This window comes from Schistocerca americana, chromosome 1 (genome assembly GCF_021461395.2).
Source record: "Schistocerca americana isolate TAMUIC-IGC-003095 chromosome 1, iqSchAmer2.1, whole genome shotgun sequence".
NCBI lineage: Eukaryota > Metazoa > Arthropoda > Insecta > Orthoptera > Acrididae > Schistocerca > Schistocerca americana.
In genome coordinates this window covers 212,590,861-212,712,756 of record NC_060119.1, presented here as the reverse complement: position 1 = coordinate 212,712,756, position 121,896 = coordinate 212,590,861, and the positions used below count along the sequence as shown (strand labels likewise).

Here is a 121,896-nt window from a genome sequence, read left to right as displayed (position 1 = left end):
GATTAAGCATACCTCATCAGCTGTAAGGTTCAAATGGCACTGAGCACTATGGGACTTTACTTCTGAGGTCATCAGTCCCCTAGAACTTAGAACTACTTAAACCTAACTAACCTAAGGACATCACACATATCCACGCACAATGCAGGATTCGAACCTGCGACCGTAGCGGTCGCGCGGTTCCAGACTGTAGTGCCTAGAACCGCTCGGCCACTCCGGCCGGTTCAGCTGTAAGAAAATATATATTATTAGATAGGATTACTAAAAGCATGAGAAACATAATTTGTCTATTGAGTGGAAAATGTTGTAGTTGCAATACATTAAGAATTATATTCACTTAACATATCACTAATACTTTATTTACATGTAAATGGTTGTGTATCAGAATATATACAGTAACAATGTGTTACACACAATAAAACTTGCAATAAATAAATAGGAAACGAACATTCAACACAAAACACTTACAATGAGGCTATAACCAGGAATGTAATGCAAGATTAATTTATTTATCAAGGGAGTAATCTTAAAACATTCTCATTGAAAGAGTATCTTTTGTCTTCCTTCCAACAACGCAAGTTGACGTTAATTCAGCAGTCTTGTTCACAGATCGGCTGACATCTCCTACGGCCAAAAAATCGTGACTTCGACCTTGTAGCAAATTATCTTGTGTTGCACTTCATTGTACATCTCCCAAACCAGGCTACCTTCCACCTGAAAATAAATTAAAACTTAGCATCGTACTTACTGCGTTGATGCACGTATTTGTAATACTTCCTAACTGCCATACAAATATGCATTGAGTGGACAACATGCAGAATCAAATGTTCTGTAAGTTAAGTTCTTAAAGTGCTGACAACAGTCACAAAAGAAGGTTTACTTTATACTATAGAGATTGTACCTGTTTTGTATCTTCCTTTACATACTAAATTAAAGCTACCAGCTGTTTGTATATTTGGGCTAATGTCAGGAACTACTGTACGGACTCTGATGCAGTTTTCACAAATAAGTTCATAAAGAAGATTTGTGTATACAGTTTATAACTACACTACTGGCCATTAAAAATTGCTGCACCAAGAAGAAATGCAGATGAATTATTATACTAGAACTGACATGTGATTGCATTTTCACGCAATTTGGGTGCACAGATCCTGAGAAATCAGTACGCAGAACAACCACCTCTGGCCGTAATAACGGCCTTCATACGCCTGGGCATTGAGTCAGAGCTTGGATGGCGTGTACAGGTACAGCTGCCCATGCAGCATCAACACGATACCACAGTTCATCAAGAGTAGTGACTGGCGAATTGTACGAGCCAGTTGCTCGGCCACCATTCACCAGACGTTTTCAATTGGTGAGAGATCTGGAGAATGTGCTGGCCAGGGCAGCAGTCGAACATTTTCTGTATCCAGAAAGGCCCGCACTGGGCCTGCAACACGCGGTCCTACATTGTTGTTATTGTTGTTGTCGTGGTCTTCAGTCCTGAGACTGATTTGTTGCAGCTCTCCATGCTACTCTATCCTGTGCAAGCCTCTTCATCTCCCAGTACTTACTGCAGCCTACATCCTTCTGAATCTGCTTAGTGTATTCATCTCTTGGTCTCCCTCTACGATTTTTACCCTCCACACTGCCCTCCAATGCTAAATTTGTGATCCCTTGATGCCTCAGAACATGTCCTACCAACCGGTCCCTTCTTCTTGTCAAGCTGTGCCACTAACTCCTCTTCTCCCCAATGCTATTCAATACCTCCTCATTAGTTATGTGATCTACCCATCTAATCTTCAGCATTCTTCTGTAGCACCACGTTTGGAAAGCTTCTATTCTCTTTTTGTCCAAACTATTTATCGTCCATGTTTCACTTCCATACATGGCTACACTCCATACAAATACTTTCAGAAACGACTTCCTGACGCTTAAATCTATACTCGATGTTAACAAATTTCTCTTCTTCAGAAACGCTTTCGTTGCCATTGCCATTCTACATTTTATATCCTCTCTACTTCGATCATCATCAGTTATTTTGCTCCCCAAATAGCAAAACTCCTTTACTACTTTAAGTGTCTCATTTCCTAATCTAATTCCTTCAGCATCATCCGACTTAATTCGACTACATTCCATTATCCTCGTTTTGCTTTTGTTGACGTTCATCTTATATCCTCCTTTCAAGACACTGTCCATTCCGTTCAACTGCTCTTCCAAGTCCTTTGCTGTCTCTGACAGAATTACAATGTCATCGGCGAACCTCAAAGTTTTTATTTCTTCTCCATGGATTTTAATACCTACTCCGAATTTTTCTTTTGTTTCCTTTACTGCTTGCTCAATATACAGATTGAATAACATTGGGGATAGGCTACAACCCTGTCTCACTCCCTTCCCAACCACTGCTTCCCTTTCATGTCCCTCAACTCTTATAACTGCCATCTGGTTTCTGTGCAAATTGTAAATAGCCTTTCGCTCCCTGTATTTTATTCCTGCCATCTTTAGAATTTGAAAGAGAGTATTCCAGTCAACATTGTCGAAAGCTTTCTCTAAGTCTACAAATGCTAGAAACGTAGGTTTGCCTTTCCTTAATCTATTTTCTAAGTTAAGTTGTAGGGTCAGTATTGCCTCACGTGTTCCAACATTGCTGTGGAATCCAAACTGATCTTCCCTGAGGTCGGCTTCTACCAGTTTTTCCATTCGTCTGTTAAAAATTTGGGTTAGTATTTTGCAGCAGTGACTTATTAAACTGATAGCTCGGTAATTTTCACATCTGTCAACACCTGCTTTCTTTGGGATTGGAATTATTATATTCTTCTTGAAATCTGAGGGTGTTTCGCCTGTCTCATACATCTTGCTCACCAGACGGTAGAGTTTTGTCACGACTGGCTCTCCCAAGGCCGTCAGTAGTTCCAATGGAATGTTATCTACTCCCGGGGACTTGCTTCGGCTTAGGTCTTTCAGTGCTCTGTCAAACTCTTCGCGCAGTATCGTGTCTCCCATTTCATCTTCATCTACATCCTCTTCAATTTCCATAATATTGTCCTCAAGTACATCGCCCTTGTATAGACCCTCTATATACTCCTTCCACCTTTCTGTTTTCCCTTCTTTTCTTAGAACTGGGTTTCCATCTGAGCTCTTGATATTCATACAAGTGGCTCTCTTTTCTCCAAAGGTCTCTTTAATTTTTCTATAGGCAGTATCTATCTTACCCCTAGTGAGATAAGCCTCTACATCCTAACATTTGTCCTCTAGCCATCCCTGCTTAGCCATTTTGCACTTCCTGTTAATCTCATTTCTGAGACGTTAGTATTCCTTCTTGCCTGCTTCATTTACTGCGTTTTTATATTTTCTCCTTTCATCAATTAAATTCAGTATTTGTTCTGTTACCCAAGGATTTCTACTAGCCCTTGTCTTTTTACCTACTTGATCCTCTGCCGCCTTCACTACCTCATCCCTCAGAGCTACCCATTCTTCTTCTACTGTATTTCTTTCCCCCATTCCTGTCAATTGTTCCCTTATGCTCTCCCTGAAACTCTGTACAACCTCTGGTTTAGTTAGTTTATCCAGGTCCCATCTCCTTAAATTCCCACCTTTTTGCAGTTTCTTCAGTTTTAATCTACAGTCCATAACCAATAGATTGTGCTCAGAGTCCACATCTGCCCCTGGAAATGTCTTACAATTTAAAAGCTGGTTCCTAAATCTCTCTCTTACCATTATATAATCTATCTGATACCTTCTAGTATCTCCAGGATTCTTCCATGCATACAACCTTCTTTTATGATTCTTGAACCAAGTGTTAGCTATGATTAAGCTATGCTGTGTGCAAAATTCTACCAGACGGCTTCCTCTTTCATTTCTCTCCCCCAATCCATATTCACCCACTATGTTTTCTTCTCTCCCTTTTCCTACTCTCGAATCCCAGTCACCCATGATTATCAAATTTTCGTCTCCTTCACTACCTGAATAATTTCTTTTATCTCATCATACATTTCATCAATTTCTTCTTCATCCGCAGAGCCAGTTGGCATATAGACTTGTACTACTTTTAGTAGGCATGGGTTTCGTGTCTATCTTGGCCACAATAATGCGTTCACTATGCTGTTTGTAGTAGCTTACCCGAACTCCTATTTTTTTTATTCATTATTAAACCTACTCCTGCATTACCCCTATTTGATTTTGTATTTATAACCCTATACTCACCTGACCAAAAGTCTTGTTCGTCCTGTCACCGAACTTCACTAATTCCCACTATATCTAACTTCAACCTATCTATTTTCCTTTTTAAATTTTCTAACCTACCTGCCCGATTAAGGGATCTGACATTCCACACTCCGATCCGTAGAACGCCAGTTTTCTTTCTCTTGATAACGACGTCCTCTTGAGTAGTCCCCTCCCGGAGATACGAATGGGGGACTATTTTACCTCCGGAATATTTTACCCAAGAGGACGCCATCATCATTTAACCATACAGTAAAGCTGCATGCCCTCGGGAAAAATTACGGCTGTAGTTTCCCCTTGCTTTCAGCCGTTCGCAGTACCAGCACAGCAAATCCGTTTTGGTTAGTGTTACAAGGCCAGATCAGTCAATCGTCCAGACTGTTGCCCCTGCAACTACTGAAAAGGCTGCTGCCCCTCTTCAGGAACCACACGTTTGTCTGACCTCTCAACAGATACCCCTCCGTTGTGGTTGCACCTACGGTACGGCCATCTGTATCGCTGAGACACGCAAGCCTCCCCACCAACGGCAAGGTCCATGGTTCATGGGGGTAGGGATTATTCCGCTGAAATGTAGGGTTTCGCAGGGATCGAATGAAGGGTAGAGCGACGGGTGGTAACACATCTGAAATGTAACGTCCACTGTACAAAGTGCCGTCAAAGCGAACAAGAGGTGACCGGGACGTGTAACCAATGGCACCCCATACCATCACGCCGAGTGATACGACAGTATGGCGATGACGAATACACGCTTCCAATGTGCGTTCACCGCGATAACGCGAAACACGGATGCGACCATCACGATGCTGTAAACAGGACTTGGATTCATCCGAAAAAATGATTTTTGCCATTCGTGATAGTCCATGCTGCTGCAAACGTCGTCGAACTGTTCGTGCAGATGGTTGTTGTCTTGCAAACGTCCTCATCTGTTGACTCAGGGTCGAAACGTGGCTGCACGATCCGTTACAGCCATTCGGATAGGATGCCTCTCATCTCGAATGCTAGTGATACGAGGCTGTTGGGATCCAGCACGGCGTTCCGTATTACCCTCCTGAACCCACCGATTCCATATTCTGATAACAGACATTGGATCCCGACCAACGCGAGCAGCAATGTCGCGATACGATAAACCGCAACTGCGATAGGCTACAATCCGACCTTTATCAAAGTCGGAAACGCGATGGTACGCATTTCTCCTCCTTACACGAGGCATCACAACAACGTTTCACCAGGCAACGCCGGTCAAATGCCGTTTGTGTATGAGAAATCGGCTGGAAACTTTCCTCATGTCAGCATGTTGTAGGTGTTGCCGCCGGCGCCGGCGCCACCCTTGGGTGAATGGTCTGAAAAGCTAATCATTTGCATATCGCAGTATCTTCTTCCTGTAGGCTAAATTTCGCGTCTGTAGCACGTCATCTTCGTGGTGTAGCAATTTTAATGGCCAGTAGTGTATCTCTGTATTTGAATACGCATGCCTATTCCAGTCTCTATTGCGCTTCAGTGTATACTGTCATATTTATTACGTACAGTAAGGTTTTCAGCTACACACAATAGTAAAATGTCTTTATCAGTATCAGTATGTAATAACAAATTCGCACCATCTGCACTTTTCACAGTTAATGTGTTCATCACAACATGAACTTCCTGAGTACCAGTAGGTAATTTCGACAGAATTTTCCTCCTAGCTTTGTAAATGGATTTACTTAAGCTGTTGGCATTTTAATGGCTATTTCTTCTCTTTTCGGTTGGTACTGAATACTAAAGCGGGGGGCGTGGGTCCTGCGCCCAAAGCTATAAGATTCACAGTCCCACTGGAGGTGCCAATTTTGTAATGCCTCTGACGTGTTAAAAAAAACCGCTGAGCATCACAACTTTTTTTTTCCATAGTAACTGCTTTCCTTAAGTTTTACTTAAATGAAGCGCAGCAGCAACAGCAGCAGCAGAACAAAAAAGAAGGATAAATGTGCTGCAGCAACGCAATGCACAAGCGGTAGCTCGACAAAAGCAGCTATCAAGGAGCTTGGTTGATTAGGTATTTGCACACTCCCTATAGTCATCCAAAATTGCTCTCTCAGATTCCCATCTTTTCCTCTTTGTACCCGATAACTACCAAAGAAATTATTTCTGTAACGAATTCGTTCTCATTTTACAGGTTCCGTCCCACTAACAGTCTTGCACTTATATTAGTTTCTTCTTCTTCATCTTTACCATCATCCTTATCCAGTATTTCTACGGGGTCAGCACGTTTGGGTCTGGCAATGTCAGTAATACGGGGTGGCCTCTCGGTGTCGCCATCTCTTCCCCCGCTGCCCACGTATTTGTACCTCATCTGTCTGCGTCCAGTGTTATCCCATGTGAAAGTAGAGAACATTTTCGAAGCGTTTTCGCATCCTGTAACAGAGGAGGGATATGGATACCAGCCCAGTATTCACCTACTCGGAAGTGGGGAACCACCTAAAAACCACATCCAGCTTAGCCAGCACACCGGCCCTCGTCTGTTCGGGCTATGCGGGCGAGTGGACTTACTTCAGTTGAACACAGGGAAATTTGTGTAGAAGGTTGTGACTATGTTTCTTTCATTCTTATTTAATAATGTACCTCTCGATTCAAATCAGTGAAGCATGTATTCCTTGCACTCCATAACATAAAAATTTATGATCTATGAAAGCGCACTGAAAATTAATGCCTCCGAATTTTTAGTGTGAAAATTCTTGAAGCCTTTTTTTTAAAAAAAAAGACGTTAGTAAGATAATCTTTACTCCCCGTTTCAAAATATTTATTTCTGAACGAGGTCAAGGTAGCGACGAGTCCATTTCTCCAAACTAGAGACCTGCTTGTGGATACCGTCACTCTGTGACCAAAATGGTACTGAAACAGAGGATGACAGACTAAAGGCCGAAATACTACATGTCTTTTTCCAAAGCTGTTTCACAGAGGAAGACTGCACTGTAGTTCCTTTTCTAGATTGTCGCACAGATGACAAAATGGTAGATATCGAAATAGACGACAGAGGGATAAAGAAACAATTAAAATCGTCAAAAGAGGAAAGGCCGCTGGACCTGATGGGATACCAGTTCGATTTTACACAGAGTACGCGAAGGAACTTGCCCCCCTTCTTGCAGCGGTGTACCGTAGCGTTCCAAAGGATTTCAAGAAGGGACGTCGAACACATGTGCAGAACTATATCTCTAAACATCGATCAGTTGTAGAATTTTGGAACACGTATTATGTTCGAGTATAATGACTTTTCTGGAGACTAGGAATCTACTCTGTAGGAATCAGCATGGGTTTCGAAAAAGACAGTCGTGTGAAACCCAGCTCGCGCTATTCGTCCACGAGACTCAGAGGGCCATAGACACGTGTTCACACGTAGATGCCGTGTTTCTTGACTTCCGCAAGGCGTTCGATACAGTTCCCCACAGTCGTTTAATGAACAAAGTAAGAACATATGGACTATCAGACCAACTGTGTGATTGAATTGAAGAGTTCCTAGATAACAGAACGCAGCATCTCATTCTCAATGGAGAGAAGTCTTCCGAAGCAAGAGTGATTTCAGGTGTGCCGCAGGGGAGTGTCGTAGGACCGTTGCTATTCACAATATACATAAATGACCTTGTGGATGACATCGGAAGTTGACTGAGGCTTTTTGCAGATGATGCTGCGGTGTATCGAGTGGTTGTAACAGTGGAAAATTGTACTGAAATGCAGGAGGATCTGCAGCGAATTGACGCATGGTGCAGGGAATGGCAATTGAATCTCAATGTACACAAGTGTAATGTGCTGCAAATACATAGAAACATAGATCCCTTATCATTTAGCTACAAAATAGCAGGTCAGCAACTGGAAGCAGTTAATTCCATAAATTATCTGCGAGTACGCATTAGGAGTGATTTAAAATGGAATGATCATATAAAGTTGATCGTCAGTAAAGCAGATGCCAGACTGAGATTCATTGGAAGAATCCTAAGAAAATGCAATCCGAAAACAAAGGAAGTAGGTTACAGTACGCTTGTTCGCCCACTACTTGAATACTGCTGAGCAGTGTGGGATCCGTACCAAATAGGGTTGATGGAGGAGATGAGAAGGTCCAACGGAGAGCGGCGCGCTTCGTTACAGGATCATTTAGTAATCGCGAAAGCGTTACGGAGATGATAGATAAACTCCAGTGGAAGACTCTGCAGGAGAGACGCTCAGTAGCTCGGTACGGGCTTTTGTTAAAGTTTCGAGAACATACCTTCACCGAAGAGTCAAGCAGTATATTGTTCCCTCCTACGTATATATCGCGAAGAGACCATGGGGATAAAATCAGAGAGATTAGAGCCCACACAGAAGCATACCGACAATCCTTCTTTCCACGAACAATACGAGACTGGAATAGAAGGGAGAACCGATAGAGGTACTCAAGGTACCCTCCGCCACACACCGTCAGGTGGCTTGCGGAGTATGGATGTAGATGTAGATGTAGAATGTTTGAGTTTGTTACAGAGCCACAACCTCACCTGTGCTAGTACCGTTTCATCACTGTCAAAGTAAAGTAAGGTTGGTAGATTAGGTCTTTGAACACTCCACACATTCTTCCAAAATTGCTCTCTCAGAATTCCAACTTTTCCTTTACACTTTTAGAGCAGGTGAAAATAGGATGGGGCCATGTCGAGACTGTATAGGGGATGATCGATAGCAGTGAATCCAAGGCGTCGGATTGTTGCAGATGTCGCAGCGCTCGTGTGTGTCCTGGCATTGTAATGCTGAAGGGGACAGTGCTCCATGTGTGGGCTGTCTTTGAATTCGAAACTCGATTACACACGCTACAATCCGGAGCCCTCTAGCGGCAGAGGGGTGCAAATATACAGGCTTGAAGAATAAAGGTGTAGAATATCAATAACGTTTGATTCACTCAAAAGCCTTGACAGTTATCACATTACAAAATAGGAGGCATTGCTTTCCTGCACGTCCTCGTAGTACGGAGCTGTTTATACTGTTGATGAAGGTAAAGAGTCAATTTCTCTTCAATAAGACCTTTAGGCCGATTGGGTTAACTTTCTGACAGATGGATCATCCTTAACAGTCCCAGTGAACAAAAGGTAAACGAGAAATCACGTACGTGCTCCTTGTATAGCGCTCAGCTTTAGAATATTAGCGTGTGGTTGTAATATATTTCGTAGACGCGAAGAGGGGACAAAGTCAACTGTCAGCACCTATGCCAACAGTTCTATTGTGTGCGGGACACCTTGTTTACGAAAAACATGCACACCTGATCAGCAGTTTGACGTCACGCAGTTAGCTGCTGCAGGTGTCCGCTGAACAGTCCCGAAAATTATGTTTTGGAACTGATAAAGCTTGATGGCGTGTCTGAGGTACACTCTCGCGAATGTGACGCAGGCTTTCTCGGTATTAACAGACGCAAAAGGGCGACAGGTTTCGGGAGTGTTACTTAGAACACTCTCTATTTACATTACACTGTCTTTCTATTGCCATTGTCAGAAACAAAAGCACTACGTCGCCAGTAGTGTTATGCCTTCCTCTTCCGCCGCCGGTACCAAAACATAAACAGACTGTTGGGAATAATACAGTGCGACATATGCCGACTGTTTTCTCAGAAATTCACGTCTGATTCGCAGCTCCTGTTTCCAGAATAACGTCAAGGCAGAAATTCTGCGATACGTTAGTGTTGATCACGGTCTCTCTCCGTGGCAACTGGGGCTTCAAGTTTGACGACATTTTGGATGTCATGTACCAAAAGTTTTCGATTAAAGTTAAAAACATTCTGACTGAAGACCACATGTGTAAAAATAACAGAAAGCGAAAAACTGTCGACAGACAGTATCAAGAACAGTATAAGAGGCGTTCAAAAAGAAACGAGTCGGAGGTATAATTACAGAAACCAGTACCTGTATGTTAGCAGTATTGACACTGGCTGTTGAGACACTTGTCCCACTGTGACACAAGGCGGTGAGTGGCTGTCTCATAAAATTGCCGGGGCTGCGATGTTAGCCAGTTCCGCACGTACAGCTGGACGTCGTCATCCATACGAGTGCAGGAAAGGTTATGCTGACGTTCTTCTTTGACCAAGATGGCCCCCTTCTGATTCACTGCCGGCAGCACGGGACAACAGTGAGTGCCCAGCGTTACTCGCAAACCTTGACCACCCTTCGCCAAGCGATCAAATCAAAACGACCAGGCAATCTCACCCCTTCGCCAAGCAATCAAATCAAAACGACCAGGCAATCTCACCTGTGGGGTCATTCTGCTCCACGACAATGGAAAGCCTCATACGGCCAACACAGTCGAGGCACTCCCGCAAAAATTCAAATTGGAGGTTCTCGGCCACCCTCCATACAGTCCGGACCTCTCTCCATATGATTTCGCCATTTTTGGCCCCCTTAAAAAGGGACTTCGGACGACAACGTACAGCTGTACTTGCGGAATTGGTTAATATCGCAGCCCCGGGAATTTTATAAGACAGCCATTCACCGCCTTGAGTTACAGTGGGACAAGTGCCTCAACAACCAGGGTCAATACTTCTAACATACAGGTACTGGTTTCTGTAATTATACCTCCGGTTCGTTTCTTTTTGAACGCTGCTTATATTTAACAATGATACATTTTATATTTATCGATTATACAAATTCAGATACAGAAATTTCAGATTGTAAATTTACTTAATACTTTCGGCTCTGTAGCCGAGGTCGCTATGACATACTAATGCGTTGTTCGAGAGGGTGGGAGAATCGTATCGTGTCTTAGTGATGGAAGGAAGTTTCATCAGAGCGATATGGCTGGTACGGAGATAAGAAAAATGTTAGCATGGAGTTTCTGATCAACAGGTCGTGTGCAGTGACCAAGTTCTCCGTAGTGCCTCAAGAAGTAATCACATATAGTTCCGTCAGTGTTTCACCGATTCAAAATTTCAGATTAGAGAATTTGTGTCCTCTCTGTATCTGACCATCAAAGTGTTCAAATCAATTGGTTAAAATGGCTCTGAGCACTATGCGACTTAACTTCTGAGGTCATCAGTCGCCTAGAACTTTGAACTAATTAAACCTAACTAACCTAAGGACATCACACATATCCATGCCCGAGGCAGGATTCGAACCTGCGACCGTAGCGGTCGCTCGGTTCCAGACTGTAGCGACTAGAACAGCACGGCCACTCCGGCCGGCCTTTTTTTTTTTTTTTTTTTTTTTACAGGGCAACTAAACATCAAACTGTCTAGTAGTAAGAATCTGTAGTTATCCAAACTGGAAATACGTGGACTGCTGGTTCTTTTCAAGGTCTAGGTTTCGTGTGAAAGAACATACCATCCCATACAGCTTAGATATTGTGATGCTGTCATCACTGCTTTTAACATTTGTTGTCATTATTATTATTACTACTATTATTATTATTAGTAGTAGTATTCTGACACATTGATTAATTCAACAGATGATTATATGAACTGTAGTAATTTTTCATACGTCTGTTATTAACACATTTCTTATTACACAGGTCAGCGATGGAAAACTGTTTTAATGAAACTGATTTTCTTGGGTTTTGTAGAGTGTTGAACTTTAAGACAATAACAAAAAATCAGTATAACTCATCAGTATTCAAAAAATGCATTTTCAGTGATTTTAATGTCATAAATATCATTTATTAATGTAGTAATATGAAGCTGAAATTTCGGTGGTAGTGGTTGCACAATTATAAATTGGTATCTGCTGCGATAAGCCCTTGGTCTGTCCTGGCATTTACGATGAGTTTATGATTAATAAACGTGAGATAAAAATTACAGGTTTCGTAAAGAGTATACTTTTAGCACTTTAGAAACGTTCTGTCCGTGCTGAGACAGAGGGAGGTGATGCTAATTAGTTTTAAATCAGTTGCAATGTGATAGAGCTAGAACATATTGAATGTTTTCGACTGCTAAGCACTTCGTGGTTGTCAGGGAGTCTGTTGAGAGGCCACGTCACACTCCACACGGTATCAGCGACACAGATAATACGAAAACAATTGGAAAACAGGTACCAATGCTGGTAGGTGTTAAAAGGCTTAACTCACTGTGCAGTGGGATACGTTACTTTTTGGTGAAAAATAATGGGGAGGGACAAAGCCCCGCTTGCTGAAACGATTACGAGATTAGTCAACGCAGAGAAGATCAGAAATGTTTGTTCAGTCTGCTTTTTTTAATCCTGTATATTGACAAGTTTCGAGAAGATCATTGGTGATTGTGATAAGAAGAGCAAAATTCGTTAGTGTGTTAACGAGATGTAAGAGACTTCTTTTAAGGGCAATGTGAAATATTTTAGTATTGTCACAGAAAAGAGGCTTCAGAGTTTTGGCGATAGCTTGTTTGATATGGTGGAGCAAAACCATTTGAATGTCGTGTGTGCCATAGTAGGCTACATCGTTTGTGATGATGATGATGTTTGGCTTGTGGAGCGCTCGACTGCGCAGTCGTCACCGCCCGTACAGGGTCCCAATTTTTACACAGTCCAATGTTTAACTCAATCCACTCTAGCAACTGTCACAAATGACGATGATGATGATGAAATGATGGGGACAATACCCAGTCCCCGGGCAGAGAAAATCCCCAACCCGGCCGGGAATCGAACCCGGGACCCCGTGATCCAGAGGCAGCAACACTAGCCACTAGACCATGAGCTGCGGACTACATGGTCTGTGAATCGAGAAAATGACTACGCATCAACGCCGGCAGACGAACTGTTCCGTGAGAAAACTATTTCGTAAATGCTACAAGGATTTAATTCATAAATGTTCAGACAATGGACAGTGCAGGGGAAGCGGATAATGGCGCCAGAAACCTGATTTTTTAATAAATCGAACTCTCATGTATAAAACTGCTTGAAACGTCTGATTAATTTCCAAATGCGTTAATGTGTTAAATATTTGAAGGTAAGGATGTAAAATCTTTGTGGCTGAAGATGCAAAGCCCTAATTATGTTAGTTTTATTAACGTCGGATTTTATAAGAGGTGTGTCGAATAGGAATGAGACTGGCAACACTGCGAGTGACCTGGCAGCTCTGAGTTGTTCTACTTGTGTAGATCAGTGTGTTCATCCCTTACGGATGCTTGGTCCGAGTTTCAGCTCCGTACAACCGTCACGTGATTTTTTAGAGCGCTGTCAGCGAAGCTGTATTTTTGTTGTGTGTTATGGAAATGGAACAGAGGAATTTACAGCAACTTCATACCGCCACGTTCTGTGTTGAACTTGGTGTCTCTGCGAAAACCTTTGAAAAGTTAAAACAGAGCTATGGGAAAATTCCTTATCAAGAGCACAAATTTTTCGGTGGCACAAATAACTTTTGAAAGGTCGCGAACACGTTGGAGATGACCTTCAACTTCAAAAACCGACGAAAACGTCGAATGTACGCGTGGTCTTGTGAGATTGTTCCTCCAGGCCAAACTGTCTACCAAGAGTTTTAGAAAGGTGTCCTTGAAAGGCTCAGAAAAAGTGTGCATCGAGTGAAACCGGGAGACCGGACATTGCAGACAAATGGATGCTGCATCACAACACCCCATCTCGCACGGTCATTTCCATCAAGGAATTTTTGACCTCAAAAGGCATTCCTGTTGTTGCACAGCCTGATTTAAGTCCATGTGACTTTCTCCTCTTCCCAAAATTGAAAAATCTCTTAAAAGCACATCATTTTGCGTCTCTGGAGGTCATTCAAAACAAATATGACCGACATGTTGAAGGCCCTACCATTGAAACTTCTCACGCTGCTACCAAGAGTGGGAACGACGACTTGGCTGTGTATAGCTTCCGAAGGCAATTACTCCGAAGGGAACAATATTGTTATCCGAAAAAAATAAAAACTTTGGAAGATAAAAAATCAGTCCCATTATTTTTCTCACACACCTCGTAGTGTGTGTAATTTGCAGTCCGTTTGAAGAGAAGCTAGTTTTCCACGCATTTCAATGTTTATGAAGATGTAATTCCTGAACTATGTCTTGTAGAATGATATAATTTTGCAGGTACATTCAGTGGTATAGCTAGATACTGCCTGGAAAATGTGTTGCGAATAAAAATGGTAGTAAAGAAGTAACAAATTAAAACGCCTTGCCTGACGCTAAGTTTTACTGTATGAACAGCGAAAATGTGACATGCAATAAACTTTTTTCCTGTTATTATTTTGTGGTGAGTGTCAGCGACAAAATTTAGAAAAGGTTTTAAGTTATGTGTAAAGTTTGTTGGAAGTCGTAAGTGCTCTAATTTGCTAATACAATATGAATATAGTTAGGGTGATTTGGGCACTGCGAGCTATGCTCTCTCTAGATAGATACACAGTTTCTAACGTTAATACCTGTCTTATTGTGGCGAACTTTTGACGTAACATTATGTCTCATAATGAAAAGCTCATGTTAGCATTCTAAATTAACCGAATAGTTACATGAAATAGAGAAAATCAAATTTTTGTTGCCCCTGGAACCCGTTACATGGGCAACTTTCAAATGGAACTGGGTGACCGGGTCATCGTTTCAGCCGTTTATTGATATATACGATAACAAGGTAAAAGATTTAATGATACTTATTCAGAAATGATTAAAATTTCCACAGCAGAAACACGATGCACCTGCAATTTTTTGAAACCGAAGTTTCTTTATGAACGCTTTAGCTGCTAATGTTTCTAATGCAAGTAGTTCAGCGCCCGTTGCCTCGCTCTCATAGACTGTATGACATTTAGGTATTTTTTGTTTTTATTTAATCGATTTTTTTTATAAAAACCTTCATCCTCCGTTTCACCCCCATAGGGCTTGAATGTCTAAAAACAGTGAAATACTTATTTTTTAATTTCTAACTGAGAAGCCAAATTTAAGTTTTCATAGATTTATCTTTAAAAATGGTTTCATAATAAATTATTTTCATAAAAAAATCTCATGCCCTATTTCATCCCCTTAGGGGCTCAATTTCCAAAAAACACTGAATCAAATACCTTTCTACTTGTAACCAAGAAGTCAAATACCAATGTTCATAGATGTAGCTTTAAAACAATTTTAGTAGTTCATTAACAATGATACTTTTCAGAAAAAGCTTTTAGACAGTATTTCATCCCCTATAGGGTGAAATTTCAAAAATGCTTAAGCACCTATTTCTTTATTTCTGGTGGAGAAACCATATATTCATTTTCGTAGGTCTAGCTTCAAAATTGCCTTAATAGCGACATTTTTTTAAAAAAACCTTTACTCCCTATTTTACACCGTTAGGTTCGAAATTTCGAAAAATCCCTTTCTAAATGACGCCTTTATGGGTTCCACACCTTCTGGAGAGGCAGTGGAAGATCTGCTGGCAGTAGTATTGGCCGCTGCACTAGAAACTGAAGAGACGCCAGATGGAATAGAGAGTGTGTAGCAGAGCATACTTCGTAGGTGCAATGTCGGCAATAACCTTGGTAGTCGCCTCATCAAGCCGATGTTATAGGCATCAGTACTGTTCCGTACGTACAGTGTGCTGGGTTCTTTTTTGTGTCGGGACAATGTAAACTCGTAGTGTTTAAGTGCTAAATGGTTCAAATGGCTCTGAGAACTATGGGACTTAACATCTGAGGTCATCAGTCCCCTAGATTTAGAACTACTTAAACCTGACTAACCTAAGGACATCACACACATCCATGCACGAGGCAGGATTCGAACCTGCGACCGTCGCAGCAGCGCGGTTCCGGACTGAAGCGCCTAGAACCGCTCGGCCACAACGGCCGGCTTTAAGTGTTAACACTAAAAAATGTGATAAGGTGCTAAAGCAGGGCCGGCCAGAATTTCTGCACGCGTGCGGTGCTCCTGCACATGTGCAACTTCCGGGTCACAGTGTGCACGCCGCAGCCGTCAGCGTTCATGTAGTGCATGCATGTTTCTACGCACAGATGTCGCTTCATCCACTTGGTGGGATACTCTGTACCGACGCATTCTAGTACTCTTTCCACAGCTTGCAAGCCAACCGTGGGAAGGTATTTCGCGTATTAAACATTTAAAATACTGTCACAGTCTACTCATTGAGACATCTACTTTTATGTTAACAGTTTAACCCAGTACGACAAGTAATACAGTTAATAGCCGTGGTTTTTTTATTAAGGCAGCTTGACTGACGGGCACGTAAATACGAGTAATGTTTTTGAATCAGTATTTAAGAAAGAGAGCACTTAGCGACTTCCAACGAACCTTATTCATGATTTCAAATAACATTAAACTAATGCAAGGTTTCCTATAACTAATTCTCGGTGCCCTCAGTTACACCCACATAATTACTTTCTCACTGACCTCTGAACAGAATGATAACCGCAGACCTCTCTATAATCACCTGTTATTTCAGTACCATTATTGCTATATCTTTCATCAGTTACGTCTGAAGTCTGCTAATAACCGAAATTAGATGAATGTTATGTTTTATCGACTTCAGCTGAGCGTAGCCCTTCACACATTTAAAAAAAAACCCTAAATGTAAGTATACATTGGAACAATCGGTTTAATGACTAACTTTCCTGATAATAATGTAACATGGAGCAGAATGAGGCAATAATGCACAGTTAGTAAACAATAATTTTTAATTATGAAAGGAATAAATCCAGACACGTTTATCACTGGTCATGAGAAGTGATAATCGAGTTGGTGCGTCTCATCCATTTTCTGAAGGACATTTAATTTTGCTTGCCGTTCTTCACTGTTGAGTACACTACACTCATCTCTGTGATGTGTATTGTAGTGTCTTTCAATTGAAAACTTACACTGGCCGCCTATTATTCGGCGGCACAGCAAACATAGTGAGTATTCACCAACGGCTACAAAAATGAATTGCAGTGCCCAGTCATTTTTAAACGACTGAGAACATAGATCTCCTGCCCTTTTCTTTTTCACAGTACCTGCCATTTCTCAGTACTTCTCTGTTAAGGTTACGGTTACCAGCGGTAACGAGACTGGGTATGTTGCGCTCTTGCTTGTACCACATAAACAGGGAAGTGGAGCCGCCGCCGTTCATTTAGGACACATGTCTAATAACAGATGTCGCTGTCGCTCTCTGTCGCACACGTGCGCACATGTGCAGCACTTCCGCACGTCTGCACACTGTGCAGCGTTTGGCCGGCCCTGTGCTGAAGGGATGTTTCGTTATATTTCCTTTCAAATTGTTACCTAATAATTGTACTGCGTCACACCCAATTCATTTCCTCAAGCAGAAGGGGATGAGTCAAACCTCTGTCGTAGAACGGAAACAGTACATTTCCGAACTTGGGTTCCTGTTCAGAATATTGTGTACTCACTCCACTCTACAAGTTAGTAACGGGAATTTCCGAATACCCTGTATATATTCAACTAAACTGCTTTCGTTGTAGTGTATTCCGTTATTACGGAAATGCACATTCACTGTGCTCATAGTGAACGACCTTACACTTATCTACATAGTCTTACTAAACAACCAGTTCTAGAACGAAGGTTACATTTCGAAAGTAGGTGCGTAATGCGTTTATCCTAAAGCGCCAAGTTATCTGTATATCTCGATAACAAGTGTCTTCAAGAGGTCGATTCTGTGTGATCCTTCTTATCACTTTGTCTCACAAAGCGATTAAAGTGCCTGAGATTTCTGTGACCACCGCCTTGCAATGGACTATTTCTCAACTTATTGATAAAACTTCCTTCAAAGATGTCAGTTCCGGGAAGTATTCGTTGATATCCGATCATCCTTGCAGGCAATCATAAGGCCTGGTTGCAGTGAGACCTCAATATTGTGATCCTTCGCGTAGGTCAGCATCATTCAAACATTGACTGATGAGTGCAGTCATGAAAACTGCACTCGGGAGCTTGGGGTGCCACATTTTTGCCCACATATGCCTTTGGTTCCAGCACTTAGTCACATTTACGCAGTTCCATAATTTGTTACTGAATCATTGCATGTACTTAAACAAATGTTTTTAATCATCAGATGTACCATTTATCTAAAAAGATGCTGGGTGTACAGTACGCACACCAAACGACAAATGAAGATTCGGGACTGATTGTATCAACAAGTGGGGAGAAATTACTCTGACGTTCAGAGGGTCCAGTTCTCGGATCACTACTATTATTCCTTATTACGCTGACAAGAGCAGAAATATTGCTATTTTCTGATCACGAGTAACGTACAGTACAGGAAATAAGGATATATGTAAAACTGGTTCTTCACAGTTTTTAAGTGTATGCATTGATCACGAATTGCATCAAAATCACATGTTACAGATCTTCTCCAATGCTTGAGCGCAGCAATATTTGCTCTAAACTTATTTCCTGATTTTAGTGCTTAGACCACTAGAAACGTAGCTTAGCTTTCATCAACTGATGTTGAAAGGTCTCTGTTGGATTCCTTTCATGTTAATTTCTTAAATGTGTTGTCATTTACGGCATAAATTCCTCTTCTAAATTTACTGTGGTGTTTCTGACTATCTGGGAGGAGACTGAGCAATGGAACGTATTACTTTTACACATAAACAAGAACGATGTGTCACACTACTACACTTTAAAACACAGTTTATATGTAATTCATGTCACACAGTCTCACATGGAACCTACATCCGCATTCTTTTATATACTGTATATGATAAGATACTGTCATCCCCCTTCCCTTCTGTGTGAGAGGATGAATGAGCAAATGTATTTCTAGTTGCATGCTGGATGGTAGCAGACAAGCCTGTCTGCTAGAGAACAGTAGGACCAACGTCGTAACAGGTAGCTACGCTTTCTAAAAGCGGAGAGGTTTCTATTCTTAGTATGGTCCTGTCCGTTCCTTGTCATGTTGGTATAGGAAGCTGCCTCTCTGGTCACTTCCGTTTGTATCTGTTAAGCACGCTCGGTAGGGGCTCAGGTCAGTCTGTCGGTGGCGAGCATCTGAAGTGGTAAGATCTCTGGCTAAGCGCGTGTCTGCTAAGTAACTGAAAATTTAATCATCTTTATTTCAGGTTTAGCTCTAAAATATCTAATGTTATCTTAAATTGCAACGCAGTGTATTTCTAGTGTGAAGTTCAGAATATCTTCCAGTAGTTGCTTTGTCACTACTCTGTGAGTAAAGTGAAACCACGTGTTGATCAGTAACTCTAACTAAGATCATCAATCTTAAATGCGAATGTGCGTGAGATTATAACGTCTCGTCTTGACAATATTTTTCAATATAGCAACTTTTCTTTATGTTCAATCCACGTGGGGTGTACTTTGTGAGACCAGTACCACGTGCTTATACAATTGTTTGACCCATCAGGTTAATAGTAAGATGATAGTAACCAGTTCGAGGTTTTTCTTTTGTAAATTGTTTTTCGATCTAATTTATTTTAATTATCAAAATGATTGTGGAGTTACACTCTTTGTGTAAACCAAGTTGACCACGGGAAGCATGTGGTGTAATCATCAAGGTAGCCCTCAGCTATTCTTTTCGGGAAGATTTCACAGAGAGTTAGTATGAATTTAGTATACAAGTGTGTGGTAATTACATGACGGACAGGATTGCGCTACGAAAGTAACTTCTTTAACTTCTTTGGGTGAGAATTGAATCGGTTGGTTGTGGTTAATTTCCTCTTGCATATGTTTCAACGTTCTTCGTGTGTTATTTTATGAATGTAGTGTTGTATGCAGTCTCCCAGTCTTGGCTCCATATTTGATGTGTCCTGTAAGATTACAAACTCACATTTTCACAATCCTAAATAAGGCACCAGTTCAGTTATGAATCAAGTTTAATATGCTGAAATTTCAATGATCAATGTTAAAATAAATTTCCAAATATAAACTGATTTATTTCTTTTTATTTAAATTCTCTTTATATATATATATATATATATATATATATATATATATATATATATATATATATATATATATATATATATATATCACCGGTTGTCGTATGACGATTAAAAGATTATAATTAATGTTAGTCTGGTTGGGAATTTGGTAAGCTAGACTGGATACCTGGTGAAACAGTTGCGCAGTAATGCAAGGTTAACTTCCCCAGACAGCTCACAGCTTTTAAACAGCTTTCATTGTCTATCAATACCGCCTTCATAACAAATTAAAGCAACAACATTACAATGTCATATGGAATAATTTCCTGTAGCAGTTCCATACGTAGACACAAAGTACCCATTTCACAGAAAAGTGCTGTATGGATAATACATCCTTTATCTAAACAATTGCTTAAGAAACTGGCCACACGATAAGCAGTCTCACAATACATTTACTCTTATATGAAATTTGATATGAGGACTGGGACACTATTTTAAAATAGTTGTATTCATAAATATATCGATTGGATCAAAAAGAGTCTCCTATATCCACAAATTATCCTTACATTTGCACCGAAAGGAGCACAGTATGCACCCATAAAAAGATTTGTCCACCTTTCTAGTGATTAAAAGTATGTCTGACTGATGATCCATAGTTTAATATGAATTTCTGAACAAAAAGCGTGTATGTAATTGGGCTATACTTACAAATATTGTCCTTTATTAAGGTAAAAAAGATAAAAATCGAGTTATTTGAATGACCAGCACGTAGCTGTACTTTCAGAGAAGTTATTTATCTTACTTATGAATCCACTGACGAAAAGAATGAAAAATACAAAGAGTATGATCCGAAAAGAAGAAATGAGGGAATCTTTTAATAGCATTAGAGTCTGAGACACAAAGCGCCTATTGAGGATGTTAAATGCCAGCTTGTCTGATTAGTGCTAAGTAGCACTTACCTATAAGGCTTAATAAAATTAATAATTGTCACACAAATTTGTTATGAATTGAAACGATAATCAGATTTCTACAGCGAATGGCTTCACTTTTACGGGGAAAAAATTACTATTTTCTTGCTAAAAACAACAGTCTTTGTGAAATGTGAACTTAATGAGGCGCGGATTAATACTATCATGCTGAGCTCAAACTTTGGCAAGCTGCACAACAGTTTTCCAATCACATTTTATAACGAGGTCGCCAAGAAAAGTTGAAACATTGATTTCTTGTGTGATTCTGCTCCGTTCGCATTTAGGGTTTATTAGTGGGTTATCAAATTGCGAGAGGAAGGGAAAAGTGAAGGGGAGACAAAAACATTTTAATAGTGGCTGAGTCGACGTTTTTAGAACTAAACAAGTAGGTCGGAAATCCTTATGTATACGAGTTTTTTCATGTCGCGTTCTTTATTTCGAAGTGAGGTGGTGGTAGTAGAGGAAAGCTAATTACGTACATACACTCATTCATTCATTTCCATGTCCAGTCAGCATTTCCAGAAGGTAACAGCTTCCATGGCCTTGTTGTTTCCCTCGATCAGGTCCTGTGTTATGCAGGGTTGTTGATGTTGAAGACAAATTAGCAGGTGGACCGGGTCTTGTGTTGTTCCGCACTCGCAGCATGTATCTCCATCAGCTGGAAGAGGGTCCCATTTTCGTATGTTGATCTTGCAAAGAAGAACGCCCACCCTACGACGATTGAGCGATCTCCAAATAGGATATGGCAAGTCATTTCCTGGAGCTAGCTCTTCCTTTACAGGGATATCAGGTGGTAGTTTGGTCTTCCACCTGGTGATGAGGTTAGACTCTGGTGTTCCCTCTAGTGGTTGAGTCCTGGCGATGAAGCTCTTTCTCGACTTCAGTCGATGGACTGCAGCCTGATGGTCATGCAGTGGATGTCGGGGATTACAAGTTTGCTTAGCCCTCTCTGCATCAGCAGCAACAGCCCTTCTAATAGTGGGGGCAGCTATTCCAACAATCGGTTAGATTTTATCGACTGGAGTTGGCCTCATACATCCCGACAAGATACGGACGGACTCATTCATTGTAATATCAACCTGTTTGGTGTGAGTGAATGCACTCCACACAGGTGAAGCATACTCTGCAGCAGACACACACAAAGCAAGAGCCTAAATTCTCAGGACGGGAGGACTTGCTCCCCAGGCGGTGGATGTATGCTTCCTCAAGATGTTATTCCGTGAACTAACTTTCAGCCTGGTGCTATGGCGATGTTTCTTGAAGGACAGAGTTCGGTCAAGGGTAACACCCAGATATACTGGTGTTGAACAATGTTCCAGTTGTTTGCCTTGCCATGTAACGTCCAGTTCCCGTCGAGCTTCTCTATTCTTCAAGTGAAATGCGCACACCTGAGTCTTGTTGGGATTTGGCTTTCGATGATTAGCTTTGTAGTAGGAGCCAAGCGTATCTAGCGCAGAAGTCAACTTTTCCTCTGCTTCTTCAAACGTCTTTCCTTGAGCAGCCACTGCAGTACCGTTAGTATAGATGAAAAGCCTGGAATTTTCCATTATGGGCTGGTCATTAGTGTAAACATTAAAGAGCAGAGGGGCGAGTACACTGCCTTGAGGTAAGCCATTCTTTTGTATGTGTCATCTGCTCTTCTTACCATGGAGAGAGACTGTTCTGCAAAGAGAGTACCAATAAGGGATGTTAGTTGGTAATCTTTGGTGAGTCGGCAAATTTTCCTCAGCAACATACACTGATAAGCCAAACCGTTATGACCGCTGTCCACCGCGTCGTTGGGTGCCGCCTGGTGGCGTTGAGGCGGTAACGAAAGTATGTAAGAGGAGCAGACAAGGACCGGGGATCACCCTAGCGAAGACATGGGCTGCAAATGTGGAGATACATTGAGATAAGCTACTTTGACAAAAGGCAGATTATTATTACGCAGAACCTGTGAGCTAGTATCTCGAAAACGGCGAAACTGGTCGAATGTTCACATGCTACTGCCATGAGCATCTACGGAAAGAGGCAGAATGAGAGTGAAACTACTACTAAGCGCTAAGTGGTTGGACGTCCACGACTCTTCACCGAATGTGGTGTTTGGAGGCTTGTCTGCTTTGTAAAGTAGGATGGTGATCTGTGGAATTTCTGGCAAAAGAGCACAATGCTGGTGCACGCAGAAGTGTTTCGGAGCACACCGTTCATCGTACATTGTTGAACGTAGAGCTCCACAGCAGACCATCCCTACGTATTCACATGTTGATCAAACTACATAGTCAATTACGATTACAGTGGGCACAGGCCGTCGGGATTCGACCGTCGATTAATGGAAACGTGTCGGCTCTTAGTGGTGAATCACATTTTTGCTATACTAGGTCGATGGTCGTCGCTATAGACGCCGTCACTGAGGTGAACGGCAACTCGAAACGTGCTGCGCGACATGAGCACAGACTGGTAGCAGCAGTATTAGACTTTGGAGACATTCTCCTGCGCTTGCATGGCACCTGTGATGGTAATCGGAGACACGCTGACAGCTGCGAACCACCTGCATCCCTTCATGCTTGGTGTCTTTCCCGACAGCGATTTCTTTCACAAGAATAAACGTTCGTGTCTCGGAGCCAGAACCATGCCACAGTGGTTTGAGGAGCACTGTAACGAACTCACGTTGATGTTTCGGCCACCAAATTCGTCTGATGTAAATCCTGTGGACACCATCTGGGTCGCTATCGGGCAGCATCATCCCATTCGCAAATAAGTATCCCGTTATTTACGCGAATTACATGACGTGTGCGTAGACTACCTACACTTGGTCCACGACACAACGTTCCTGTAACACCTCCCTCTGAAGATGACCCTGCAGTGGCTCGTAAACATGTTTATGGTTGAATAAATCGTAAAAAAGCGACTGGTTGCATATTTATTACCAGATAAACGCCAACGCACGGTGCTGTTTTTTAGCTTGCTATATTTGAGAAGCTCAATGTAATACGATGTTATACACGTACTCGTAACATTCAGTCACTACAGTGCCGTTCTTAAACCTTTCAGTTCTAAACTAAACGCATGCCGTATGCGGTTTACCAAATACACCCACGGAAAAATACTGCACTACATCAATCAGCCGCGCGCAACAGTGGGTATACTTCGCGCGTTCATTTGTTCGACAGCAGTAGTTCTTTTAAAAGTAGTAGGTCTTCATTGCAAGCACCGATATAAAAATGAAAATGCAACATTGTCACGGCTTGTTTTGTTTGTTGTTTTTTGCCGCTACATGATACAACCGAGTAGAAAAACAAATAGACATAAACTGATATTGTAACCTTGCTTCAAGTTCACGTGGAAGTGTCATGCAGCTGTCATAAGAAAATACAAGCTATTATTGATCCGTCTTTTCTAGTTCGTTCTTAGTGGAGCGTTCTTCAAATGACTTGACGGACACGGCGGTGTAATAAAAATACAACAAAGCCTCTTTGACGCAGTTTGTCGAACAAATGAACGCACCAGCTTATATTAAAATACGCTGAAATTTGCTGTGACAAATTCACGATGCTCCCAACTTGTAACACAATCTGATAAAAAATATTGAAACCAAAGAATAATTAAATGGAAAAGTTTAACTGACTCCGTTTTCATTATTTGGTTTCCGTAAAAAAATTTTAAAAGGTGAGATCAGTAAATATGAATTTAGCCTAAGCCCTAAAACAGGACTTTCGACGTCCGGTAGGGATGTTCCACCAAACACCATAATTTTTATTTAAAAACTAGACTGTCCGGTCTAAAATCTGACGGTTGGGAACCCTATCCGTTTCTCCGTATATATAATATTAGACAAAAATTGTACACACAACAGTGTGCTGTTTTGTCCATTTTTATCAGAAACTTTTATATTAGGAAAGTTATGTATGCGGCTTATCGACCTACTGTTAGAATATTACTAGACAGTCTGAATCACCAGAAACATTGTAATGCTGTCCATTTGCAGATTAAAACTATGCAGAATAATATCACAGAAGCTACTATTCTCGAAGACTCAAGTGCTAGAGAGGTCTGTCTCATACCCTGTGTACCAATGATCCCATCCTATTTATCCATTCAATTTAAGCGAATAAAGGTTTCGTTTGAAGTAACAGTAAAGGAGGCTCAAGGTCGGACATTTAAATACGTTGGAATTAATATAAGATCGGAGTGTTTTTACTAGACTCAATTGTATGTTGCCGTTTCACTAACTCTTACCATACAGTACACCTAAAGCTAAATCTATATATTATTAAGACATAGGGTGTATATAGTTTTAACCAACAACTGGGTACTCAATTACATATACGCTGTGAGAATGTACTGTTTTGTTTTCTTCCTCACAGTCGGGCATTTCAACAATTAGACATACCTCTCGCATGGCCAGCTTGTTGTATGTTGCCCTTTCATGTACTGGTAGATACGAAAACCAGTTTATACTCTTCCCACAGAGTATCAAAAGAATTGTTATATTATCAACTTTAAAAGTATTGTACTGTGTACAAAAAATTTAAAAAGGAAACCTTAAAAACAATAAAAACCAAAAATGAATACAAAATAGTATTTTTCATTCATAATGATTTGCTGTATTATAATTTCGAGTTCCATAGCTTGAAAGTGGACGAAGTTTCAACGAGAACCCGAAATATGCGTTCTGACACAACTGGCATAGACATCCCAGATTAGGACGTATATCGAGTTCCTACATACATCTAGCAGTTACGAAGGATTGCCAAGTTCGCTAGTGTTAAGTGTAAATCATTGTTCGATATCTGATCTTCAGCCGAAGTTAAGCTTCGAATACTACCGTTCATTAGTAGCTCTTGTTAGGCAACAGACATGGGGAATTCCTAACCACTTTAATACTTTGACAAAAATATACGATTATTAGACTTGATGTAAAATGAAGTGAGAGATGGTGGCTCTAATCTGGTAGAAATCCCCGTTTCTCACTTTTGATCTCATGGTGCCGTCTCTCAGACAATTTCCCATTCAGTGATTTGATTAGATCTTCCCAGATATGACGGGTCTGCATTTCACCAAAAACTAATCGCTTTATATCGAAAGACAATATCGGCAGTGCATACTTCAAGTGTAGTTGGTTTTCGTGTCCTGGCAAAGTATGAGGCGCGCAATGAAAATATACTTCATGACAATGTGCGAGACTTAGGTGATTCTGTGTAGCTTGAGTATCTCTTTAAACCAGTATATCTCACCTTGTAGCTTTGGTTAAAAATTATTAAAAAATCAGCTGCTGTAGAGCGCAGCTTTTTTAAAGTTAGTAGTGTTTGGAGGCTCACCTGCTCCGTGGCTGGGGCCAAGTACAGGTGATTTCATCCCTTCTCGCAATGGAATTCTACCTCACTTTTAATTTTACACCCACAAACGGAATCGAAGAATAGTTTCGATACTCTTGCGATACAGAGGAACGATTCTGCATGGCGGTAGCAGTCAGCGTGGATCGGGGCGGTGTTATCGGCGCTGGGGTGCCGGCTATTCTTCCTATTTTGTGTAGTATTGTATTGTATGTTAACCCGGGACCTAGAAACGACGCAGAGGCTCCGTCCCTGCCGCAGCCGTAGTGGTCCACAACCCCACGACGACTACCGCAGTCCACTCCTCCGCCGCCCCACACCGAACCACTCTTTCAGGGTTATTGTGTGGTTCGGCTCCCACCAGTGGACCCACATACCCCCCCCCCCCCCCCCCTCCCAGAGAATGTCTCACACCAGACGAGTATAGCCCCTATGTTTGCGTGGTAATGGTGGTGTACGCGTACGTGGAGAAGTTGTTTGCGCAGCAATCGCCGACATAGTGTAACTGAGGTGGAATAAGGGGAACCAGCTCGCATTCGCCGAGGCAGATGGAAAACCGCCAAAAACCATCCACAGACTGGCTGGCTCATCGGACCTCGACACAAGTCCGCCAGGCGGATTCGTGCCGGTGACCAGGTGCTCCTTCCCACTCCGGAAAAACGTGCGTTAGACCGCACGGCTAACTGGGTGGGCTTCTTCGTATTTTACTGTCCGTGTTAATACAAATCGACATAATAAATACCGCGCAGGACTAATTTGGGACCGCTCTATCGAATGGGCACTTAAACTTCTCCTTTTACAAATAATTTTGTTCGTAACGGGAAACAAACCCACGCTTTCTGTTGACAATGGACTTCGCGTGAAAGACCCGATGAGCCATAATTGTTTGGGCGGACCCTGGCTACACAACTGCAGATATCTGCCGAAACACCAGAGCCTGATGACTGTTAGGAAGGACACGCTGTGTGTGTGTGTATGCCCACGTGTATGTATGTGTGTGTGTGTGTGTGTGTGTGTGTGCGCGCGCATGTTTTTTCTCTGGAAGTTATAAATAATATATGAAAAGAAAAATTATTTGGGTAGGTAAACATAAGAAACGTCACTGTTTCTGCGGAGTTACAAACACACGCTAGTAAGTAATTTTCAAGAGCAATGATTTATAATTTTTTAAGTAGAACATAATATTTTATCATGTTGCTGAAGTACTCAAATCAGCTGTGTACAGATCACTTTGTACAAAATTTCTTTAGGGAGCTAGAAACCATCGAAGTTTTAGGGCTGCTTCGATGTGGTGTTTGAAGTCATCTAGAGTCGTCGGTTCTGTAACACAAACACGAATCTACTAGTGTCAAATCGGGCGACTGGGCGGGCAGTTCCTGAGGACCAAGGCTTCCTAAACATCTGTTTTGTTGTACAGCATCATGCGCAAAAAGCACTTGGCAACCATGTGCTAAATCCACATTCGGCCTGTATGCGTGATCTTTTTGAGTAAGATTAACTGTCGATGATAGAAAATAGACATATCTCACCCGTCGGAGAGCTGGTAAGCAGTGTGGGATTGCCAATTTCATGTTCAAGGATTCCACACCACACATTAATGCACCGACGATCGATACAATCTACTCACCTAGACTTTCTGTGACGCAGTAATCTGTATTGCGACGGTTCAGTGTAGCGTAACTTGTGATAGTGGAGTCACCACAGAACATAATAGACTGTAAGGCGTACAGAGTACAAGTGTTCACGGCGCACTCGCAGAAAGTAGGTCCCTGTTCCCATGTAGCTCCTTTGCCAGTGACAGGTGGTAGTGTGAAACCTGAGACCGCGTAATGGAGAGTGTTGTACCTAGTAACACTTTCAAATTTTCGCGTCCACCCAGCCCTTTAATAGAAGTTATATGTATTTTCTTAGAAGCTGACAAACGCAGCTATTCATTTTGCCAATTATCTATTAGAAACGAGAACCAAAATTGAATGTGTTTGTCGTGTAATATCAAGAAAAAGTTTCATTTCCATGTATTCGCGAAAACATTTTCGAAATTATGAAACAGTCGAACAAAGAAATACGCGTAATGCACAAATGTATAAGTACAGCTACCGAGCTATATGGGGCAGTGGTTAGCACACTGGACTCGCATTTGGGAGGACGACGGTTCAGACCCGCGTCCGGCCATCTTGATTCACGTTTTCCCTAAATCTCTTCAGGCAAATGCCGGTATGGTTCCTTTGAAAGGACACGACCGATTTCCTTCCCCATTCTTTCCTAATCTCAGCTTATGCTCCGTCTCTAATGAACTCGTTGTCTACGGTACGTTAAACACTAAACTCCTCCTACAAGTACACCTACTTCGCGTGTCTCCACGCGATTATGCAAACGCCTCTGCGGCAACGCCTCTTTATACCTCTATTGTTTTCGCATACAGTCGTTCGGGCTTCAAGGCTGAAAGCTGTCAAAAGCTTTGCCAGGTGTCAGGGATTTCCTGAAGTTGACTCGACTGCGGGAGTGTCATGTTTTAATGCTTCATGCATGATGCGGCGCTTTTTCAAGCATCTCAGTGCTTATGACGTCATATGTCTTGAATTATGAGTCGTGTCTAGGTGCATTCTGCGGCACATGTGGATACCGTCTGCGAAACATGTTGCGAATACAGTTTGTAGCAAAGAAGTAATAAATATAAACATCGTGCATGATGCAACAGTTTTTCACACATCTCAGTTATTACGTCGTATCTTATGATGTATGTATCATACAATAGTGTAGGTGCATTCAGCGGCATATGTGGATACTGTCTGCCAAATTTCTTGCGACTACAGTTAGTAACAACGAAGTAATAAATGTAAACGTCATACACTATGTGCCAACGGGCTTGCCGCAGTGGTAACACCGGTTCCCGTCAGATCACCGACGTTAAGCGCTGTCGGGATGGGCTAGCACTTGGATGGGTGACCATACGGTCTGCCGAGCGCAGTTGGCAGGCGGTGTGCACTCAGCCCTTGTGAGTCAAACTGAGGAGCAACTTGATTGAGAAGTAGCCTCCGGTCTCGGAAACTGACATAAGGCCGGGAGAGCGGTATGCTGACATGTCCCTCCATATCTGCAACCAGGAGACGCCTATGGTCCTAGGATGACACGGCGGCCGGTCGGTACCATTGGGCCACTAAATAGCTGTTTTTTCATGCATCTCAGTATTTATAACGTCATATTTCCCTGAAGTATGTGTGGTATCCATATATAACTTCGTAGTAACATTTAGTGGCGTATGTGGATACAGTTTGCGAAATACAGGGTGATTCAAAAAGAATACCACAACTTTAGGAATTTAAAACTCTGCAACGACAAAAGGCAGAGCTAAGCGCTATCTGTCGGCGAATTAAGGGAGCTATAAAGTTTCATTTAGTTGTACATTTGTTCGCCATTTCAGTCAATAAAGTTTTTGGTCCCTTTTTCTTCGAAGGTGCTACTGTAACTGGACTACAGTATCTGGAGATGTTAGAGGCTGTTCCCTCAGCTCGAACAAGAAGCACAACAATTCATATTTCAGCAGGATGGAGCGCCACCACATTGGCACTTATCTGTCCGTAACTACCTGAACGTCAACTACCCGAGGCGATGGATCGGCCGCCAGGCAGCCCGTGACAGAGCACGTCATCACTGGCCTCCAAGAAGCCCTGATCTTACCCCCTGAGATTTTTTCTTATGGGGTATGTTAAGGATATGGTGTTTCAGCCACCTCTCCCAGCCACCATTGATGATTTGAAACGAGAAATAACAGCACCTATCCAAACTGTTACGCCTGATATGCTACAGAGAGTGTGGAACGAGTTGGAGTATCGGGTTGATATTGCTCGTGTGTCTGGAGGGTGCCATATTGAACATCTCTGAACTTGTTTTTGAGTGAAAAAAAACCTTTTTAAATACTCTTTGTAATGATGTATAACAGAAGGTTATATTATGTTTCTTTCATTAAATACACATTTTTAAAATTGTGGTATTCTTTTTGAATCACCCTGTATGTTACGAATAGTCAGTAGCGAAGAAGTAGCAATTTTAAACGTCATGCATGATGTGACAGTTATTCAAGCATGTCATTGTTTATGACGTCATATCCCCTGAACTGTGAGAGGTAGGCGGTTCTTACCGCCACAGCATTTTTGCCTGACATTAAGAGATAGGTGTACCAAGTTTGGCTGAAATCAGTCTAGTGGTTTAGGAGGAGATCACACACACACACACACACACACACACACACACACACACATATATATATATATATATGTATATATATATATATATATATATATATATATATATATATAATGTATGGATTCCATTTTGTAGTGACAGCATTCACTTCATGTGTGCTGGAGTGTTTTATGAAGTTACAACCATTACTCTGGAAAAGTGACATTTTTTACAAATGTGAAAAACTGTTCCAAGATACAAAACAGTCTTGTACCTAGGAACAAATACTGTTTGTGAAAAACTTTTCAAGATGCAACATAATCTTGTATAAAGGAACAAATACTGTTTTCTACTCAAATTTAAAAGTTTTGCAGTCGAGGACATCTTGTCAGTACTACATTTAATAATTTGTGTTACATTATTACTCTATTACGTACAAACAATCAGTAAGTGAAAGTAAGTTAAACGGAAGTATAATCAAAAACCAATTACAGGTTTAAAATGTTATGAAATAGAAGCTATTGACTAACCAGCTCAAATTTTCATTTTCAAGACAGGAAAAATTGTTAAGAAGATACAGAAATTCAGTTCATTTGCAAATACCACGTCTTCCATGATAGGAGACCCCCTCCGTTTCAAGCTGCAAGTCGTTGCACAACTGATGACACGTTACCTAACTAGTTTTGTAAGTATACAGAATTTTGTTCACCATAAAACTTTGTAGCTAAAGAGTTAATAATATCCTCAAGATAATTCTATTGTATTATACTGCACTTAAATATGTAAAACTTGTAATACTTACTAACAAAACGCTGCACCAAACACAACCTCATGTCTAAGAACGAAAGTAGTAGAAAATGCTAATCGTTTACGAGGTAGCGTGTTGTGCAGAGATTCCACTCCGACATTTCCTTGTGCCATTCAACCTGCGTAGTTACTCGATACGATGTTGTTATGTTTGCTCACAATGTGCTTGTGTGTACCTTGAAAGAACTGCGATTTGCTAGTCAGTTAGCGTGTGACAGTCCAAACAGTCCAAAAAGTAGTAGAAAATGTCGGAAAACTGTTTATGGTGGTTTCTAGTGCATAATTCTTTATATAATTTAGAAATCTGTAACTAGACTAAAATTGTGACTGGATGCACTATAATCCAGGTAGTATGAGCTGAAATTACATATATCAGCCTAACTTGGTAGACATGCTAATGTGTTGATTCGGAATCGATTCACGGAGGAAAACATTCTTTTCAGTTTTGGCCACTAGGTGTAACTCTGGTGCTGTAAGCATATCGTCGACGTCTCCGGTGCTTATATTGTTCACATTGTGTAAGCGGTGGTTGAGAATAAAATCAACAGTTGGGTCTCCCACTTGTTTCACTTTATCTACCCATCTCCTATTCCTAATCCATTATATATGGAAGCATTTCTGTATGTCTTTCTGGGATTCACAGCGCCAATTTGTACCTGGTGGCCAAAATTGGAACAAATGTTTTCCTGCGTAAATCGGTTCCGCATTGACGCATTAGAATATCTACCAAGTTTCGCTGCCATACGATAATTGCAGCCCACACTGGACCTTTGTGAGTAGCTGCACTTTAATTGTAACAACACAGTACAACTCTCTCGCCTACTATTTGCCACACAGAGATAAAGCTGATAGTATTGACTGGACATGAGGATCGTCTTGTATTGTCATATGCTCACTTCTTTCTGGTCTTCGACTATTACGACCCAGCCTTCAGAAACTATTATTGACTGGACATGAGGATCGTCTTGTATAGCAACACTTCCATATGCTCACTTCTTTCTGGTCTTCAACTATTACGACCCAGCCTTCAGAAACTACTAATTCCTTGAAGTCGTTATTTAGCAAGTAAGCTGATGGAACACTTCGACTAAGATACACTATGTGATCAAAAGTATTCGGACACCCCCAAAAACATACGTTTTTCCCAGTAGCTGCATTGTGTTGCCACCTATTGCCAGGTACTCCATATCAGCGACCTCAGTAGTCATCAGACATCGTGAGAGAGCAGAATGGGGCGTTCCGCGGAACTCACGGACTTGGTTCAAATGGCTCTGAGCACTATGGGACTTAACATCTTAGGTCATCAGTCCCCTAGAACTTAGAACTACTTAAACCTAACTAACCTAAGGACATCACACACATCCATGCCCCAGGCAGGATTCGAACCTGCGACCGTAGCAGCCCCACGGTTCCGGACTGCAGCGCCTAGAACCGCACGACCACCGCGGCCGGCAACTCACGGACTTCGAAAGTGGTCAGGTGATTGGCTCTCACTTGTATCATACGTCTGTACGTGAGATTTCCACACAAAATCCCTAGGTCTACTGTTTCCGATGAGATAGTGAAGTGGGAACGTGAAGGGACACACACAGTCCAAAAGCGTACAGGCCGGCCTCGTCTGTTGACTGACAGAGACCGCCAACAATTGAAGAGTGTCGTAATGTGTAATAGGCAGACATCTATCCAGACCATCACACATAAATTTCAAACTGCATCAGGATCCACGGCAAGAACTATGACAGGTGGGAGGTGAGAAAACTTGGATTTCATGGTCGTGCGGTTGCTCACAAGCCACACACCACGCCGGTAAATGCCAAACGACGCCTCGCTTGGTGTAAGGAGCGTAAACATGGGACGATTGAACATAGGAAAAACGTTGTGTGGAGTGACGAATCACGGTACAGAATCTGGTGATCCGATGGCGGGGTGTGGGTATGACGAATGCCCTGTGAATGTCATCTGCGAGCGTTTGTAGTGCCAACAGTAAAATTCGGAGGCGGTGGTGTTATGGTGTGGTCGTGTTTTTCATGAAGGGGGCTTGCATCCCTTGTTGTTTTGCGTGGCACTACCACAGCACGATGGTTTAAGCACCTTTTTGCTCCCCACTGTTGAAGAGCAATTCGGGGATGGCGATTGCATCTTTCAAAACGATCGAGCACCTGTTCTAATGAACGGCCTATGGCGGAGTGGTTACACGACAATAATGTCCCTGCAATTGACTGGCCTATACGGAGTCCTGACTTGCATCCTATAGAACACCTTTGGGATGTTTTGGAACGCCGAGTTCGTGCCAGGCCTGACATCGATACCTCTCCTCAGTGCAGCACTAAGTGAAGAATGGACCGCCTTTACACAAGAAACCTTCCAGCACCTGAATGATACCTGCGAGAGTGGAAGCTGTCATCAAGGCTAAGGGTGGGCCAACACCATATTGAATTCCAGCGTTACCGATAGAGGGAGCCAAGAACTTTCAGCCAGGTATCCGGATACTTTTGATCACATAGTGTATCTCACGGCATTAGTCACGCCTGCTTCCTGGCATGTTGGCATTACTCGAGCATTAGTAACATCCCAACGTATACACTGGATGTGTGCTGCACATTTATTCCACGTCAATATCTGTGGTATGTCGAATCTCGTTTGTTTGTGTATTCAGACTTACTTCGTCTGCGCCAGTGTAAGAACACACTTTACAATCTAAAAGAACATAACTTTTAAGAGGGCATCGAGGAAGATTATCGCTAGGTGACACCAGCAAGTTCTATGTAGCACAGTGTCGTGCATCCATACCTAAAACTTTGAAAGTTTCTGGCTCCATTACGAAGGCTGATTGAAAGTTAATTTAAATAGATTTCTAGTTAGTAGGTTTAAATATATCAGCTAAATGATAGAAAAAACTATGTTCTATTAAAAAAATTACAGCTCATTGCTGTAACTCTTCTGAAGAAAACTTGATAATCTAAGTTCACAGCTCCACAGAAACCATGACGTTTCTTACGTCTACTTATCAAATAAATTTTCCTTTCACGTATTATTTTGCAAGTTTCAGAGAGAAAAACGTTACCTGAAACACCTGTCACGTATAAAGCACGTTCGACAACGGATGCAGAGATATTTTGTACCAACTTCCTGTTTTATTTCGCTTATCATCGCCTCAGCTGTAAACAGTACAACTACCTTTACCAAAAAGAGTAAATAATCTTTTGAATTGTCGATCGGTGTGATTTGTTAGTGTAGCATCTGTATTATCACCAAATACTATCAGTCATTCAGTGCCTACTGTGATTGTAATCATATCGTAGTGATTAACAGTCATAATTTTTTCTATTGAGGTAAGAGGTACTCGTCCCCTGTGTAATTTGCTTGTCAGTTCTTTGTGTGTTGATACGTTTCCGACGCATCTTTAATTTATCGGCTTTATCTGTCATCGCTAATTGAGTTGGCGCCATTTGTGACGTGACCGGAAAGCATAGCCCTGATAAACACCATTTGCGCAACGTCGGTATAAAAACTTCATTAAAGAAATCAAACCTGAAACTTGGTGATGAACCAGTGGAAAATGAACACAGCTCAGAAGTTTTACATTTGAATGGGACACTGATAGAGATCAGTAAGCACTGCATTGGAAATTTGCCACTTGAGGCAATGATGTATATAAGAGTCAATTGTGCTGACCTCCGTCAATCCTGTGTGGTAAGGATCCCACAGCAGAGCGATATTCTAGCAGAGGACGGACAAGCGTGGTGTAGGCCCTATTATTATTATTATTATTATTATTGTTATTGTAGTGCCTAAACCAGCGAAAAGAACGAATGAAATTTTAGAAACACACAAAAATTCATTTCAATTGGCCAGTAGATTAGAATCAGATTGCAAATTTTTCGGTTGCCCTGTACTGTTGACTCTGAATTAGAAGGCCCTCTCGGAAAGGTCCGATCAGGGGAAGAGGATTTGAAAGAAGAATGTCCATTTCTACCATAAATAGTTAGCGCTCACACACATTTACATGATTGTTCTGCAATTCTCACTTAAATGTTTGGTAGAAGCTACAAAGAACACTTTCAGACCATTTCTCCACCGTTGTAGCCCAGAACAGCACGTGGAAAAAAAAATAAACACATAAATCTTTTCGTACGATCTCTGATTTCTCCCTATGTTGATGTAAGTCACAAAAATACTTTGGCAAAGTTAGTGATTAAAGGTTCATGAAAAACGACTTTGTTTTAATGATTGCCATCCCTTATTGTATCCTTGACACTCTCTGCACTATTTCCAGATAATACAAACCGAGCTGCCCTTCTCTGAACTTTTTCGAAGTCTTCTGTCAATCCCATCTGATAAGGATTCCGTACCGAGCAGCACAGCTACTACCAGTAATAATAATAACAAAATTAATACTAATAATAACAATAAGATGCATAACTTATACGACAAATAATTGTATTTTTAGAATTTTGTTGCTTTGTACATAATAAAGTACACTTTAGGGCAATAACGAAATAAAGTGTAAGCCTTTGGAACTCTCCATTTCGCATTTTTGGGTAAGTGGGAGTTTTTCGTGCTTTTTCATTTTTTAGTACAAGTGTACAAGATCCCTAACATATGTATTAATTCACGAATTTACTTCCGGTCTGAAAATCAGATATTCTTACGCTGCACCCACACAACAACTTGTGCTAACTATCACAATCAAAGGATTTGTTCTAGGAGGCCCCATTTCCTTTGCGGCTAACCTTTTTTGGTAACTTCTTTTCTGTTCCCAGAACGAGATTTTCACTCTGCAGCGGAGTCTTCGCTGATATGAAACATCCTGCCGCACCGAGATTCGAGCTCGGGACCTTTGCTTTTCGCGTGCAAGTAATCTACCGACTGAGCTACCCAAGCGCGGCTCACGACCATCATCACAGCTTTACGTTCCTGTCACAATTTAAAATAGATTCAGCATAGTTCATTTTCACATTGACGCGATAGCCCATTCCCACATAGTAAGCAACCACCTTCAAACACAAAGTGCCGTTTGTGGAAATGATGAAACTCAGGTAGTAATGTCTACCAACATGGTCGCTTGACTAGAATACAATTGAGGCGCGGAGATCCATAAGTGCCTAAAGCACACCGCCGTTCATCCCACACTTAAGTGAATGACAGCGTAACCAATGATACAGCTTTTCGTGAATATTCATAATTATATACGATGTGGGCCTACAGCACGGGAAACCTGATTCACCATAAGATCAACAGATTTCAGAAGCTTCAATAAATGCTACTATCTCACAATCTACACTGACGTGCTTGTGATTCTCACAAGCAGCACCCACCCCTCCCCCACCTCAGATTTAATGGCAAGAGCGCCGAATCAAAAACTGACTACAACCAAGAATAAAAACAGGAAGAAGATGCACTGAACTGCGAAAACAAGCGAATGAGAAACAGTGAACGGTACAAGCTCAAGAATTACAACATCGGGCACAGACCAGGAGCCATGGCGTCGTGATTAAGCAGTGACAGTGTTGGACTTCAAAGCGAACGGGCCTGTTCTCAAAGCTCCACCGTGTCAATTTTATTTTCACAAAAATTATGAACTGTCCGTCTGATCACTGTCGTGTCTATTCGTTATATTGAAATTTATGTCTGTGTTGTGGTGTAACGTCCGTCTGCAGCAGCTAGTTGTAAGGAAGAGACTTATAATGAAAGTTGATTCTGGACAACTATCATATTAGCAGCTGAAAGGAAGTGGCTTTCGAATGGGAACCGCAAACCTTTCATGACAAAGTGACAAGTCAACTGAATGCTCCACCAGACAATACGTCAGGTGTGTCACACACGGCATTGGTGACAGTACGTGAGTCTTATGAATCTCTCATCGATGCACCTAACTTCTACGCCTGTAACACATCTGGTGAATCACACACGGCATTGGTGACAGTATGTGAGTCTTATGATATGAATCTCTTATCGATGCACCTAACTTCTACGCCTGATGAGTCAGTGTGATATGCCGCCTTGCCCAATTTAGGTTTTAGTGTAAATGTGATCACTCCCAAAGAAATCATGAAAACAGTTGTCACACATGCTGCAATAAATGGACGCAACACTTTCACAAACACACAGTTTTCCCTGCGTTCTATCAAAACATATGTTTTAACGTTTTTGAAGTTGCGTACCGTTTTGGAAGTTTTGACCCTTGAATTGATTTGTTCTAACATTGTTAATGCCGTTTATTTATTATTTTCATTTCTTTAAGATGTCTGTGTAGTACCTCGCCTGCTCTCATTGTTCATTACATTTATATGCGACGGTAAAGTATTATTACCACATGACTCATACACTATAACCATTGTATAGTGTGACAGCTGCCAAGACTACAGAAAGAGAACAAACATTTCATTGACCGGAAAAATAGTTCATAATGCTGCGGAAAAAAAAATTGGCACTAGGGAGTTTTGAACACGGCTCGCCTGCTTGCAGTCCATTCACTGTTTATATATTGCTTTTCTTTCCACAGTTCAGTACACCTTCTTCCTGTTTTCATGCTTGATCTGTGTTCAGTTTTTGACGATCTATCCACTAGCCCGTTTTATCACTAAATCAGAGGGGGTGCGATGGGGAGTTCCCGTTGTCAGCGCCTCAAATGGATTGTTGTTGTTGTTGTTGTGATCTTCAGGCCTGAGACTGGTTTGATGCAGCTCTCCATGCTACTCTATCCTGTGCAAGCTTCCTCATCTCCCAGTACTCACTGCAACCTACATCCTTCTGAATCTGTTTAGTGTATTCATCTCTTAGTCTCCCTCTACGACTTTTACCCTTCACGCTGCCCTCCAATACTAAATTTGTGATCCCTTGATGCCTCAGAACATGTCCTACCAACCGATCCCTTCTTCTTGTCAAGTTGTGCCACAAACTCCTCTTCTCCCCAATCCTATTCAATACCTCCTCATTAGTTATGTGACCTACCCATCTAATCTCCAGCATTATTCTGTAGCACCACATTTCGAAAGCTTCTATTCTCTTCTTGTCCAAACTATTTATCGTCCATGTTTCACTTCCATACATGGTTACACTCCACACAAATACTTTCAGAAACGACTTCCTGACACTTAAATCTATACTCGGTGTTAACAAATTTCTCTTCTTCAGAAACGCTTTCCTTGCCATTGCCAGTTTACATTTTATATCCTCTCCACTTCGAACATCATCCGTTATTTTGCTCCCCAAATAGCAAAACTCCTTTACTACTTTAAGTGTCTCATTTCCTAATCTAATTCCCTCAGCATCACCCGACTTAATTAGACTACATTTCATTATCCTCGTTTTGCTTTTGTTGATGTTCATCTTATATCCTCCTTTCAAGACACTGTCCATTCCGTTCAACTGCTCTTCTAAGTCCTGTGCTGTCTCTGACAGAATTACAATGTCATCGGCGAACCACGGAATTTTTATTTCTTCTCCATGGATTTTAATACCTACTCCGAATTTTTCTTTTGGTTCCTTTACTGCTTGCTCAATATACAGATTGAATAACATCGGGGATAGGCTACAACCCTGTCTCACTCCCTTCCCGACCACTGCTTCTCTTTCATGCCCCTCGACTCTTATAACTGCCATCTGGTTTCTCTACAAATTGTAAATAGTCTTTCGCTCCCTGTAGTTTACCCCTGCCACCTTCAAAATTTGAAAGAGAGTATTGCAGTCAACAATATCAAAAGCTTTCTCCAAGTCTACAAATGCTAGAAATGTAGGTTTGCCTTTTCTTAATCTAGCTTCTAAGATAAGTCGTAGGGTCAGTATTACCTCACGTGTTCCAATATTTCTACGGAATCCAAACTGATCTTCCCCGAGGTCGGCTTCTACCAGTTTTTGCATTCATCTGTAAAGAATTCGCATTAGTATTTTGCAGCCGTGACTTATTAAACTGATAGTTCGGTAATTTTCACATCTGTCAACACCTGCTTTCTTTGGGATTGGAATTATTATATTCTTCTTGAAGTCTGAGGGTATTTCGCCTGTCTCATACATTTTGATCACCAGTTGGTAGAGTTTTGTCACGACTGACTCTCCCAAGGCTGTCAGTAGTTCTAATGGAATGTTGTCTACTTCTGGGGCCTTGTTTCGACTTAGGTCTTTCAGTGCTCTATCAAATTATTCACACAGTATCATATTTCCCATTTCATCTTCATCTACATCCTCTTCCCTTTCTATAACATTGCCCTCAAGTACATCGCCCTTGTATAGACCTTCTATACACTCCTTCCACCTTTCTGTTTTCCCTTCTTTGCTTAGAACTGGGTTTCCATCTGAGCTCTTGATATTCATACAAGTGGCTCTCTTTTCTCCAAACGTCTCTTTAATTTTCCTGTAGGCAGTATCTATCTTACCCCTAGTGAGATAAGCCTCTACATCCTTACATTTCTCCTCTAGCCATGCCTGCTTAGCCATTTTGCACTTCCTGTCGATCTCATTTTTGAGACGTTTGTATTACTTTTTGCCTGCTTCGTTTACTGCATTTTTATATTTTCTCCTTTCATCAATTAAATTCAGGATTTCTACTAACCCTCGTCTTTTTACCTGCTGCCTTCACTACTTCATCCCTCAAAGCTACCCATTCTTCTTCAACTGTATTTCTTTCCCCCATTCTTGTCAATTGTTCCCTTATGCTCTTCCTGAAACTCTGTAGAACCTCTGGTTTAGTCAGTTTATCCAGGTCCCATCTCCTTAAATTCCCATCTTTTTGCAGTTTCTTCAGTTTTAATCTACAGGTCATAACCAATAAATTGTGGCCAGAGTCCACATCTGCCCCTGGAAATGTCTTACAATTTAAAAGCTGGTTCTTAAATCTCTGTCTTACCATTATATAATCTATCTGAAACCTGTCAGTATCTCCAGGCTTCTTCCATGTATATAACCTCCTTTTATGATTCTTGAACCAAGTGTTAGCTATGATTAAGTTGTGCTCTGTGCAAAATTCTACCAGGCGGCTTCCTCTTTCATTTCTTCCCCCAAATCCATATTCACCTACTACGTTTCCTTCCCTTGCTTTTCCTACTACCGAATTCCAGTCACCCATGACTATTAAATTTTCGTCTCCTTTCACCATCTGAATAACTTCTTTTATCTCATCATACATTTCTTCAATTTCTTCGTCATCTGCAGAGCTAGTTGGCATTTAGACTTGTACTACTGTCGTAGGCGTGGGCTTCGTGTCTATCTTGGCCACAATAATGCGTTCACTATGCTGTTTGTAGTAGCTTAACCGAACTCCTATTTTTTTATTCATTATTAAACCTACTCCTGCATTACCCCTATTTGATTTTGTATCTATAACCTTGTATTCACCTGACCAAAAGTCTTGTTCCTCCTGCCACCGAACTTCACTAATTCCCATTATATCTAACTTTAACCTATCCATTTCCCTTTTTAAATTTTCTAATCTGCCTGCCCGATTAATGGATCTGACATTCCACGCTCCGATCCGTAGAACGCCAGTTTTCTTTCTCCTGATAACGCCCGAAGATCCGAATAGGGGACTATTTTACCTCCTGAATATTTTACCCAACAGGACGCCATCATCATTACCCGGGAAAAATTACGGCTGTAGTTTCCCCTTGCTTTCAGCCGTTCGCAGTACCAGCACAGCAAGGCCGTTTTGGTTAGTGTTACAAGGCCAGGTCAGTCAATCATCCAGACTGTTGCCCTTGCAACTACTGAAAAGGCTGCCGCCCCTCTTCAGGAACCATACGTTTGTCTGGCCTCTCAACAGATACCCCTCCGTTGTGGTTGCATCTACGGTACTGCTATCTGTATCGCTGAGGCACACAAGCCTCCCCACCAACGGCAAGGCCTATGGTTCATGGAGGGGGGAGGGGGGTGGGGGCTCAAATGGATTACTGTATGATAAAATCCATAACTCATTCACAAAATAGGTTAGTGAGAGTACATCTTTAATATATACTGACGTCTGATCTAATTTTACTCCAGTAATAGTGAGTCAATCAGCATACCTGAGGAGTGTGCTATCATCTAGCGGGATTTGTACCGAGCAAATGAGGGTAAAAGTCTGCCACAGTGTGCTACTAACTCGTGACCCTGACGTAAACTTCTTGTTGAAAGGCAACGCACATGTTGAACCATGCACATTATACGAGGTGTGGCTAGAAAAAAACCGGACTAGTACTGGTGAAACAATAAAACGAATGCAATAAGGCTGAAAGTCGCGTGGCCTGTCACGTGACTCTCGCTCCGCCTACTGCTCGAGTTTCATCTGCCTCCTGCACTCAGTCTGCCCGTGGCGTCTGTTTTAAGTAGTTGACGTTTTGTCTGTGCGTCGGAAAATGTTGAGTGTACAGAAAGAACAGCGTGTTAACATCAAATTTTGTTTCAAACTAGGAAAATCTGCAAGTGAAACGTTTGTAATGTTACAACAAGTGTACAGTGATGGTTGTTTATCGCGAACACAAGTGTTTGAGTGGTTTAAACGATTTAAAGATGGCCGCGAAGACACCAGTGATGACACTCGCACTGGCAGACCATTGTCAGCAAAAACTGATGCAAACATTGAAAAAATCGGTAAACTTGTTCGACAAGATCGCCGTTTAACAATCAGAGCAGTGTCTGAGTTAACAGGAGTTGACAAGGAAAGTGTTAGGCAGATTCTTCATGAAAGTTTCAACATGAACAAAGTGTGTTCAAAAATGGTTCCAAAGTGTCTCACAATTGAACAGAAGGAACGCCGAAGAATGATTTGTTCTGACATACTGGAAAACATTGAAAGTGATCCCACCTTCTTACAAAATGTTATTACTTGCGATGAATCGTGGTTTTTTACTTACGATCCCGAAACTAAACGCCAATCGATGCATTGGAAAACTCCTGGTTCTCCACGACAAAAAAAAGCACGAATGTCAAAATCGAAATTCAAGGCAATGATGATTGTTTTTTTTTGACATCAAAGGGATTGTGCACATTGATTGGGTACCAGAGGGACAAACAGTGAATCAGCATTACTACATTAGCGTCCTGGCTACCCTACGTGAGCGAGTACGGAGAAAACGGAACGATTTGTGGAGAAAAAAGTCATGGATCCTTCACCAAGACAATGCCCCAGCTCACAGTGCGTTGTCAGTGAAGACGTTTTTGGCAAAACACAACATTCCCATCTTAGATCATCCACCCCACTCACCTGATTTGGCCCCCTGTGACTTTTTTCTTTTCCCTAAAGTCAAGTCAGCTTTGAAAGGAACTAGATTTGAGACTGTTGAAGCAGTAAAAGAAGAAGCGACGGAAGTAATGTATGAACTTACCGAAAATGATCTGCAGCATTGCTATGAACAGTGGAAAATTCGTATGGAGCGGTGTAGAGACCGAGGAGGAGAGTACATTGAAGGAGATAACATGAAATTGTAAATAATTGTAAATAAATGTTTTTTCCAGCATCAGTCCGGTTTTTTTCTAGCCGCACCTCGTATATCAATGCTTGTGCATTTGGCCCATAAGGCAATTACGTCACGCACGTTGCGCATGCGCAAAAGCAGTTGCAGTTCTGTGACCCAGTGCCAACCACCACGGATGAACTTTGGATCCATGTGAATGCAGCATGAATGGGTATACTACATGCCGCCAATCACGCCTTATAAGCGTCGATGCCATCATGCATGGATCAACCTCTCATGGCCCATGGAGACTCTGTGACTACTAGGCAACAGGATAAATGCTGAACCGAGGTGACTAAAATGCTAATTATTTCTCCAGAGCATACTAATGTACACATCCTGTGAATATAAACGTTCTGTCTCTAGTCGTTCAGGGTGTCCCGTTTTTTTCTTTTCTCAACATGAGTGTATATTTCCAGACCAGAGATGAATGGAGAGTCAGTCTAGCGACGATGCAAACCACAAATCATGAAATCCACAGATATAAGTGATTTTGTGAAAGGTGAGGTTGCTATGGTCCGCCACCTGAGAAAGAGAATCTCAGAAACGGAAAAGCTGGTCGGCTTTTCGCAAGCTACTGTCGTGAGTGTCTATGGAAAGTCGTCGAAGGATACTGAAACCATGAGTAGGCGACAAGCTGTTTTATGTCTACGCTTCATCGTAGAACATTGATGTTGGAGGCTTGCCCGCTCTCTAAAGCTCTCTCTGAGGAGGATATAACGACAGAGTGCAATACTGGTGCTGTGTTTCTCAACATTTTGCTCAGTACATTATGTCAAACAAGGGGCTTCTCAGCAGCCGATCCCTGTGTGTTCCCATGTTGACCCAGTAACAATGTCAGATACAACTGTAGTGGGCGCTGGGTCATCGAAACTGGCGCATGGATCTATGGAAATGTGTCGCGTGGTGAGATGAATCACATTTCTTGATACACCAGGTCAGTGACCGTTTCAGGATAAGCCGTCATCTGGACAAACGGCTGTTCGAAAGATGCATCACGCCACGGATGCAAACTGATGAGGGCAGTATTACCTGGACTTTCATCGCACCTGTGGTACTAATAAAAAAGAAGCAGCATGACAAGCCGTGAGCTATGTGAATGTTATTGCAGACCATGTCACCCCTTCACGCTCGATGTCTTCCCTGATGGCGATGGGATCTTCCATCTGGATAACTGTCTATGTACAAGGCCTGATTCTTGCTACAGTGTTTTGAGGAGCATTCCAGTTAATTCACGTTGACGTCATGGCCACAAAATACGTCTGATCTAAAGCCGATGAAACACATATGCGTTACTGTAGGGAGCCAGCTGCGCTCCTCAAACCTCCGATCCGTAATTTGGGAAATTGCCTGGTCTGTGCGTAGATATTTGGTGCTACGCCGAGCGGTCTGAGGCGCTGCAGTCATGGACTGCGAACCTTTGGACTCTTCTTGACACACAAAGCAGAAAAAGGCGTCCGTCCGGTAAAAACGACTTAGAGAAAGTGCTCCTGGAAGAATGGTCGAAAATTACCCCTGATATCACCTCTGCTGTTCCTGATATATATAAATGACCTGGGTGACAATCTGAGCAGTTATCTTAGGTTGTTCGCAGATGATGCTCTAATTTACCGTCTAGTAAGGTCATCCGAAGACCAGTATCAGTTGCAAAGCGATTTAGAAAAGATTGCTGTATGGTGTGGCAGGTGGCAGTTGACGCTAAATAACGAAAAGTATGAGGTGACCCACATGAGTTCCAAAAGAAATCCGTTGGAATTCGATTACTCGATAAATAGTACAGTTCTCAAGGCTGTCAATTCAACTAAGTACCTAGGTGTTAAAATTACCAACAACTTCAGTTGGAAAGAACACATAGATAATATTGTAGGGAAGGCGAGCCAAGTTTCATTGGCAGGACACTTAGAAGATGCAACAAGTCCACTAAAGAGACAGCTTACACTACACTCGTTCGTCCTCTGTTAGAATATTGCTGCGCTGTGTGGGATCCTTACCAGGTGGGATTGACGGAGGACATCGAAAGGGTGCTAAAAAGGGCAGCTCGTTTTGTATTGTCACGTAATAGGGGAGAGAGTGTGGCAGATATGATACGCGAGTTGGGATGGAAGTCATTAAAGCAAAGACGTTTTTCGCCGCGGCGAGATCTATTTACGAAATTTCAGTCACCAACTTTCTCTTCCGAATGCGAAAATATTTTGTTGAGCCCAACCTACATAGGTAGGAATGATCATCAAAATAAAATAGGAGAAATCAGAACTCGAACAGAAAGGTTTAGGTGTTCGTTTTTCCCGCGCGCTGATCGGGAGTGGAATGGTAGGGAGATAGTATGATTGTGGTTCGATGAACCCTCTGCCAAGCACATAAATGTGATTTGCAGAGTAATCATGTAGATGTAGATGAATTTAATACAAAGCATTGCTAGGCGTTTACGTGCTGTTATAGATGCTAAAGGGATGCACACTAGCTATTAGAAGGTGAACATCAATGAAGAAAACGAACACACTGTCCGATTGATACGCGTGCGCCAATACTTTTTTGGATGCAGAAGAACGATGTTTATTTTCATAAAACTGTATGTTACTTTACGGACAGGTGATTTGGACATATTTGTAACCTATGTAATATAAGGTGGCACGTGTCTGGGATCTGTTCTGAAATATATGTTTCGTTTAACCTACAACCACTAAAATGTAACTGTGGCAATACTTTTTGGTGCGACTGTAGCTGGGTATAGAGCGGACTGACTGCAGCGTGCTACACTCACCGGCGGCAAGCCCCTGCTGACGAGCACCTGCGCGTGGTACTCCATTGTGGCGCCCTGGGCGATGGCGCAGCCTTCTTGTCCCACGCACGTGCCATCCACGCCCGAACAGGTGCACGAAGTCACAGTGGCCGGCAGCTGCACTGCGTTCATCACGAAGTACACGTCATTCTGCACGCTGTTAGAAGCGGACTCTGCAAAGAGAATAGATCTGCTCTATTTAACTCATTAAACGACAGACGTATCTTGGGATATGGATACCTTTGCAAGCCATACAGGTAATGACCATCTTTTGGCTGTAAGAATTTTAGAACCAGGTATACAGAAGAATCAGAGCATTAAAAATCAATGGCCCCCACTCAACAATTGCTGGTTACCTACACTACTGGCCATTAAAATTGCTACACCATGAAGAAACGCAAATGATAAACGGGTATTCATTGGATAAATATATTATACTAGAACTGGCATGTGATTACATTTTCACGCAATTTGGGTGCATCGACCAGAGAAATCAGTTCCCAAAACAACCACCTCTGGCCGTAATAACGGCCTTGATACGCCTGGGCATTGAGTCAGAGCTTGGATGGCGTGTACAGGTACAGCTGCCCATGCAGCTTAAACACGATACCACAGTTCATCAAGAGTAGTGACTGGCGTATTGTGACAAGCCAGTTGCTCGGCCACCATTGACCAGACGTTTTCAATTGGTGAGAGATCTGGAGAATGTTCTGGCCAGGACAGCAGTCGAACATTTTTTGTATCCAGAAATGCCCGTACAGGACCTGCAACATGCGGTCGTGCATTATCCTACTGAAATGTAGGGTTTCGCAGGGATCGAATGAAGGGTAGAGCCACGGGTCGTAACAGGTAGGTAGGTGATTAGTGTTTAACGTCCCGTCGACAACGAGGTCATTAGAGACGGAGCGGAAGCTCGGGTTAGGGAAGGATGGGGAAGGAATTCGGCCGTGCCCTTTCAAAGGAGCCATCCCGGCATTTGCCTGAAACGATTTAGGGAAATCACGGAAAACCTAAATCAGGATGGTTGGAGACGGGATTGAACCGTCGTCCTCCCGAATGCGAGTCCAGTGTGCTAACCACTGCGCCACCTCGCTCGGTGGGTCGTAACACATCTGAAATGTAACGTCCATTGTTCAAAGTGCCGTCAATGCGAACAAGAGGTGACCGAGACGTGTAACCAATGGCACCCCATACCTTCCCGCCGGGTGATACGCCAGTATGGCGATGACGAATACACGCTTCCAATGTGCGTTCACCGCGATGTCGCCAAATACGGATGCGACCATCATGATGCTGTAAACAGAACCTGGATTCATCCGAAAAAGTGACGTGCACTCAGGTTCGTCGTTGAGTACACCATTGCAGGCGCTCCTGTCTCTGATGCAGCGTCAACGGTAACCGCAGCCGTGGTCTCCGAGCTGGTAGTCCATGCTGCTGCAAACGTCGTCGAACTGTTCGTGCAGATGGTTGTTGTCTTGAAAACGTCCCCATCTGCTGACTCAGGGATCGAGACGAGGCTGCACGATCCGTTACAGCCATGCGGATAAGATGCCTGTCATCTCGACTGTTAGTGATACGAGGCCGTTGGGATCCAGCACGGCGTTCCGTATTACCCTCCTGAACCCACCGATTCCATATTCTGCTAACAGTCATTAGATCTCGACCAATGCGAGCAGCAATGTCGCGATACGATAAACCGCGATCGCGATAGGCTGCAATCCGACCTTTATCAAAGTCGGAAACGTGATGGTACGCATTTCTTCTCCTTACACGAGGCATCACAACAACGTTTCACCAGGCAACGTCGGTCAACTGTTGTTTGTGTATTAGAAATCGGTTGGAAACTTTCCTCATGTCAGCACGTTGTAGGTGTCGCCACCGGCGCCAACCTTGTGTGAATGCTCTGAAAAGCTAATCATTTTCATATCACAGCATTCTCTTCCTGTCGGTTAAATTTCGCGTCTATAGCAGGCCATCTTCGTGGTGTAGCAACAATTGGCCAGTAGTGTAATAGTCCTCAGTCACCACCCAACGAAACTAACTTAAAAATTCATAGAACTAGCAACACCCTGTATCAAAAGCTCACAATAGAAGAGAATTATCACATCCAAAAGTCAATGCTCCATGCGGAAAAGTGCTAAAAGAATACACATATCCATTCAATACAACGCTATTTTCCAGAGTAGAACTGTGTAAATGCGCCCTCCACCCCCCCCCCCCCCCAAAAAAAACAGAGCATATGGTTACCATCGATATCAAATGCGACTCCCTCTCCTCCTAACTGCCTCTCCGCCGCTCTCTCTCTCTCTCTCTCCCTCTCTCTCTCTCTCTCTCTCTCTCCCTCTCTCTCTCTCTCTCTCCCTCTCTCTCTCTCTCTCTCTCTCACACACACACACACACATACAAGTTAAACATCTCAAATTGTCAACATGTAAGCACAGAATTGTATCGTTGACAATCGATAGTCGCCTCTCTGCCGAGTGCAGAGCAACAGTGGGGAGTCGTGGCGTAACTTTCGTGGAGCACGGTCAGAGTGTTGTGTTGATGCCGTGGTAGCAGTACGTGTCTTACAAATTATGGTGAAGTAATCGATAAAGTTTGCCACTCAAGTTTTGCCTTTAATTTCAGTGTTCATGACGCAGTATTAATGTTTATCCAAAAGGTGATGTTTCTCGGTTTCGTGTGTCGTGTCAGGAGAACAACAATCAACCGCGTCGCGACGGTTACGGAAAAATAATTTGGACTGGTATGATCCTAATTGCAAGTTCTAAGTGAAAGAAACACGTCGTTTTGAATGGCTGAATATCACGAGCGCAGGTACTTTCACGTTCGTATATCGTACCCGAAATTTTATGGAGCATCCGCGTCGCGATTCGATCACGCGCACGATCGTGTTATAAACTATTGAATTGTTTGGTACTGTTGTAAGAACTGTGCCAATCGTCGACTGATAGAACATCTGTTGAGCAATGATTATTTTGTGGTCTATGCACCGCGTTTTGCATTGGATGCCAACATTTAGACAGCAACCTTATACGTCACAACGGACGCGTACTTGGAGTACAAATATTGATCACGTCCATTGTGGAATAATGTTAATTGTAAACAGTGCAGCCCAACCCTGTGCGAGTGTTTAACAGTGAATTCTACAAGATCAACTTGGTATTGTTGATGTGAATGGCTCCTCTCTCCTCTCCGTGCTAGTGTTTACAGGACACATCATAGCAGGCAGTGCACAGAGCAACAGATCAACTGCCGCAGGAAGGATCAGGTACGTTGGTTTAGGCACACGGTCGTTAAGTATCCAGCCCCGTTCCTGTGTCAAAGGAGTGTTGTACAGTCTCGAGTGCTAAAGGCTAGCCTTTATTAGTTCTGCATATTAACCCACTTTCCTCCCGGGCGTGTTACAAACGACACTTCGAAGTCGCGCACCACTTTCGAAACGAAGCAAATGAACAAACTGCTTATTGGCTCCTGTCTCGGGTTCTTCGGCCGATGTTCATCTAATGATTTTACTGACGTTTCGCCAGCACGAGTGGCTGCCATTGTCAAAGATTCACCTTCACTGCCGGTGGTGAACTGGAGCCGAGCTTTTTTTTATTCTTATTTATTTATTTTTTTATACTATTCATTTCCGCTCCTAAAGGGAGGCGGATGGGCCTTATTGCTCTAATGGGGCCAGAGATGAGGGTATTTCTTTTGCTTTTTTTATTTAGGTTGAACTTATTGCTAACTTACATACTAATTACAGTTTTTCTTAAGTAGCTTTTGTGTAGCTTTTAATAATACATAATTGTTTTGTTAACTTAGAGACTAATTACAATTTTTCAAAAAATAAATAAATAACTAGATACTGTTTTTTCGTAAGTAATTTCGTTTTTGTTTGTCTTTACATTATCTTATAAACTAGTAACATTTTACTTAATATGGAAATTAAGAATTTTGATAGCATCTTATTGAGTTACTTTGTACCAATGGCCTGAGTGAGGATGGGAATGGGTTAACAATTGTGTGATTGTGTGGACTGCTTTGATGTGGCTTTACAACGACTTAATTTATATTTTTATTTGGGCTCAAGCCACTGTACGCGATGCGTAATGGGTTTTGTTGCGTTGTTGCTAGGGCGCCAGTGGTAGCGGAGTTGTTTTGCTGTTTTGGTTACGGTCGACTTGGGCGGGTTTATGGTGGTGGGCGGTCGGGGTTCAGCGCCTGGAGGTGGGGAGGGGTGGGAGTGTCGTTGGTCTGTATGTGTAGTTGTCTTGCATGGTCGTGTTGGTGTATTGTGTCAGGGAAGGTGTGGAGGGTGTTGTTTATGATTGTTCTGGGTGGGTAGGTGTATTTGTGTTTGGGTTTGTTTCTGTGTCGGGTTCTGTGGGTGTATATTGTGTGTAGGTCCGGTCGGGAGGTGAGGGTGGTTTTCCCACAGCGGGCTCTCAGGTTGGCTAGTCTTGATTGAATAGGTGTTAGTTTTGCTTCCTCAAAGACCTCTTGTCTGGGGGTGGAGGGGGGAGTCGAAGGATGCTGCGTAAGATACGTCTCTCAGTGCGGTTGATTGTTTCGGCTTGGGTTCTGGAGACGCAGGCCAGGGGCGCTGCCACATATTCGAATAGTGGGCGGATGAACGTTTTTTTAAGTATTTATAGCTGTCTTGTCGTTACAGCCTATGAATTTGCCTTGTATTCGCCTTATGAGGGATTGGCGTTGTCGGACTGTGTTCAAGGTCTCCCTTACGTGGTTGCTCAGGTTCAGGTATTTGTCTAGATGGACGCCTAGGTATTTGGCATGGGCCGACACCATCACCCAGTATTCAGTAGGTGACACCCTCACCAGCCCCCACCTACCCATCCTCTTCAGCACCACTGCCATCAATCCCCATCCCCCAGTTCCCACTTCCCGAACGATAAAACTCTACAGCAAAGCTGACTGGGCAAAACACAAGGAGACCATCAATAATAACCTGTTAGCCCCACTAGCCATCACCGACACTGACGACCTTAATCACATCAATGACAAAATAATAGACACCATCAAGACAGCCATCGACGGAGCCATCCCCACCAAAACCATCCCCTTCTTCAAACTGCACCTACCCCCTGAAATTCTCAGACTGATCCGAGAAAAAAGAAGGCTCTACCGCGAAATCAACAAAGACAGAAACCCCGACCTTAAAACAATTTGGAACAGACTGAACAACGAAATTAAGCGCCTCACCTCTGAACACCGACAAAAACAATGAGACGAAACTTGCTCCAAACTTGACTACAGACAAAGACGCAAATTTTGGAACAAGTTCAAGAGACTCACAGGACAAAACACTGACAGGACCTTCAAACTAAACATAGACAACTCTCCCACCACTGACCCCACCCACATAGCAGAAGCCTTCAAAATCGTCTTAGAAGATACCCACAAATTTCCACAGGACCCCCTCTTCAACGAAACATTCCACCACACAGTCGCCACAGAACTCCCTCTACTACTCGTCTCTCCCACGGCCCCTTCAGAAGAAGACACTAAACTTCAGAATGCAATCACTGAGAGAGAAGTAAAAAAGGCCATCTTCTCAGGCAAGAATTCAGCCCCCGGCGAAAACGGAATACAGCGACTACACCTCCGCAACTGCCCCCTCAACACTATCATTCCCCTCCTCACCCTCCTTTTCAACGTCTGCCTTTCCCACAACACCATCCCACAGCTTGGAAATCCGCTAAGGTCATCATGATCCCCAAACCAGGTAAACCCAGATCAAATCCCAAATCCTACCGCCCCATATCCCTCCTTGATGTCCTCCGTAAGACCTTTGAGAGAATAATTACAGACAGACTCACACACTATACTGACAAACTCCAACTCATCCCTCACCTCCAGTCTGGCTTCCGCAAACTCCACTCCACCAATGATCCTCTTCTCCGACTTACTTCAGACATCACAAGACACCAGAACCTTGGACAGTGCACGCCCACTGTCTTCTTGGATATCGAGCGGGCATTCGACAAAATCTGGCATGATGGAATTTTACACAAACTGCTAAAGATAAGCTTCCCACCCCAGACAGTACGACTAATCCAAACTCTCCTACACGACAGACGCTGCCAAATCCACATCAACCAAACCACTTCATCCTCCTTTGCCCCCGAAGCAGGAGTAGCCCAGGGCGGGATTATCTCACCCCTGCTCTACTCCCTTTACAGCATCGACATCCCCACCCAGACAAGAACAACACAACAACTATACGCAGACGACACAGCCTATTGGAAATCAGGACCCTCGACAAACACTATCAACAACCAGACAGCGACCTACCTTACCAAACTACAAGACTGGATGCGACAGTGGCGCATTAAACCCAACCCCACCAACACCCAACTCACCCTTTTCAAACACCGAAACATCCACAACAAGACCAACCGAAACCCTGAGCACATCTCCCTCACGCTGTGGGGCACCCAGCTCATCCCCGAGCTCGCGGCCGCAGACTATATGTACCTGGCGCGCCAACGTCCGAGAGCTTCTCCGCGGTCATTTCCGGTGCGGTTCTCCTCTTGCTGCCTGCGACGGTCGTTCGCTGCAGTACTGGAACCAGGATCTGTTTACCTCAAGATTTTCCTCTTTCTTGTTTAAACTATTCGCGTATTGATAACCGACACACACACACCGATACCTGTAAAAAATATCACACCACCACCCGAGCCAGAAAAGAGGCATGATTAATACGCTCGTAACGAGAACAGGACGAATATGTGAGCCGCAGCACCTCAGACGAGAAATGCAACACCTGGAAAGTGTTCTGAGGAGCACTCCACAAATTATATTAGAAGTGTAACAGAGCCAGACACTCGGCGAAGTAAGGAATCAGAAAAAGAAATGTCGGGTACGGCCTTTCTGCCATACATTCCCAGAGTGACGGACAGAATCGGCCGTATATTGCGCAGACATGGCGTAAAGACGATTTTCAAACAGAAAAAGAAGATCAAAGAGTGTCTTAGATCGGCGAAGGAGAAAAGTGACCCACTTGCAGTGTCGGGAATATACCGTATACCATGCACATGCAAAAACGTTTCTGTCGGAATGACTGGACGATCAATTAACACAAGGATCAAAGAGCATAAGCGACATTGCAGATTGGGGCAGGTGGAGAAATCGGCCGTCGCAGAGTACGCACTGATTGAGACCGACCTCGTAATAAAATTCGCCGACACGGAAGATCTGGCTGCAGAGATGCACTGTCACACGCGCTTGTTCAGATAAGCTGTAGAAATAGAAAAACACGCGATCAGTTTCAACAAGAAAGAAGAAAGCCTTAAAGTAAACGGATCCTGGCTTCCTGTACTGCAGCGAACGACCGTCGCAGGTAGCAAGACGAGAACCGCACCGGAAATGACCGCGGAGAAGCCTTCGGACGTTGGCGCGCCAGGTACATATACAGGGTGTTACAGAAAGGTAGGGCCAAACTTTCAGGAAACATTCCTCACACACAAAGAAAGAAAATATGTTATGTGGACATGTGTCCGGAAACGCTTACTTTCCATGTTAGAGCTCATTTTATTACTTGTCTTCAAATCACATTAATCATGGAATGGAAACACACAGCAACAGAACGTACCAGCGTGACTTCAAATACTTTGTTACAGGAAATGTTCAAAATGTCCTCCGTTGGCGAGGATACATGCATCCACCCTCCGTCGCATGGAATCCCTGATGCGCTGATGCAGCCCTGGAGAATGGCGTATTGTATCACAGCCGTCCACAATACGAGCACGAAGAGTCTCTACATTTGGTACCAGGGTTGCGTAGACAAGAGCTTTCAAATGCCCCCATAAATGAAAGTCAAGAGGGTTGAGGTCAGGAGAGCGTGGAGGCCATGGAATTGGTCCGCCTCTACCAATCCATCGGTCACCGAATCTGTTGTTGAGAAGCGTACGAACACTTCGACTGAAATGTGCAGGAGCTCCATCGTGCATGAACCACATGTTGTGCCGTACTTGTAAAGGCATATGTTCTAGCATCACAGGTAGAGCATCCCGTATGAAATCATGATAACGTGCTCCATTGAGCGTAGGTGGAAGAACATGGGGCCCAATCAAGGCATCACCAACAACGCCTGTCCAAACGTTCACAGAAAATATGTGTTAATGACGTGATTGCACAATTGCGTGCGGATTCTCGTCAGCCCACACATGTTGATTGCGAAAATTTACAATTTGATCACGTTGGAATGAAGCCTCAACCGTAAAGAGAACATTTGCACTGAAATGAGGATTGACACATTGTTGGGTGAACCATTCGCAGAAGTGTACCCGTGGAGGCCAATCAGCTGCTGATAGTGCCTGCACACGCTGTACATGGTACGGAAACAACTGGTTCTCCCGAAGCACTCTCCAACGTTACCTTGTATAGCAGCAACTTCTCTGACGCTGACATTAGGGTTATCGTCAACTGCACGAAGAATTGCCTCGTCCATTGCAGGTGTCCTCGTCGTTCTAGGTCTTCCCCAGTCGCGAGTCATAGGCTGGAATGTTCCGTGCTCCCTAAGACGCCGATCAATTGCTTCGAACGTCTTCCTGTCGGGACACCTTCGTTCTGGAAATCTGTCTCGATACAAAAGTACCGCGCCACGGCTATTGCCCCGTGATGATCCATACATCAAATGGGCATCTGCCAACTCCGCATTTGTAAACATTGCACTGACTGCAAAACCACGTTCGTGATGAACACTAACCTATTGATGCTACGCACTGATGTGCTTGATGCTAGTATTGTAGAGCAATGAGTCGCATGTCAAAATGGTTCAAATGGCTCTGAGCACTATGGGACTCAACTGCTGAGGTCATTAGTCCCCTAGAACTTAGAACTAGTTAAACCTAACTAACCTAAGGACATCACACACATCCATGCCCGAGGCAGGATTCGAACCTGCGACCGTAGCGGTCTCGCGGTTCCAGACTGCAGCGCCAGAACCACGCGGCCACTTCGGCCGGCGTCGCATGTCAACACAAGCACCGAAGTCAACATTACCTTCCCTCAATTGGGCCAACTGGCGGTGAATCGAGGAAGTACACTACATACTGACGAAACTAAAATGAGCTCTAACATGGAAATTAAGCGTTACCGGACACATGCCCACATAACATCTTTTCTTTATTTGTGTGTGAGGAATATTTCCCGAAAGTTTGGCCGTACCTTTTTGTAACACCCTGTAGTCTGCGGCCGAGAGCTCGGCTTCAGTTCACCACCGGCAATGGAGGGAGGGTGAAGCTTTGACAATGCCAGCCACTCGTGCTGGCGAAACGTCAGTAAAATCATTAGATGGATGTCGGCCGAAGAACCCGAGGCAGGAGCCAACAGGCAATTTGTCAAGAAGTGGCCACGAAAGCCTTAACAATTTTGAAGCAAATGAACATCACACATATGTAACAACACGTGAAATTAAGGCGAAACTTCGTGCTTTGCTGCTTAAATTGTATCAAATCATTGTGTAACTGTAAGAAATGATGACAGCAAAAGAAATAAGCGCATTAACACGTCATAAACAAGGGAAGCAAGAGCTCAATATCAAAAGACCCGTAAGTAACGTGCTAAACATTGCTATATAAAGCGATTCTCTGTCTGAAATGGACAAAAACAGCAAAATTGGAAACATCTTATTGCTTTACAGATGAAAATCTGTAAAATGTGCAACAGACGTAAAACTGCCATAATACACAACTGACAGTCCCATGTGACGCATGCGAACAAATATATAACTGTATTATTCCCAAATTTAGTATCCTAGACCTAAATCTTCCAACATAGCGTGACTGAATAACATATAAAACCTGAACGTGACTGCGTTCTATGCGTAATCTAATGCAAAACATTTGACACTTTTGTTCATAGAAATACCTTACAGCCAAAAATTCATAAAACCCACATAGGAGGTTAACATGTAATAAGATTTTTTCAGAAAGAAAATAAAGAATAATCCCACTCAAGATAGCACATAAAAAATGCTGAAACGTGTTTAGGTAATAACAAAACTATAAAACAGCATCTTGCAGAAGGAAGAAATTGTCTCCAAATAATGATCGTGTGGCAAACAATTACATTCACTCTTATTGGCTGTTATACCCGGGTAGCATTCGGCCCTTGGAAAAATATCGTCCATAGAATTCCAAAGATATCTAAGGCAAATGAATGCGGGAACTATCGTGCAATGAGCTTAACAGCTCATGCTTCGAAGTAGCTGACAAGAGTAATTTAGAGAAAAATGCAAAAGGAAATTGAGGGTCTGTTAAATGAAGACAAATTTGTCTTTAAGAACGGTAAAGGCACAAGAGAGATTGTCCTAACTTTCCGATGGATAATCGACTCAAGATTTAAGAAATACCAAGACACGTGCTTTGGAATAGTTCAGTTAGAAAAAAATTATGACGTAAAACTGTTCTCAGAAAACTAGATATAAGGTATACATGAACGCGTATAACACACCATATACAGGGTGTCACAGAAGGAATGGTCAACGTCCACGGATACGACAGGAACAATCTTTCGCGTGAAACGGAGCGATCTGAAGTGGAATGATCACATAAAACAAATAGTGGGAAAAGCAGGCGCCAGGTTGAGATTCATAGGAAGAATTCTAAGAAAATGTGACTCATCGACGAAAGAAGTAGCTTACAAAACGCTTGTTCGTCCGATTCTTGAGTATTGCTCATCAGTATGGGACCCTTACCAGGTTGGATTAATAGAAGAGATAGACATGATCCAGCGAAAAGCAGCGCGATTCGTCATGGGGACATTTAGTCAGCGCGAGAGCGTTACGGAGATGCTGAACAAGCTCCAGTGGCGGACACTTCAAGAAAGGCGTTACGCAATACGGAGAGGTTTATTATCGAAATTACGAGAGAGCACATTCCGGGAAGAGATGGGTAACATATTACTACCGCCCACATATATCTCGTGTAATGATCACAACGAAAAGATCCGAGAAATTAGAGCAAATACGGAGACTTACAAGCAGTCGTTCTTCCCACGCACAATTCGTGAATGGAACAGGGAAGGGGGGATCAGATAGTGGTACAATAAGTACCCTCCGCCACACACCGTAAGGTGGCTCGCGGAGTATAGATGTAGATGTAGATGTAGATGTAAACATGGGCTCTGAAAAGGATACTTTACGAGCTATAAATACTGCTTCATCTTCGATACTCCGAAATATATCTCTTCCACTGCTGGCTCTTTGCTTCCAATATTTTGAGAAGTGCTAGTATGAGCCAAAACAAGACAAAAAGACCGGTAAACATGGGGTCTAAAGTGTGTACCGTAAGAACTAAGAGCACTACTTTATCTTCGCTGCTGTGAAACATATCTTCTACTCAACAAGTGCTCATAGCTCTCAAGACATGCATTTTAGAGCCTAAGATTACTAAACTATTTTTTTGTTTTGGGCCATACTGTCTCATCCAAAAACATGAAAAGCACAGAGTTTGGAGTAGGAGATGTTTGTCTGAAAGTATGGAAGATGAATTAGTGATGGTAACTCTTAAGGTATGCGTTTTAGAGATCGTGTGTACTTCACTTTTTTGCTTCGAATGATCGTTCCTGTCATATCACTGAATATTGACAATTCTTCACGGGACACGCTGTATACAAGAACCAAGACGGGGCAATAAAAAAGCCGGCCGGGATGGCCGAGCGGTTCTAGGCGCTACAGTCTGGATCTGCGCGACCGCTACGGTCTCCGGTTCGAATCCTGCCTCGGGCATGGATGTCTGTGATGTCCTTAGGTTAGTTAGGTTTAAGTAGTTCTAAGTCCTAGGGGACTGATGACCTCAGAAGTTAAGTCCCATAGTGCTCAGAGACTTTTTTTTTTTTTAGCAATAAGAAGGGAAGCCTAAGAACGAAGCGCTCGGTTTAAAAAGAAAATAAGGAAGGAATACAAGATATCTTCCCCACTGTTCATCCTATGTACCGAAGAAGCAATGAAGGAGAAAAAGGTTGAATCACGGGTGATTACACTACTGGCCATTATAATTGCTACACCACGAAGATGACGTGCTACAGACGCGAAATTTAACCGACAGGAAGAAGATGCTGTGATATGCAAATGATTAGCTTTTCAGAGCATTCACACAAGGTTGGTGCCGGTGGCGACACCTACAACGTGCTGACATGAGGAAAGTTTCCAACCGATTTCTCATACGCAAACAGCAGCTGACGGGCCTTGCCTGGTGAAACGTTGTTGTGATGCCTCGTGTAAGGAGAACAAATGCGTACCATTACGTTTCCGACTTTGATAAAGGTCAGATTGTAGCCTATCGTGATTGCGGTTTATCGTATCGCGACATTGCTGCTCGCGTTGGTCGAGATCCAATGACTGTTAGCAGAATATGGAATCGGTGGGTTCAGGAAGGTAATAAGGAACACCGAGTTCGACGACGTTTGCAGCAGCATGGACTATCACCTCGGAGGCCGTGGCTGCGGTTACCCTTGACGCTGCATCAGAGACAAGAGCGTCTACGATGGTGTACTCAACGACGAACCTGGGTGCACGAATGGCAAAACGTCATTTTTTCGGATGATTCGAGGTTCTGTTTACAGCATCATGATGGCCGCATCTGTGTTTGGCGGCAACGCGGTGAACGCACAATGGAAGCGTATATTCGTCATTGCCATACTGGCGTATCACCCGGCGTGATGGTATGGGGTGCAGTTGGTTACACGTCTCGGTCACCTCTTGTTCGCACTGACGGCACTTTGAACAGTGGACGTTACATTTCAGATGTGTTACGACCCCTGGCTCTACCCTTCATTCGATCCCTGCGAAACTCTACATTTCAGCAGGATAATGTACGACAGCATGTTGCAGGTCCTGTACGGGCCTTTCTCGATACAGAAAATGTTAGACTGCTGCCCTGACCAGCGCATTCTCCAGATCTCTCACCAATTGAAAACGTCTGGTCAATGGTGGCCGAGCAACTGGCTCGTCACAATAAGCCAGTCACTACTCTTGATGAACTGTGGTGTCGTGTTGAAGCTGCATGGGCAGCTGTACCTGTACACACCACCCAAGCTCTGTTTGACTCAATGCCCTGGCGTATCAAGGCCGTTATTACAGCCAGAGATGGTTGTTCGGGGTACCGATTTCTCAGGACCTATGCACCCAAATTGCGTGAAAATGTAATCACATGTCAGTTCTAGTATAATATATTTGTCCAATGAATACCCGTTTATCATCTGCATTTCTTTTTGGTGTAGCAATTTTAATGGCCAGTAGTGTGAAAATCAAGCTGAAAGGATATCAACCCGACAAGATCCGATAATCCTCAAGGAATCTGAGGAAGAATTACTGCATATGTTGAACGGAATGAACAGGATAATAGAGGACAAAATTTGAACCGAAGTTAAACCATAGGATGATGAACGTCAGTAGGTACGATGCTCTCTACGGTTCTTTCACACTGAAAGCTCCAAGAATCGAACAATAATACAGGTTTTTCTCCGGGAAGGAAAACATCATTCAAATATATTTTGACCGAGTCAGACGTTTGTTCACCAGATTTCGATGCTGTCACAAAGACATTTGGTGCTTCAAAAAGAGAGTCTCGAGTTCTCGATCCAAACTCAGCATTAGTTTCCTTTAAAACCATGAAAGGCGGGTGGTCAGTGTGAAAAAACCGGTTTGATCATCATACCGCAATACAAGGCACTTGTTCACCCGGTGATCCCAAAGGCTCGACGGCACAGCTACAGTCGTGAGACGTACACGGCTTTCGATGATGGAAGAATTTTGTGAGAAGAATTTCAGAGCTTGTTCTGTTGAATGATCATGATGTCAATCTCCACTTGAGGAACAAGATAATTAAACAGCAGTCACTAGTTCATAATCAGTTATCTTCGCCAAGGCATAGTAATGTACTGAAATATTCTTGATACAGATCAGAATATTTAGAGGGTCATCCACAATGCCCCCCATGAACCATAGACCTTGCCGTTGGTGGGGAGGCTTGCGTGCCTCAACGATACAGACAGCTGTACCGTAGGTGCAACCACAACGGAGGGGTATCTGTTGAGAGGCCAGACAAACGTGTGGTTCCTGAAGAGGGGCAGCAGCCTTTCCAGTAGTTGCAAGGGCAACAGTCTGGATGATTGACTGATCTGGCCCTGTAACACTAACGAAAACGACCTTGCTGTTGTGGTACTGCGAACGGCTGAAAGCAAGGGGAAACTACAGCCGTAATTTTTCCCGAGGGCATGCAGCTTTACTGTATGGTTAAATGATGATGGCATCCTCTTGAGTAAAATATTCCGGAGGTAAAATAGTCCCCCATTCGGATCTCCTGGCGGGGACTACTCAAGGGGACATCGTTATCAAGAGAAAGAAAACTGGCGTTCTACGGATCGGAGCGTAGAATGTCAGATCTCTAAATCGGGCAGGTAGGTTAGAAAATTTAAAAAGGGAAATGGATAGGTTAAAGTTAGATATATTGGGAATTAGTGAAGTTCGGTGGCAGGACGAACAGGACTTTTGGTCAGGTGAATACAGGGTTATAAATACAAAATCAAATAGAGGTAATGCAGGAGTAGGTTTAATAATGAATAAAAAAAATAAGAGTGCGGGTAAGCTACTACAAACAGCATAGTGAACGCATTATTGTGGCCAAGATAGACACGAAGCCCACGCCTACTACAGTAGTACAAGTTTATATGCCAACTAGCTCTGCAGATGATGAAGAAATTGATGAAATGTATGATGAGATAAAAGAAATAATTCAGATAGTGAAGGGAGACGAAAATTTAATAGTCATGGGTGACTGGAATTCGACAGTAGGAAAAGGAAGAGAAGGAAACGTAGCAGGTGAATATGGATTGGGGCTAAGAAATGAAAGAGGAAGCCGCCTGGTAGAACTTTGCACAGAGCATAACTTAATCACAGGATAGAGTAGCATGGAGAGCTGCATCAGGACTGAAGACCACAACAACAGCAACACCCACAATAATTTAAAATAATGCTGAATTTGTTTTATATTGTCGTGTATATTATATGGAGAAATTTCGTACATTTTAATGTGCATGGTGTAAGAAAATCTTACGTTTAAAGCATTTATTTACAGATTATCATCATTGTAATGAGTTATTTATTATTTTCAGTTAGCAAAATACACGTATGTGAAAAGGCAAACTAAAAATGAGCGTAAAACATAAAATAACAATTTATAACATAAAACAATGTAAGTTAAATAAATAGCTAGACTGATAATGATTGTTTAGATATTTCAATTAGGTATCTCGAAAACTCTCTGACAGCACACTGTGTACGGCTCATTTTCCAAAAATAGTATTTTGGAAACCAGCTGAATTACACATGGATGTATGTGGCGTGAAAATGTCTTTTACTTATGTTGTGACAAAAGTTTTCATTTTTCAAAATTCGTTAATGGTGGCGGGACATTCTGTAAAATTTCAGGTTATTACAAATTCAATTGTACAGTTTTTTTACAAATCAACGTTTACATGAGAAACACTATTTATATACCATCGTTTCGAAAATATTCCCTCCAAACCTCTTAATATGTCAAATTATCTTTCGGGATGTGTTTAATCCCCTAAAAGTGAAATTGGCCACAAAAAATGAAAAAAAATATTGCATTTTGTCCCCTCTACACTCTGGAAGTAGCCTGTTTGTATGTTGGCAGCGCTACAGACTGTGTTAATATCGCTGACAGCGCTCTGCACCCTCGGCAAGAGACTCTGTCGTTGGACGGACTAGAAGTTAGCGAGTGGATAAGGTATTTACGGATATGATATTCTTAGTGGAGAGACTGTGTTGGTAAGGCATGCATTTTAAAGTAGATGAAATAACGTGTTTATAAGAAAATACACAAGGAAATTTATGATGCTGGATGTTTGGTTGATAATGTTTGGGCAGTGGAATAATTTTTGGAACTGGATGTCACATTAAAAAGGTAAAATTTTCTAAATACATTGTTTGCGTTTCAACAAAATGTTTCTTTCGCTCACCATATGCCTCCTAGTAGTTAGAGTCTATAGTATTAGAATCTTTTTATTTAGTTGGCTGTAGTTGCTACTTGCAATAATTGCTGTAGTTCGTGTAATGAAGAGTTTCTGCGAGGTAAGTAACTTATGAAAAGGAATGGGATTTGCTGTAGGAATTCGTGATCGAAATGAGTTCAGGCAATTAACGGAGTTGGAGGTAGTTTCATATTTTTTTAAATTTCATGTTTTTTGCATTTGTATTATTATTAGGTTTCTTGCAATTCAGAGCCATTTTTTGTGTTGATTATTGGAAATCTTGTTGTCAATGTATATCAGTCAGACTGCGTTGGGCTTATAAATTGTGCGTAATCAATGAATAGGTTAAGTTTGACTCATCCGAAGACCAGTATCAGTTGCAAAGCGATTTAGAAAAATTGCTGTATGGTGTGCCTGGTGGCAGTTGACGCTAAATAACGAAAAGTGTGAGGTGATCCACATGAGTTCCGAAAGAAATCTGTTGGAATTCGATTACTCGATAAATAGGCTGTCAATTCAACTAAGTACCTGGGTGTAAAAATTACGAACAACTTCAGTTGGAAAGACCACATAGATAATATTGTGGGGAAGGCGAGCCAAAGGTTGCGTTTCATTGGCAGGACACTTAGAAGATGCAACAAGTCCACTAAAGAGACAGCTTACACTACACTCGTTCGTCCTCTGTTAGAATATTGCTGCGCTGTGTGGGATCCTTACCAGGTGGGATTGACGGAGGACATCGAAAGGGTGCAAAAAAGGGCAGCTCGTTTTGTATTATCACGTAATAGGGGAAAGAGTGTGGCAGATATGATACGCGAGTTGGGATGGAAGTCATTAAAGCAAAGACGTTTTTCGCCGCGGCGAGATCTATTTACGAAATTTCAGTCACCAACTTTCTCTTCCGAATGCGAAAATATTTTGTTGAGCCCAACCTACATAGGTAGGAATGATCATCAAAATAAAATAGGAGAAATTAGAGCTCGAACAGAAAGGTTTAGGTGTTCGTTTTTCCTGCGCGCTGTTCGGGAGTGGAATGGTAGGGAGATAGTACGATTGTGGTTCGGTGATCCCTCTGCCAAGCACTTAAATGTGAATTGCAGAGTAATCATGTAGATGTAGATGTAGATGTCTTTGTCAGAGAAAATTCTGTAGATCAGTTTTAGTAACAATAATTACAGAGGCAGTTTCAAGACCGGCCAAGTTTCAACAATATCGTTTATTGACACTTTTGAATGTTCCTTTGTCAGTCATTTCTCTGCATTATCCTTTCTTCGAGGAGTCCTACCTCCGTAGTACACACAGGAGACGTTCTGTGAAATTTGAAGAGAGATTCTGTCAGGAGTGAAGCTTTAAGGACGGATTGTGCGTCGTGTCTGGACAGTTCAGCTGGTGAGAACATTACCCACGAAACGGAAGGTTCCGATTGGAATCCCAGTCCAGCCTACCTTTTTATTCGGCCTGGAAATTTCAGTGCATTTTTAATTACAGGACCAAAAGTTTTGGCCAAGACTGACGTGATCGGTCTTTCAAAATTCCACTGAAGATAGTATTAGCAAAGTCACTACCAATCCACACTCCTCCCACCATCTTTCGACAAGATAACTCCAGTTCCTCGGCTGTGATATCTGTCACTAGTATAGCTCTTAATATTCAACCAGGTGATATTCATATCAAATCTCCAGCCGGAACATATCGTCATCTTGACACAATATTTTGGCTGTCAACCTGGCCGCCATCTTCAGTTGAGTGAACCACCGCAGTAAATCGCCGGAACTGAAATCAGACTCGCTGACGCTGCACAGGCGAGGGTGGACCCTCGACGTGAGTAGGAAGTTCTAGAGCTGGTGCGCTTCGCCTTCCTCGTGGCGGTGTGGCGAGTGGAGTCGTGGTGGTAGGGACAGGCATGGCGGTGCGCATATGCTTTTTTTTTTTATACTCAAAGAAGACAGTAGGAAAACGAAGGGCCTCATGTGGCTGGCCTGGTTGGTTTTTTTTTTAAGGAGAAAAGGGTAGTAGAAGGGACAGTAAGAGAAGCAGGAAAACGAAAGGCTCAACTGACAAGCCGGTCTTGGAGTGAGATTGGCGAGAAGAAGCAGAAGAGAGAATGAGAGGAGAAGAAGATCAGAAAAACAAAGGCCAACCTAGCCAGTCGCTGACACGGACGGTGAGGCAGACTCGAGTAGAATGAGGGGTGGTAGAACCAATAAGGGGGAGGGGAGCAGTCCTGGGGGAGAGAGTCTATAGAGGGAGTGGAGGACTAGAACAAGGAGGGAAAGAAGGATGAGAGAACGTGGAAGAGGCGTGGAGCAGCTGGCAGGGCCAGGGGGGGGGGGGAGAAAGAAAGGAAGGGAACATGGGGAGCGAGGAGGGGAGGGGAGAAGGGGCGAACAGGGATCTGTGGGCAAGGAGGTCAGGCCATCGGGTAGTGGCCAGGCGATGGAGGCGGGTGCCAAGGGAAAGGTTGAGAGGATTGGCAGATTGGCGGGAGTGGTGGTAAAAGGAAACGGCAGAGAAGCATACACGGTCATGAAGGAGGGGGATACCAGCAACCAAGTGAAGTTCGCGGCGGGGAAACGGTACAGGAGGCGGAGGGCAAGCCGGAGAGCACGGTTCTGCACCATCTGGAGACACAACCGAAGCATATTCGAGGATGGGGCAGATCAGGGATGTGTAGAGGAGGACGCCAAGATGCTGGGGAAGGGAGGAAGACGGATTGATGAAAGGATAGAGCTGACGAGGCGCCCCAAGGCCTTGTGCCGTATGTCCTCAGTGTGGGGACGCCAGGTGACGGCCCTGTCCATGGTGACCCCCAGATATTTGGCGGTCCCTGCCCATGGGGCGGGGGTACCAAGGACAGTGAAGGGGGGCTAATTGATGGGCCACCGTCGCCGACACATGATGAGCGCCTGTGTTTTGACAGGGTTAAAGGCGAGGCGCCATTTTTTGGCATACTCCACGAGAGCGTCGATGGTAGATTGAAGATTTTGACGGAGGAGGGCCTTGCTCGAGGAGCGAGCATAGACCGCCGTATCATCGGCATACAGGGCGAGATGAGCCCGCGGAACGGTGGGCGTGTCGGCCGTGAAAAGGCTGTAGGGGACAGGGCCGAGCACACTCCCCTGCGGAACACCTGCCCTGATGCGTGAAATCAAACTCGCAGCGGCGGCTCGTTTGTACACCGCCTGTAGGCTCAACGCGCGTGCGCAAGCGTAACTGCCCTCTACGCACCGATGCTGAAAACTCGCGGAAACGATAAATAGATAGCAGACGCTGTTGACACCTTTTGATGATCGAAACAAAAACCGTTGGTTTTTAAATGTCAAGCGAAACAGGGTTTCAATTCTTATTTAAAGGACACCGCTTTTCTCTGTTTATAATATTGTCAGACAGCCGAATTTCAGTAGTCTCTTTCACTACACAGTCCCAACAACGCGACGCAGGGTGAAAAACTGGAGGTAATGAAAGCTCAAAAAGTAGTAAGACTCCTTCACACAGTGGTTGCTCCTCTCCTCTCCCATCCCCACCCCCTGCCACGTCTTCACTGTTGTGTCCCCCTACCCTCCATCTCTACTCCCTTCATCTCCCTTCCTAAGGTGGCTTCCATCAACCCCTCCCAGATGATGCCCTCTCTCCCTCCATTTATCCCTCCTATCAACTCTGATCCTCACTCCCCCTCCTTTCCTCTGTCCTTTTCCCGGGCTCCCTCACCCCATCCTCTTTTTTCCCCACCTCCCCTCTCTCTGCCCCCCTTCTCTCCTCCGAGTCCTTTTGCATTTCCCTCCTTTGCCATTTCCCATTCCCTCTCGCGTCCGCCCTGTGCCTCTGCCCCCTTATGAGTCCTCTCCGTCCTTTGGTTCCTCCTCCCCCCCCCATTTCGTTTTATCCTCTCCTCCCTCCTTGTTTTCCCCCTCCTCCAGGTCCCCCCCCCCCATCTGCCCTTGGCTAGGGAGTGTCATCTTTGTGCCGACATTTTTGTGCAGTGACTTACAGTGAGTGTTTTACAGTGAGTGTTCAGTGTTGTGTGTCTTTTGGGAAGTGTTGCGTGTCTTTTGGGAAGTGTTGTGAACGGCCATCATACTGTCGCTAGGTGTGAATTTTTATCTCTTGCGAACAGAAACTAGACTGCCGCCATGTTTTTTTATTTGTGTGTCTACTGTGTTACTTGTCTGATTCCTGTGTATTTTATTAACATTGCCAACCTCTTTGCTTTCTGTTTTAACTTTCCACAATTTGCCGCCATTTTACACTTTAAGTCACCGTTTTATCGCCTGTCTTTTCTTGTTTCTTTTCTTCTTCCATTTTTAAAAAAGTCTGTAGGCTGTAGAGTAGCGTACTAAGCTGCTGCCAGCCCGCCCCCTTCAGGGGGAATTGAAATTCAATAAAGGAAAAAAAAATTCACACAGTGAAGGTAAATTATGTTCTAGTACAATTTCAAAAGAACAACTTCATTTTTTTGCCGAAAATTATGAAAAAGGTATAATATGAAACAAAAATATCGATATTGCCATTTTGGTATCGATATTTTTGGGAAGAGATATTCCCGATAATTATCGATATTCAGTGGAAATATATCGATGTATCGGTGTTTTACCGTCAGCCCTAATTCGGTTGTGGCACCGATCCGATTTTGGATAACTTTTGAACGTGATAGGAGGCGTACTCGTTCGAGCTGATTATGTCTGACAACCCCGTGGAGGATCACCGTATTGTGCAGCAAGCACATCGTAACTATTTTTGCCTGTGCCATCCGAGAACAAGTAATGGAGTCACTGCAATATTCTGTGTCTTCCCGCACCATTGGTCAGAGGCTACTAGCATCTGAACTAAGGAATTACAGTCACCTACGTAGGTTGCCGCTAACACCGAAGGACAAACGACTGCGTTTCGAATGGCGCGTCCTCATGTGTTATTGTCCACACATGGCAAGTGCCTCTATGAGCTATCTTCGTTATGATCTAATGACCTGGCCATCAAGATCCCCAGATATGACTCGATAGGTCAAGTGTGGGACCAGCTTGGACGTCAGGTCCACCCCAGAGCCAGTATCCAGTATGTCAAGGACCAGTTACAGCAGTTGTGGGCCAGCTAGTCCTGCTAGAGGATATAACGGCTGTAAAACACACTTTGGCACACTTCCCAAGCGAATCGGTGTCTACATCCAGGAGGTACAACGCCATGTTGGTATGTGGACTCATATTGCCAAGCTCTTGGGTCATTTTACTCGATTTTGTAATCACTGAAATGACACCATAAATTCCATTTCCTCCTCCCTTTTTGGGTCTTCGCTTTTTCGTCAGGCAAAGTATTATTACAATTTTTTACTATTCGAAGAGTTATTTCTGCACACTAGCTGAGAAATTCTTTTTCGCCCACTGTAGTGTCCACGTTTTTGTTGAGATTAAATTAATAATATAAAGCGAAGACATACGACTCACTGGCGTAGAACGTGGAGGTGACGTTGATCGTTGCACCAGCCACCAGAGGACACGGCGGTGTTTCACAACCTGCCAAGTCAACACCCAAGAGGTCGTACGTGGAACCTGCGAACAAAAGAGAAGCAGTTACTCGTCGGCATAGAGGGCGGGAGCTTTCGTTACAGTACCCCCAACTGTGCTGAGACTCTGTAACTACTTTTCATATTCTTTTTTATAACTTAGAAAAAATACAATTCATTGAATTCTGTGTAAGGCAAGATAGACTAACATCAATAACAATACAGCATGAGAGAAATGTAATTTAAAAAAATTCTGGATGTCCATATTGATCTCAATTAAAATTGGAAATCACACATTATAGATTTTCTCCAACGCAGCATTTCCGTTTTACCTGATTTTGGTGATAACATCCTTAGAAAATTAGTTTATTTTACATACTATCTTTCCCTGATGGCATGTGGAATAATTTTCTGTTGCAGTTCCACACATAGACACAGTATTTATTGCCCAGAAATCTACTACACTGCACGACAATTGCTAAGGAACAACTGACACTTGCTAAGGAAAAACTATCAATTTTTACAGAACGACCGGTAATTGCTACGGAACACCCGACCAGTTGTAGTGACAAGAAATGGAGAGGGCGGGACGTGTTGACTGTAACGAAGCCTGTTATAAACACTCTTTTAATTAAGAACAATGTTATCAGGCTTATAGGGGAGAGGTGATCGATAACATTGGGAATAATTAATAGCATTGCCAAAGTTTTAATTAAAATTATCGATATATAATCTCTCATCGAATGTCGCAGGCAGCAAATTAGCGCTTCAGAGAAATCAAAGAGGGGTTAATGCGACGACTTTTGTTTCTAAATCCTACTATATAAACCATGCACGGTTATTGTTAGTTCTATTGTCTTGTTTCCTGCGCTCTGAACAAGTCTACGTACACTATGTGATCAAAAGTATCCGGACACCTGGCTGAAAATGACTTAAAAGTTCGTGGCGCCCTCTGTCGATAATGCTGGAATTCAGTATGGTGTTGGCCCACCCTTAGCCTTGATGACAGCTTCCATTCTCGCAGACATACATTATGTGATCAAAAGCACCCGGACACCCCCAAAACATACTTTTTTCATATTGGGTGCATTGTGCTGCCACCTACTGCCAGGTACTACATATCAGCGACCTCAGTAGTCATTAGACATCGTGAAAGAGCAGAAGGGGACGCTCCGCGGAACTCATGGACTTCGAACGTGGTCAGGTGATTGGGAGTCACTTGTGTCATATATCTGTACGCGAGATTTCCACACTCCTAAAAATCCCTAGGCCCAATTTTTCCGATGTGATAGTGAAGTGGAAACGTGAAGGGACACGTACAGCACAAAAGCGTGCAGGCCGACGTCGTCTGACAGAGATGGCCGACAGTTGAAGGAGGTTGTAATGTGTAATAGGCAGACATCTCTCTAGACCATCACACAGGCATTCTAAACTGCATCAGGATCCACTGCGAGTACTATGACAGAGGGGGGGGGGGGGGTGAGAAAACTTAGATTTCATGGTCGAGCGGCTGTTCATAAACTACACATCACACCGGTAAATGCCAAACGACACCTCGCTGGGTGTAAGGAACGTAAACATTGGACGATTAAACAGTGGAAAAACGTTGAGTGGAGTGACGAATCACGGTACACAATGTGGCGATCCGATGCCAGGGTGTGGGTATGGCGAATGCCCGGTGTACGTCATATGCCAACGTGTGAAGTGCCAACAGTAAAATCGGAGGCGGTGATGTTATGATGTGGTCGTGATTTTCATGGTGTTTTGTTGTTTTGCGTGCCACTATCGCAGCACAGGACTACATTGATTTTTTAAACACCTTCTTCCTTCTTGGAGAGCAATTCGCGGATGGCGATTGCATGTTATAACACGATCGAGCACCTGTTCATAATACACGGCCTGTGGCGGAGTGGTTACACGAGAATAACATCTCTGTAGTGGACTGGCCTGCACAGAGTCCTGACCTCAATCCTATAGAATACCTTTGGGATCTTCTGGAACGCCGACTTCATGCCAGGCCTCACCAACCGACATCGATACCTCTGTTCAGCGCAGCACTCCGTGAAGAATGGGCTGCCATTCCCCAAGGAACCTTGCAGCAACCAACTGAACATATGGCTGCGAGAGTAGAAGCTGTCATCAAGGCAAGGGGTGGGCCAACGCCGTATTGAATTCCAGCATTAGCGATGGAGGGCGCCACGAACTTGTAAGTCATTTTCAGCCAGGTGTCCCGATACTTTTGATAACCCAGTCTTCCTGGTTGTTGTTTTTGAACTGCGTCTCCAAGACGCCTCAGTTGTTGTCAATAAAACTCGGCGAAGTAATCTGTAGCACCACACCGTAGTTGTACCAGATGCAAGACAATATCTTTTGTGCATACGCACAGGTTTTTGTACGGGCAGTTCCTGCTTTGTGTGGGCTCAACCATTCCTTTCTTTTCCTTGTATTAGCATAAAGACCTGAGTCGAAACAAGGCCCCCGGAGTGGACAATATTCCATTGGAACTACTGACGGCCGTGGGAGAGCCAGTCCTGACAAATCTCTACCATCTGGTGAGCAAGATGTATGAAACAGGCGAAATACCCTCAGACTTCAAGAAGAATATAATAATTCCAATCCCAAAGAAAGCAGGTGTTGACAGATGTGAAAATTACCGAACTATCAGCTTAATAAGTCACAGCTGCAAAATACTAACACGAATTCTTTACAGACGAATGGAAAAAATGGTAGAAGCCAACCTCGGGGAAGATCAGTTTGGATTCCGTAGAAACACTGGAACACGTGAGGCAATACTGACCTTACGACTTATCTTAGAAGAAAGATTAAGGGAAGGCAAACCTACGTTTCTAGCATTTGTAGACTTAGAGAAAGCTTTTGACAATGTTGACTGGAATACTCTCTTTCAAATTCTAAAGGTGGCAGGGGTAAAATACAGGGACCGAAAGGCTATTTACAATTTTTACAGAAACCAGATGGCAGTTATAAGAGTCGAGGGACATGAAAGGGAAGCAGTGGTTGGGAAGGGAGTAAGACAGGGTTGTAGCCTCTCCCCGATGTTGTTCAATCTGTATATTGAGCAAGCAGTAAAGGAAACAAAAGAAAAATTCGGAGTAGGTATTAAAATTCATGGAGAAGAAATAAAAACTTTGAGGTTCGCCGATGACATTGTAATTCTGTCAGAGACAGCAAAGGACTTGGAAGAGCAGTTGAATGGAATGGACAGTGTCCTGAAAGGAGGATATAAGATGAACATCAACAAAAGCAAAACAAGGATAATGGAATGTAGTCTAATTAAGTCGGGTGATGCTGAGGGAATTAGATTAGGAAATGAGGCACTTAAAGTAGTAAAGGAGTTTTGCTATTTGGGGAGCAAAATAACTGATGATGGTCGAAGTAGAGAGGATATAAAATGTAGGCTGGCAATGGCAAGGAAAGCGTTTCTGAAGAAGAGAAATTTGTTAACATCCAGTAGTGATTTAAGTGTCAGGAAGTCATTTCTGAAAGTATTCGTATGGAGTGTAGCCATGTATGGAAGTGAAACATGGACGATAAATAGTTTGGACAAGAAGAGAATAGAAGCTTTCGAAATGTGGTGCTACAGAAGAATGCTGAAGATTAGATGGGTAGATCACATAACTAATGAGGAAGTATTGAATAGGATTGGGGAGAAGAGAAGTTTGTGGCACAACTTGACCAGAGGAAGGGATCGGTTGGTAGGACATGTTCTGAGGCATCAAGGGATCACCAATTTAGTATTGGTGGGCAGCTTGGAGGGTAAAAATCGTAGAGGGAGACCAAGAGATGAATACACTAAGCAGATTCAGAAGGATGTAGGTTGCAGTAGGTACTGGGAGATGAAAAAGCTTGCACAGGATAGAGTAGCATGGAGGGCTGCATCAAACCAGTCTCAGGACTGAAGACCACAACAACAACAACAACAGCATAAAGATACGATTTCTCGTCACTAGTAACGTTACAAGATAGGAACGGTGGGTGTTGTTCACGAACCAGTCGATGACGAGCAAGCAGAAATGCACATATGACACCCACTGGGTTTTTTTTATTTTGGCTTACAGCATGTGATAACCATACACCCTATATTTGAACCTTCCCCATTGCATGCTAATGTCGCACGATGGTGGAATGATCACATTTGTCATTTCTGGAGTACACTGGCATGGAACAGTGTGTATTAAAGTCGAGAGTCACTAACGTAAAAACGAGAAAACAATTTTCTTACCGTATACTGTCCAGTGCCCCATACACCGCGCAAATGTTTGTGGCTGCTTCCGCTGCTGTCACGCCACTTTTGAACTCAAACAAAAGACTATGTCGGAAATGTTCCGATTTATCCGCTTGGCACTCCATTTTCTAGCGTCCACACCTCCACTCAAAGGACAATATATAAACTCAAATAGCAATAGTGAACTACAACTAAAAACTGACAATTGATAAATAAACTCACAGCAACCGCAATGCCAACGTGCAAAACAAAAACGCTACGAATTTATGCACCATGCTAATAGTTATGGGGTCCTGGGGTGTAATACCTTGTCCCACATACTTTACCGGTGTTGTTCTAATCAGCTTGATATCTCGTACACTTTAGATGCATTTCTGAGCAGATAATATGTATATGATTGGGTTACGTTTACGACATTTTTGTTGTAGATTAAGTTTAAAAAAATACAGTTATGTAAATGGCCAACGTACAGCTATGCTTTCAGAGAAAACGTGTCCCATTTGTCATCCTAATGACAAATCTCACATCACGACGAGTTGTCGTGAATATGACCCATGCGACATATAAGGAACTAAACTAAATGGGGCACACTAGTTCACTCTGACGTCCGATGAGGAGCACTGAAATGGAATTACTTTCTCGTGTCATTAAAAACAGCCGAAAACATTGTGTAACATAATGTTTACGGTGGCGTTCAAAATTTAAACTGATGAGCAAAGGTAGTTAACATTATAATGTATCTAGTTTTAGTTTGTAAGTACTGCAAATAGGAAAACTACCGTATTATCACTTTTAGATCTGGCATCTGATACAGCAGTTTCACTAATCTAGCTGGAAATTCAATAATACAGTGACAAGTATCGTAACCTCCACATACTGCCAAATTATATTAACGTTATTTTTATAATTAATTTTTATTTCGGACGTTTACTTTTTGATTCGATAAGGGCTAATTGAGCGCATTCAATCATTTTATGGAAGAGCTGAGAGGTTTCATTAGAGTATAAACATGTGAACGGTGAGTAGTCACGGGTTATGTAAGAAATGTTACGGAACTAGAAACTAGATAACCAAGTGTTGCGTAAGTCCGTTTGTTGCGCTTGAGATGTACGTGCTCATAATACACAAAAATATGGGTAGAACCGTGGAAATTGCATACAACACGGATCTGCGTAGAATGTTAGATATAATCTAGTAAGAATTATGATATACAAACCGAGAAGTGCGAGTAGGAGTCGAGCTCTGAGGGTTACGTACAAACTTAATTTCGCGTATAGACATCAATAATAATTTCGTGAGGCTGGTGCGTCTTTCTATTGGACGCCACTTCGGCGAGTTGCAGGTCTCTAACCTACCTCAGTTATCCAACCGCGGAAAGGAGAGTCACAATTTACGTGGACTTCGAGCCACGTTTTGTTTCTGTCGACTCCTCACATCGTTGAAGGGTGAAGGCTAGGTTAACACCGAGACTGAAAAATCCGTTGTCCGACCGTGATTCGATCGCGTGACCTCTCCATTGCCCGGCACGTAATTTACCGCTGGTCCTCCAGCCTCCACATGTACGGGGTGACAGTTATTGAACTATATGAAATAAAATCGTCATAACTTCTGAACGGTTTACGTTAGAACGTTCAAACTGCACGGTTGGCCGTGGGGCATGATAGGAATTGTATGGTTTGGTTTAGCGACGAAGTCCCATTTCATTTGGATGGATTCGTCAATAAGCAACACTGGCGCACTTGGGCGATTGAGAATCTACATTTCGCGATCAAGAAGTCTTTTCACCCTCAATGGGTGGCTGTGTGGCGTGCAATGTCCAGTCAGGGAATAATCGGTGCGATATTCCTTGATGGCACGGCGACTACCGAACGATACGTTAGGGTTTTGGAAGACGATTTCATCCCCATTATCCAAAGTGACCCTGATTTCGAAAAGATGTGGTTCATGCGAGGCGGAGAGTGTTTGTCCAGGAGGACCACTTTGGGGACCACATCCTGGCTCTGGGGTACCCATACGCCACTGGAATGGGCCTCGATTGGCCGCCATATTCTCCGGATCTGAAACAGGCGTATACGTTTTGTGGGGCTATATTAAAGACTTATCTCAGAAAATAGATCATAGAAAATAGATTATAGAAAATATCTTAGAAAATAGATTAAGGAAAGGCAAACCTACGTTTCTAGCATTTGTAGACTTAGAGAAAGCTTTTGACAATGTTGACTGGAATGCCCTCTTCCAAATTCTGAAGGTGGTAGGGTTAAAATACAGGGAGCGAAAGGCTATTTACAATTTGTACAGAAACCAGATGGCAGTTATAAAGAGTTGAGGGGCATGAAAGGGAAGCAGTGGTCGGGAAGGGAGTGAGACAGGGCTGTACCCTCTCCCCGATGTTATTCAATCTGTATATTGCGCAAGCAGTAAAGGAAACAAAAGGAAAATTCGGAGTAGGTATTAAAATCCATGGAGAAGAAAGAAATAAAAACTTCGAGGTTCGCCGATGACATCGTAATTCTGTCAGAGACAGCAAAGGACTTGGAAGCGCAGTTGAACGGAACGGACAGTGTCTTGAAAGGAGGATATAAGATGAACATCAACAAAAGCAAAATGAGGATAATGGAATGTAGTCGAATTAAGTAGGGTGATGGTGAGGGAATTAGATTAGGAAATGAGACGCTTAAAGTAGTAAAGGAATTATGCTATTTGGGGAGCAAAATAACTGATGACGGTCGAAGTAGAGAGGATATAAAATGTAGACTGGCAATGGAAAGGAAAGCGTTTCTGAAGACGAGAAATTTGTTAACATCGAGTATAGATTCAAGTGTCAGGAAGTCGTTTCTGAAATTATTTGTATGGAAGTGATACGTGGATGATAAATAGTTTGGACAAGAAGCTTTCGAAATGTGGTGCTACAGAAGAATGCTGAAGATTAGAGGGGTAGATCACATAACTAACGAGGAGGTATTGAATAGAATTGGGGAGAAGAGGAGTTTGTGGCACAACTTGACTAGAAGAAGGGATCGGTTGCTACGACATGTTCTGAGGCATCAAGGGATCACCAATTTAGTATTGGAGGGCAGCGTGGAGGGTAAAAATCGTAGAGGGAGACCAAGAGATGAATACACTAAGCAGTTTCAGAAGAATGTGGGTTGCAGTAGGTGCTAGGTGATGAAGAATATTGCACGGGATACAGTAGCATGGAGAGCTGTATCAAACCAGTCTCTGAACTGAAGAGCACAACAACATATTACAGACAATGTGTACAGCAATAATCCCAAGCTGAATACGGCCATTCAGGAGGTCATTGACAGCATCGATGTTCCGACGCTTCAGCGGGTCATGCAGAATTTCGCTATTCGTCTGCGCCACATCATTACCAATGATGGCAGGCGTATCCAACATGTCATAACCTAAATCCGAATATCCGTGATGACGTTTACATGTTGTGTGCACGCCGTAGTTTGCAACTAATTTACGTTTGTTTCATATAGTTCAATAATTGTCTCACTTTATGTAGGTAGTTCATCTGCAGGTATTGATGACTGGGTTTGTATCAAAATATGTGACGTATATTCCTTTATCTTTTGATTGCATTCAGTTAGAAGCTTTACTTGTCATCGGGGCATGGAATCTCATTGACTGAGTAGAAATGTCCTCGGTGATGAGTCCCGCTTCGGAGTGAACCCAGATGACAGAGAAGACGTGTCTGGAGACGCCCTGAACAGCTGTGGGATACTAGCGTGACTGATGCCCTCCTTACAGCCGGACAATTAGGAATGATGGTGTGGTGTCTCAATTCATTTCATAGCAAGACCTATTTTATTGCCATCCTCGGCACCCTTGCACAACACCGGTATGTAGAAGATATTCTATGCCCCGATTTGTTTCCCTTCATGGCAAGTCGTCCTAGACTTACATTTCAGCAAAAGAATGCCCTTCCGCACACGGTGAGAGTTTCTACTGATTGTCTTTGCGCTTGCCAAACCCTACTTTGGCCAACAAGGTCGCCGGACCTCTCCCCAAAAGAGAAAGTTTGGAGCATTATGAGCAGGGCCTCGAACCAATTCGTGATTTGGACAATCTGACGCACCAATTGGACAGAATTTGGCACGATATCCCCTAGGAGGACACCCAACAATTCTATCATTAGATTAAATTAGATTAGGTTAGATTTACTTTCATTCCAATTGATCCGTAGTGAGGAGGTCCTCCAGGATGTGGAACATCAATCAATGCCAAGCTGAATAACTGCTTGCGTAAGGGCCAGAGGTGAACTAACGTGTTATTTGTGAAGCTTTCTCTTGAAACAGTCATTCAGTTTTTATGACATTGTAGTCATTTGTTTGTCGGCACATGTACATCACACCTACGGATTTTCGCTCTGTTTGGATAATTCCTAAGTGGTGTGTTCGTTCGACTTAAAAATAAAAAATAAAAATTGCGACGGAATGGAGATTAGTGGATCTTAAGCCCAACAGAAAACAACAAAATCAGCAAAGTAAATCAGCTTTGTGCATAATACTTTGCAGCGCCTTTCCAGTCTGCACCTCTGAATGTTGGCCGCTGTAAATTCGTGCAGGCGCTGGTAGAGAAAAGGCAAAGATTGAGGTTTATCCCCGCCGCCAAAGAGAATACTAGCGCCATTCACCCGTCAAGGGAGTTACTACAATCGAGCGGTCAGTGTCATTGATAGGCACGTAGTTTGGGCAGGAGGGAACCGTTCAACACATAGATGCTGTGAAGATGTTCGACTTTATGAAAAAATGTGAAAAATTCACTAGACTAATACCAAGTGCCACAGTTCAGTATTGATTAATTACGTCTCAGCTAGAATGGACCACTCTCGTATTCCCACAAATACATGTCAGCTAACAGGATTCGGACTATCGGAAACACCGGTGAAATGACTACAGAACTAACACTGACAGTAAGATTTAGAAGATTTCATATGTGACAAACGAAGATTATTTTACTCTCTGTAAGTCCATCTTCATAAAAACTAAACTAACTCCTCCCGCACAGGCCATGAAGGCCCAAAGGTACCGACTGGCCGCTGTGTCATCCTGGATGCGGATATGGAGGGGCATGTGGTCAGCACACCGCTCTCCCGGCCGCAGATCAGTTTCCGAAACCGGAGCCGCTACTTCTCAATCAAGTAGCTCCTCAGTTTGCCTCACAAGTGCTGAGTGCACCTCGATTGCCAACAGCGCTCGGCAGACCGGATGGTCACCCATGCAAGTGCTAGCCACGCCCGACAGCGCTTAACTTCGGTGATCTGACGGGCACCGGTGTTACCACTGCGGCAAGGCCGTTGGCAGTCCATCTTTATACAGATATTTTATTTTTATTATTTTATTCTTCATGTCAGTGTCGGACCATGTGGCATGCTCAAATGACGTAATTGGGAGCACACTGTCCACAAAAGGATTGAGGTACAAATACCAGTGCGACGCACCATTTTAATCTGTCACATACGATCATCGATGCAAAAATTCTGATTGAAGAAAAAAATTCTCATTTGTATTTTAGTATTGTTGCGATTTTGACAAACTCTATTACTACGGTATAATAAAATGACTTTCGTCGTTACTGGTACTGCTATGCGAGTGCCTCTAGCCTAGCTTTGCAGTACGTATTTCGTTTGACTGTTTACTTAACACATCCCTTCCAAACGCGCGAACTATGCGTTAAAACTGCGCCACATCGTTGCGTCTGTAGTTTTACACTTACTGAGCCCGTTTCTTGTGTGATAATACTATTAGTAGACTATACAGTGACTGCCACTGCCTGAATACAATGCATAACGATACAAAAATTATGATTCAATGAATCTTAAGTGTACATCCAGTACGTACGATGTTTTTACCAGCTTTACTTAAAGCTTGTCTGAAATGTTTTCCGTAGTTTATGTAGCTCAACTTAATGCTAGAAGTGTGAGTGAAAAAAAAATCATCCAATAAAAATCATATTCATTAAGTAGCGTATGTTCCACAAAGAAATTATTTATGCACCTAAAAGCTATATAAAGTATTTTCGATTCTAGAATTGGTCGTAACAGCGTCTTGTTTATGAGAAGATGAATGCAATGTTAGGACTTAATGTCCCGTTGAGGACGGGATCATTAGAGACGCAGAGAAGCTCGAATTGTAGCAAGATGTGGAAGGAAATCATACGTGAGGTTGAAAGTTGGCTGTTACGTTGCAACTTTTAATATTTAATTTGTTATTTTTACAATTCAGTTATTTCTTGTTCTAGTTACCGCAGGATTAGTGCAAAGATGCAGTTCTATACCTAGTATCGATTCCAAACAACTTAAAATGTGAGGTATTCAGAAAGTGTTCTTTGAGTTCCGGCTATGTCGGCTAAACAACTCACAGCCCGCCTAGCTGAGAATGCGGCGAAGTGAGTTTGAAGAGGGCACTCTATTGCTTTCACTTATTGGAGGTCGTGAGTTAGAGGCGAATGCCACTGGTTGCCTTTCTGATGTACTGCACACTGGACTCGCATTTGGGAGGACGCCGGTTCAATCCCGCATCCGGCCATCCTGATTTAGGTTTTCCGTGATTTCCCTAAATCGCTTCAGGCAAATGCCGGGATGGTTCCTTTGAAATGGCACGGCCGACTTCCTTCCCTATCCTTTCCTAATCCGATGAGACCGATGACCTCACTGTTTGGTCTCTTCCCCCAAACAACCCAACCCCTCTGCTGTACTGTGAGGTTATGATGCGTGGCTTGTCTGTCTGTGTTCAAGCTGAGCGCACTTGCAATAGGACCTTGTTAATCTTGCACAGCGAACGCGAGCTTCATGTGCTTCATGCGCCACTTCGCTCGGCAAGAGTAGTAATCACTACGATTATTACTCAAGATGGTCATAAAGATTCGATCCATTTCCAAAAAATAATGGATACATTTACATAATAAGCATGTATGTTCACTGTCAATATTTATGTTCATCGCACTGTAACAATGCCTCCGACCGTTTTGAGATATTACTCGCTTCGCTCGCTTCGTTGATGAGCAGACCTGAGTACATTTTCAAGCATGCCTTGTGAAATAGACGATGCTGCATTCTAGATTGGAGCATTTAGATTCTGGCAATCCCTGACCTTAGCTTTGTACGCCCTTGACTTCATGTCCAACAAAAAAGTAGCAAGGGTGTCAAATCAAGTGACCGCGATAGCCACAGTGTTGCAGGATCTCTGCTACCCACCCGTCGGCGAATCTTTAATTTAGGTGTTCTTTTACTATGAGGGCAAAAAGAGGGGGATGCGCCGCCCTGACGGAGCACAACAGTGTCAGCTGTGTCTTCTTGCTGAAGCTGCGATTCCAGTAATTTCTCTTTGACATTCAATGGTAATGTGAGGTGGTTCGTTTCCCCATATGTGGCAGTTCTGTTTCTCAGCTTCTCCACAGATGTGGAATTTGGCTTCATCAGTAAGGTATTCGTTGCGTGCAGCTCCTATCGCATCGTAACGTGCAGCGTGCCGAGTTGCGGAATCTTTGTGGTCTAATTTGTGAGCCAGCTGATGGTCATTGATTCTGGCACATCTAACTTGTTGTTTAAACGACGAGTTGACTCACTCAGACCCCTTTCGATTGCTTCTCTGAGTCGCTGAACAGCATCTTGTGACATAGAACGGCTCCAAGCACGAGATTCATCGGCAACTTTTCAAGTTCTTTGGAACTTATTGACAATTAACACGATGTTTGTTCTTGTTCGCGCTGGTTTTTCAAATTTACTTTTGTGAAATAAATAAGTGAATAAGGCCACGTTACCACACAAATGGATTATGTTGCTGTTGTTGTTGTTGTTGTTGTTGTGGTCTTCAGTCCTGAGACTGGTTTGATGCAGCTCTCCATGCTACTCTATCCTGTGCAAGCTTCTTCATCTCCCAGTACCTACTGCAACCTACATCCTTCTGTATCTGTTTAGTGTATTCATCTCCAAGTCTCTACGATTTTTACCCTCCACGCTGCCCGCCAATACTAAATTGGTGATCCCTTGATGCCTCAGAACATGTCCTACCAACCGATCCCTTCTTCTAGTCAAGTTGTGCCACAAACTTCTCTTCTCCCCAATCCTATTCAATACCTTCTCATTAGTTATATGATCGACCCATCTTATCTTCAGCATTCTTCTGTAGCACCACATTTCGAAAGCTTCTATTCTCTTCTTGTCCAGACTAGTTATCGTCCATGTTTCACTTCCATACATGGCTACACTCCATACAAATACATTCAGAAACGACTTCCTGACTCTTAAATCTATACTCGATGTTAAAAAATTTCTCTTCTTCAGAAACGCTTTCATTGCCATTGCCAGTTTACATGTTATATCCTCTCTACTTCGACAATCATCAGTTATTTTGCTCCCCAAATAGCAAAACTCCTTTACTACTTTAAGTGTCTCATTTCCTAATCTAATTCCCTCAGCATCACCCGACTTAATTCGACTACATTCCATTATCCTCGTTTTGCTTTTGTTGATGTTCATCTTATATCCTCCTTTCAAGACACTATCCATTCCGTTCAACTGCTCTTCTAAGTCCTTTGCTGACCGAATTACAATGTCATCGGCGAACCTCAAAGTTTTTATTTCTTCTCCATGGATTTTAATACCTACTCCGATTTTTTCTCTTGTTTCCTTCACTGCTTGCTCAATATACAGATTGAATAACATCGGGGAGAGGCTACAACCCTGTCTCACTCCCTTACCAACCATTGCTTCCCTTTCATATCCCTCGACTCTTATAACTGCCATCTGGTTTCTGTACAAATCGCAAATAGCCTTTCGCTCCCTGTATTTTACCCCTGTCACCTTCAGAGTTTGAAAGACAGTATTCCAGTCAACATTGTCAAAAACTTTCTCTAAGTCTACAAATGCTAGAAACGTAGGTTTGCCTTTCCTTAATCTAGCTTCTACGATAAGTCGTAGGGTCAGTATTGCCTCACGTGTTCCAATATTTCTACGGAATCCAAACTGATCTTCCCCGAGATCGGGTTCTACCAGTTTTATATTGATATATTATGTACGAGGGTTGGAACTTAAACAGTGGGAACTACGTATTTATTCACAACCGGTACAAAAGAGTTACTTGTTTGCACCTGTCACTGTCCTTCAAAATAGTCACCAGCGTTGTGTAGATGATGAACGCATGGTATACCGTTAGCAGAGCCTGTTCTGTTGATGGTGCGAATGGAGCGGCCTAAAGTTATGGTGATTCTCGTGTACGACTGTGATGGTGTTATCGTAACGCATTACGTTGCTCCACGGGAGACCGTCAATGCCCAGTATTACTGTTCGTTTTTGGAGCATCACCTGTGACCAGCTTTGCGAAAGAAGCGGCGACACTTTCTGTGCAACCCACCCATCATTTTTCACGACAATGCGCAGGCGCTTACAGCGCAAGCTGTGCCTGCTCTGTTTGGTTGATGGGACTGGGAAGTACTGTACCATCCACCGCACTCCACTGACTTAAGTGCTTGTGACTTTGATTTGACTCCGAAGATGAAGGAACCACTTCGTGGCATTCGCTTCAGAATCAATTATTCAAAAACAGTCTTAATCGCATTTATTATTATTATACCGCCAACTGGTTTCAACCCGACGAAGGGGTCATCTTCTGGGCGTTTACACTGTGAAATTATAGATATCCGTCAGAAAAATTCCATTATACAACAGCTAAAATTACGTAAATTTAAAATATGTTACCCATTGGTCGACTGTTGGTGGTGTCGCTCCTGTCTACATAACGGCAGGAAACTATGCGAGACTAACCCTTCTATGGTCTTAAATAGCGTGCTGAGATCACGTGAATAGACGGTCCTTCTATTATTTACTGTCACTTAAATTTATGTTAAACCAAGGTGACTAGTAATTACATATTATAAACTGTATTAAATGCCGTCTATTCATGTGAACTCAGCACACTATTTAAGCCCATACGAAGGGTTAGTCTCGCATAGTTTCCTGCCGTTATGTAGACAGGAGTGACACTTCCAGCAGTCGACCAATGGGTAACATATTTTAAATTTACGTAATTTTAGCTGTTGTATAATGGAATCTTTCTGACGGATATCCATAATTTCACAGTGTAAACGCCCAGAAGATGACCCCTGCGTCGGGTTGAAACCGGAACGTAGAACTACTTAAACCTAACTAACCTAAGTACATCACACACATCCATGCCCGAGGCAGGATTCGAACCTGCGATCGTAGTGGTCGCGCGGTTCCAGACTGAAGCGCCTAGAACCGCTCGGCCACCTCGGCGAGCGAGTGTAATATTGTTTTGAGTAAAACAAGAAGTAAGTTAGCGCAGAGGTTAAGAAAGTGGGATTGGGGTGGGAAGGAATGGCCTTCCGTTTTCATTCGGTGACGCCAGAAGAATGTAAGGATGGCTGTTTTGATGCGGCCACTGTAGATCCCTTCCTCTTTCAGTTAATCTCCTGGCAGTGTCCTACAACTTCGATGCCGGTGATGCGATAAGCTCTAATTCTTCTTTTTCTTTTGAGTCGTCTTTATCTCGGTGAGGTTTATCAGTGAGATTTGATAGTGCTGCAACAGGTGTATTATACTAAACGTAAAAATGATAAACCCTGTCATTTCCTTTACGTGAGGGAAAAACGGATGAGTAAATAATTCACAATTGTAGATGCAAACTAAAATAAATGCACAGGAATACCTTTGACTGCAACTTAAGCAGTTAATCTAAGCAACGAAGCAAAATTAGGGGAAAAAATTCGTGTAGTCGCTAATTTTTGTACAGCGCTAGTGGAGAGTGTCATGAACAAGGTACTGAAAATCTTTCCTTGTGAGGAGTGAGGATGGGGTTTGGGTTGCGGTCTTATAAACATCACTTATGTATATCTTTCTTGACTATCTCAAAAACTGCGGTTCCGACGGAAAATGTTCTCCAGTACAAAAGTAAACTATATTAAGTTTCCTACAAAATGATCCTATTCCTTTCTCTCTAGGACTAATAGTTTCCGCGTTAAGGGGATGAAAAAATTATTGAAAATATTGGTTTAATGGTATGAAATTCATGTATATGGCTGACTAATGTGGGTGAAGAACAAATGTGATTACTTTGTGCCCATATGAGCTCAGTAGATCGCTATTAAGGGGTATATTGTGTTCTAGGAGCGTAACGGAGTGAAAAGGTGGGGGTGGAGGTTAGAAGCGTGAGAGAAGGTAGGTCGCCGGGTTGTGGTCATGCGCTCCCTTCCTCCATAATGCTCGGTTTAGACTAGCAAGTTATTGCAGCAATTTATTGCGGAAGTAACTTGCTGCACGTTTTCCGCTTCCAGTGTGAACACCACGCAAGAAGTGTCTGCAAGTAAATTGCAGCTTTCAGGATTTATTTCTATTTCCTGCAGGTAGGTTCAAATGGCTCTGAGAACTATGGGATTTGACTTCTGCGGTCATCAGTCCCCTAGAACTTAGAACTACTTAAACCTAACTAACCTAAGGACATCACACACATCCATGCCCGAGGCAGGATTCGAACCTGCGACCTGCAGGTAGGAAGCGCAAGTTATATTAAGTGTGCCGTCTGCATAACACTCATGTTTAACATTTTACTTAATGTGGTGACTTAATTTTATACAACCATCTCACATATTATATGAAAACAAATTTCGGAAATGGAGTAGAAATGGGAACGGATGAAACAGGATACAGAACATTTTATTGAAGCCGTGGAGAGCTACCCCGAAATATGGGACGTGCATAACCGGGACTTTAAGGATGGAGTGAAGAAGATGAGCGTATTAAATGAAATCTCGTCGATATTCGACACATCTGTGAAAGAAGTACACGGAAAAAGTAGCATAACTTGAGGGTACAACCCCTTTGCCACCTGCATCCACTCCTAGTTTTAGGAGTCTGGAAAAAGACGATGTGTAATTATTACATGTTCTAGTTACTTAGCTTCTCACTTTCCATTTTATGAGCATCAGAAGAAAAAAACATTTTTATAAGCATATCATTCGGTAAAATGCTGTTTATTTCAATAAAAAATTAATTTCATTGTTGTATTTTCACATACCTTCAAATAATTTTCCGTTTTCAAGACGTCAAAAATGGCTCTACATACATCGGGTACGATCAGAGAAATCATGCTGACGGGAATATGAAACAAGTACATTAGGGACTTGTATGAGTCTCCTATGTTTCACATAAATAATTGAAAAGGCCTATTTTATTCGTAGCTCACCTGTAGCTGTAAATTGTAAGAGTGACTAGCAAACGTTCCTTTGCTGAAATAGCAGTACGGAAGTTTGTGTCTCGTTTTGATATGACGGGCACTATTAACGTCAACAAACACTCCAGATGATTTGAGAATATTCTGCAGAAGTTTTCAAAAGTATCCATGCTCCCGATACTAAGTTCTTGCAAAAGGTTATTATAGGCACCATTCTCCGATCTTCTCATTATCCACGCTCTAACCCAAATACTTGTGTTTTTCTTTTTCACGTTTTTCATTACAATTACAAGAGCTGCAGCATATCCCACCCGCCCACTTGTCATTTTACACTTCGGCTGACACTCGTGGTGGTACTGAAAAAACATGTAAACAGTATAAGCAAGTTGTTGACGCAAGTTTCTTGCCAAAGAACTTGCGGAAGGATCAAGCTTAATTCTTGCGCTGCTGTGTAAACAAAGCTGCAAGCGACTCGCAGTAACATGCAGCAATAACTTCTGCAAGCGACTTGCTAGTGTAAACCCAGTTAAGTCTGCAACGTGAAGAGCGTGCAGGCAATACCAAATCCTCTCTACTGCACTTATCCTCAATGTTAGAGGGAAATTGATTCTTAGTCACTCTGTACGTCAGCCGTAGCGCTCCTTTCGTGTAAGGCAACTTCCCAATCACGAGTGCTGCTCGCTTTTCAGTTGCTGCGCAGTGTACCCGAGTGGTCATGGGCGCCTTGCTACGGTTCGCGCGGCTCCTCCCGTCGGAGGTTCGAATCCTCCATCGGGCTTGGGCATGTGTGTTGTCCTTAGCGTACGTTAGTTTAAGTTAGATTAAGTAGTTTGTAAGCCTAGGGACCGATGACCTCAGCAGTTTGGTCCCATAGGAGCTTAACAAAAATTTCAAAAAAAAAAAAAAATCGCTTTTCAGTTTGCAAACAGACAGCAGCTTCCCCGCATTTTCTGTCCAGCTCTCCTATGTGAGTAGACAAAATAACTTCACTGAGCACGTGTCCGTATACTGCAGTTATTTTCAGTTTATTAAGTGAATACTTATTTGCGGCTGTGACTGAGCTATCATATAAAAAAGCTCAACCGCTGGAGCTGTCAACTGTCTACCACACTGAAAAGCCTGTAGCAAGTGTAACATGCTATCAATATGTATTTGATAGTGTCGATTTCATTGTCTCCACTATCAATGGCTGCGTCACTTTTCGCAGCTTAGGGGTATTAAGTATCTCCCAACGCCTGAAGAGGCCCAGTGGCTTAAATTGGCTCCCGCTGCAACAGAAATCACCTACATGTTATGGAACTTCAGATATTTTAACACAAATCAAGCAGTGCATTACGACAGATTACTGTTCTAGATTTAAACATGATCAGTCTTATTTGATGAGACGTATTGACACCACATTGCGAGATAAGTGGTAAGTGGCTCCACTCAGAGCAGCTCACTCTACAAGTATCAGTAATTTCTGATTGGAAGAGATTTATGCAGTCTTCCGCTAACATAATTAATGGCGAGAAAAGTGCTGTAGTTTCTGGTCATTCAGCAACTCATCACCAAGGGACTTCAGCAAAGTTACATGGTTTTACAATTTGCAATCAACGACAGGCAGCAGCATGATGCAACATTTACCAATTCAACCCCATTCCCATCAACATTACATAGCCGAACGACAACGTCACACTTGCAAATTATGCACTTCTCAGTCATTGTTTATAGGAACGTACTTCACATAGTAACTTTATTAAAACCTACCGAGCGAAGTGGTGCAGCGGTTAGCACACTGGAGTCTCATTCGGAAGGACGACGGTTCAAACCCGTTCCGGCCATCCTGATTAAAATTTTCCGTGATTTCCCTAAATCGCTTCAGGCGAATTCCGGGATGGTTCCTTTGAAAGAAGACGGCCGATCTTTTCCACATATTTTCCTAATCTAAGTCTGCGCTCCATCTCTAATGACCTCGATGTCTACCGAGCTCTGTGAAATTATTTTGAGCACTTACACGAGACAAGAGATTCTTGGGCTATATACACTGTGACATTCTCCAAATCGAAGCCATCAGTGGTCAGGTTAAATGAGATCTGATCCTCGACTGCAAAAGAAACTGGTACAGGCATGCGTATTCAAACACACAGATAAGTAAACAGGCAGAATATGGCGCTGCGATCGGCAATGCCTGTGTAAGACAACAAGCATCTGGCGCAGGTGTTAGATCGGTTACTGCTGCTACAATGGCAAGTTATCAAGATTTAAGTGAGTTTGATTGTGGTGTTCTAGATGGCGCACGGGCGATGGGACACAGCATCTCCGAGGTAGCGATGAAGCGGGGATTTTCCTGTACGACCATTTCACGAGTGTACCGTGAATATCAGGAATCCGGTAAAACGTCAAATCTCCGGCATCGCCGCGGCAGGAAAAAGATCCTGCAAGAGCGGGGCCAACGACGACTGAAGACAATCGTTCAACGTCAGATAAGTGCAACCCTTCCACAAATTGCTGCCGATGTCAATGCTGGGCCATCAAAAAGTGTCAGCGTGCGAACCATTCAACGAAACGTCATCGATATGGGCTTTCGGAGCCGAAGGGCCACTCGTGTACCCCTGATAACTGCGCGACACAAAGATTTACGCCTCGCCTGGGCCCGTCAACACCGACGTTGGACTCTTGATGACTGGATACATGTTGCCTGGTCGGACGAGTCTCGTCTCAAATTGTATCGAGCGGATAGACGTACACGGGTATCGAGACAACTTCATGAATCCCAGCAGGGGACTGTTCAAGCTTGCGAAGGGTCTGTAATGGTGTGGGGCGTGTTTAGTTGGAGTGATATGGGACACCTGATATGTCTAGATACAACTCTGAGAATTGACACGTACGTAACCATCCTGTCTGATCACCTGCATCCATTCATGTCCATTGTGAATTCCGACGGACTTGGGCAGTTTTAGCAGGACAATGCGACTCCCCCTTCATCCAGAATTTCTACAGAGTGGCTCCAGGAACACTCTTCTGAGTTTTAACACTTCCGCTGGCCAGCGAACTCCCCAGATATGAACGCTATTGAGCGTATCTGGGATGCCTTGCAATGTGCTGTTCAGAAGAGATCTACATCTACATCTACATCCACATACATACTCCGCAATCCACCATACGGTGCGTAGCGGAGGGTACCTCGTACCACAACTAGCATCTTCTCTCCCTGTTCCACTCGCAAACAGAACGAGGGAAAACCCCCTCGCACTCTTAAGGATTTATGGACAGTCCTGCAGGATTCATAGTATCAGTTCCGTCCAGCACTACTTCAAATATTAGTCGAGTCCATGCCACGTCGTGCTGCCTCGCTTCTGCGCGCTCGCGGGGGCCCTACACGATATCAGGCAGCTGTGCCAGTTTCTTTCGCTCTTCAGTGTAGTCCGTCTGTAAACCGAAAGGCGAGCAGCGTTTGTGGTGGACTAATTCGCCTTTCTCGAAGAAGAGTGTAAGTACGTTAAAGGACGACTAAGAAACAATTTCCACTGTAGCAGTGTATAATAGTCTGCCGACATATATGTAGAATCTGTACATATCCTTTTCTTGTGGCAGTGTTGTCAGTAACTCACACCTGCAACCGTTGTAGTGTAAAACACTTAGTGTAAGATAAACATCCCGTGGGAGTGTCTGCGCACAGCATCGCCAGCGATTCTTAACGTGAAGTACCCTGCTTGCTCTTCGGTTCGCAAACTTACAAAGGACGGACGTGCATGAGCACAATCTGGCGAGGAGCCTTCCCTTACGCATCTAACCTCCATCCGCCCTCCAGAGCGCACATCCACGGAACACAGTCTATTTTAGAACATGTTTTTTGCTCGAGTGTCATGTCGTTTTTGGAAACCCAGAATCTACTATGTGGGAATCAACATGGATTCCGGAAACAGCGATCGTGTGAGACCCAACTCGCTTTATTTGTTCATGAGACCCAGAAAATATTAGATACAGGCTCCCAGGTAGATGCTATTTTTCTTGACTTCCGGAAGGCGTTCGATACAGTTCCGCACTGTCGCCTGATAAACAAAGTAAGAGCCTACGGAATATCAGACCAGCTGTGTGGCTGGATTGAAGAGTTTTTAGCAAGCAGAACACAGCATGTTGTTATCAATGGAGAGACGTCTACAGACGTTAAAGTAACCTCTGGCGTGCCACAGGGGAGTGTTATGGGACCATTGCTTTTCACAATATATATAAATGACCTAGTAGATAGTGTCGGAAGTTCCATGCGGCTTTTCGCGGATGATGCTGTAGTATACAGAGAAGTTGCAGCATTAGAAAATTGTAGCGAAATGCAGGAAGATCTACAGCGGATAGGCACTTGGTGCAGGGAGTGGCAACTGTCCCTTAACATAGACAAATGTAATGTATTGCGAATACATAGAAAGAAGGATCCTTTATTGTATGATTATATGATAGCGGAACAAACACTGGTAGCAGTTACTTCTGCAAAATATCTGGGAGTATGCGTGCGGAACGATTTGAAGTGGAATGATCATATAAAATTAATTGTTGGTAAGGTGGGTACCAGGTTGAGATTCATTGAGAGAGTGCTTAGAAAATGTAGTCCATCAACAAAGGAGGTGGCTTACAAAACACTCGTTCGACCTATACTTGAGTATTGCTCATCAGTGTGGGATCCGTACCAGATCGGTTTGACGGAGGAGATAGAGAAGATCCAAAGAAGAGCGGCGCGTTTCGTCACAGGGTTATTTGGTAACCGTGATAGCGTTACGGAGATGTTTAATAAACTCAAGTGGCAGACTCTGCAAGAGAGGCGCTCTGCATCGCGGTGTAGATTGCTCGCCAGGTTTCGAGAGGGTGCGTTTCTGGATGAGGTATCGAATATATTGCTTCCCCCTACTTATACCTCCCGAGGAGATCACGAATGTAAAATTAGAGAGATTAGAGCGCGCACGGAGGCTTTCAGGCAGTCGTTCTTCCCGCGAACCATACGCGACTGGAACAGGAAAGGGAGGTAATGACAGTGGCACGTAAAGTGCCCTCCGCCACACACCGTTGGGTGGCTTGCGGAGTATAAATGTAGATGTAAATGTAGATGTAGATCCCTTAATACGGTTCTACTGCACGGAGACGTGGTACATACATCTAATATTTGCTCTTAACACACTTCATTTGACAATAAACGTTAATTTTACACCATTAAAACACTAAACTGCGTGTTACGGTGCTCGCTTATTCCCAAGTCCGTATCGATCTTAGTGCTGAGTTTTCACTCAGATGGCGCTTTGCCGTTAGGCGGTTGTTTCCGTGTGTGATCGCTGGCCGGGGCTTACCTGGAGGCGTGTGAGGAGGGAAGAGGGGGCTGCCTTGGCGTGAAGGCAGCTCTGCTCGGCTGGGGTTGTTTGCGTCTGGACGCCGAGTAGGGCCCGATGGGAAGACCGGACCGCGATTTTACGGTTGATAGTGGGGACAGCGGCGTGGTGTGCCGTCTAACTTGATTCGCAAGGGAGCAAAATCTCGCCTGTTGTAGTTCGTCGAGCCTGAGTTTGAAATACCTTCTACGAGGTGTGGCTAGAAAAAAAACCGGACTAGTACTGGTGAAACAATAAAACGAATGCAATAAGGCTGAAAGTCGCGTGGCCTGTCACGTGACTCTCGCTCCGCCTACTGCTCGAGTTTCATCTGCCTCCTGCACTCAGTCTGCCCGTGGCGTCTGTTTTAAGTAGTTGACGTTTTGTCTGTGCGTCGGAAAATGTTGAGTGTACAGAAAGAACAGCGTGTTAACATCAAATTTTGTTTCAAAATAGGAAAATCTGCAAGTGAAACGTTTGTAATGTTACAATAAGTGTACGGCGATGATTGTTTATCGCGAACACAAGTGTTTGAGTGGTTTAAACGATTTAAAGATGGCCGCGAAGACACCAGTGATGACACTCGCACTGGCAGACCATTGTCAGCAAAAACTGATGCAAACATTGAAAAAATCGGTAAACTTGTTCGACAAGATCGCCGTTTAACAATCAGAGCAGTGTCTGAGTTAACAGGAGTTGACAAGGAAAGTGTTAGGCAGATTCTTCATGAAAGTTTCAACATGAACAAAGTGTGTTCAAAAATGGTTCCAAAGTGTCTCACAATTGAACAGAAGGAACGCCGAAGAATGATTTGTTCTGACATCCTGGAAAACATTGAAAGTGATCCCACCTTCTTACAAAATGTTATTACTTGCGATGAATCGTGGTTTTTTACTTACGATCCCGAAACCAAACGCCAATCGATGCATTGGAAAACTCCTGGTTCTCCACAACAAAAAAAAGCACGAATGTCAAAATCGAAATTCAAGGCAATGATGATTGTTTTTTTTGACATCAAAGGGATTGTGCACATTGATTGGGTACCAGAGGGACAAACAGTGAATCAGCATTACTACATTAGCGTCCTGGCTATCCTACGTGAGCGAGTACGGAGAAAACGGAACGATTTGTGGAGAAAAAAGTCATGGATCCTTCACCAAGACAATGCCCCAGCTCACAGTGCGTTGTCAGTGAAGACGTTTTTGGCAAAACACAACATTCCCATCTTGGATCATCCACCCTACTCACCTGATTTGGCCCCCTGTGACTTTTTTCTTTTCCCTAAAGTCAAGTCAGCTTTGAAAGGAACTAGATTTGAGACTGTTGAAGCAGTAAAAGAAAAAGCGACGGAAGTAATGTATGGACTTACCGAAAATGATCTGCAGCATTGCTATGAACAGTGGTAAATTCGTATGGAGCGGTGTAGAGACCGAGGAGGAGAGTACACTGAAGGAGATAACATGAAATTGTAAATAATTGTAAATAAATGTTTTTTCCAGCATCAGTCCGGTTTTTTTCTAGCTGCACCTCGTATGTGCGGCGGGATGTCATTTCGTCCTCCTGTCTCTCCGTCGCTGGGATTGCTATCATCGTTTACCGTCCCATGGGTGTATATCGATGGGCTACGCTGCTCTCCGTACTCTACTAGACGCTGGTGATGGAAGTGCGTCGTTCAGCGGCACGTTAGTCTGGGTGTTTTATGTTTGATCTTCAAGTGCATAGTCTTCGAGTGGCACTCCTTAGAGTTTGCCTTGCGCAGTTAGACTGGAGTTTATTTTGTCTTGTGGTGCTTCTGCTTTCCGTTAACGAAGGTTAAGCTTGATTCGACACTCCGTACGACGCTTGGCACCTCAGTAGGCGGGTCGGAGCCACCTTCGCGACTAAGCGGAAGCTTTTGGACTGAGAGGTCTTGTGTTTGGCATATTGTTCATAAATTGTTGTTTTGGCTGAGGTTTCTTATGGATTTCCCGGCATTTGGTCTGTTGTCCGGCCCGGGCTAGGTCTCGTTATTTTAAAAGTCGGTCCTTGTTTTGGGTTAGTACGATTTTGGTTTACTGCGTGGTGGTTCTGGTAGTAGGCGGGGTCGCTGAGGTTGTGTTGCATTCTGTATGGGGCTGTGTGCACGGAGCCGTGGAGTACCATGTGTGTGAACTGCTTCACTGGGGAGTACTGATCGGGCCATTCTTGGTCCTCCTTTGTATGAAAATATTTTATTATTATTTTAAAGTAACATTATCACTTAAATGAGTTAATTCTTGTTGCGTTAATTGCAACTTGGGTACTGAGAAATTTATTAGTGTAATTACGCAAGATTTAATAGTGGTACATGTCCCTTTACCTTTCGTAATCTGTTCATTACCGAAAGACCTTAAGCTCATACTCATATGATGTGATTTTCTTAAATTATTGTATTTTTATGTCATGTTATTGTTTTTTTTTTTAAATTTGCTGATCACTGGTGTGCTGTTCCAAGTATTAAAAAGTTTCAAGTAGCTATTACTTCGGCGGAACGCGCGGAACCGCAGCTGAGAGAGTAGTTGCCTGCCTTACGTGTCCGTTGTTGGCGCGGCCTGGTGTCCGTTGTTTGTTTTGGTGCAGCTGAGTTAAGTATCGTGTTGCCTCCTCCCTTGCGGCCCCGCCGTGTTCTTCTCATAAACATTTCCTTTAAGGCTCTTTAGTTAATTTTATGCTAGTATTATTTTAATTTCTTACATTGGTAAAATTGTGCGGCCTTCATTATGCACACTGTTTGTCATAATGTCTCATATATCATGATGTGCGTGTGTAACGGTGCAATAAATGGATGATTATTATTTCTATTTTGGCGCCCTTCATGCCTCCTTTCTTGTCCCTACTGGTACGCTAACAACAGTGTTGGTAACCCCACATCACTGCGGTTAATCCATCCACTGCACCGAGTGTGGTAGCGCACTGGTTAAGACAATGGACTCGCATTCGGACGAACGACGGTTCAAACCCGTGTCCGGCCATCCTGATTCAGGTATTCCGTGATTTCCCGAAATCGTTTCAGGTAAATGCCGGGATGGTACCTGTGAAAGGTCACGGCCGACTTCCTTCCCCATTCTTCGCTGTTCCGATGGGACCTCGCTGTTTGACCCCATCCCCCGAATCAACCAATCAACCAGCCAACCATCCGCTGCAACGCGGAAACTATTAGTGCCACGGAAAAAATGAATAGTAAATTTAATGTAGTGTAATTTCGTACTGCGAACCGTTTTCGCTAGGAGGTGTGGTTTTCGAGATAGTCAAGAAAAACCTAAAAAGTGACCTTTACACGTCACCTCCAACCCCCTTCCTGCCCCAACCCCCACGATCACACCCTATTGGCCAGGATTTCTAGTATGCTGTTCATGACACTCCCCTCCACCGCTGTACAAAAATATGCGACTACACGAATTTTTTCCTCCAGGAGATTGGGCTAAGTTGTGGTATGAACGTGATGGGTCTTTAACAGAAGTCTGGATGCGGTTCTGGAGCTATATTCAGCAGAATCTGGCTTCAGATTCGTGTCTGGCTCGTCTGGGTTTTATTTTCCATGCTTTTCATAAGCAATTACCGATTAATATTTTTCACAGAAGTTCACGGCAAATTTCTTATCGCAGTTCTTATCTAATTTTGTTCTCTAAAGTTTATGTAGGCAGTTTTGATGAAAGTATAGTAAGTGGAACCAGTCATCTAATATGGATCATATTCATTAAGGAACGTATGATGGTTACCCAAAAAAAAATTTCCTGTATCATGAAACTGTGCGGCACAGCTTGTGACAAATATTTTCCTTTCTATAAGTGCTTAGTTTTAAAGGCGGCGATAAAGTCCACGGGACGTAAAACTTTGAACTTTCTTCCTTGGAAAAGTTAAATTATGACTATTGTTTCCTTGTAGGGCAATGAAAGTGAATTCAAAATATTAATACTCTCTGATATTTCAAGAGCTCCTCGTATTTCATTGTTACCATTAGCCCAAATCTTGGACTTACGAGATGACAGACGATTTATTGATGAAAATAGCAGAGTCCCTTTTTTTAGCAGTATTTTATTCGAGGAGCTATGTAGAGAAGATGTCTTTAAGCTTTTCGCAAGCCGACTTCTACATCCCATAGAATACCTATTCAGATGTGATGTTGTGAGGTCATCTCCATATTGAAAGTAGCGATATGGCTCTTCAGAAATATCTGTCGCTTAAATATTGCTTTGCAGGAACAAACTCCTGCCACAACCAAGATTTAAAAATGGGTCATCAGTATATTCTTTGATGCTAAGTGTACTTGAAGCCAGCAGTTGTACAGTATGCCGTTAAAATGGTCAAATGGATTTCAAGGGTCAACTTTAAGGAATGCTGGATTCCCACGTGGGCAGTGGATCACAATTATCTTTGAACACATCGATTCGTTTACAGGATAATAACTGATTGTTGTTCCCTGAAGAACGAATGTGATCTCGTTAGTACATTGACTCTCAGGGGACCGGATATCGTGTCATCTCCTGCTTTGTGGCATCACGCAGATGCCTACGGTGGAGGTGGGGATCGGGTGCGGGGTGGGGAGGGGGGGGGGGGGACGACGACTTGGGTCAGCATACCGCTCGCCCGGCCGTTGTCGGCTTTGCAGAGCTTGGAGCCGCTACCTCTCAATCAAGTAGTTCCTCATTTGGCATCACGAGTCTGAGTGCACTTCGTTCCAGTCTTCTCATCGAAGAAAAAGCTGTGGCAGCTGCGTCTGAGAATCAGACACACTCATCACTCGGATACAGAGGCGGATTTTCAAATAATGCTCATTATAATATCAGTGAATCTGCTAACGTTTCACTTACATGCGAGCTCACCGGACAAAAAAGTAGTCGCCCCTGGAGAAATCATTACAAACATCATTTAATATCGTGTAATTCCACCACTGGACGTAATGCCCGCTTGGATTCGGTTAGCAAGTGAGTCACACAAGGCCCAGCAATTACGTCGTATGCAGGATAAGCCACCCGCTGAGGATGTGACCACGCAGTTCAGCCAAAATGTAGGGATGCTGACGACGCAGTTTTATCCACTGTTCCAACATGCCTCATAGATTTCCTATGAGGGACAGGTGATTTTGCAGGCCAGTCGAGAAGTAGTACGGCTGGGGAGTGTCCAGAAAACCAGTCACATAGTTTTCTAGCCCAATGAATTTTGCTATTGTCGTCATTACGTTTCTGTGCGAGCAATGGTCTCTCGCCAGGTGGCCAAGTCTAAATGTTCATCGTATGCAGTTTCCGTCGCAATGTTCTTTCGCTAACAGGTTGGTATCGACCTTCATCCACTGACTGCAGGAATCTCTGTCGTGTTTGAAAGCGATTTTTATTCGCAAGCCGTGAAACGCGTCTCCAGCCCCTCTCAGTTTTTTCCGACCACATTTAAGACGTCGTATTTCGCGGCCACTTGGGTTGCACTATTACTTGTACGCACGTTGAATAGTCCGCCGCGAAACACAAAAAATGCAGCAATGTCACACACTGTAAGGCCATAGGAACGGCCTAATGCGATTGCTCCTTTCTGCTACTCTGCCACGTCCTTACATTTATCCATACTTACATATAACGTCCGCTTGCAAAATAAACGTGTCATTGATCGCCTTAATGCCTATGTAGAGGCAGTGCGCGCGCAGTTGAGCGCGTGACTCGATTACTACGCCATCTACAGAGTGGTCCATTGATCGTGACCGGGCCAAATACCTCACGAAATAAGCGTCAAACGAAAAAACTACAAAGAACGAAACTTGTCTAGCTTGAAGGGGGAAACCAGATGGCGCTATGGTTGGCCCGCTAGATGGCACTTCCATAGATAAAAAAACTGCGTTTTTTTAACAGGGACCCCCATTTTTATTACACATTCGTGTAGTACGTAAAGAAATATCAATGTTTTAGTTGGACCACTTTTTTCGCTTTGTGATAGATGGCGCTGTAATAGTCACAAACATATGGCTCACAATTTTAGACGAACAGTTGGTAACAGGTAAGTTTTTTAAATTAAAATACAGAACGTAGGTACGTTCTAACATTTTGTTTCGGTTGTTCCAATGTGATACATATACCTTTGTGAACTTATCATTTCTGAGAACGCATGCTGTTACAGCGTGATTACCTGTAAATACCGCATTAATGCAATAAATGCTCAAAATGTTGTCCGTCAACCTCAATGGATTTGGCAATACGGGTAACGACATTCCTCTCAACAGCGAGTAGTTCGCCTTCCGTAATTTTCTCACATGCATTGACAATGCGCTGACGCATGTTGTCAGGCGCTGTCGGTGGATCACGATAGCAAATATCCTTCAACTTTCCCCACAGAAAGAAATCCGGGGACGTCAGATCCGGTGAACGTGCGGGTCATGGTATGGTGCTTCGACCACCAATCCCCCTGTCATGAAAAATGCTTTTCAAAAGCGCTTCAACCGCACGCGAGCTATGTACCGGACATCCATCATGTTGGAAGTACAGCGCCATTCTGTTATGCAGTGAAACATCTTGTAGTAACATCAGTAGAACATTACGTAGGAAATCAGCATACATTGCACCATTTAGATTGCCATCGATAAAATGGGGGCCAATTATCCTTCCTCCCATAATGCCGCACCATACATGAACCCGCCAAGATCGCTGATGTTCCACTTGTCGCAGCCATCATGGATTTTCCGTTGTCCAACAGTGCTTATTATGCCGGTTGACGTTACCGCTGTTGGTGAATGACGCTTCGTCGCTAAATAGAACGCGTGCAAAAAATCTGTCATCGTCCCGTAATTTCTCTTGTGCCCAGTGGCAGAACTGTACACGACGTTCAAAGTCGTAGCCATGCAATTCCTGGTGCATAGAAATGTGGTACGGGTGCAATCGCTGTTGATGTAGCATTCTCAACACCGACGTTTTTGAGGTTCCCGATTCTCGCGCAATTTGTCTGCTACTGATGTGCGGATTAGCCGCGACATCAGGTAAAACACCTACTTGGGCATCATCATTTGTTGCAGGTCGTGGTTGACCGCATGTGGCTGAACACTTCCTGTTTCCTTAAATAACGTGACTATCAGGCGAACGTCCGGACACTTGGATGATGTCATCCAGGATACCGAGCAGCATACATAGCAGCCGCCCGATGGGCATTTTGATCACAATAGCCATACATCAACACGATGTCGACCTTTTCCGCAATTGGTAAACGCTCCATTTAAACACGGGTAATGTATCACGAAGCAAATACCAACCGCACTGGCGGAATGTTTCGTGATACCACGCACTTATACGTTTGTGACTATTACAACGCCATCTATCACAAAGCGAAAAAAGTGGTCCAACTAAAACATTTATATTTCTTTACGTACTAAACGAATATGTAATAAAAATGGGGGTTCCTATTTTCAAAAACGCAGTTGATATCCGTTTGACCTATGGCAGCGCCGTCTAGCTGGCCAACCATAGCGCCATCTGGTTTCCCCCTTCAAGCTAAACGAGTTTCGTTCTTTGTAGTTTTTTCGTTTGATGCTTATTTCGTGAGATATTTGGCCTGGTCACTATCAATGGACCACCCTGTATAAAGGCTTAACGAATCATCTGTGCGTGCACGCTGGGGTTACTAATTTTTGTTTTGGTGAATGTGTTAACAAGTACACGGTGCAATGCTAGTTACAGTGACAAGTGTACAAGTTAACGTGATTTAACGTTGTGGTGAATTGATGTATATCTGAAAAATGAAATATACGACTAACTTCGAACATTATACAGCATATGAAGACAACTACTGTCACGGCATCGTTTGACTTCCGAATGTTATGCAGTTATTCTCCAGAAAATTTCAAACAGCTGTTCATTAATTGCGACAGAAAGGTGTTATTCACAGAACTTGCCATGGATATGACGGTTATTTTGTGTTATTCGAAATTAATTCGCTGAATTCAGCTGTACTAGGCGTAGACCTAATACCTAGCAGTGATTCATGAAAATTTGCTCTGGACCGGGATCCGTAACCGGATTTTTCGCTTATCGCTAGTGGTCGCCTATCCGTGCACGATCCCCGGACAGATGCACATTTCCGTATGTCACACCGTGTGCAGTCTTTTATCGTAGTCCACACAACAGAGCCGATATCAAGAAATTCGCACTCAGCAAATTGATTTAGAGTTTTTTGTACAATTGTGGATCGTCAACAGTGTCTTCTTTCAGACATACGTGTAAATATTTTGTACTACCTTAATGCCCATTGCTTCGCTCGCGTACGGTCTATGGTCTACACAGTTTTTTTGTTTTTATTTAATGGGATTCATATTTTGTTTACAAATTGCAACAGCTAAATTTTTCACCCCAAATAAGCTCATAGAAGCATGGTCTTTCCAGCAAAAAGCAATTCTGGAGCTGCAGTTGAAGGCTTTTGTTAATCACGCCTTTTGCGTTCTTATGTAGGTATTTCCATAGAAACTTCATCCCCTAACACAAATTTCTTTATATGTAACCGAGATGTGAAATACTAATTTTCATAGATTTACCTTTAACAATTTTTTAATCTAATGAAATATTTTTATAAAAATTTTCATCACCTATTTTACCCCTTCGGTGGTTGAATTTCCAAAAGTGCTGAAACACGTATTTTTTTTATTTCTGACTGAAAATCTAAATGACAATTTTGGCAGTTCTAGCTCCAAGTTGCCTTAATAGCGACGAATTTTCAAAAAGCCGTTTATTTCCTGTTTCACCCCCTTAGGAGTTGTAACGTCCCCTCAGAAAAAAATTATAAATGACAGTGCTGGAAAACCTCTTACGTTATTTGATTTTCAAACAGCTGAGCAAAACTGAACGTACTCAGACATTTCACACTTTACTTATTCTGACCATCACTAAACTGACACAAAATATTTTTAGCGCAACGCAATCTGACTTTCAATAATCCCCACAAAAGAATGGCCCTGACTAACAATAACCTATACCTTTCATGAATCTCTTACGTCACAAAAAACTTCGTTACTCGAACTACTGCAATACAGCGAGCACCAATAATGTCATATAAATAAAAGATTCCAACTACGGAAGGCACTAATTAATTACTGATAGGCATAGTTAGCAAATGAAAGAGTTTGATAGAGAACAAACAATGTATTTACATTAATAGTGTTCAAAAGTCATTTACAAATTTCCCTTTTCTGACGGACACACGTCCAGATAGTCCGCTCTCAAAATTCTGCCATCTCTCTCCCCACATCCACCACTGCTGGCGGCTCACCTCCAACTGCACAACGCTACGCGCTGTTCGCATCCAGCTGCCCAACACAACAATAGCAAATATTCCAACAATTCCATCCAGCCACAGACTTCACCGAGCACAGTCAGTGATTTTCATACAGAGCGCTATGTGGCGCTACCAACATAAAAACCTAAACAGCCTACTTACAGAGTGTAATTTCGAACAATCGCTTCTTGAGCGATGCCTATAGTATAAGATCCACACCCTCTCCATATTCCTAATTTCATCAACTATTTTACACCCTTAGGGGTGAAATTTCGAAAAATCTGTTCTTAGATTACGCCTGTAGTACAAGATCAACATCTTCTGCAAGTATTAAATTTCTTTCGTTAGTGGTTTGGGATGGGCGAGGATCAGTCAGTAACTGAGTCGGTCAGGACATTCTTTTTTATATATAGAGATTAAAATAGGTCACGTTTGGCTTCTATTTTCTTAGTCGATGGAATGTCGATTACAACGTCAACTGCCGGCCGTGGTGGCCGAGCGGTTCTAGGCGCTTCAGTCCGGAACCGCGCGACTGCTACGGTCGCAGGTTCGAATCCTGCCTCGGGCATGGATGTGTGTGATCTCCTTAGGTTAGTTAGGTTTAAGTAGTTCTACGTCTAGGGGACTGATGACCTCAGATGTTTCCTTTAATTTATGTCTGTGGTCACAAACTTTTTGTTAACAGATTACCGGTTTCGGTCTTTAATGACCATCACCAGATCTGCAGCAAAAATGGGAAAAACATAAATACACTCGCAAACTGTATACGGCTTAAGAACAATACATAGACCATAATGAAAAGTAGTACTGACAAAATTTACATTTGTACGCTTTAAATATGAAGAGGCATACCTGTTTCATAAAAACAAAGTCCTAATGTACTGCAGCCATAGTGGCATCGTCAAATGTTAAATGCGGAATCAGCACCAGCATCGTCAAATACATATAAATAACATCACTTGCACGAGTCATGTTGTCAGTAGTACTACTGTTTAAGACAAGCTGCCGTACAGTAGCCACCAGATGTCGCTAATGTCGGCATACACTAGTTTTCAATAATTAATTCAAACAGCGAAAATAAAGGGGGATACAATAGTTGAAGTCTGTAATAAGCTTATAACGTATAAAATGCATTACAGTAATGAAAAGCAATAAAAAGAAGAACACGTCAAAAGTAATATTGTTAAAAAGAGGAAGAGTTAAAAAACAGTGGTTGACATGTGCTCTAGTGCCAATATTCTAGATAATGACATAAATATTAAACACCGTTGATAGTGCACCGGGTAATATTAAACAAATCGCTAAGGGAGCCACAAATGAAAGAAAACATAGTGCTGCACACAATCAGCGCCCTCTGTTAGCGCCAACGCCAGAATTCCGCACAGGCGGGAAGTGGTTGGAGGAATGTGACCGGCAGAGGGCCCCTCATACCCTGCGGTGCTCCGTTGCAAGAACGGATAAAATTCCGTAACAGTGGATGATCCACATTATCTGATTAATGCAGTCTATGAAATGAATAGAGAAGGAACAAGAACATACTAGAGTCATGAGTAAAACGTATGAAAACTAAGTAAATATGTGATGTACTCAATACTAGCTGAACTTATCAACACACTATATTTAACAGAGGCATGCAGTGATTAGGGCAAAACATTGTCAAATGAAGCAAAGTAGGCATTGGTCACAAAGTTATTTTGCCAGTTAAGTAGTTTAGTTGTTTCTCTATTTTTTGCTTTATAAATTTCAAACTTCTCTAACAAATTAAGAGCACGGCCTTTTTCCACTCTGTGAAGAGTACGCAGACAACTCTCAATGCTCCCTATGGAATGACCAGTATCAGATAAATGCGGTCCCAAAGCCGTTTTAATTCCACATTTGATGGTGCCACTATGGCTGCAGTACACTAGGACTTTGTTTTTATGGAACAGGTATGCCTCTTCATATTTAAAGCGTACAAACGTAAATTTTGTCAGTACTACTTTTCATTATGGTCTATGTATTGTTCTTAAACTGTATACAGTTTACGAGCGTATTTATGTTTTCCCCATTTTTGCTGCAGCTCTGATGATGGTCATTAAAGACCGAAACCGGTAATCTGTTAACAAAAAGTTTGTGACCACAGACGTAAATTAAAGGAAACTTATTACATATACGGGTCACTGTTTTTTTTAATAAGAAGCGTCGAAGTCTCCAAAATAACAAAATGAGATAATACCACCATCTTAAAGATAAGGAAGAGACAATCTAATACATACCTATAAAGATATACTTTAAATTAAAAATAAAGTACTTAAAGTCATAAACAAATCAAAAATACAGTACTTAAAGTGATAAACAAAACATAACTAAAGGCCCTACTTGATTTTAGTGCGGCGGGGCTCTAGTTAAAACTAGGTACGATGGTAGTACCGTTAAAGGTGTTTCTGGATTGGAGGCTTTCAATAGCAGAGATGCTATGGCTTTTCGTTCATTTCAAGTTTGTGAGGTCTTTAATCGGAACATCGGAACATCTTATTTTACTAGTAACATGGCTTTTGTTTTGAGGACTCGGAATCATCGGAAAATAAATGAACAACACGGTGTTTGTCTTTGGGTGAAAGGATCCGGAACTTATTATGAAATAAAACTTGCTGGTTTTTGTTTCGCAGCTTCTGAAACGTCAACTTAGGCTGTCAAAGATTTAGGCTAGGGGAAATTCAGCTAAAGGAATTGCGCACACCGAATAGGTTATGTTGTTGTTGTTGTGGTCTTCAGTCCTGAGACTGGTTTGATGCAGCTCTCCATGCTACTCTATCCTGTGCAAGCTTCTTCATCTCCCAGTACCTACTGCAGCCTACATTCTTCTGAATCTGCTTAATGTATTCATCTCTTGGTCTCCCTTTACGATTTTTACCCTCCACGCTGCTCTCCAATACTAAATTGGTGATCCCTTGATGACTCAGAACATATCCTACCAACTGATCCCTTCTTCTAGTCAAGTTGTGCCACAAACTTCTCTTCTCCCCAATCCTATTCAATACCTCCTCATTAGTTATATGATCCACCCATCTAACCTTCAGCATTCTTCTGTGGCACCACATTTCAAAAGCTTCTATTCTCTTCTTGTCCAAACTGGTTATCGTCCATGTTTCACTTCCATACATGGCTACACTCCATACAAACACTTACAGAAACGACTTCCTGACTCTTAAATCTATACTTGATGTTAACAAATTTCTCTTCTTCAGAAACGCTTTCCTTGCCATTGCCAGTCTACATTTTATATCCGCTCTACTTCGACCATCATCAGTTATTTTGCTCCCCAAATAGCAAAACTCCTTTACTAATTTAAGTGTCTCATTTCCTTATCTGATTCCCTCAGCATCACCCGACTTAATTCGACTACATTCCATTTTCCTCGTTTTGCTTTTGTTGATGTTCATCTTATATCCTCCCTTCAAGACACTGTCCATTCCGTTCAGCTGCTCTTTCAATTCCTTTACTGTCTCTGACAGAATTACAATGTCATCGGTGAACCTCAAAGTTTTTATTTCTTCTCCATGGATTTTAATACCTACTCCGAATTTTTCTTTTGTTTCCTTTACTGCTTGCTCAATATACAAATTGAGTAACATCGGGGAGAGGCTACAACCCTGTCTCACTCCCTTACCAACCACTGCTTCCCTTTCATGTCCCTCAACTCTTATAACTGCCATCTAGTTTCTGTACAAATTGTAAATAGCCTTTCGCTCCCTGTATTTTACGCCTGCCATCTTTAGAATTTGAAAGAGAGTATTCCAGTCAACATTGTCTTTCTCCAAGTCTATAGGTTATATGGTTAGCAAAATTTTAACATCAGCGGATGTGGGTAAAGACGGGATGGATGCGTAAATGGTTCTTGCGTAGGCCTCTCGTTTCTCTTACCCGCGCAGAGTTCCACCTAATTCCGCACGCTCCGACTTGGCAGTGTTAACAGTGCGTGCCAGGCTACTCACCACAGTCGAGGTAAGCCACGGCTGAGACGGCGGCGCTCAGCAGGCAGGCGACGAACGCGAAGAGAAACACTTTGGCGGCAGCAGGCGCCATGGCGGGCGACGAACACAGACCTCGTCTATGCACGCAGCCCCGCTGCCGCCGCCTTAAATACCGACGCCGTAGATATCACGCCGGAGACACAGAGTCTGCGTCACGGCGCCTGCGTGCCGAGTCGCCCGCAGTCCCCAGTGGAGCAGGTGTTTTCTGTCGCATCAGTTGCGTGCAGCACTCCACTGTCTCAATGCCGTCGCCCACAGCACGCGACGCAATAACAGCCAACCGTGTGCGGTGATCACCGGCGGCGCGACACAACAATAGTCTCCGTCACGCTCCGATATACCGTATTTACTTGCGATATCTTCAGTAATCTGTAGGTAGACGTAGAGACACTGTATTTCGCGATGACATACGATATCAATCCTTACTGACGGCTGATACCGTGGTGCTAAGTTGGGTGACGCTGAGGGAATTAGATCAGGAAATGAGACACTTAAAGTAGTAAAGGAGTTTTGCTATTTGGGGAGCAAAATAACTGATGATGGTCGAAGTAGAGAAGATATCAAATGTAGACTGGCAATGGCAAGGAAAGCGTTTCTGAAGAAGAGAAATTTGTTAACATCGAGTATAGATTTAAGTGTCAGGAAGTCGTTTCTGAAAGTATTTGTATGGAGTGTAGCCATGTATGGAAGTGAAACATAAACGATAAATAGTTTGGACAAGAAGAGATTAGAAGCTTTCGAAATGTGGTGCTACAGAAGAATGCTGAAGATTAGATGGGCAGATCACGTAACTAATGAGGAGGTATTGAATAGAATTTCAGAATCTCTGCATAACATAAAACGCCATATCTGGTACTACATTCATTAATATTCCCCCGTTAGGAAGTTCACAAAAAAAATATTTTCTGCAGAAGAAAACTTAATATTTTTTGTTGATAAATTTAGAAAAGTATTTCTTCAAAACTGTAAAATGTATAAAGTAGATTTTAGTACAGTTGACTATTAGCATCATGTAACATACAGTAAAAATGTTAAGGTCCTGCATCAAATAGGTTTTTTCAGAAATGGGTCACATACTTGCCTAAATTAACACGGGTTAGATAGGCAGGGTGTGGTCCCCTTAAAGCGAGATATAAGGAGCACCTGTTGGATAAGAAAGGGAGAAATGGTCATAATTCTTCTTTTGCTGAACAGTTTCTTATTTCAGATCATTCTCCGAGGGAATTAGCAGAAACCGTAATCCTACATAAGGAAATAAAAGGCTAACCACTTCCACGATGGCTTTAAACCGCTGCTCACAGTCACATAATACTTGTTTATCGATCTCCGCTAACTGTGGCGAATGTGCCGTTTTACTCAAAATGCTTCCTCTCTACTGTTGAGCTACTGACATTTCGTATCACTGGGTTTCATATCTCGTGGCCTTTTCAGCACGTTTTCCGCGTAAGTCTCCGTACAGTTAAGCAGAAGGTTCTCATTTTTTATGTTGTGATGTTACCTTTATCCATTTTAGTCTTTCCTCCACCTTGTTGTAGCAGAAGTAACTGAGAGCTGGTTTCTAAGGATGGGGCAGGATAAGGTTACAATTGTGGATGGGGCCGTAATCAGTTACCCTCTGTTGCACAACAAATACGTGAATTTTATTTAAAGAAATTAAAATTTAAAACAAAGTCATGAAAAAAAACGCAACTGACTGTATGACGGCTGAAGGCCTTATTACAGAAAAAAAATTCTACAATTTTACGGCCGAAGGCCACCAACAATAACCTCCAACAACAAACGACTGAAGGCCTGAATTAGAAGTCAGAGGAACAACTCCAAATAGCGCATATTAAGATAAATACTTCGTTTTAAAGCAAACTGTAACACGGCTGAAGGCCTTATTATAAAAGAAATGAAATTATTACTCGGCTGAGGGCCACAAACAACTTCAAATCACAAACGGCTGAAGGCCTGAATTAGAAGTCAGGAAAACAATTCCAAATAGCACATATTAAGATAAATACCTTGCTTTTAAAACAAGTTTGCTTAAAAAAACTTATTGTAACACGCCTGAAGCCCTTATTATGAAAGAAGTGAAATTATTGCTAGCCTGAAGGTCACACACAACTTCAAATCCCAAACGGCTGAAGGCCTGAATTAGAACAACAATTCCAAATAGTACATATTAAGATAAATACTTCGTTTTAAAACAAACTGTAACACAGCTGAAGGCCTTATTATAAAAGAAGTGAAATTATCACTCAGCTGAAGGCCACAAATAATTTGAAATAACAAAAAGCTGAAGGTCTGAATTAGCAGTCAGGAAAACCATTACAAATAGCACGTAGTAAGATAAATACTTTGTTATAAAACAAACTGTAACACGGCTGAAGGCCTTATTATAAAAGAAGTGAAATTATTACTCGGCTGAAGGCCACAACAACAACAATAATTAGAAAATTACAAATATCCTTAAAACAAACATCACAATCTAAGGAATCAGGACAACTGGTTTTCAGCAAGTGTACCAAGAGTAGGTCTGGGAAGGTAACTCAAACATAAGGTAAGGTGAGACAGGCAGCCAAGACTTGTACTCACGTAACAGGATGGCAACTGAAACAAGGGGTAACCTAAGCGCTGACCCACCGACTAACCAATCCACCTAACGTCCGATCACTGGTACAACGATGGAATATTTTCAGGCAAGGGCGAAGAGACAGGCAGCACTACATCTTCAGAGAACACCTAAGGTCGAAGGAAAAACTAGAACCAAAAACATGCACAGTACAATACAAGAGGCTGTCGAACTACACGCCGTGTCAGGCAGCATCAACACAATGTAGAAAGGTACACTGCCGGTAAAGTACGCTAACCCCCAGGGCAGGTAACTGGGGCGTTAGCGACCACAAGGTAGAAAATACCGCTGGTTGCACTTTACTAATAAGAATAATACTAAATTCAATGATGAATAACAAACAGAGAAAGATGGCTTGAATATTTCACCACCTCGAAGCACTTCAGTCGTTGCTGCCAGGCTCAGCGGCCCTGGGGGCAACAACCCGCCGACCAAAGGCGAGATCTGAAAATAGTCGAGGTTGCATTAGCAGTTAACTCTTCACTCAAACATCCAGGGTTCAGAGTGCAACGAAGTCGTCGCTCTTGCAGCTACCCCTCCTCGATGCGGCAGTGGCAGCCGCCGCCAGCGGCCCCGCCTTGCCCTCGCGCTGCACGGACCTGCTCGCTGCTGCACCCCAACCGAACTGATGTCCGTTCGCAACTCTCACCAAATCCAGTACACAGACAGCATTAAAATAACTGCTCATTCATAACCTCAAGATACACATGGATCCGGAAAAACAATTCCACCAACAACTCACAATGTGAGCATGAGGTTGATCTGCTATTTTGTTATTCTGCGCAACAGATTAATCTGAGATGTACCCCTTACCCTGTGGCTCCTGCAAGATGCAATTTCCTCCCCCATACTACTACAGAAGTCAGACAGACGCTCCTAACGTTCTAAAGAGAAATGCCTGAAAAACTTTCAGCAATAAATATCTTCTGGAGTCATCCGCTGTAAGGAAATGACACAAAAATTCACAAAATTTCTTAGTAACTAGTGGGTACTGGAGTAGTGCTAGTTAGTGTAAGAAAACATGAAACTAACGAAAGTTATTATTTATTTTGCAAAAATTCTGAGAAATCAAAATGTCACTTTTAGTTATGAATTGAACAAGTTATATCCTGGTTCTTTTCGGAATGTGAAGTTACCTCTCAAGGATAGAATTCGCTAATGAAATTTCTATACAAAGTGTAAGATTGTTGTTGACTTGGCAGAATGGCTGAAAGGCGCGCCTACTCAACTTGAATAATTATCCTTTAGAATGTTGCTAGGTACGGTCGAGGCTGTCGCGAGTGAAATGCAGTGAAGTGTACTGTTGTGGAGGAAATATGAGGATCGCAATAGCTGTAGCGCACAGTACTGTAAGCTGCGATGACTTCTGTCTGCGCCGCTCGCTGCTGACAAATAAGATAACTCTCGTTCTATCTGGATTGACCTTCGCCAATCAAACTCTCCCTATGCCTTGATGAAGTCAAGGATTCCTATTCGCCCCTAGTCTAACTACTGGCGTGGCACACCGGTCAGATAACCAGTCCACCGCGATGCCACTCAAAAATTTGCTCGCAGGCGTTTAACTATAATTCTGTCCGTTCGCACAATAAGTGTGTTGGCCAACACAGTGAACAACACTTAATCGCAAGGACTCAATATAGAGTCGCCCTTTGATTTGCTCTCGACAGAGGTGCTCTCCCAGTGAAGTACTGATAGAGACTTGTTCCTCGCTCCAAGAGCGACAATGGAACGGCGCCTCTCCACGCCAGACATGAAGGGGTATATCTTTCGGTCTCTTCCATTACTCCTTCAGCTCAAGGCGTCACAAATATCGTCTGCCAATCAGCATTGCTCTTCTAAACCGAGAGAATGCCGTTTCGTTTAAGGCGACCAATCTGGAAACCTGTAGTATCGGCGTTTGGCGTTTGCTGTCTCCCTGTGAAAATCTCTGAAACTCTGTGCTATGTGTAAAGAATGCTTAGGCTGGCCGCTCCCACACAATGTAGCGGAATTTGCTTTTAAGCCGAACACGGGGTCGTTCCTCCTTTCCCTCGGGCGAACGCTGTCCGCTGCATGGGCGGCCACCGACCGACATAGATGGGTTGGGACTGGCCGCCTGGCATGCGGTTGCCTCTCTCAAACCAAAAGCTCCTGTGACCGTCGTGTCTGCAATGTATGTGTATTCGCCAGCCACGGTGCGCACTTGCGATTTATTAGTTATTTGCATATCGTTTACATGAATTCATACAACACTGACTTTATCTTACAGAGTTTGGGTTCGAATGAAGCGTCTTCATGTGTGGAGTATGACTGTGAGGGCGGAATATGTAAGCAATGAAGGTCAGGAGACCACGACGTCTTACAGCAATACTAAAACCAATCACTGTGAAACACGGACGAATTATAAGTCGGCACAAACACAACGGTCGGGCGAGTACTGGCTGTCTGGACCTCACTCCTGCTCCGTCCCAACTCACCTCTCGACACGCGACGACCCGGAAATACTAGAGACCGCTCCAAAGACGGTACCACAGTACGCGCTATCGATAAACGCTGCTGCTGCCATTCACGGACAGACAAGGCGAGCAAACGTAATGGTGCTAGTGAACACACTAAGAAAACGAGACGCCACTATCGCTATTACAAGATGCCAAGCTATGAACGGCATCAACGCGAGCCGCACACGGTTCAGTAAGTTGTAGTAGAATTGTTATCTTTTGCATACTAATTTTACATGCAGTATCACATAACTGTTTTACATATTTATATTCAGTGTATACTTTTAAAATTGTTGCATTTGTTACTGACCTTCTATAAGAAGATCGTCATTTTGCTTTAATGTAAAATTCCGTTAGTTAACATCAGTCAGATGCAGAGCTTACGCGCATGTGCGAGGGTCTCCCAGAAAGTAATGTACCGATTTTTTTTTCTCAGCCGAAAACAATGCAACGAAAGCAAAACGTTACGTATGTATTATTTGAAGTCTCCTGAGTGAGCGCGCCAAGTTCCCGTCACTTGCGACAGATAGCGTAGCTGCAGGACAGTTTTAAAATGGCGTCTGTAGGTGATGTACGTTACAAGCAACGTGCCGTCATTGAATTTCTCACTGCAGAGAAAAAAACGGCTGGGAATATTCACAAACGCTTGCCAAAAGTCTATGAAGCATCTGCTGTCGACAGAAGTAGAGTTAATCGCTGGTTACGGAGGGTGAGGTCATCAGATGGCGGTTCGGCGGAGCTCCGCGATTTTTCAACAGTGAGGGAGACCATCCACGGCTGTCACCCTTGACATGTTGCAGCGAGATGATGTTGTTGTGGTGTCACCGCCAGACACCACACTTGCTAGGTGGTAGCTTTAAATCGGCCGCGGTCCATTAGTACATGTCGGACCCGCGTGTCGCCACTGTCAGTGATCGCAGACCGAGCGCCACCACACGGCAGGTCTCGAGAGACATACTAGCACTCGCCCCAGTTGTACGGACGACTTAGCTAGCGATGCAACATTGACGAAGCCTCGTTTATTTGCAGAGAAAATGGCTCTGAGCACTATGGGATTTAACATCTATGGTCATCAGTCCCCTAGAACTTAGAACTACTTAAACCTAACTAACCTAAGGACATCACACAACACCCAGCCATCACGAGGCAGAGAAAATCCCTGACCCCGCCGGGTATCGAACCCGGGAACCCGAGCGTGGGAAGCGAGATATTTGCGGAGAAGATAGTTAGAATAGCCTGCGGCTAAGTCAATGGCTACGACCTAGCAAGGCGCCGTAGCAATTGATAGTTATCGTATGAAGCATGTCTCATCAAGAACGATGTATACAAATGATGGATTAAAGTTAAGTATTCCAGCAGCTACGTACTTTTCTTTATAGCATTCATTCCGTATTCTGTTTCAGACCTCACGCCATCCTGAGTGAGCTTATAGCGTGCATTTCGGCCTTCCCTAGCTATATAACAGTTGTCATTCGCGAGGACAGGGGCATTAAAAGATGCCATTCCTGAGAGACATTTTGAGGATGATGAGCAGGTGATTCACATAGTGAAGCACTAGCTCCGCCACCAGGACAAGGATTGGTACCGACAGGACATACATGCCCTTTTCGCGCTGGAGGAAGGCCATAGAATGGGATGGAAATTACGTGGAAAAATAGGGTATGTAGATAAAACACCATTCTTACGTGTGTGTAATTCTCTTATCTTCAGTAAAAAAATGTTGAAGAAAAAAATGCGGTGCATTACTTTCTGGGCAACTCTCGTATTATAGCGGCCACAGCATTCCAATTTTTCCTTAGCGCTCTACCTCCCGTAGTATTAAGCGGTAGTTTCTCTTTTTAATGACGTTGTTTCGCTTTATATTTGCTCTTCCTTCCCCATGCATTTGTAACAGTGCTCCTTTATAAATAGAACTGTGGTTTCTGCACGTCGAATTTACGAACAGTATTATCCAGTCAGCAAATATATTAGACATTTTATACGCAATGTATGCCTGTAAATTTATTGCATTATTAGTAGCCGTGTAGAAGAAATTTTCATTCTTACTTTAATGTAAAATGCTGTTACTTAACACAAGGAAGGCGTAGTTCTTACACGCACGTATTGAACACCATCTGGATCCCAATTTTTCCTTATCACTTGAGCCTGTACCTCTGAAGAGTTGGCCTTTGTCTCTGGCACGGTGAATACCTATGTTATGCAAATATTTTATTCTTTGGCCTCTTGTTATAATTTTATATAGACAAGAGCCTTTGCAGTGAGCGAATCCATTTGTGCATTTATTCCAACATATGCTGCGTGTTTGACAAAGGAAGTTAGTTTTTAAGTCGGAAAGTCCATCCTAGAAACGAGTGGTGTGAGGTTAGGAGGCACCCTGCAAAACAGTGAGAAATACAGATGTGTAAGTCTTCACATGGAACAAGCTGGTCAGATTGTTGAAAATTTAGAACTCCTTACGGGTTAAGAGTAATAACTTAGCACAGGGCACCTGTTGAGTGCTACCTTTCAGTGAATCCAAAACGTAGAGCCAACAGTTTGGCTACAGGGTAAACTTGACAGCAGATTGGGGACCTCAGGAAGAAATGTTCAGGACTCAGTCATTCTATAGGTTAACTTTGTAAACTCAGAAACTGTTGATTACTTACGACCATCCCATTGGGTTGAGTCTGTCAGTAAGTCATACTGAGGCGGAAGCGAGAGTTAGTCTGGAGAAAGAACGGAAGGAAATTTTTCTCTGGCCACTGAATAGAACTAACTTTGCCTCCTGCAAGCATTGCTCCCTAAACAACGCGAACTTCTGTGCCAACAACCCATGACAGCAGATCGTGACTTCTCAACATCGTGCAGAATTTGGTAAAATGAAGCGAGCTTAGGCAAACGAGTGATGTTAGAACTGAGCGATAGTTTCGAATCTTGTTAATTCATGGAGAATTTGAGGGCACGTTCAGTTTATTCCTTGGTGTAGCCCTGTTATATCCTGGTCTTTTCCCAGACTTTTTTATCATTCATGTTCAGTAATCATTTAATTTGTGAACTTGTCATTTCTGATTCTCATTCAGATCATATGATTAAATTCACGCTAATGTCTTTTAACAGCGATTTGTAATAAATTGATATAATTTAGAATAGTGTTTCATTTGGTAATTGGGTGACCTCATTGATACTAATTAATTATATTACAAGATGACCAACCCAATTATCATGTTGCATAACAGCCAGCCTTTTAAATTAATTTGCCCATTGTGTATAGTTCACTTAACCTACATGAGCCTATGGAAGTTTAGAGTAATTAAATCAATACAATCGGCCTTTGCTAAACGCATGGTGCTTTTAAAAATATCCATTACGAACCCTTGCATATGTGGAAAACATAATACGTAGAGGTGCATGATCTAATATAAAATGAACAAACATTCTACTTTAGCGCTAAGAGAAAGAATATATGAGATATGACCCTTTATCACTATGCCATATGCGACATGTAGGTTTTTTGCCGATAGCTTCGACATTTAGATTATTAACTCATCTATAAAATGATAAATTGTTATGTCCTTGATTGGAGGCCCTCTAGAGTGTAGGTGCTGTTGTCTCAAGTACTATAATTATGTTTCGAATAGCAGATAAAAAGCACGCTTTTTACATTGAAGTGTCGTGTCCCGTATCGGGGTTAATCTTAACGCTTAAGTTATAAGTACATACTGAACGTGTTGAATCATATGTATTTAGGTGCTGTGGTTTTCACGATGGATGATTTACTCTTGAAAAGTGCCGTTCGCACTGTCTTCTGGATTAAATGACGTCAAAGTAACAAAATAACATCGGTGTCTTTTATTTATTTATACCTATGATTCGACAGAATCTCTGTAAATCCTGTTGTTTTCAAGAGTGGCACAATCCCTACGACTAGCTGCACTTGGTAATCAATATAATGTTTCTGTATACATCCACCGTCTGTTGGTGAGTTTGTAGCGGTTCGAAAGCTGCCATGGGAAAACAAAAAGCTAAAAAATGGTAGTTAATGACCACTTGCACTTTCCATGCCAATCTGTTATTCAACTATTGTAGTAGTAGTCACCGTCCCCAGTGGGTAAGATAAGTAGATATTCTTACTTCACTTAAAGACAATGCGTGAGAGTGTATAAATGATTTATTGTTATTATTCACTTTGGCCCCAACTGGACCACACATAGTACGACAGTGGGCGTTTTCGGAGGTTTATTTTTTGTCTTCTTTTTGCCCATATTACTTTTATTCACTTAGAATTGGATCATTTCCCCGCGTCAGATCAAGTTCTTTCAATCTCCTGGGGTTTTTCTGGCGGTCAAACTGTCCAGTTGTCAATTTTCTGCTTAAAATGTTTTGCGCCTGGTATATTAAATTGAATTTTACCTGTTTCCTTTATGGCTTCTTTTACTACACCTATCCGTTTTATCCTTTCTATTTAAACTTTACTGCGCTCTTCGTTAATGATTTACATCATAATAAATACCTTAAACACAGTATCTGTCTTACTTACGGTAACTACAGTACAATTAATACTGAAAAATAGTAAAAAATAGAAACAGAGGAAGAGTGAGAAAAAGAGGAGAAGTAGTTAAAACCTAAGACCGTAGGTAACAAAACTGAGACTATATATTATTGTGTGCATGATCTCAGCGAGAAGCTATGGGTGAGTTACAATTAATTTAAGAGAAAATGAAACAATTTTATCTCCTTACACGTTCTAAGACTAATTACTCCTCTGTGGAATAACATAAACTCATTTAACATGTGGAGGACTGAAAGTAATGCATAACTCGAGGATCTGATGTCTCGTGAATATTGTTGCTGTGGGAGTGTTGTATTTTGGATACATATTCGTTGTTATGTTTCTTTACCAAGGTATCGACAAAGCTAACAAAGTTTGTGTTAATCGCGCCCTTGGTCCGTAGGCAACGAGAAAAGTTCTTTGTGCAGTAGAAAGCGGTAATGTTGCCGTACAATGGCGTGTCAGCTAATGTACCCTACAAAGCACTTTAAGGCGAGGTCAGGTGTTAACTGTTTGTTGTAGAATATCACAATAATCGAAGATGGACAAAACTAACCCATGTACAATTGTTCTTCCTGTTTATCAAGGAAGAACAGCTTTTTATCCTTTTCTAAAACTTGAAGTAGGGTATACAACTTCCAGCTCACATATAATGTAATTTCACTTCAATTAAGTTCTCGTCCAGTATCACCTCAAGATCTCAAACCGAGAAATTTAAAGGGATTTTAGTAGCAGTTATAACGACATGAGGAAGAGATTCAATGAGATGTGAACTGAAATTTATGATTTACGGCACTGGAAATTAATCCTGATTCCTCCTCATGGTGGAGAGCCATGCTGATGGATCACTTACTTACGCGGTCTTACACAAATCCGTTTTGGATGGAAAATCTAATGTTCGTCTGTTTTTTCAGTGCTAACCAAAATGTATTTGCACCCTGGATCACTGCAGCTTAAAATATAACACTTTGCAGGAAGGGATGTGGACCACATAAAATCTTGGCTCTCTTTGGCTGGGACGCTAACCAAGTATGAGCGATTTCCCGCAACAGACGAGTCTCATAACAGTTAACAGTTCAGTCAGATGACCAGAGACAAAACTTACGCTATTAAGACATAGATGGTGCTGTATTCCCTTATCGTCTTTGAGTAAATTACAAATTGGTCACACGAAAGGCATTCGAGAAAGGGCCAACAGTTATTGCGTATGTACGCCGAACACAAAATAGCACCAGAGAGGCAATTTCGAGGTGTGAAACTATTATGTGGTAGTTTATACCCAAACTGCCATCCTATTTTTATAGTGTAATATGTAGATCCCAAGTGTCAGTACAGTCAGTTCTTTAAGGCTGCAGCCTTGGGGGCTTTCTCCAACTGGCACACGACAGGGAAGTCAGCTTAGAAGAACCCCAGTGTTGTTAAGTTCTTCGCTGCTGAAAGCTGTCACCGAGCAGGTATATAACAGGGAAATGGCAGTCTCCTGTGTTCGCAGAGCAGGAGTGTAGGAGAGGCCAGACTGCATTCCATAAAACTTGTGATGTGCGAGATGCTAAAAGAAATGGTTTTTGGGTAGATAAGAACTGAAGGCCAGCTTCACGCCGTGGGACCAGCTACTGTACGTTGCCGAGCCATTCAGAAATGTTCGTTAAAATTCTAGTAAGGGGTTCTGTGACTGGCTCCCAGTGATTACTGGGGTAGAAGGGACATGCCTACTTCCAAGGCCATGGATGTAAGTCTGTTATGTGGTGGGAGATATTTTCTGCCTTGTTTTCCATGCCATACCATTATTGCTCAACCATGGCAAAATCCGAGTGAGCAGAAAATTGTTACACTTGTTTGTTAAATGATTGTTGGTCAGAACTCGCAAAGCGTGCTGCAATTGGCTGCCGAGATTCTGACGCTGACAGAACGAACCAAGTTCGATGGAGTTATATCAGCTGCACTTGATTCAAGGTCGCTGTCGAAAATGCAGTTCACCTTAGGCAGCTACTGAAGATATTTGCAGATCGAGATGTCCTGACTTATAGCGAAGTAAAAAGAACAGGCTGGAATCAAAATTCCTAGACCCTACTGCAGCCATCTTCCACACTTGCACTGTTCAAGAGTGGTAAGTACTTGCTGTTGAAACGTCGCCTTGGAAAAATTATGAAATGACTGTGCTGATAAACCTCTTACGTTGTTTTATTTTCAAACAGCTGAGCAAAACTGAACGTACTCAGACATTTCTCTCTTTACTTATTCTGATCATCACTAAACTAACACACAATATTTATTTTTAGCGCAACGCAGTCTGACTTTCAATAATCCCTACAAAAGAATGGCCTTGACTAACAATAACCTATACCTTTCATTAATCACTTACCTCACAAAAATCTTCGTTACTCGAACTACTGCAATACAGGGAGGGCCAATACTGCCAGCTAAATGAAAGATTCTAACTACTGAAGGCACTAAATACTGAAAGGCATAGTTAGCAAATGAAAGATTTTGATAGAGAACAAACAATGTATTTACCTTAATAGTGTTCCAGTCTTATATATATCAGTTCATGACATCCAGTCTTACAAATTTCCCTTTTCTGACGGACACACGTCCAGATCGTCCGCTCTCAAAACTCTGCCATCTCTCTCCCCACATCCACCACTACTTGCGGCTCACCTCCAACTGCACAACGCCACGCGCTGTTCACATCCAACTGCCCAACACTACACAAGCGAATATTCCGACAATGAGTCCAACCAGCCACAGACTGCATAGCACAGTGATTTTCATACAGAGCGTTACGTGGCGTTACCAGCATAAAAACCTAAACAGCGTAATTACACGGTTAATGCAACAGCCACTTAGAGGGAGATATTAAGCTGGTTAATTTGGAACAGGATTTCATTGTGCATAATTAACACTCAGAGCCAACTAGTTGCACCCGTCACACACTCTGGTGAAAATATTGATGTTCATGCTTGCTTTTCTGGGGATCTTCCTTTAAATCACTAACTACTTTCGAAGTCATTAACGATATGTAGTTTCATTTGGTGCTTTCATGTGTCCATCCACCTGCGCTAAGGCTATAGTTCCTATTTTCAGCCGGCCGCTGCGACCGAGCGGTTCAAGGCGGTTCAGTCCGGAACCGCGCACTGCTAAGGTTGCAGGTTCAAATCCTGCCTCGGGCATGGATGTGTGTGATGTCCTTAGGTTAGTTCGGTTTAAGTAGTTCTAAGTTGTAGGGGACGGGTGACCTCAGATGTTAAGTCCCATAGTGCTCAGAGCCATTTGAACCATTTTCGTATTTTCAGTATCTTGTTCGGTTATTAAATGTTTTCATACTTGAGTCAGTTGGTAAATCATTTTGTTCGATATCTTGTGGCAATAAACGAAACTGTTGTAGTGATCACTAGTTCCATTTTGTAGTTTGACGAATCCTTTATTAATATATTCGTGTGAGGTGTGGTACCCACATTTTCATGCTTAATTGGGCCACCGATGGCAATTTTCAGTTAATACGACATTATCCTTTGCATGACACTGTTTCTCTTAGATTTTCACGGTCTTACAGAGGGCTTTCCTTCCCTGTAACTTAGCGGGGATTGGATCTGTGGTATCTCACGGATATGCTTAACTGCGTCCGGCCGAGGTGGCCGAGCGGTTCTAGGCGCTACAGTCTGGAACCGCGCGACTGCTACGGTCGCAGGTTCGAATCCTGCCTCTGGCATGGATGTGTGTGATGTCCTTAGGTTAGTTAGGTTTAAGTAATTATAAGTTCTAGGGGACTGATGACCTCAGAAGTTAAGTCCCATAGTGCTCAGAGCCATTTGAACCATTTTGCTAAACTGCTTAAGTGATACCTCACAAAACCGTGGTTTGATGAATCCATCAGTCATAATTTTGCTTCTGTAGGAAGGCCACTGCCGTGTACCTCCGAATCAAATGGTTCAAATGGCTCTGAGCACTGTGGGACTTAACATCTATGGTCATCAGTCCCCTAGAACTTAGAACTACTTAAACCTAACTAACCTAAGGACATCACACAACACCCAGCCATCACGAGGCAGAGAAAATCCCTGACCCCGCCGGGAATCGAACCCGGGAACCCGGGCGTGGGAAGCGAGAACCCTACCGCACGACCACAAGATGCGGGCTCCGAATCCAAGACAAGGTTTTTCCCCTGAAATTTCGTGCCCAGAAGTAGGGAATCGACTTGAATTTGCGCCATATGATGTGGAGTTTTATTTACCGAATGAAGTCCCGAGCTTCCAAGACAAGGTTTTTCCCCTGAAATTTCGTGCCCAGAAGTAGGGAATCGACTTGAATTTGCGCCATATGATGTGGAGTTTTATTTACCGAATGAAGTCCCGAGCTTCCATTAAGCCGTAACTCAACTCGCTGTCGCGTCTACAGCTTTAACCTTGAATTATGCATGGGCTTTGAGCATTGTTGTAGGATAGCAGGAAGTGCCTGTTGCGGCTAATTCTTTTTTATGAGTTGGTATTTGAATTTGGAGAGCCCACTTATAAACTCTGTAGTAAAGAGTGTAATGGATTGTCGTGTGGAACACCTTGGTTCTGCATCGATTTTTTCAGCAGAATGCAGCCGTTGCAATGACGAAGATTACAAAATCATGGTTGTTCGGCATGCAGAACCAACAAACAATTATGCGGCTTCGAGAAAGTATGGAGTCACGGAAGCCAATGTTCAGTGGAGACGAAAGAACGAAGAACGTCTGAAAAATGCGGAGTGGACTAGGAAAGTTTTCAGTAGCCCACATATTGGACGTTTCGAAAAGACTGAAAGGAAGTAGTGGCATTTGTGCACTAGAAACGTAAAGAAGGAATGGCAGTTTCCCACGACGTCTACGAAATATAGCAAGTGTATTGGCACAGGAACACGGTGTCCATTTTGGTGTTCAAGGATGATGCCACGCAATGGACTTGTGGTGCTGCGACGTCGAACATCCGTTGCTCAGCGTCTTCCAGCATCATATGTGGGGAAGTTGGTTGAGTATCAAGAACATGGTACAGAACTGAGAAAGGAATATGCTTACCCCTCAGGGAATAATCGGAAACACTAGCTCCTGTTTACTTCGGCATGCCATCCAAGACAATATTGGAAGAGAAAGATGCCAAAAGTGTATTGATTCGCACCACCGGTAATGACAGATCGTGAATCAGCGTGACGTTGTGTATGCTTCCCGATGGAACAAAGGCGCGACCCGATGTCGTCCTCAATCGTAAAACTATGCTAGAGGAAAAGCTCCCGTTTCGTGTCATATTTCGTTGTAACGGAGGAGCATGGATGACCAGTGAGTTGGTTATAGGATGGCTCAGTACAGTATGCAGAAGGAGGCCGGGTGCTCTTTTAAAAAATCGAAGTACTTTGATCCCTGATACTTTCAGAGGCACCTGACAGCAGCAGTGAAGGCAGAAATCCTGAAATTAAATTCTATTCTTCTTGTAATTCCAGAATGCATAACCTCACAACAACTCTTAGATTTGGTGGCGAATAAGCTACTTAAGACCGTCTGAAGCAGCTGTACAGCAATTGGTTACTTCAAGATGGTCAAGCGCTGACCCCTACCGGGAAGCTGATGAAGCCTTCAGTATCTCTTATTGCGGGGTGGATCCAGACTGCCTTGCACACGCATATCCAGCGCATCAGTTGAACGACTTGAAGAGGTGCTGTAAGCAAATTCATTAGACGGGAATGAAGTCATTCTACTATGGGAATAGATAACCATTACAGTGACAGTAAAACTACAGATTCTATGGACCATTCCAGCGAACAGGACAAAGTGGCATCTGTATCTGAGGAAGATCTTTGTTTGATTTTATACTACTGACCATTAAAATTGCTACACCAAGAAGAAATGCAGATGATAAACGGGTGTTCATTGAACAAATATATTATACTAGAACTGACATGTGATTACATTTTCACGCAATTTGGGTGCATAGATCCTGAGAAATCAGTACCCAGAACAACCACCTCTACCCGTAATAGCGGCCTTGATACGCCTGGGCATTGAGTCAAACAGAGCTTGGATGGCGTGTACAGGTACAGCTGCCCATGCAGCTTCAACACGATACCACAGTTCATCAAGAGTAGTGACTGGCGTATTGTGACGAGCCAGTTGCTCGCCCACCATTGACCAGACGTTTTCAATTGGTGAGAGATCTGGAGAATGTGCTGGCCAGGGCAGCAGTCGAACATTTTTTTGTATCCAGAAAGGCCCGTACAGGACCTGCAACATGCGGTCATGCAATATCCTGCTGAAATGTAGGGTTTCGCAGGGATCGAATGAAGGGTAGAGCCATGGGTCGTAACACATCTGAAATGTAACGTCCACTGTTCAAAGCGCCGTCAATGCGAACGAGAGGTGACCGAAACGTGTAACAAATGGCACCCCATACCATCACCCTGGGTGATACGCCAGTATGGCGATGACGAATACACGTTTCCAATGTGCGTTCACCGCGATGTCGCCAAACACGGATGCGACCATCACGATGCTGTAAACAGAACCTGGATTCATCTGAAAAAATGACGTTTTGCCATTCGTGCACCCAGGTTCGTCGTTGAGTACACCATCGCAGGCGCTCCTGTGTGTGATGCAGCGTCAAGGGTAACCGCAGCCATGGTCTCCGAGCTGATAGTCCATGCTGCTGCAAACGTCGTCGAACTGTTCGTGCAGGTGGTTGATGTCTTGCAAACGTCCCCAACTGTTGACTCAGGGATCGAGACGTGGCTGCACGATCCGTTACAGCCATACGCATAAGATGCCTGTCATCTCGACTGCTAGTGATACGAGGCCGTTGGAATCCAGCACGGCGTTCCGTATTACTCTGCTGAACCCACCGATTCCATATTCTGCTAACAGTCATTGGATCTCGACCAACGCGAGCAACAATGTCGCGATACGATAAACCGCAATCGCGATAGGCTACAATCAGACCTTTATCAAAGTCGGAAACGTGATGGTACGCATTTCTCCTCCTTACACGAGGCATCACAACAACGTTTCACCAGGCAACGCCGGTCAACTGCCGTTTGTTATGAGAAATCGGTTGGAAACTTTCCTCATGTCAGCACGTTGTAGGTGTCGCCACCAGCGCCAACCTTGTGTGAATGCTCTGAAAAGCTAATCACTTGCATATCACAGCATCTTCTTCCTGTCGATTAAATTTCGCGTCTGTAGCACGTCATCCTCGTGGTGTAGCAAATTAAATGGCCAGTAGTGTATTTTCTGTGTACAGGTACTTTTATTGACTCCTTCAGTTACCTGTAGTAAGGTAATCATTTGTAAGTTTTCAAAATAGAACTATCATGTCTTACATTTTTTCTGTAATCACTTGTTGAACAGTTGGGACGAGGGGGTCGTCTTGCGTTTGTGAGTCGTCTTGGATTCGGAGACATACATTACTTTGAATTTTACAAGCATTTTTGATGAATTTTTAGTTTAAATGATGCACATGCACAAAGGCGTCCATCGGCCATCCCTAATATTCTCTGTTCGGTGACAAAATAAATGGTGTCTAAATTCTTCTGTCTTGTTTTAAGTTAGTCAGTCTCATGCGTCTTCTATGATGGGGTCGGTATCAGTATTAGTAGAGGAGATAGGCTGAAGACTATCTGCCCTTGTTTACACGTGACTGAAATATTATCAGTCCAAAGCCAAACAGTTAAATTAGAATGTACGTGATATGCTTCACCTTTGCTCTTATGCTTTGATTGACGTAAGTCCTTGCGAATTTGATTACAGGAACGCTTCGTTGGGTGTGGTCTACTTGTGGTATAAATTCTCTAAGACAAATATTCTACTGAGAGAGTGTTGCAGATATGCTCACCAAATTACAGCACGAGAAATGCTAAGAAAGGAGAGCCTTAGAAAAGTCCGAAAGCCGACGTTCCAAAACGAATGAGAAATGTACCTTTTCTACAGTATACAGCTCGTACAGTGATCACGACCCTAAAAATAGAAAAATTCGGGTTCATACAGAAAAAAGCACAGACAGTCTTTCTTCCTGTATTCCATTTGTACATGGAACAGCAAGAGAAGAAAATGACAGTGTTCCATTATGCACCCTCCACCACTCGCTGTACAGTGGATAGCAGACAACAGAGGTACATATAGGGCCCATATAAGATTTTATTAGAAATATAGTGTGATTGTGTGGGCTTTATTTTGTCAAGTTGCGCAATGGATTGATCCAACAAGTACCTTTTGGCTCATGCAAGAAATAATTTCCACCTCACACTACTACACAAGTCAGACAGACGCTCCTAATGTACCAACAAGAACTGCTTGAAAAACATTCAGCAACAAATTCTTCTGGAGTCGTCCACTGTAAAGAAAAGACGCAAAAATATTCTATATTCTTACATAACTATTGGATTACTTGGGTACTGGAGTATTGCTAGTTAGTGTAAGAAAAACATTAAATGAATGAAAAATATTATTTATTGCAAAAAAATTCTGAGAAATCAAGTGGAACTTTTTCTAATAAATTAATAAATTTCTGGGTTCTTTTCGGAACAGTAGATTGCCTCTTAAGGATAGGAATGCTATTAATTTACAAAGTATGGACAGGTTCTTTTCTCCCTTTTCTTTATGTCATTTACTCGGCAGAATAGCTAAGAGCCGCGCCAACACAACTTGAATAACTTTTCTAGGTACGGTCAAGGCTGTCGCGTGAGAAATGTATTGGAGTGTATTGTTATGGAGGACAGATGGTGCTCGCACACGCTGTAGCAGACAGTACCGTGAGCTGCGACGACTGCTGCCTGTGTCGCTCGCTGCTGACAAATGACACAGTTATCTCTTTCTATTTGGATTGACCTTTGCCAATCAAACTCTCCCTACGCCTTGGTGAAGTCAAGGACTCCTATCCACCCCTAGGCTAACTATTGGGGTGGTACATCGGTCAGATAACCAGTCCACCGCGATGCCACTCAATATTCGCTCGCAGACGTTTAACTAGTACTCTGCCCATGTTCACACCGCACAATAAGTGTGGCGGCCAACACAGTGAACAATGCTTAATCGTGAGTGACTCAATATAATCACTCCGATTCGCTAACGACAGAGATGGTCTCCCAGAGAAGTACTGGGGAGAGACTTTGTTCCTCGCTCCTTGCGTTCACGTACGAGCGCACTCGCTCTCGTTACGTGTCCCCGCTCCCAGAGCGACGACGGAACGGCCCCTTTCTCTGGTAAAGTTGCAAGGGTATATTATTCGCTGTCTTCCCTCACTCATCTGGCTCTTTGTGTCAGAAATATTCCACCAATCGCCGTTGCTCTTTTAAACGGGAGTATGATGTTTCGTTTAAGTCGACCAATGTGGAAAGATGTAGCATCTCCATTAGGCGTATACTGTTCTCCTGGGAGAACTCCATAACTACGCAGTCGGTCCGCCAAAAAATGCGTCTTCTGGGCGCTCCCACACAATGTAGCGGAATTTGCTTTTGAATCGAACACAGGGGTTGTTATCCTTTCGCTCTGGCAAAAGCTGTCCTCTCTCTGGGCGGTCTTACCGGCCGAAGTAGGTGTGCACCGACCCACCCCTCTGAAGGGATGGGTCTCCCAGCGGACCGGCCGCCTCCCTAGAACGAAAATTCCTGTGGCCATTATGTTGTGTACGCCAGCCTCGACTTTTTCAACCTCGGTGCGCACTTGCGATTTACTTATTAGATTTGCATATCATACAAAATTGACTCTACCTTATCGAGCTTGGGTTCGAATGAAGCGTCTTGATATGCAGGATACGATTGTGAGGACAGAATATGTAAGAAATAGAATAGATAAACGGGAGTGTGGAGGAGATCCCAAAGAAGTGTATGTGGAGAAGATGCAAGTGTAGAAACGATAAAAGTTATTCAGCTGTTATTATGCACGAAAAATATTGCAATTATTATGTTAGTGAACTGAATTATTTGATTTAAATGTTTTCATGGTTATTATGGGGATGGAGGAGGAGTATATTAGTGTTTAACGTCCCGTCGACAACGAGGTCATTAGAGACGGAGCGCAAGCTCGGGTGAGGGAAGGATGGGAAAGGAAATCGGCCGTGCCCTTTCAAAGGAACCATCCCGGCATTTGCCTGAAGCGATTTAGGGAAATCACAGAAAACCTAAATCAGGATGGCCGGAGACAGGATTGAACCGTCGTCCTCCCGAATGCGAGTCCAGTGTGCTAACCACTGCACCACCTCGCTCGGTATTAGGGGGATGTTTAATAAGTAATGCAACACTTTTTTTCAGCCAATTTCAGTTGAAAAAATGTGGAATCTGTTGTTGGACATCGTGGAATATTCCCACTTGAGGCCCCATAGTTTCAT

At 42.9% G+C, this 121,896-nt stretch overlaps 1 protein-coding gene and 1 pseudogene across 1 annotated transcript; both read right to left on the bottom strand.

Annotated features, from left to right (window-relative positions):
- Positions 1-329: 329 nt before the first annotated feature.
- Positions 330-102,054, bottom strand: LOC124622690. The gene is made up of 4 exons (XM_047148481.1): positions 101,908-102,054; positions 66,844-66,948; positions 45,380-45,570; positions 330-711 (listed from the first exon to the last, which is right to left on the bottom strand). The coding sequence occupies exons 1-4, from the start codon at positions 101,996-101,998 to the stop codon at positions 622-624; spliced, it is 477 nt and encodes a 158-aa protein (XP_047004437.1). The 5' UTR covers positions 101,999-102,054; the 3' UTR covers positions 330-621.
- LOC124555128 lies at positions 76,341-76,458 on the bottom strand (annotated as a pseudogene).
- Positions 102,055-121,896: the final 19,842 nt, after the last annotated feature.

Bases quoted from the DNA above. Each gene is read 5' to 3' on its own strand.
- LOC124622690 (XM_047148481.1), bottom strand. From the start codon at position 101,998: ATGGCGCCTGCTGCCGCCAAAGTGTTTCTCTTCGCGTTCGTCGCCTGC. The intron at 66,949-101,907 runs GTGAGTAGCCTG...TTTTGTTCGCAG, and splicing joins CGTGGCTTACCTCGACTGTG to GTTCCACGTACGACCTCTTG. The intron at 45,571-66,843 runs GTGAGTCGTATG...TTCTCTTTGCAG, and splicing joins CACCTCCACGTTCTACGCCA to AGTCCGCTTCTAACAGCGTG.